Source organism: Melozone crissalis, unplaced genomic scaffold (assembly GCF_028551555.1).
Source record: "Melozone crissalis strain CALT ecotype California unplaced genomic scaffold, PUWL_Pcris_2 ptg000081l_1, whole genome shotgun sequence".
NCBI lineage: Eukaryota > Metazoa > Chordata > Aves > Passeriformes > Passerellidae > Melozone > Melozone crissalis.
The window spans coordinates 8506753-8636674 of NW_026535858.1; the positions used below are offsets into that span (position 1 = coordinate 8506753).

General features: G+C 40.8%; 5 protein-coding genes across 7 annotated transcripts; 2 read left to right on the top strand and 3 right to left on the bottom strand.

Annotated features, from left to right (window-relative positions):
* The first annotated feature begins 10959 nt into the window (after positions 1–10959).
* On the top strand, positions 10960–38445 carry WDR26 (WD repeat domain 26). The gene is made up of 14 exons (XM_054290589.1): positions 10960–11598; positions 13104–13203; positions 13321–13377; positions 19897–20033; positions 20610–20707; positions 21519–21675; positions 26294–26432; positions 29864–30004; positions 31276–31395; positions 32141–32286; positions 32791–32869; positions 33437–33566; positions 36236–36421; positions 37715–38445. Exons 1-14 carry the CDS (start codon positions 11240–11242, stop codon positions 37738–37740), a joined length of 1875 nt encoding a protein of 624 aa, XP_054146564.1. The 5' UTR covers positions 10960–11239; the 3' UTR covers positions 37741–38445.
* Positions 28497–52096, bottom strand: CNIH4 (cornichon family AMPA receptor auxiliary protein 4). Of its 2 annotated transcripts, none has more exons than XM_054290591.1 (5): positions 52000–52096; positions 50479–50547; positions 49596–49708; positions 47287–47427; positions 28497–28868 (listed from the first exon to the last, which is right to left on the bottom strand). In XM_054290591.1, exons 1-5 carry the CDS (start codon positions 52066–52068, stop codon positions 28847–28849), a joined length of 414 nt encoding a protein of 137 aa, XP_054146566.1. In that variant the 5' UTR covers positions 52069–52096; the 3' UTR covers positions 28497–28846. The 2 variants fall into 2 exon arrangements, with proteins under 2 accessions (XP_054146566.1, XP_054146565.1); XM_054290590.1 differs by lacking the exon at positions 28497–28868 and adding an exon at positions 46173–46726.
* A 77-nt stretch (positions 52097–52173) lies between these two features.
* Positions 52174–93365, top strand: NVL (nuclear VCP like). 2 transcript variants are annotated; one of them, XM_054290449.1, is made up of 23 exons: positions 52174–52253; positions 54391–54464; positions 54969–55021; positions 55109–55205; positions 56050–56104; positions 56648–56896; positions 57680–57803; positions 58088–58164; positions 58462–58596; positions 60036–60137; positions 62675–62792; positions 63275–63419; positions 66014–66284; positions 69176–69394; positions 70395–70499; positions 71270–71332; positions 72475–72594; positions 74323–74422; positions 82173–82279; positions 85988–86064; positions 87513–87601; positions 91289–91359; positions 93099–93365. In XM_054290449.1, the coding sequence occupies exons 1-23, from the start codon at positions 52197–52199 to the stop codon at positions 93141–93143; spliced, it is 2553 nt and encodes an 850-aa protein (XP_054146424.1). In that variant the 5' UTR covers positions 52174–52196; the 3' UTR covers positions 93144–93365. The 2 variants fall into 2 exon arrangements, with proteins under 2 accessions (XP_054146424.1, XP_054146425.1); XM_054290450.1 differs by having other exon boundaries at positions 91292–91359.
* A 5494-nt stretch (positions 93366–98859) lies between these two features.
* DEGS1 (delta 4-desaturase, sphingolipid 1) lies at positions 98860–103904 on the bottom strand. Its single transcript, XM_054290452.1, has 3 exons — positions 103756–103904; positions 102238–102980; positions 98860–100091 (listed from the first exon to the last, which is right to left on the bottom strand). Exons 1-3 carry the CDS (start codon positions 103835–103837, stop codon positions 99945–99947), a joined length of 972 nt encoding a protein of 323 aa, XP_054146427.1. The 5' UTR covers positions 103838–103904; the 3' UTR covers positions 98860–99944.
* A 5035-nt stretch (positions 103905–108939) lies between these two features.
* On the bottom strand, positions 108940–121671 carry FBXO28 (F-box protein 28). The gene is made up of 5 exons (XM_054290451.1): positions 121459–121671; positions 115658–115767; positions 114562–114700; positions 112004–112199; positions 108940–110117 (listed from the first exon to the last, which is right to left on the bottom strand). The coding sequence occupies exons 1-5, from the start codon at positions 121669–121671 to the stop codon at positions 109723–109725; spliced, it is 1053 nt and encodes a 350-aa protein (XP_054146426.1). The 3' UTR covers positions 108940–109722.
* Between the last annotated feature and the right edge of the window lie 8251 nt (positions 121672–129922).

Sequence of the window (129922 nt, forward strand, 5' to 3'; positions counted from 1 at the left end):
CTTCTTGTTCACAACCACCCAAACTGCTCTTCTTCTGCAGAGCTAAAATGATGGCAATGTGATCAGGAGTCACAGCAAATTGAGTGTTACATTATTATTGATTAATTACATCATTAAACACACTCTAATTTGTTTCAGTGGAACCTATGTGGCCCCACACAGCTAAGAATCACAAAAAATGTGCACTGAAGCCAACAGAGCTTACACACAGGTGTAAGCCAGTGTTAAAACAATGTAAATCTCATCTGGGTAAACAAACAACAGCCTCAATATGTCATCTACCTGAATTCATTAAAATAGCACTCAATACCAAATATTACGTGGGCTAATCACCACGAGTCATACCCAGTGAACCTCATTTTAATATTCCTTGTTCTTGTTCCTCATTTTGATGTTCCTTGTTCTTCCTCACAGAACACTTCTGCAGTGTAAATAGAGCAGGATTAGGCCAAACAATTCCATGAGCTCATTAGCTGCACACCACAAACACAAACCAGACACGTGTAAGAATAAAGAGCCAGTTTGGCAAGATACCATGGTGCCAAGTCAGGTCAGTCAGGTTGTAATAATTTTTAATTAACACTCTTCCAAGTTTCAGTGTTATTTATTTGCAAGCCAGCGTCACTCAGAACAATCCTCTTTCCTCCCTGTGAAAAGGTTGGAGGAAAACTGAAAGAAAAATTTTCAGCCTGATCTGGACAAAGAGAAATCCAATGTAATGACAAATGAAAATGACAGGTGAACTTGAAAACTCTAAACAAAAACAACTTTAGAAATGAGAAGACTGATATCAGTCTGATATCCACTGATAAAGAAACAAAAAGCATAAATCAGCACAGGCTGAAAACCACTGAAGACATGATTTCTACTATTCTATTTTTGATTATGTTTATCCAAGCAGCAAAAATTCCCCATCTCAGAGGTTTTATATTGCCTTGCCCCTGAAAAAATGCTCCCTTTTGAAACATTGCTAGTGTTATTCCCTAAGGAATACAAAGGCCCAATGTAAAATTCAGCAGGTTGAGCATTCTAGACAGTTTCATTAAAAAGAAATTACTATTTTAATTATTTTTTGAAAATGCTTGATAGTGCAATAACTGTGCAATATTATTCATCAAGGCTTGTTTCAAAAGCCAAGTCATGGAAGCAGTTGTTGACAATATGAATCTGCCTCAATTTACTGTCTTCCAGTCAAAAAAATCCAGACTGAATATCCATAGAGTTTGTTCTACATATTAAATTATTGACAATTTAAATTAATGTTGATAGGTATTTGTGTTATATAGGTAAAATGATAAAAACCTTTAAAGGTGTTGAAAGACATAGCTAAAATTGCTATTCCTATGACAAACTTTTGATCATATGTGAAGTAGCATAGTCTTATTATCCACTTAATATTTGCAATGTATTTCATTATCAATATTTTGTTAATATTGATAAAACACAAATATTTAATACATTATAAAAGCAAGATGTAGAGTAATATATTCATTCTGTGTAAAAGACAGATTAAGGGTGTTTTAGCATCAAATAACTCATATGATTTCAGGGAAGTCATAATGTGTTCATACAAGATATTTTGAGATATCTGCATAGTAAAACTTTGCAGATATCCTAAAATGAAAAATGAAGTAGATGATCCTAAAAACAATGAAGTAGATGATCCTAAGTCTCTTAGTGTTGAAATAATGCTATCAAAATATTGTTGAAGAAGGCATGCAAGTATGTGTTACAGGGCAATTGACCTTATAAAATATAAAAATTAATATGAAAAATGGGCTTAGTGAACAAAAGTGCCTATTTTAGAGTTTTGTTGAAAAGGCTTTATTTTCAAGAGGGATTACTTGTCTTTCTTTATTTTTACAAAGAATGAGAGATGGTGGGGAGAGAAACTGCTGGCAGTTCTGTATACGCAAAATGTTTACTGCACTTAATCAGGAAAGCTTTTTAAGCTTTCACCTTGCTTTTTGTTCATCTAATTATTACTTCCATAATAATTTTAACAGTGTGCATATTTTTAAAGTAACAAAACTACTTAAGCATCAGTGACTTCCCTTTACTATCTAATGAACTGCACAGAGGCTCCAGTTAGGCCCAAGGGTCACAGGAAACATCCCCTGAAGAATCAGGAGGATGGAGAGCCCTGGGAGCAGCTTCAAGAGAAGATGTGGTAGGTCTAGACCCTCAGAGATGCCCAAAGGTCATCCTGGATCCTTCCTGACATCCCTGGGGACCTTCTGCTCCTTCAGGTGACCTGTCAATGCTGGCCTGAACACCCCTGGCTGGTTTCCTCCCACAGATGGGTCCTAGGAGCCATGATGACCTTGGGGACAGATGATGACAGATCACCAAGAAGGGATGTGATGGCACAGCTCCAAAATCCACAGCCTGGCTCCCAGTAACACAGGAGTAAGTGCTCCGCTGCCACAGCTCACTGAGGCTGTCAGTGGCACACTGATATCCCACAGCCAATGTGACACTGTTAGAATTTCCAAATGTACAACCACAGCGGTAGAATGTAGGCCAGAATTCACCTCTTTCAACTCTACTCACCTACAAGTGAGTGATGTGCTCTAACCTCGCTGGGCTAGGCTCCTGCAGTGTCACACATCCCATCCCATGATAAGGATCTGGGATGAATCACCTTTGTGGCTGCCTCCACCTCTCCAGAGGAAGCCTAGGAAAATAGCTAGGCCAACTGCTTAACTTTGAGATGTACAAAGTCAGGCTAGATTAATGCCATGAACTCTGTTTTTCAAAAAGAAAGTTCCATCAAGGTTTTCCTGCTAACACTCTTGTTACAACAACAGCAAAGCAGATTTATCAAGCAGATTTATTTATTTATTACCTACTTTGCATTTGTGTCAATGCTCCTGGCAAAATGAAATTAGTTCTGTTCAGCTGTGTCTTTGGCACTGCACATCCTTGGCAGAGGCCTCCTAACAACACATGGGTATTCTTTTAGCTTCAGGGAGAGGAGTCTTTGTCTTTCAGGACAGAAAGCTTGAGCTCACTTCAGGATGCATTTGTGAGGTTCTGAAAGGCCATGGTATGCAATATAATTAGTTACTCAGAGGTGACAGATTTGTTATAAAACCAGGTTCCAACTGTGAAAACACAGTAAACAGTGCTGCCCACAGAAGTATATCTATGCAGGCACTGAAATATTTAAAAGACCCAGCCTTTGATGCTAATTTTACAAAACTCCCCTTTCCTCCTTCCAGCAGGAACTCCTTCCCACCATGCCTCCCAGTACTGGCAGTATCCAGCAGGACACACTCCTCTCTCAGACAGGGCACTCTGAGGAAGTGCTAATAAATAAATCAGAGTTACTGACAAAAAAAGGTGTTGGTATTTATAGAAAATGAGGAACTCCCTCAGAAATTCTACAGATGGAATTGTGCCTATTGTATCAACGTGTCCTGCTGGATAAAAATAGGAATGACAATATCTAGGGTGTCCTGCCCATCAGTCCAACCGGTGATGAGTAATGCAGCCAAATGCACACCAGTAAATCCTACCTACCACACCATGCTTCACAAACCCTCTTGGAACTCTTCTTTAACAGAGAAGCCACAAAAGCATAAAGGTTTAATCTGCATGTATTTGAAATTATTATATCATTTATGAGGCAAAGATTCAAATAAGGTATATTAGTAGCTCCAAATAGTCTCAGTAAAAAATTATCTCTTGTATCCTCTTCAGAAAACCCCCAAGTGTTACAGAAAATTTGTTGAATGTTACAGTTTTAATTGGAGAAACCAGGCTGGTTTAGTACAAAAGACCCAAATATATTTGTCAAAGACAAAAAAACTGAACTTCCTGATACTAAGGGCCTTGGGAAAAGGATCTGAAGAAACTCTTCTGGAAATTAAAATGTGATGCTTAAAAGTTAGTGGATCACATGCATTTAACATCTCACTGCCTGGTGTTAGCCTCAGACAGAACTTGAGTCTTTGCATGAGCATCCTCCTGAAAGCCTGAGTGATCAGTCTTCAGTACCATGCAATGCTCCTGCCCACTCCTGCATCTCAGGCCAGTCTAGTTCTGGAACAACATCCTCTTTCAAGTGTGCAGAAAAAGTGCTTTTGTCATGGACTAGTGCTGGTGCCTTAGGTTCTTTATCAGAGTAGGTATTGGAAACTTCCTGAGGTCTTAAGTCTGAGGGTAAGAGCCAGAGCTGATGCACCAGAAAACATTAGATGAAGTGGTGAAGACTTTTTACTACATAAATGTATGGAGCCACACAAAGGAATCTTTTCTCTAATTTTGTGGCTCTTTATTTCTGATGTAAATACTATGCACCAACAAGGGAGGAGGAGATTGTACAGGAAGTTGTATTTTAAGTTAAGGTACAGTAACAAGAAAAAGTAATGATTTCCCTTAAAATAAGGGGCACTTAAGTGACATTTTTGTGACACTAGCCTTTAATCCCTTGCCCAGAGTAAGGTGGGTCTGGTTCACTTTCTTTTTTAAACATGGACTTGGAACACCATATATTTCTGATTAAGAAGGGGAAAAAATTAGTAAGTAATCCCAGGGCTCCAAGGAGCTATTCACAAGCCCAATGTTAAGATGTAATCTTCTGGTGATTACGTAATAGTTTCCCCTCTGCCCATTCCAGAGTGGATATGAGATACTGCAGTCTACATGCCTGGTCTTGAATGTTCAGTTCCAGGTGTGAGAGCTCATTGCAGCTGCCTAGAGCAAGGCCAAGTGAACATGTCATTCTGGGAGAGACAGCTCCTAATTCCAAGAATAGGCAATAGAAGGTGGTGTGCCACCCCACTCAGGGTTAGGCTCTAGGAGCTATGTGGGACTTGGCAGACACAATTAACAAGGCTGAAATAACAATTGCCCTGAGAGCCAGCACAAAATAAAAGGCAGGGGAGCAGCCCTCAAGTAGGAAAAGTAAAATAACTGCAAGAACAGCAGGACAAATCTAATCTCACACAAAAACACCAATAACCCATCTGAGACCTGGACATGAAATCAACACACATATTAAGGAGCACAGACCACAAGAAACAAGAAGCTTGGAATCCTCCATGGAATAAAGTCAGTGATTGGCTTTTCTGTGGAATATCTGCCAGCTCCTGCTGCACACAGTGGTCAGAAGGGGATGTCATAAGTGTTAGAGTGAGCATTTACACCTACCAAGATGTGGAGGAAAAAAAAAGAAAAATCCAAGCAGGCTGTTATTCTGACCAGTGCAATTCACTGCAGCACTGACATGGTGGCCTGCTGTCTTTTCAAATCCTGGCCACACCTGACTCCCAAATATACCTGATACATCACAGGATACATAGACAGATTTTGCAAGGTGATATCTAGAATAGTCCCAGACAGATAAATCCTGCATGCAAAGCAAGTCTGACATGTCAGACTCACAGCATATGCAATGTCTTGCTCAGAGAAGTTGCACACAAAAACCAACCTGGCAGCACACCCTTGCACATGCATGTTTTGTCTGTCCTTACAGAGAAATCTGAGCTCTCCCAATTCATCCTGCACATCCAAAAAACACCTATGGCAATGGAAATGCAGGGGAACTCATGCCAGGTGTGCTCTTCCTACGAGAAATTGCAGTGACCATGCAATGACACGACACACCCTGCATTAAACAGGACGTTCTGTACCACATGGGATCCCTGGCTCTTTCTGACATTTATTTTGGTGACCACAGCACGCTGTGCTTACCCAGGAGAGGGCAGAGGTCAACATCAGTGTGTGCACATAAATCTGGTGGACAGAAGACAGTGTGTGATTACCTAATATTTAATTAGGTTGCAATGATAGCACTACTGCCCTTATCCTCACTAGGCAAGCTCAGCTACAAAGCAACAGGATGGCTGTACTGAAACTTTGGGATATGATATCAGTAACCCCTGAGACATGACAATTATCCAGTCACCAATACTGTTCCCCACCAATTCAAGGATAGTCTTGTAGAAAGTACATTTATAATCACAGCAAAATTAAAGTTGGGCTAGATATTTTAAAGGTTCAACCTCCTGCTCTCTCCACAGCTATCTTCAAAAATAATTTAGGTTGCTCAAAGTCTTTTCCTGTCTAGTTTTGTTTCCAAGGATGGAAAATCCACAGCCACTCAGGGAAAATGTTCTGCTGCTTGACCACTCTCACTTTGAACTTTCGTTTTCTTGCACACAATTGGGATATCTCTGGGTGCAGCTTCTCACTTTTATCTCTCATCCTGTTGGTGACTATCTCAGAGAAAAGCCTTGTGCCATCTTCCCTATAATTCTCTTTGGGAAGGTGCACATTGTAATTAGATCCTGCTGTGGGCAAACCCACTTCCTCACACAGCATGTGCTTCAGCCCCTCACAGCCTCTGCTGGACTGGCTGTTCCCAAACTGGACAGAGTGAATGCAATGTGCCCTCAGCAGTGCTGCACACAGAGCTCATTCCTGCTGGCTAGATGGAGAATTCAGCCCTGCAGGTGTTGGAATCCCATGAGGAACTTCTTTTGTCCACCAGGATGGGCAGGCCCCTTTCTGCTGGGCTGCTTCCAAGCCAGCTGGTTCTCAGCATCCTGCAGCCTGTCCCACATTCAGGACTTTGCCCGTCTCTGTTGACCAACTGGAGGCTCTCACTGGCCCTCTCCTGGAGCTTGGCAAGCCTGCTCTGACTGGTGGCCTCCTGTGCAGCAGCTGATCTCCCCAGCCTGGCAAGGGGAGCAGCTGGAAACTTGCTGAGGGCGCACTCTGTACCACCCCCTGCACGGTGACCTTGTCAAACAAGACTCGCTCCAGTACTGATCCCTCCAGACAAGACTTCAAACCTTCACAGCCTTCAAGCCTGGGGGTTCAGCCAGTTTCTCCTGCCCACCCCACCCACATCTCCTCAGTTATAAGGCTATTGAGGAAACCCACCAAAAGCCGTCTTAAAAACAAGCTTGAATTACATCCTCTGCATTGTGCACGCTCACTAAGCCCAAAGTCAGTGACACTGGCTCAGACACAACTGAACTGAAATGTGTAACTTTTAGCCTTTGTTCAGTCACCTGCAGTCTTTAAATGCCATGAACTTTCCAATGTCACAGGGGGTGAGCACAAAATACAACTGGAGAGCTCCCTCAACGCTCCAATGAGTGTGATGTGGCCCAGTGGACTCGGATATGCCCACTTTGACAGAGTGGACTTTCTGTGGGGAGCCTCCCTCCCCTGCCCAAACCCTGCTGCCAGCCACAGAACCTTGGGAGATGGGAAAGGGTTTTTTCCCAGCAAAGTCCAAGATGAAAGAGGTCTCTCCTTTTTCCTTGACCTTTATGGCCAGTTTAATCCCCCAGTCCTGCAGCAGGCCCACATATTGCTTGTCTTCCTTTTGCTGCCAAATCACCTGTAGAAGCTCTTTATGTTCCCCTTCACATCCTTCAGTTGCAACTCCAGCCAGGTTTTGGCTTTCCATGTTCCACTCCTCCACTAAAATACTGACCATCCTCCTCTGCATGAAGTGATGAAAAATCTCACACCAGTGTAATTTGCTACTACCTGCTGAAGGATTTCTAAAAATGCTGTTTAAGGAAGGTGCTTATCTCTCATCCTTATCTCATTTTTTGGAAGTGGCAAGCATATCCAGGTGCCTGTTTGAGCATTTATTTAGCTGGTACTGTGGAAAATGTGATTGTTCCAAATTGTTCTTTCGTCCTTTGTTCTTTGTTGTTAGTTGGTTTGTTTCCAGTAACCTCAAATTTGAAGAAGAAAAGGGAAAGTATACACACCTGATAGGGAATCAAACAATTCATTACCTTCAGCATTCAGCTTTGACTGCTAATCCATCTCTCGAGGATTTTCTCTAATATTTTGTAGTTATTACAACTCTGCTGAAGCAGCCTCACATGGTTATTATCAAATAACCCAGGCCCTTAATGAGAGTTCCTTCCTATTATTCAGATCTGGACTATGTGCTCCATCGTCCTCTAAAAAAAAATTGTAGAGAAAAAAAAAGTAAAAAAAAAAAGACCTAAATTAGCCAAAGTTTATTAGTTCTAGCCAGCTCATAAAAAATAAATTCAAGGGTTGTTTTTTCTGACTTTCCAGTTCTAGAAAATAGAAGTGTTCATTGCTTCTCAAGCATCTGTATTTAGTCTAGAATGTCCCAAGACAGGTTTCTTACACTTAAGAGTAACACCAGTTCAAAATATTCTACATTGGTAATTTCATTTGTTGTTTTTGGCAGGGAGTGATTGCTCTCCTCAGTTTTCTAAAATAAGTATTTCTGCAACATTTTTTCTATTAAAGATGTGGAACTACGCAATAGGAAGTTGTCTGAATTACAATATAGTCAGAATTGTACTTATTCTGCACAGTTGTGTGTTGTAACTCTGCTTCAGTAACATGGCTGGTACCACAACTGTATTTAAGGTTGCCAAAATTTCTCTTCAAAATTCCTCTTCTGGGTGTTTACAAGTTTGTCATTTTTTATAGTTGAATTGGTGCATTAATTCTCTACTTTTGGGAAACTTTAAAGATGCCTGAATAGGATGAACTCATACTTCTGTTATTGTAATAGAGTCATCTGTCACAAGTGAGAGATGGTTTGTATTTACCAGTTGATTCTCTAATTGCTCAAAAAGCCGCACACTTATTTGGATTATTAAATTTGCCCTCTCTCATCTGGCTGCAGAATAGAATCAGATCCAAATCAGGGCTTAGCTGATGAAAAACTGACAAAGCATGGTGCCATTACCCCTCTCACAATTCTCTTTTCCCTGTGACTGTGCCAGCCCCAGGTCTGTCTTCCAAGATCCCCTCCTGGTGACTGGAGAAAGTCTAGGAGAAGTAAAAACCACCTCTATAAGTAGGAAAGGCATGGGTGACAAAGGAGAACAGGAGCAGACAGTGGGAAGGGGGTTTTGCCCTCCCTTTCCCATGGACACTGAGGCACAGGGCAGGAAAAGAATGATGAACAACTTTGCCTTCCTGAAAACCTAGTCTTGATCTTTAAAGTTCACTTTTAGGTGTCTTCACAGGGTCTGTGCTGCTCGCTGCAACTGTTCCTGTCATCTTTACCCAAGTCTTTGAATTATGGATGCAGTGATGGCATCTGGGGAAGACCAAGAAAGAACTCAAGAATGCTGAAAACACAGAACAATGGAAATGAGAGTATACACAGCAGTGAAGTGACTAAAACACAGGCCTTGTGTTCTCCAGCAATGGTTGGTAAGCTAAAAACACAAAATCAACATTCCCCTCTCTGGAAGACTGATGTAGAATTTAACCCTACAGCCACACCTGGGCAGAGGTCAGGGACAAAGCCCTTTCCAACCTTTCCCTCTGATGTAAGAGTGCTTTAGCTGTTATTAGCCAAATATCTTCTGCAGCCTCCAAACAGGGCCAAGGTATCTGCTTCAGCTGGCCAGGCCTCCATGAGGTCTCATCTCCTTCTCTGGTTTCACTCCTTTCATGCATTTTGTCCCTCCATGCAGTTCTCCACTGGTCTTGGGCCTCTGGTTTCCCCCAGCTGGACTTTTTCAAAGTTCCAAAACAAAGCACTGTTGCTCAAACTTACTAGTTTAACCTAAGCCAGTACTCCTAAAACCTCAGCTTCTGAAGGGGAAGATATTTCGATATTAACTTGAGCTTTCAATAAGGAAAAAAGAGTTTTGTTATTTCCCTTTGGGTTTTGGAGAAAAGTTCGAGCATACCAAAGATAAAAATTCTAGGCTCTAAACCAAATAACATAAAACATATTATTTCAAGATGCTATTTTTAAAGACCGAGATTTCACTCATCTCATGACTTTTGACCAGAGGCTTGGCTCAGGATATGACTTTGCCTTCCACCACATGGAAGGGTTAGCAGAGAGACCACAGGGCAGAGATGGAGATCCCTAAAATTCCCACTGTCTTCTGACAGCTTGTCCTGTGCCCCAATGCTTAACATTCCTGGAAGATCTACACCAAAACTGCTGTAGATTTCCCCTCTTTTTCCATGTCAACCATGCAACAACTACAAGAGACAAGACCGTCAGCAGGCCTGAAACCTTCCAGTAACCAACCTGTGCAACACCAGGATGCAACTTCACGAAGAATTTTCCTTTTGTACAAACTCCCAAATGCGGAATTAGAGGATCAGGGTTGGAAAGGACCTTAAAGACCATCCTGTTGGGCTGGGACACCTTTCACTAGACCACCTTGCTCAAAGCCACATCCAACCTGCCTTTGAACACCACCAGAGCTGGGGCATCCCTGGCCAACCCTCATCGCTCTCACATAAAAGCATTTCTTCCACACACCCAACCTAATTTCCCCCCGTTTCAGTTTGCACCCATTTCTCCCTGTCCAAATTGCACCAGGAAACCACCTGAGGCCGCAAATTACCCGGTCACCTCCAGGTGTCACAGGGACGCCCGGTCCCACCGGGACACGTCGGGGCAGCCACAGCACCTCATGCGGGACCACCCTCGCCCCTCACGCAGGGGACATAAAGGGCACATACAGGGCACACACCGGGCACGTACAGGGCACACACGGGGCACACACCGGGCACATGCCCGGGACCCCCGGCAGCCCCTCGGGCACGACGCCCGCAGCCCCCACAGGCGCCGCCGCGGGACCCCGCGCGGGCGGGCGGGCGGGCGCTGCCGTTGGGGCATCCCCGTCCCCGCCGGGGGCCGCCCCGCCGCCGCCCCCCGGCAGCCGTGGGGCCGTGCCCACCGCGGCCCCGGGCGGCGGAAGTGTGTGTAGGGGGCAGTGCAGGAATTTCCTGTGACGTCCCGGCCCGGACTCCATTAGGTGCAGCTGGGCTGAGAGGAGACAAACCCGGCGGGCAGCGAGCGGAGCGGGCCGGGCGCCTGGGGCTGCCGGGCGGGGGCTCAGGGCAGCGGCGGCCGCCATCGCCAGAGGGAGCCCCGAGCGGGCGGCGGCGCTGCCTCCGGGACCCCCGGCGGGCGCAGGGCCCCGCTCCGCCTCCCCTCGCCCCCGCCGCCTCCCCCTCCTCGCCCCCCCGGCTTCCCACCACGGCCGCTCTCGGCGAGGAAACTCTGGCCTCCGCTTCCTCCTCCTCCGACTCGGACACCGGCGGAGCCTCCCCGCCTCCGCGGAAGAAAGCCCGGGCCTCCCCGGCGGCGGCGGAGGGAGCAGGAGAGCCCGGGGCTTCCGCGGGCAGAGCAGGCCTCACCTCGTCCCAGTCCCCCTCGGTGCCCGCCGGGCTCGCCCCCGCCGCCGCCCCGCTCAGAGGCAGCAGCAGCAGCAGCGGCGGCATCGCCAGCAGCACCATGCAGGCCAACGGGGCGGGAGGGGGCCAGCAGCAGCAGCAGCCGCCGCCGCAGGGCCCGGAGCTGGGCTGCCTGGCCGCCCAGAACGGCGAGGCCTCGGCGGGCACTGCCGCCGGTGACCAGCTGGCCCACGCCAACGGGCTGCTGCCCTCGGCCAACAGCGGCGGTCCCGGCGGCGGCAGCCCCGGCGGGCTCGGTGTCAACAACGGGGTGCCCGCCGCCGGGGGGCCCGGCCCGGCCGCCGCCGAACTGGGGGGCGGCGGCGGCGGCAGCGCCCTGAAGAAGAAGAAGCGACTCTCGCAGTCCGACGAGGACGTGATCCGGCTGATCGGGCAGCACCTCCACGGGCTGGGGCTCAAGTAAGTGGCCGCGGTGGGCGAGGGGCAGCGCGGCCGGGCCGGGGGACGGGCTTCTTCCTTCCTCCCTTGGTTTCCTGCGGCGCCCTGAGCGGAGGGTCCCCCCGGGGCCGGGGCAGCCCCGCCGCCCTCCGCTCCGTCCGCGGGGAGGGTCCGGAGCGGGGTCCCCGTGGAGGATGGGCAGCCCGGAGCGGGGAGGAGGGGAGAGGAAGGGATTCGAGGTGAGGGGGATTGGTGGCCAAAGCTGCCCCGTCGCAGCCCGGAGGTCTCCGGCGAGAGGAGAGCAGTGCGTGGCGGTGGGGCAGGCCCGCTCCCGGAAAAATGGAGCCGGAGCTGTGTTTGCCAAACCCGTGCCGGTGTCTAGCGAAGGGACAGGACAGGAGCTTCCCCTGCCAGGGATGGCAATATGGAAGTCGGGTTGCCCACCGATAAGGGTAGATCAATACAAATGTGTTAGTGGGGGAGAAGTTATCTGGTAAACATAATGGAGCCCGCAGCTGGGCGTGGGGGGGCGGCTTTTCGCAGATGAGCTCTAAGATTTGGCTTGTCAGCTCGGAGGAAGCGACACAAAGTAAACTGCCACTTAAGCAGGCCGATTGGCTTCGCTCTGGAAACCTTTGGCCCTCTAAATGGTGAAGGCCTCTGTAGATTTGTGCTGGACACGTGTTTTTGCTAATAATCTTACTTGTAAACAAGAAATGAGAATGTTGGCCCTTCCTTCAAATCAGAATAGACAAAATAATTTCCCAGTGGAATAGGGGAAGTCTTAAAGTGTTTAATCATAGTGCTTTGTGAGTAAAGCTAAAGCTAGCCAGGATGTCATCAGTTTGGAAGGAAGGTAGAGAAGTCCTGTGAAGTGCTTGTGTAGCCACAAAAGAAGTCTTCAAAACACTGCAGAATGGGTCAGCTATAAAGAACATATTCCATAAAATAAATTGCCTCTGACACAAGAGGCAAGTTTACAGCAGCAGACAACTCGTGACTATTCATAGATGACACCACAGTAAATAAGCTATTTTTAGTATAAAAGGGGGAGGGCTACAGGTCCCTGAGTTTGTTTATTTTGTTTTAAGGAGCCAGTCTTGTAAGAAGTGATGAAGAAGGAAAAATTAGTTTAGTGTGCCAGATGTTGTAGCTCTCCTTGTTGTTTTAGGGGGGAGGTAGGGAGGGGGCAGGGGATGGCAGCCAGTAGCACACAGCTTTCTAGAGTGTATCTTCCTTCATGAAGTTTATCTTCTGTGCAGGGCTGGCTGTTTGTGGTGGCTGGTAAGTCACATACTTTATGGTACTTCAGCAAAGCTTCCAAGCTCCTTGACAACTTGCTTTAGGTAGAGGTAGCTTTTGACATGTCTCAGGCAACTGAGATCACCTTCTTGAACAAGCATCTGAATCTGGTCATCGTTTTCTTGTTTAATTAAATTACTTTATGGTAAACTGTTATCATAGCAGGCGGTGTATTTGTGAGGGTGAAACTGGTCGGGTTTTTTTACACTGTATCTCTCCTGCAGCCAGACTGTTGATCTCCTCATGCAAGAGTCAGGATGTCGTTTAGAACATCCTTCAGCTACCAAATTCCGCAATCATGTCATGGAAGGAGAATGGGATAAGGTAACGTAGGGCTTATAGGACTGTATTAACCACTGTTGAAATTTATAGTATCTATGAGACAATTCAAAATTCATCCTCCTTATATAATTTTTTTTTCTCTTCTGCCGATTTCTGCAGGCTGAGAACGACCTGAATGAACTTAAGGCCTTAGTGCATTCTCCGCATGCAATTGTGGTAAGAGGCACACTTGAACTCTTTCAGAGCTGTGTAGTTGGACTAATTGTAGTGGTGTAATCTTTCACTATGGAGTTGGTTGTCCATAGTTCTTGTTTTCTCTTTTTTGTTTACTTTAAGCTGCTTGCATGCTATCTCAAACGTCATACTAATCTGAACTTTTTTTAATTCTGTTGTAGAATGTGAGATAGGCAGCCCAAAAGTATTGAGGCTAAGATTTGGTGTACTGAATGTTAAAACTCTATTAAATATACCTAACTGATAAAATATAAATCCTGTCACAGTCCTAAAATAGGTCAGTTTCTGTAGAAACTGCCTATGTTGAATACTAATTTCAACCTTGAAATACTTCTCACAATCTCTGTGTTTATAGGAGTTAGGATTTCTTGAGGGAAGTTTAGAAGTAAAATGCACTAATACTGATGTGGAGTTGGCATTGTAATAGCACATTACAAGAATATAGAGGCTGCTATAGACCATGAACAATACTGTTGCTTTTCCAGATGGCTTTTAAAGAGCAAATGCATTTGTATTGCTGTTTGGGATTTTATTTAGAGCTTTTTCTCTTTGGGTGGCTTTTTTTTTTTTTAAAAAGATAAACCTAGAAATAGAAGGTTGGTGGATCCTGTGACTTGACACTACAATATGTGTTGTTATTATTTCAGTTGCTCTGAGTAAAGTGTTTCTTGTTTTGAATTTTGGATCTCAAGATATAAATCATCACTTGGCCCTTCAAAGAGCTTGTTCTTTTGTTGTAAAACGTTTATTTTAGTGAGATGAAGTTACAACAGCTATGGTCACTTAGGAAGCAAACTGTATCAAGGCTTTTTGAAGTGTCTGTGACTGTAAACAATGAGGAATCAGCTGATGGCTGCTTAGTTCCACTTCTAGCTGATTCATTTGTTGTCAAGACAATTTCCTGTCTGGTGGGGGAGGGAGAGAAAGAGAGAACAGGAAATGAAGTAGGAAAAACAGATGTTTAACAAAACATCAGAGGGTACTTGACAGAAGTTTACATTTGGTTCTATTAGTTTGGTCAAAGCTTAGCACCTCTTAATTACACCGACCAGTAGTTCACTTTCTCTTTTGTCCAAGACCTGAAGGAGTTGAGAATTTTGCATGCAGCTTTCAAGAGTTTGTGTGGCCTGAAATATGGAACTGCTATATTGGAATGTGAATGGTCATTTGAAACAAATTTTCTCATGTTTTTGACTTCTGAAGTTACAAAGTTTGTCTGTAGTACTAAAATGTTTTGCACGTTAGTGAGTTGAGAGATTTAATTGAGTTTTCAACATTGTAGTCTTTGGAGACCTCAGTTTGAGAAAGAAGAATATTTTCCTTCTGTTGTTCTGAAGGGCTCCAAGAGCATTCTCTAATATTGATTTCTTAACTGGTTCCATAAAGCTTGGTGCAGTAAAAACACTTGCTTTAAACTGAACTTTACCTGAACCAATATGAACTGTTTTCTTTTTAAAGTTGATCTCCTTTATATTAGCTTGATATAATTTAAAACAGGTAACAGTTTTGAATATCTTACATGTGCAAGACAGCATTATTTGCAAGAATAAGTTGAGCTTGTGTTTATGGAGTCTCCTCCTCCCTCCCTGTCCAGCTTTTGTGCACATGGTTGAGGTTCTGGGTGGGTTTTGGTGCTGGGAAGGTAGAGAAAGGTCATGACAGGTAAGGAGGGATGCTTTGTGCTCTGTAGGTATTCCCCACTGCAGAAAAGTCAGAGCTAATGAGGGTGATAAATGTCTTGATCAGGAAAAGTCCAAACAAGGTGCTGCTGCAGGTAGCTCTTTAAAAATAGAAAACTGGATTTTGAATTTCCTGACTTGTGACTCACACTATGTGACTAGATGTTTTAAAAATGTGTGCGTATAAGAAGAATGGGTGCCTAAAAATTTAGATGACACAAGGGAGTATTTAACTAAGTAGGGTGTGTGTTCTGTGGTTTGTTTTTGGTTTGTGGTTTGGGTGGGTTTGTTGTTTTTTGGGGTTTTTTTCTTACAGTTAATATGACCTGGACAAAATAACCGGGATTGGTTTTGAAATGTCTGGTCAGTGAAGGGAGATCCATATGTGTTCAGAAAATCCTGTTTGTATTTAATTTCCTGATTTTTGCAAAGTGCTTTCAGTTCTATGGGTGACAACACGAAACATGAAGGGGCTGGTGTCAATTTTTCAAGCTTTGATGCAGTGTGTTGGTATGGGGGGAGGAGGGTGTGGCAGCACACAGGACAGTTTGCTGTTTCTATTTGTGTTAACACAGCTGAGGGCTGTACAGTATGTGATTAGTCATGTTTGCTTTTCCAGCATATCAGATACAGCTCTCTTAGAAAATCTGTAGGAAAACTTTATAATTGAATTAAGCATGATGTTTTTCCTTCAGCAACAGTTAGAAAACACCAACTTCAAGCCAGCCTGAGGTTTTGCTTACTTTGGGGCTACTCAAGCATGTGATGGCATCCGTCTTGGGTACTTAATTGCACCTAGGAAGAAACTTTGGGATTATTCCTCTACAGTCATCTAGAAAATACCTTCAGATTGTTCTCTTTACTTATTCCAGAGGTATACAGCCTGCAGCAGGCAACACAATCTAAAAAGTGAGTTAAATATTATCATTTGAGTCAAGTGCTCCACCTGCCTGCATGGTGTCCCTCTTGCTACCAGCATTAAGGGCAGTTCCCTACTGGAGTTAATTACTCCCTGTGTGGTAGGACTTGGTGTGGTTGAAGCCTCATTAAATTCTTTGCTGAATTGTGTATAGCACAATGTTTTCTGCTCTTTACATATCAGGGCATTTAAGTTTTGGATTGTTTTATAGTGCTTTCATCAGTGTTTTGTAAAAACTATCACAGTAAAAGACTAGAGAGTAAAGAAAACTCATGTCTTAGTTCTGCAGGCTGTCACATTTAAGTTTTGCATTGTTTTTAAGTGCTTTTTGTCAGTGTTTTACAAAACTATCACAGTAGAAGACTACAGGAAAAAGAAAACTGAGGTCTTAGTTCTGTAGGCTGTAAGTAGAGATGGCTACTGTGTTGAGTTTGTTTTGAAACATCTGCTGATAATTTCACCATGTATTTTAGTTACCTATTTAATTTCAAAGAGCAGTTGTTACAGCAATGTTTACTTACTTGGGACTCCTAGTACATTAGTAAAACTCTTGTGGAGCTTAAGATACACAGGTTGAAAATAACACCAAAATCTAGACATAAAATTAGTTTATTTGTTAAACTTCTGAAGATTCACTGCTGCTTACAGTTACTGATCAGAATGGCCCAATTTCTTGCCTGTGGCAGTATGTTTGTTCTGTTCCTTTCACAGCTTTGTTTGCTGAGGTTTTCACCTTTGGGTATGTAGTGATGGTGAGTTATGGTACCTGCCAGACTTCCTAGAATTTAGGATTCTGGAAGGAGCTTTCCTGCTAACAGGATAAGGAAGGAGTACAGTACTAAGCACTCATGTTAGTAATCCAAGGTTGTAGTTTGAAGAAAGAAAAATGCTAATAGTGCATACATTGAAACAAACAAACAAAATCCTGTAAATCTGTTAACTCTTAGTTCTGCCCCAGGGTTATCAGAGTTCAATTTACATTTAAATAATAGCTTGTGGAAACAACAAATAATGCAGTTTATCCTCATCCTTTCTGTAGAGGTGAGGGACAGGATGAGGGATAATAACTGAACAAAACCAGGCAGAACTGCAATGCTGACACTTGGATTGGACTTTTCCAGGGGTCCATCAGGGTGAGGAATCTTGGCTATAGCTAAGCAGTGGTGGTGTCTGAACTTTAAATTGTTCAGCAGTCATGAGTGTAATGATGCTGAATTTCCTTTGCAAACACTGAGATGATAACAAATCCCAGGCACTTGTGTTACTTTGGTATGGTTTTCATTATGGTCATTTTGATTTCCTTTCTTTGTAAGGCACCCAAAAAACAAATGGAGAAAGAATAAGCTACTTAATCAGCAGTTTGTGCTTTTGCTATATTTTAGAGTTCTCATTCCTCCTAGAAGAGGTTGTTTGGGCTCTAAAAGAGATGATGTACCAAAAATGGTCTTGGGTTTTGTAGAAGGTGGTGTTGGAAGAAATTAGAAGTACTATTAGGAGGGTGTAAAGGAGTTGAGAGAAATTTATTTGCCAGCAAAGTCAGTAATTGCACAGAAATAAAAAGTAGGAGACAGTGAGTGTCCCAATGTTAAAAAATAACCTGCAATGTAATATTACTGGAGTGTGACTTTTGCCTCAAGGAAATTCGTGCCATTGTTTGAGTATGCTGTAGGGCAAGTTTTGGAGCAGTTATCAAAATAGCTTAGTAATTCAATTTAATTTCCCCATCAAGACTTTAGTCCCTGCCCTCTGCTGTCGATAAGTTACTATTTCAAGTTGCTTATCTCTTATTCTAATTCTCCATTATGGGAACACTAGATTGCGGCATGAAATGTATAATACTTTGTTATTCTGGGGGCTTTTATATTCCTAATGTGCCTAAGTCACACATGGCACTGATGGCCTCTTTTTTTTAAGCCATACTTTCTAGCCTAGGACTGAAATTACACCTCTTTGGCAACAGCATTCTGAGTGGTATTCCTGTAATGCTTTCATGGAATTGCTCAGACTGATGTTGTAAAACCCACATTATAGGATTTTTCTGCTCTTTTTACTTTTTCCTCTAACAAAATGAAATTAATGTTCCAAGTCCTGAAAGTAAGGAGGGAGAAAAGGTGGGTTATCACATTTAATGGAAATATAAATTAAATATTATATGCAGCGGATGGAGAAGGAAGATAGGAAGGAATTACAGTTTTTGTTACAAATAAATATCAGCCTGTTTTTGATCTGGTGGTGATCATCAGTGTGAGGTGACCAAAAGCAGTGAAATACAGTGTGTGTCTGCCACCTGGGCATTTCATGTATCCTGGAGAGCTTGTGCACAGCTGGTGGAGGAAGTGAAGTTCTCATCCCTCCTGCTGCTGGTGTATAAGCAAACAGCATGGGGCCTGCTGGCCTGCTGCATGGAGCCAAGCACTGGGCTTGGAAATAATTGGGAAATCTTTCATTTGGTTTTTCACATGTCAGAACGCTGAAAAAAGTTGTCTCACCTGGAAGAACTGTACAGTAATGGTCTAATAATTCCAAATTCAAATAAACGAAAGAGCTGGATTGGGAGTGCAATGCAGGTTTGCCTGTCAGATACAGGACAGCAGAGCACTGCAGACAAGTTTGAACATAAATCATCTTTACTGTGTCATGTTTTATGCTTCACAAAGCTGTGTGGTAAGTTAATAGCACTGTATGTGGAAACTTCATTCTTTTGAAGAACTGAGTGTGTCTGGAAATGAAAATGCTTCATGTTTTAACTTTGAATTTAGCATCTAGTGAGCCTTAAACTTTCATGTGAGCTTTAATAGGACAAGAACATCTTAAACTTCCCAATTATCCCTCTACTTAAGGAGGCTGGCAGTGTGTTTGAAACTAAGTAAACATTGACCAAATATGAGCATGAAAATAGTGAGGTGCCTGAGGTCTGATGAAAGCAGAGGAAACTGGTGATTGAACTGGTGGTGTGTTCATTAGGAAAGCAAATGTAGTTTGTTGCACTTTATTTCCAGCCTATGTCTTACCAGTTTGTCTAAGCATGAACATTTTCCTCCTTTTCCTCTTCAACCTGGTGAGTTTTGTGGACTAAACCTGTAATTTCTGGTAGCAGTGAAGAATGTGTACAAACACAAAATACTTGATTTCATCCAGAAACAACCATACTATGTACTAAATTACTATTAAAAATCTTAATATAGTAACCTAATACCTAATTTTTTTTCACCCACTGATACTTGCTAGAAACACAGGCTTGATTTTTTTTTTTAAAGAAAACAACCAAAAACTGTGAAAGGAACACTATGAAATAACAGCACTTAATTCAGAATGTTGAAGTGACTCCTAAATATAGGAAACTGGTTTTTTCTGTAATCCTGAAAACAACACCCAAGGAAAACAAGTAAACATGGAACTACAGAAAAAACCCAAAACCTGAGGCAGTGTCAATTTGTTACTGTTATATGTTATGGAGCTATGCAAACAATTTATGTCAACACCTATGTAAACAGTGTGAGAACTTGATGAGTTGCCCTGTTGTGTTCTGTGCTGTCATGCAGTCTGAAATATGAGAATTGCTGATTTGGGGCCCTTTTCTTGATAGAATGTTTCACTGGAAAACCTGAGTAATGCAGGATTTGAAGGGTGATGACTAAAGAGAGAGCAGGTGAAAATGAGAGATCTGAGGAATGAGATAGGAACTACTTGGAGCCCCATCAGGCAGGGAAGAAATTCATGGATAGCTTAATTGCTGCAATGTTGTTGAAAAGCCAACAAAAGAAATTGAGTAATGAAACATTACTTAGAGCTGTCTTTCTGAAGGGCATAGTAGAATGGTTTCTACTGTTCTGTTTAGGCTCAAACGTTTTCTGAAACTTCAGTCAACCTTTTTCCCCTGACTGCTGCTTTCTGTCATGTCAGAGGATGAAGTTTTTGCTGCTGCAGCAGAAGTACCTGGAATACCTGGAGGATGGCAAGGTCCTGGAGGCACTTCAGGTTCTACGCTGTGAACTGACGCCTCTGAAATATAACACAGAACGCATTCATGTCCTCAGTGGGTAAGTGTTTGCACTTTGAGAGCTCTTGCAGAGATGGTTTTTAAGGAATTCTGTAGCTTTTGATAGCTGTTGTTGTGAAGGCTCAAGCTGTATTAAAGCTGCTATCCTGGTGGATAATAAGCTGTAGTGAGATGTGATAAAATGCTGAGTAAAGAATGCTGTTCAGTAGATGGTGTTTTGTTTCAGATGCTTGAAAACAACCTGATGATGATTTACTCTAGTACTACTAGAACCCAAATTATTACATATGTATGGTTTTCTGATCTTGAGAATTATTAGCCAGTTTCCTTAAAATTTAATTGAGTATAATCTGGTTTGTTCTTAGATGAAAATAAGACCATCCTAAAATTGCTTGTGCTTTGTTTTCTTTTTATATGGGCAGTTTGCAGACATTTGTTCAGAAGATGTGTGTTTGTGTGAAATAGTTCCCTGCCTTTTTCCCTGTTGGTCTCAAGCTCAACTTACCTGTTGCCAGTTAATTACAAATGTTATGATTTGTACTGTATCATGCTTAAAAGTGAAAAGAATGATTCCAAAAAGACTTGGTCTGTTGGTGTATGTGCCCTTTTGGAACAGGTACCTGATGTGTAGCCATGCAGAAGACTTGCGTGCAAAAGCAGAGTGGGAAGGGAAAGGAACAGCTTCCAGATCTAAACTTTTGGACAAACTCCAGAGTAAGATGTTCTAGTATTTAGAATTTCTTCTCATCTCTGTTAAATCCAGTGTAATTTACACATCCCAGGAAACTGACTGTGTGTGTTGGTTGGTTGGATATTTGTATTTCTTGGTTCATGGGGATACCTTTAGGTGCCTTTACCCTTTGGTCTTCTGTACTTTAGCTTTTGCTGTCTCTGATAAACTGTTTGTAATAAGAATTGTTACTTCTTAGCTCTGCTGCATGCAGTAGTGATATACTTGGTGATTAAATGTGTGGTTTAGGGAGGGGGGTGTGTGTGTTATAAATGCCTGCCACAGTGAGTGGTGGAAAGTAAGTGTGGCCTATCACCTGTAGTGATAGTGGTGCTGGTTGATAGTGGTCTCATACTTTGCTCTGAATTGTGGTTTCTCCTCTCTCTTGTGGCTGTTGTAGAACTCTGGACCAAAGTTATAAAACCCATGGTATTCTTTATTTTCATAGTGCTGATAGAAAATTCCCTAAAGGAACCTAGCTGATGGTGTTGTTATGCAATATTGTAGATTTGTAAAATACTGAGTTTTGAGTTAGTTTGTGTAAATGGTGCTTGTTGGCCAGGACAATGCACTCTAGAACAACAAACACCTTGCATACAGCTCTGCTTCCCAGAAGTTCATGCTTCTAATTCCAGGTGTATATCTGTACATTCAAACTCAACAAGCTGCGTGCTGTTATTTACTCAGATCTCTTCCAAAACCACTCCAATCAAAGTACGCTCTTACTTGTAACATGCATTTGAGAAGTCTTTTTTCCCTTCATTTGTTTATTTTTTCTCCCTAACTCCCCTGAAGCCTACCTGCCCCCATCAGTGATGCTTCCTCCGAGGCGTTTACAGAACCTGCTGCGCCAGGCTGTGGAACTGCAACGGGACCGGTGCCTCTATCACAACACCAAACTCGACAGCAACCTCGACTCTGTCTCGCTGCTAATAGATCACGTTTGTAGTAGGTGAGGAACCTTCCTGACTCCTGAGATGGGCAACCTTTCATTGATCTTTTAAAATTATCTGATGGTCAGAGATGTGAGGGCTGCTCTGAGCTGGTTTTACAGGATTTTACTGGGAAAAAGCAGTAAAATCCTGTTTTGCTAAATGAGCGGTGGAGGTGGGGAGTAAAGGAGGTGTGGAGGGGAGATTTTGGTAGCTGGATGTAGGGTAATGGGATCAGACTGAAGGTTAAAAATTTTAATCAGATTGGTGTAAAAAGAAGATGCTGCTATGCTAATCCATAGCCACTTGTTTCCAGTCTATTTGTTCATCAACACAGGATTGCTGTGTTTTTCCACTGGAGATTCAGTGGTGTGTTGCTTACCCAGACTGTCTCCAAGGGTACTGGAATGTAGAAAGCCCGCTGAGGCATGGTTCTATGAACTCAACTTTCAGCTGTAACTTTAAGAGTGGACACAGGTGCATTTAGGCACAAAGGTTAAGACAGAGGAGAAATGTACTGCAGATTTTTCTGAGTTACATAATATAAAACATGAATAATACAAAGAACTATTTTCTCAGCTTTGTAAGGTAGTAAGAATTGAGTGTCTCTTATACCTTTGTATTGGCTCTTTAGATTGTCTGGATAACTTTTTTTTGTGACAAAATGGAGGCTGCTTCTGAACTTTCAAAATGCAATACTCTTAATAGACATGAAACAGGAAGGTGTTTGTTTTTAACAAATGGCTGACTTGAGCAGTTTTTCCTCATCCAGCAAAACTTGGCTAAAGACCCAAAACTCAGTGTAGCTTTTATGGAAAACTGCTGTGCTGTGCATGGTGGATTAAGGCAATAAGGGCTGTATGGGATATCCTTATAAATTTGTCCATGTAACAGGCTAACACTTGGGCCTGCAGGGGAATTGTTTTCAGTTAAGGTTAGCTCCTCTGAGCAAGTTAATTAAGAACTGATAAACTTGCTTATAGAAATTTTCTGAACTCAGCTGCTTTGACTTGCCTTCTTGGGTTACTTGGAGTCAACTTTTAAAGATGCAGACTTCCACAGTACTTTGCTGTAGTCATCTTTATGTTTGCAAATTACTGTCTTTGGCACTTTATGTATTCAAGTAGTCTTTTAGCTTACAATTTTGCTGCATTGCATTGTTTCAGCAGTTGTAGATGTGTGTGCAGACATTTGAATGTTGCCCATTTTAAGAGCTATTGGAAATGATCATATGCTGGTATTGTGGCTTCCCTCCTTCAGAAGTGAGTCTTAAATCAGACTACCTAGAAAAGATTTAACCTTTACACAAGTCCATGAGTAGTATTGTGCAACAGATTTGATACTACTTATCAAATCCCAAGGAGCATTCCAGATCACTGTGAAGAGCTTGATTTACTGAAGCCAGGCTCCAGAGAGCCAGATAGAAAAGATATTATATGCAACAAACCTGAGTTTGGATTTCCCCCCACCTGAATCTATTTGCTGACATAGAAGTTTGGGTTTTTGTTTTGTTGGTTCCTTTTTTTTTTTTTTTTTGCTAAAGTAGTACTTCCTAAATTTGCATATTTGCTGTGTATATACATAGATACTCATGGCTGCTGTAATAACAGGAACCTCAACCAAAAAGGTACCCAAAAATCCACTTAAAAGCTTCCATTCTGTCCTCACCCTATTGTAGCTGCCTGTTGCAGGGGTCTGCTCTAGTTTGTGGTGTGCTGTATTGCTGCTGTTCTTGGGCATAGTGAGGTGAGTTAGGCAGTGGAAGCCAAATTTTGATGAAGGTGACAGAAGTAACAGTAGTCTAAAAGCTTAGACAGTTTGAGTCCTGTGCTACTTAATTGATGGAACACTGATAAGTTTCCCTTTTTATAGTTGGAACTAATCTCTTTTGGACTTATGGCAATATTTTGGTTAAGCATGCTTGAATTGCACTGACAGGCAAAATGATTTTTAATTCTAAAACTCACTTGATAAGAGTGGGAGATAAGAGTGAGGCTCTACTGGGAGTGAAGGTGAAGGATTTCAGAGATTTTGATAGCAGAGAATTGATGCTCTTGGGGAATGATGATTTTTGGTTTTGAGAACCTTCAGCCTAGTTGGGTGTGTTGGGGCTTTTTTGTTAATTTGCCTTTTTTGTTTTCTTTGTTGAGGAATAAATCTTTCATTGTATGTACAGGGAATAAAAAGATAGCTGTTTAGTGTTTTATTCTATAATTTTGAACTTGTGTAAATACAACAACAGTAAAGTTATTAGATACTTTATCTCAGTAAGTAAATGACATAATTCAGCTGTTTTGTGCTGAACAGAACACTTTGTAATGAAACACTTCAAAAAAGATGAAGAAAAACCTTTGAGCTTCAGTAATATCTAATTACCAAAACCAGAAGCTGTTAAAACAACTGGTTCTGGTTCCTTGTTTCAAGACTGCTGCTATTTCCTTCCACAGCCAGGTTATTTAATGTGGCTTTGCTATCTGTGAGTCAAACTTGCTGAGTTCTGTTTCACCAGTAAAGTGAGGATGACTTTTTGTGGGAGCACTCCGGTCCAACTGGGTTGTGAGCTGTAAAATTCAGCATTGGGATGTGTCTGCAGCAGCCCTAATAGCTGTGTCACCCCCTTTAGGAACTAAAAGTATCTTACAATGAAAATGGTGTGCTCCAGTATTGTCCTGCTTCCTTTTCATGTCTGCAAAACCTTGGCTGCTTGTCTTGAGCTTTAAGATGGAAGAGCTGTTGTTCCACAGAGTATTATTTTGAAATGAAATGTGCTGAAAAGACTTTCCTGGGACACAGCATGCCCCTTGTACTTTGTGTGAATTATGGATGCAGCCTCACCTCCTAGGGGAAGTTGCTGTTCAGAGCAAAAACATTAATTTATAACAATATGGCTAAATAATAATGAAACACTGCTCCTGCAGGTGCACATCTCTGTGTGAGGGCTTGCCTGCTTCCCTCTAGACTTGAAGGGAGACAAAATCATCTTTCATGGGTGGGGCTTTTTTTACTTTGGATTCAGTGTTCTTCCAGGGGCAACCAGGCATTCCTGGTCAGCTGAAAGCAGATGCAGAGCACACTTGTGCTTCTCTGCAAACAAATAAGTATAGACATACCAAGGAAGCCAAATATAAGTGTATGTGTACATTTTATCCTTCTCTACCATAAGAGTGGAAATGAGACTGTATGGTTGTTCAATGCTCCTTGATAGCCTTGAAGCACAGACTAGGAAGCCTCTTCTAATAAAAGAAAATGCACTGAGGGGGTACAGACACTGTGTGAAGCAGAATTTTTTTCAGCTTCAGAGAAGAGGTAGTTTGTTAGGTGTCTATCAGCCTGGCTGCAACCAAACTGTATTTGTAAACATTAATGGGAAGGAAGTAAGTTTTCTGCTTAAATTAATTGGGGGAATTGTTTGACTTTTGGTGGGTAAATTGTAATGTGTTTTTGTTTTTTGATTGGTTTTTTTGAGCCAGTTTATCTGCAGTGATAAATACAACTGAACATTCAAGGGCACCATCATTCCCTCAGTGTCACTGTGTCACATCAGAGTTGTGTTGCCCTCTTGCACTGGATGCTGTAAAAACTCAGCCTAAGACTAAACCCCTTCAGCATCTCTGCAGTTGAGGAAAATGTGTCTGTGGTTAGAGATTATCTTTTAGTACATCTGAACAATGAACTTGTACCTCCTGCAGTATTATTTCAAAATAAAGACATCTGCTGTAAAAGCCTACATTTATTTTATCTTAGCTCTGAAATTCTTATTTGAGAGCTTGTAGGCAAGATTTAAATCAAATAAAACTTGCCTCCAGTTCTCACCTAACTTAATAATTTGACTGTTAGCTTTTTTTTTTGGTGTGTAACTAGAATATTAAATATTGGCTGTAGAGGAATGTTTCAATCTTCTTCAGTAGTTTATCATGTAATATTTTGTTTGATAAACTCAGCATTTTACCAAATAGTTTAGATTTTGTGAGGGAGAAATGTTCAAGCTGAGAGCTCAATGGTATCTTGCTAGTTATGCTTAGATATTGGATGTAGTACCCTGCAAAGGTGAAGAATGACAAAGCAAAGGCAGAGAAACATCTAGTTTATTGCAAGGTCACATTCAGGAAAAGAAAGTTCTATGTAAGAATCATTTCCTAGCAAGATATAACTGAGTTAGATACCTACAAAAACCTCATGAGTAAAAACACTGCACCTATGGTTCAAAGAGACCTATGCTATAGTATTTTCTATAGAAAATACTATAGTAGAAAATTATATTCTAATAAACTGTTACACTCCTGATGAGATCAGTTTAATTCCAAGTTACGTGAAAGAATAACAAATTATCTAGGTGAAATAAGAACAGTTCTATGTTCTTATGGCTAGTTATGATGACTTAAGGTGAAATAAGAACAGTTCCATGTTCTTATGGTTAATTATGATGACTTAATGGTGTGAGCTTGTTGCCAGGTGAGACACTTCATTCTGTCCTTACTTGAGGCAGCTGTTAATCGAGGGGGTTTCTAAGTTGTTTGGCCTTGCACTTAAATAGGATTTTTGTTTGACTGGTTTTTTTTAATAGCTTAAAACTTAAAAAAATTTTAAAATCTTACAGCTTTCTTGTTAATGTGTGGCTTTATCCCTTTGTTTTGCCAGGAAACAGTTCCCCTGCTATACCCAGCAGATCCTAACGGAGCACTGTAACGAAGTGTGGTTCTGCAAATTCTCCAACGACGGCACGAAATTAGCAACAGGATCTAAGGACACAACTGTTATTATATGGCAGGTTGATCCAGTAAGTGTGAGAATGGAATGAACTTGTCTTGCCCTTTCCTTTCAGCTTTCTCCTGCTAGGATGGTGTGGTTTTTGTAGGGCAGGCTGACATGTACTGTAGCCCTGTTACATCCCATTCCCTGGGATGTAAGCCTTGTAAATCTCATAGCAATAGGATATTTCATACATCTTTCCTGCTCATATCTATTGGTACATAAATAAAGAGGTTGGTTGGTGAATCTAAGCCTGTTTTGACTTGTAGAAGTGATTATGTAAGTATGTCCATATATTTCATAATAATTGAAGACTGGGAATAAACTTGAACATACACACACAGCATTTGAAGTTGCTAATGCTTGTGGAACTCTCAGAAATAAGATCCTTTTGGTTTTTTAACCACACTCCTGCAAGCTGGTATGTGAGGTGGAAAATGAAAGGTTTCTGCAGTTCCATACTGGTGTTCAGTGGGGTTTGAATCTGAGTTTCTTTTCTTTCACTTCAGGTTAGGAACCCATATAATCTGAGTCCTTTTTCCTGTTAAAATGATGGGAGGACTTTAAAACTCTGTTCCATGTGCATAAATGTTATGTAGCCCCAGAACTAAAGCAGGCACCATGGCTTTTTCAGGCACGAGACTGCTGTGGTTTGTGTCTTACTCTGGGCCAAGAGCTGCATAGCAGCAAAGCTGACTTCTGTTATTTAGTTTGGAAGTTATCTGGAGTTTGTTTGTTGGTTTTGGTTTTGTTTTGGTTTGGTATTTTCTTGGAGTAATTTAGGTGAATTAAGGATCAAACATTTTTTGCTGTTAACTTGTTAATTGACTGTAGATGCACATCTTCCTTCTATATTGATGGGTTTTAATACCAAACATCTTGATTAGAACATCTTAAAGTGAATTGTTAGCTAATAGCTGCTTAGTAAAACCACATAAATGTTTTGTGAGAGTTTAGACCAAGCCTTTTGACCAAGAGTTGCCAAAGAATAAAAATCTTTGGAAAATAGTTGGTGGGAAAGTGGTTTTGTAGTGTTTTATTGGTTTGTCTCCTTTTTTGGGTGCTTTAAAAAAATTGCAATGCTTTCAAGCAGGTGGATACTTAAATAGCATTAGGCCACATCAAGTGATTCCTATTTGCCAGAACATGCTTCTCACATTTCCTGTAGCAGTTGACAAGGTCTTTTGACCCATAAATTTAATGTGATTTTCAAGGCTTTAGGTATACAGAATTATTCTAATCAGTTTGCATAAACTACATGGAAACAAACATCCAGCAATGTCTGGGCAAGTGGTGGGAGAGCCTTGTTTTAAATGAACAGTGTTTGAGTTTTCCACACATACTTAACATGTGTGAGAATCCTTCATTTCTCCCTTTCTTTCTTCATTGCCCCTCTTGAAGTGTAAGAACACTAATGTGTTTTCTTACTTTCATATCTTGAATTTTCTAATGTGTTTTCTTACTTTCATACCTGGAATTTCTTACTCTTTTCTAAGACCCAGCCACGTCTAGATTGTCTTAGCCTATGCTTCTGTTGTCGTTTCCATTGCTAATTTCACAGTTCTAAGGAGGCTCAGCAGCACTAAATAGTGTCTTGAGCTGACTGGGTTTGTGTGGGCTGCATTGTTTGACTGTCAGGAAGTTTGGCAGAACCTCTGTGGAGCACAAAGGATGAGCACACTGTGCATCACCTTGTCTCACATGCATCTTTGTTAAGAGTTCTCCTTTAACAGACTCCTTAAAAAAATCCCTTCTGCATTTTCTGAAACCTGTTGACAGCTTTTTGGTGTTTCAGCCAAGGAGCTCAGCTACTGCAGACTTGAGTTGATGCCTGAATAGTTGCTTGTCATACACAACCATTTCTTTTGGTGGTGGGTGGGAGGCAGGTTGACTACATTTGGAGATATTTGCCTGGAATACCACTGCCTGCTGTTTTAGAGCATGGTATAGCAGCTTTATGGTATTTGGGGGGAAGTATGAGAGCAGTATGGAAGATAGTAACAGCCCCAGAGTGCTATCATTAGAAGAGGAATATCTTATGTATCTTGTTCCTCATGAGTTTCAAATATGCTGAAGTGACAGACTACTTTAATCCTGTTATAAAAAAAAGTGTCTGCTCTAGACAAGCTCCAGGATGTGCGATGATGTCAGACATGACTCAATTTCCTTGAAAATCACTTTAGCTACAGACACAGCAGGGTCTAATGCAGTCCAGGAATAATGATTAGAATGGAAAAGGGGTCTTGAGGAGGTCCATTCATTTGCCCCTCTTTCCATGCACTCTGAAGATTATTTTTAGCTCACTTTCTTTTGAGGAATTTACTTTTTCTAGCCAGCAGAACCCCCAGTGCTGCAGGCTGGCTGAGAGTCACCAAATCCCTCAGAGCTGATCCCAGGAAACAATCCTGTGTGTCACTCTTCCTCTGGTCTTTCTCTTCAGAATCAAGTGCTCTGTTGATTAATACTGAAAAAAAAAAAAAGAGAGAAGGGACAATTAGAGAAATCAAGCTAGAATTTCAAATTAGTCACGCTTTTTGAAAAAAAATTGTGGAGATATAAGCATCTGCCATGCATGGAAAAAAACAGGGGAGGGTGGGTAGAGGGAGGACAACTTGATTGCCCTTTCCCAGAGGCTTCAAATAATTACTGTCAGCATTTTAACAAGCTCTGTTCTACTTGTGTATCTGCTGTTCCCAAGAATCAGTGCTAATACTGTACTGAAGCATGTTTCTGTATTTAGGAAGCCAGTGTGTGGTTGTTTCACAGTATCTAGCTGTACTATTTATTTTTACAAGCTTCTTGAAAAGTCAAGTTCCTCTGATGAGGCAGCAGTAAAACAGTTGTAATACAGAGATGATACAAGAGGCTGCATGTGCCAAGTGTGCTTCATTCACTAAATCTGGCAGAAAACAGCTTGCTGTAGGCAATGCTTCTGAAATAAGAACACCTCTCAAGGAAGATTTTAAAAATATCTTTCTGTAAATCTCCTTCCTTGAGCAGCACACACAAGATACATGCAAGTTTATAAAAATTCACTTCAAGGTTTTCCCTTGTCAGCAGCTGTGGAGGTTTTGGTTCTCTGTTTAACCAGAACAGGTTTCCAACATGTCTTTAGTTTTAAGAAAGTAACTTAATTCTGTAAAATACAGATGATAGTAATTTCATATTTCAGTAGATATAGAAAAACTTGACTCTACAGAAATCTTCTGTACTAAGGCAAGTGTAATGTCATGTAAAACTTTGTACTCAGTGGCATTTCTTGAGTTTTATGTTCAGACTCACAGAACGTTGGAACAAAAATACCTCTGAGTGTTCTTGTTTTGAAGGTTGACGTTAGGAGCTTTCATTTTCTGGCCCTGTAAACTCTCCAAGCTCTCATGCTGTAGATGGATGCTGTGGAAGTGTGAAATGTGGTGGGAGTTGATTTGCAGTGTCTCAAGAACACCTCTCCTGTTCCAGGACACTCACCAGCTAAAACTCCTTAAGACGTTAGAGGGTCACGCGTACGGCGTCTCCTACATTGCCTGGAGTCCGGATGACAACTACCTTGTTGCCTGTGGCCCAGATGATTGCTCTGAGCTTTGGCTCTGGAATGTACAAGTAAGTGCTGGCTAAGAGTGAAAAAAAACCAAACTTTGTGCTGCTTTTGTTTCAATATCTGAATCCCTTCTTGAAAGAAGGAATCGCTGTGGGCTTGTGCTGAGTGTAAAGAAGAGATGCTGATCTCCCTGCCCTCCTCTCAATTTGAAAAAATAATTATGGCAGCTTGCAAATGCTCTTTGCACTTTGGACAGAATTGAAATTGAAGTTCAAGTCTAAGTGTCTCGGATTGTGCAGCAATTCTTGTGTGGGTGGTTACTATCGTTTCTGAGAAGGGATGGCATAAATGGATAGGATGTCAGAGAGCTCCTGAAGAGAAGGACAGCAAATGAATCAAGAGAAGCAGAGGGCAGAAGTATCTCTGAAGGGAAGCAGTTGCTCATTGATGATTTTAACAAGTAGGAAAAGTAAAAGATGCAAACTGTTCTGCTTCATGTAACCCTCCCAGTGATGTCAGTGACAGAGGCTTCAGTTTATGATTTCAGAACTTCATTTTTCCATCAGGAACTTGGGCATTTTGCCATTCCCTCCATGAATTTGAAAATCACTTTCTGCTGTTGAATTTTATGGGCACTTGAGTTGATATAAAAGCTTCTCTTGCCTCAGCTGAGAGTTGTATGTACTTCCTTGTGTTGCCTTGGACTCTGAACTAATGTAGTTTCCTAAAACACAAACGTTGCTTTTCTTCACCCTTGGAACACTTTTCTTCTGTTTAATTGACTACATTGGCTCAGTGAGGAGCACTGCTGACAATGCCACTCATTGGTGTTCTGTCTTGTGAAACAGTGGCTTTATAGGCATGAAAGCTAAATTTTGGCATGGAGAGCTTCAGCTCAAGGAGGAAAACATTCTAACTACTGTGATATTCATAACTTCTTACTAAAATATATTTTGTCACTTGTTTTCTTCTAGTTTCTCTCTGCCTTCTTTCTTTCAGTGTTTTGGTGGGTTTTTTTCATTTGCTAGTGCTTGTCACTCTCTTGGCTTGTTCCTATGATTTCTTTTCATTCCACTCTAAATCTTTTAGCTGTCTGACACACCAACTATTCCATCTCTCCTGATTTGAGAGACAAAAGAAATTGTCCCAAATCAAGTCCAAATTCACTGGATATGCTAAAGTAGTTCTGCCTTTCCATTGCATTATTCATAAGTACGTCTTGCTTTTTAATAAATATATCCACCTCCAAGCTATTGTTGTCAGATAAAATTACCAGTGCCTTTTTGGGAAAGGGTTCTGGTGTAAGGCCCTGCTGCCTTTGTTTGTTTTCCAGACTGGGGAGCTGAGGACAAAGATGAGCCAGTCTCATGAGGACAGTTTAACAAGTGTGGCCTGGAATCCTGATGGGAAGCGCTTTGTAACGGGAGGGCAGCGTGGACAGTTCTACCAGTGTGTAAGTGCTCTGCAGCTCTCCCTTGGAAAGCAAAGCAAGGAATTAAAAGCTTGGTCAATGCTTTTTTGGGTTTTGTAGATGTGTACACTAAAGGTTCTGATCCTTTGCAATTCAAAGATTTATGCAGATATTTCAGCAGCACTTCTGTGTGGAGCAGTTTGAAGGGTTTGAGCGTCTTTGACCTGCCTCAAAGAGGATTTGTGGTCTGGAATTTTTTTTTCTTAGCTGCTTCAGAAAAAAACAGAAAAATTCAGAAAAATTAATAAAAAGCAGTACCTTTGCCCACAAGTCTTTTTATTCCACAGAATTTTGACTACATCTTTCTTAGTTTTTGCATGCAGTCTTTGCTTAGTGAAAATAGATGTGAAACCCTGATTACTTGGCGAGAGCTGGTTTGGGGTGGTGGTCCACAGTTTCACCACACTCTTGATTGTTTTTTTCAACTGGTTCCCATAATAATAATATAGCACTGTGAAGGTCAGCTCAGTGATGGGGTGCAGGTGGTGTGAGAAAGTAAGTGACAGAAGGGATTCTCTGCTCTCCAGGGTGGGTTCCTACAAAAGCACTTGCTTAAGAGAACCAACTCCTAATTCATTAGGTCCTACCTTATAAAAGGTAAAATTGCTTTCTGTAGCAAGTGTCTGACTAGAAAGGGAAAAACATTTTTATTTGTGTCACAGCTCCTCAAAAACCTGAGACTAATGGTTGAATGTTTGTTGTTTGGTTTTTTTTTCCTTCTGCTCAGGATTTAGATGGTAATCTCCTTGACTCCTGGGAAGGGGTGAGAGTACAATGCCTTTGGTGCTTGAGTGATGGGAAAACTGTTCTAGCGTCGGACACACACCAGCGAATTCGGGGCTACAACTTCGAGGATCTCACAGACAGGAACATGTAACTGCCTCTCTTCTTGGTTCTGAATTCCTCTTCCTAGTGGCATTGTGGGGGACAGGATGGGAAACAAGTTGTTAAATGTTCTCAGTATTAAAAGATGGGACAAGAATTAGTGAGCAAGTTTCAGCAAGCAGCATTTGATCAAATATTAGAAATAACTTCCTGAGCACTGGAGTAGGTTTCTGGTGGATGTTTTGGCATTTCTGTCATCACAAGAACTTGTAGTCCTCTCAATTCCTGACATATTTTGATAGATTCTGCCTTGAGTTTAGGAGTTGAGGTCTGGAGTCCTTTTTGGTCTTGGTATTTGGCCTAACTATAAACAAGTATTGCTTGTTTATAGTTAGGCCAAATAAGTCCTGGCTTATCTGGTTTCTAGAGTCATACCTTATTTCAGATTGGGAACTGTTTTTGCCTGATCATACTGTAGAGAGAGGACATGCCTGTTGTCTTGGTGTTGCATCATTATCTGCTTATCTTGACTCTTTTGTGTTATCATTTCAGAGTACAAGAGGATCACCCTATTATGTCGTTTACTATTTCAAAAAATGGCCGTTTAGCTTTGTTAAATGTAGCAACTCAGGTGAGTTGGGCATGTTGAAAGGAAATGGAAATAAATCTGCTTGCAACTGCTACCTGTTTTTAAATATTTTTGTGAGTTGGAATGTTTGATATTAACTAGTTGTATATTGTGTAATAGAAGGTTTTAATATTCATAAATACAGCATGGAATTAATTCTCTGACAAGAAGGCAATTTTGTTCTTGAGACCTGATTTTTTTTTTTTTTGTTTACTGATTTATAGTCAAGAGTTTCGTATTGGGAAATATGAATGTTATTATCTGGGTGTTGCATTGAGAAGCCAGGTACAGCAAGAACTGTGGCACTTTACATGTCTGTGGCACAGATTTTATTTATCTATTTCTGCTTTTGAAACCTTGGGTAAAAATAAAGCTTTCAGATTGGAAGGGACCTACAGTGAAACTTTAATTTAGTCATTTGATACATCTTTATTCTTTTCACCCACTAACAGTATCAAAGTTGGCTCTAAAGTAGTGCACTTCCATGGCTAATTCTTTTTCATTGTTCACAAGAATGCTATTAATAATACTTAATGATAAAATAACATTCTTTAAATTTCTTATTTGCAGGGAGTTCACTTATGGGACTTACAAGACAGAGTTTTAGTGAGAAAGTATCAAGGTGTTACACAAGGATTTTACACAATTCACTCGTGTTTTGGAGGTCATAATGAAGATTTCATTGCAAGTGGCAGTGAAGGTAACACCATTCTCCTTTGTGCAGAAAACTGGAACACTGTATCCTTCCTATTCCTTCATCTTCTAGATGACAGTTGCTAACAACAACATTATAAAAGCAAACCAAGTGGCTCATGAAATAAATTTGAGGCTTGCTGGGATTGTGGCATACTTCAAGAAGTAATTGTGGGCTGGCAGACAGAATCTTCTGAGAGGATGGCAGAGGTAGAACACATTAATGACTCTTTTGTGTTCCTCCTCTACAACAAAAGCATCTGCACAGTTTTAATTAGAAGTGGGTGGGGTGTTCTTGAGGATTTTTTTTTTTTGTGGTGTGATATTTAGACTTCTGGTTTGAATAAAATGTACTTCTGGGGAATAAGAGCTTCATTTGCCTGTTGAAGATACAGGTGTGGTGAGGTTATTTTAATTTCCATAGATTCATTTTAATTACAGACAGAGTAGTCTCAAATTAGGCAGTTGTTGACGTAGTCTGGTAGAGTTTCTTGGTGATTAAAGGCTTTGAAGTCTGTTTTTATTCAGCTGTCTGTGGCAAGAGTAGAAATTGTTAAAAGCTTATGTGATGAATTGGTTTGGTTTTGTCACTGGTGTGGTGCCATCACCTGCCATGGAGGTCACTTTGAATTCAAGCTTATGCAGGGCCAAGAATTACACTTGCAATATGTAAACAAATTACTGTGACTAATGTGTAACTCACAGTTCTTAGGAAACAAGGTTGGCCAAGGCATTTCCTACTCTGTTTTTGGAAAATATGAAATATATCTAAAATAAAATCAAGTTTCACTCTCTGACTATATCCAGTGGAATATGACTGAAGGACAGCACCTCCAGTCCTCCAATCCAGTGTGAACCTTTTTCCATGGCTGGACAGGCTTCTTTGTGTGAGACCCTAGTGCCTGAAAGTTCAGGATTTAGCCATAACCCTGTGCAGGTGTAGACACTGTAGTGTACCAGTCATTTTGGTGCCCCAGTTTATTGATTTTCATTGTTTAAAAACCACTGTAGTTGGAACTGGAGGTAAGGACCTGATGGGTTCTTAGGTTTGAACTGTCTGAAGCTGTCACCTTTGTGCAAGTGTGGCTACTGAGACTATTTTTAAAAGACAAGCAAACACAAGCCCATGTGAAGGTGGTACCTCAAGTGAGCAGGTTCAGCACAGGACAAGGGAGCTACCATGTAGGAAAAAGCTTTGAGGCTTTTCTAGCAGGAAGGTCAGAGAGCAAGTTTGTTTTATAAGGGGCTGGGAGGAGGAACAGAGGAAGATTGGTTTGTTTGCTGAGCCTTCAATGGCATCTATGTGAAAGCCTTTCAGATAGATCAAAATAATTTCATTTGGTTGCTAGACCCCAATACTAGGCTTTTGTGTAATTCTAGCAATACACACTTGTACAGCAACTCTGTTTGGAATATTCCACAGACAGTCCTAGACAGGTAAACCCACAGACTTGTTAAAGGCTGCAGGTCTACAGCTGGGAAAACCCTTCTCCTTCTCCCTACCCTCAATTTATTCTTAAATATGGTTGGTTATAAAGAATGACTCTTCTCTAAACAGTGCAGTAGAGTGTCTAACCAGTCCCCTGTTCTATTTCTACCATGTTGCTGGAAGTAATTAAAAGCTTCCCATCACAAAATAGGATGTGCAGGGTTTGTTTGCATCTGCTTCAATATGTACAAATTGATATTTTTAAATACCACACAGTGATTGGTTGTCAAAGATAGTAATAGCTCACAGTTTGAGCCATTAAGCTTTAGTGCTCCCTCATCTGCTCTGTTTGCACTTTCTTTGGAGTGTTACAGGTTTTTAGTATTAAGATGTGTTTCATAAACTATAGAGCTGTGATCTTATCTGGTACTCATCAACAGGAGGTGGTTATAAATATTCTTAGTACTCATGACTTTATAATGCATTTACTAATTTGCAAATACAATTAATTGAGGGGGAGAACAAAAAAATCTGCAAGTCTTCCTTTTGAATAAGATTTTAATTACAGGTATGGAGTTGTAGAGTAGTTTAGTTTGTCTTTTTACCCTTGTATTGACTTATTTGCATAAGTCAGTACCCTTGTATTGACTTATTTACATTCCAACATTTTCCTTCAGAGTGTAGTAGAGTTGCAGGTGTTAATGGAAGAGTTTTGCCTGTGTGTGATGGTGTTCACAGGGGTCCCAGGATGAGGGAAGAGATGAGGCTCTGACTCTGTTTCAGAAGGCTGATTTATTATTTTATGATATATATTATATTAAAACTATGCTAAAAGAATAGACAAAAGGATTTCATCAGAAGGCTTGAAAGGAAAGGAAGGAATGATAATAAAATCTTGTGACTGACCAGAGTCTGAAACAGCCGGACTGTGATTGGCCATTAATTAGAAACAACCACATGAGACCAATTACAGATTTATCTGCTGCTGTGGAATGCAACAAGTAGTTATTGTTTACATTTTGTTTCTGAGGCCTCTCAGCTTCTCAGGATAAAAAAATCTTAAGGAAAGGATTTTTCATCAAACATGTCTTTGACACCCACGTTCTTTTGATCGCTTTTAAAAGCAAAATTTTGTTAGTGCTGTTCCCCACCAGAGACTGGAGTTTCAATGGGAGGTGTGAGGGTGCTGCTGGGTGTGTGCAGAGCAGTGCTGCTCAGGCTGCTCCCTGTCCCTGTGTTTGGCCCAGATCACAAGGTGTACATCTGGCACAAGCGCAGCGAGCTGCCCATCGCCGAGCTGACGGGGCACACGCGCACGGTGAACTGCGTCAGCTGGAACCCCCAGCTCCCGGCCATGATGGCCAGCGCCTCCGACGACGGCACCGTCAGGATATGGGGACCAGCGCCTTTCGTAGACAACCAGGATATTGAAGGTAAAAAAAACAAAGAAAAAAAGCCTGGCTGAAAAATTAGTCACTGCTTCGTTTGGTTTTTTCTAGTGTGTGACTGGTGGTTTTTATCTGAGTTACTCGTTTTGTGTACGGCCGGTGTTTCCAACATTGTTCTGACATGGCCCTGTAGAAAACTCAGAAAACATGGCCCTGTGGTGTCACTAAGAGCCTAGAATTATGTTAACTTATTTATGCAGATTATATTAACTTATTTGTCCATAAAAACCTTGCTTTCAATGCTTAGGTTTAGTGATGTACAATGTTATTAAAATTTAAACAGTGCATTCTAACCACACTGCAAATTGAGTAATGGTATTGGGATGGTTACAAAAGGAATTCACAACAGAATTTAGACAGAGTGTAAAGTTTTACCCTAGAGAACCTGTATGAAATTGTATCTTTACTAACCATCAGTAACCACATGTGGCCAGGGGAAAGAGAGAGAGAGAATGCTCATTTTTTTGCTGCCAAAATGCACCCAGGTGTTCCCAGCCCTTCTTGCCTTCCCCATTGTTAAGGAGGCAACTGCTGGGGAGTTGTTGTGCACTTTATGTGCTTCTGTCATTACGCATTCAGCCTTGCAGTAAGAATTTACAGGAGACATTAAAAGGATATATAGTATATCCTATTGCCACAGAACCTCATGGATGTGACACCAAGGGGAGCCTGTGCTGGTAGATAAGTAAACACCTCTAGTTCAGAATGTCCCTTAGGTAAAAATGGCTGAAAGTTGGAAGGATGTTAGGAGGAAGAATTACCTCTTCTCCCTGCTCCACTGCTTTGATACAGTGAGCTGCTTGCTCACTCTTTCTTAGTTCCTCCAGAAAACGAACCATCAAAATCAGCCACAAATGGATTTCTCACAGCAGGGCTTTCACAAGAGGTGTAGGTGCACAGAATAATACCTGACCACTGTAGGAATCCTAAATGGGTGACAAGACAGCTCTGTCCTTAGCACAGTCCCCATGAACTTGTATGTGAATGTGTGTTATGTCTTTTTGGACCAGATGCTTTTTGAGTACCCACACCTAACATGCTAAAATAATTTGTAGATTGTTGTGAATAATTTTATCTAAAACAAGTGATTTTAAGCATGGAATTGAGCTGCAGTATAAGATCCATTAACTAGTGCATGTTCAGCTAAAATTTATGTAAATAGACATGTTAATTTATGTAAATAAATTATTAATTACCTTATGATAGAAATATGAACTGTTGCTAAGATCTTCAAGCTGTGATTTCTTTCTCTCTCTCTGTGTTTTTGTTTTTGCTCAGAGGAATGCAGTAGCATGGATAGTTGATGGCGAATTTGGAGCAGACGACTTCAGTTTAACTTAATTAGTCGTATTTTAAATGGCTTGGGATTTGGTGCAAACAAACATGATTGATAGCTGGACAGACATGCTCGTCATGAAAAAAAGAACCATTTCTGAAGCCCAGTTGGGGCCAAACATTTACCACCTTTGCTTCATAGTAACCAGTCGAGATGAAGCACGTCTTTAGAACTTTGTTGGACACCGTGTTGAAATTACCCCCCCATCGGTTGTGAAGAACTGTGCTACATTCAGGCTAACCATTGAACTCAGTATATATATTTTTCCCTCCTGCCTTTTTGTCTGGCAGGCTACTGTTCTTGTTGCTCTTCTGTGTAATGAAGTTTAAATGCTTGTTTGGAACACTTTATTTAACAGTTTAGAAGGCTTGATAGAAAGAGTGCTTTAGTCTGAAGAGTATACATTGGATAGGAAAGTATTTCCTTCTCTTGTTTCTCAAGTCTCTCTCCGCCTTACTTAGCTTGAGATCTTTGCAGCTTGGTTCATGGATTCTAGCCTTGCCCGTTGCGCAGTATATCTATCAATTGAGAGGATAAACCAATGAACTATGTCAAAAGCACTCTCAGTATCACATTTGACAAAAAGTTTTGTACTTTTCACATAGCTCGTTGCCCTGCAAAGGGGTTAACAGCACAATTTTTTAAAAATAAATTATTTATAGGATTAAAATGACTTCATTTGTATACATTTGGAATTAAAACAATGCAAGAAGTGTCGTGAAACACGGTATCACTGATGCTTTTCTGGAGTGGCCTGAGACCCAATCAGAAGCAGTGGCTGGAAGGAGATTTGTGTAGGCAGTAAAGCTTGTTTCAGATGGAGGAATTCACTGTCCATCTTACCAGTTAAGCTGTATTAGCTAGGAGAAAAAAGCATTCAGACTGCACCACCAGTCTAAGAGCTGAAACAAGAAGAGGTCTTTTGGTGTTTTTAATTACAGAAATATATGCAACAATGCTGGTGTAAAAGGTAGACTACACTTTGAGGGAAGAATGTGTTGAAAGAGTCCTTTCTTCACAAAGTCAACACTTTGTATGAGTAATTTACGTACAAATCATAATTAAACACTTGTATTATGATGGAAATTTTTTCTTTATTTGATAAACAGGGGTGGACAGATTTTGTTGTTGAGAATATGCTTTTAAGTTTGCAGATTGAAATGCCTCTCCCAGACCTTGTTGCAAGCTGGTGCTGTGAACATCTTGACACATCTAGGAGTAGTTCCACTAATGTCCCATATTAAGAGAAAGCAAACATTTATAGTTTAAATATTTATTCTTTTTGACATAAACAGATGGCCTGGCATCTCTGTGCTTCTGCACTACACACAAATCCATTATGGGATGGCACTGGATTCCCTTTTGCCACCTTGGGTGGAAAGGTAGTGTTGGTACTGCTGCAAAGTAAAGGAGGAGCAGGGAAGGGCATGCCACCAGTCCTGTGAGCAGAAGTGTGGACTTCACCCTTTCCTGAGATAATGATTTAGTGTCCTTATTAGTCATGTGTGGAAGAAGGGTGGGGGAAGGTTTGCTGGGATTCCTGGGAAGAGAGGTGTAGCCACTCTGAGTGGGAGTGTGGTGTTTCCCAGAAAAACAAAGGTTAGCAGGCTAGACTTTTTTTTCCTTATAGATTCCAGCCATCCAGTGGTGTGTTTGTCTTGCCTTGTGTGCAAACTTAAGCATGAGTTAAGATTCTGATACTGTGGTTGAAACCAGCCCCAACTCTGACATTTGAGTCTTGTAATACCTCCAAAACCAGGTAGGAACTTAAATGTTCAGCCTTAAAACTAAGGTGAATGCTTTGATAGCAATTACTGTTTCACAGCACTGAAAATACATGTGTAAACTTAAGATTATACATCAGTTCCTTCTTCCTTTAATCAGTTCTGGAGGAAGCTCTTTATTTCCCTTCCTAGTTCAAAAAGTGCAAGATGAGTCAGGCCTGTGGCCTTAATGTTGCAGGAAAACAGACAAGTTCCCATGGTCAAATTTGAGTAAGCTAAACCTTGGGGTTTAAGGAAAAATTAATTACTTAAATTGTAAACAGTAAATTGTAAAATGTTTTACATGTTCAAAACATGGTACAATTCATAAGCAATGCCAGCATGTGAATCTTTGGAAGTTACTCTAGTATTGTCTTACTCTGGAACTTAGGTTTTCAAACCAAACATTGTATAGGGAGAGTAAGGAGAAGAATGATTTTGATGTCTGTTAATATCTCCTGCAGTGGTCTGTCACTACATACTCATGGAAATAAAGTGGGAACTTGAGGCAGGTGGTGAAGGCTGGATCAAATCTCAAGTGTAGATTTCAAGTTTTATTTGCACTTCAGGCATTCCCAGTGTGGTGGCCATAACTGACCAGGGTGAGATCCTTTCCCTGCTGCAGCTGGGGGAAGGTGTGGGCTGATGCCTGCTTTCCACAGCAGTGCAGTTAGGAATTCAAATGTAGGACTCTGCAAAAACACTGCCCCTCTCTTCTGGCCTCGGACTGTCCCTCTGAGGTGTTTAGAAGCTGAGTTAGGGAGCAACACGTGTGGGACCTCTCTCCCTTGGTGTCCTGGTGCAGCCATGGCATGGAGAGCTCCAAGCAGGTGGCACTGCTTCCAGTGTCTCAGTGCCAGCCTGCTGGCAGGCAGGACAGAAAGGGGAGATGCATCTTCATTTTGCCACACTACTCAGTCCCACAGCAGCTGCCATTAGAGATGTAGCAATGAGTACCATCCCAACCTGGAGATGAAAGACCAACCTAAATTATTTCCAACACTATGTGGATTGAAAAGTACCAATACTTTTTGTGCACAGACAATAAAATGAGACTGGGGTGGGGTGGTGGGGGGGAAAGCCCAAATTAGTTTGCTCATTTGCAACACTTTGATTTCCATGTGCTTAAAAATGTTCATAGGTTGGAGTGTAAGGCTGGAACAAGTACACACCCCCAATGAATGACTGTATTTCCAGTCAGCAGGCCCATGGTTTTAGAGAAGAAAATACTGTAAGTGTGTACTCATTTTGTAACTTTCTCTGGTCACCTGTTGACTTCAAATATTCACAGTAGCCCCACGTTATTATCAAGGCAGATCTCAAAAAGAAATGCTGAAGCATTTTATTATCTGAATGTTCTGTAGCTGTTCAGGTAAGTAATTTTCAAGGCACAATGGAACACAAAAGGGAAAATGGTAGCTCTGTTCATGTTTTGGAGGGGAGGGAAGTGGGGGAAATGACACCTTTGTTTTTAAATTCCCTCTGTCTTTTCTGAAGTTCTCCAACTTTAAAGTTAACTTCTCTTTATGATTGGAGCAAAGATGCAAGCTAGAAATCTGCCCAGATCTTGCCAGTTACTTCTCAACTTGGCTTCAACCAGGTAATGTTGAATAAAACTGTGTGCTGTTGGGAGTTGGTGTCTAGTTGTGTATTTTTACACTGCTAAGTGATACTCCCAGCCAAAATCAGTCCTGGAAGTTTCCTTAGCAGGAAGCCAGGACTTGTACAATTAGCTGTAGCTCGAGGGGATATGTTGTAGATCCAAATGGGGAGGGAGGTAGAGAAAAAAGAATGGGCATAAAAAGCAGGATTTACTGACCAACAAATAAACTACTGTAACTCAAGGGGGAGGAGGAAAAATGCACTTTCAATAGTTTGTCCATATTTTTAGCTACAAAATTCACTTGTATCTAATTTCTTTTTGAGACGACTATTAAGAGGAACACCCATCCCATAAATGGCTAATCCTCCTTTTGCCCTCCTCCTGTCTTTTCCACATTGGCTTGAGTCCATTTTCAGCTGCCATACTTGATTTTTGAAAACTGCTACTTTTTAACGATGTCTAGAAAGCAAAATCATTAACTATGACACTTTTTTTAAACAGGGTGGACTTAATTGAAGTGTGCAGTGTTGAACTACTGCTGCAGTAGCTGCCTCTAGTTGAAATAAACTGTAGCCAAGTTTTCTGTCTATTCATCCAGATAATCTGGATTCAGTCAAACATCTGTGAGAGTGTTCCTCCATCTGGTGTGAGTGTGTGTGTGCATGTGTTCCACAAACAGACAGAGAACCAAATGTTCTAGGTACTTGTCATGTTTTATTGCATACTTTAAGTCGTGTGTATGTGAAGTGTCCTTTGACCAGAAGGTTTCGGTTAATATCAGTATATTTTTATAAATTTGAAATTCATTGTGCCCCATCTTTTTTTCATAAAACATTTTGCATTCTTAGGGTATATGTGCTAGATTTGAAACTTAACATTTTTAGGCACAGATGGAAAAAGTTATTGGCTCCTTGAAAACATATGGGACAAAATGGATCCTCAAAGCATGTATGTACTTACAAACCAAGCTGTAGAGATCAAGAAAAGAACTTTATTGTTGATCTCAAGATTTCTAAATTGTCAAGATTTATATGGAGTTGTGGTGGAACTAGTTAACACTTAGAGCTTTTGGTATGTAATGACTATTTGCTATGGACTGATATTAAATGTTTCAAAGGATTGCGTTCTTAAACTTTCTGGATTTTTGTTACTCTCAGATATTATTAAGTAGTTAAAAATTTCTTTGCTATATTACATTAAAAACATAAGAACTTTGGGTCTCGTATTTATTTTCACTTGTTTTACTAATTATTTACAGAACACCGTTTTAACTTTTTTATTTTATAAATGTGTAGTATTTTAAACATATCTTTAAAAATTGTTCAATTGGAACTACATTAACTTCTGATTTGTTTTTATTAGGGTTTTTAAAAAAAAAAATACACTTTTTCCATGTCGGTGCACAGCACTTAACAGAAATGTTTGTATTCCCTTTCTTTCAATTCAATAAACAATAAATAACTGGAATGAATAGTTGTTAGTTTCCCTAACTTCACTTATATGACTGACTTGGATGTTAATTTCCTGATCAATAATTGTAGCTTTCTTCCATATTATTTCACTTCCTCGCTAGGAAAATTAATTTGTGGCAGTGTAGCTGCAGCTGAGTCACTAGTGCTGTCCAGGCTCTGCTGTGTGCCTCTAATGCCCCTCACCCTTGTGTTTGTGCTGCACTTTGGCACTCGACTGCCCCTGTCCCAGGCTGTGCTTTTCTCACTGAGGCTCTGTGAAATCCATCACTCCTTAACGCTGCAGCCTGCTTCAGTACCTCACTGTGGTTGTTGTAGGTGAGCTCTGAGTTTTATGGGGTTTTTGGTACTTCATGGTAACAAGGTGCTCCTTAAGTACTTGGATCTCCTGCCTCTCTGTTCCCTCCAACTTGTCTCTTCTCCCTGTGCCTTAAACCAGAACATCATCTTTGTCCTGCACTTTTATTCAGCTCTAGCTTATGTTAAGAAGTTGTGCCTAATTTTGACTCCCTGTAGCTTTTCCAAACTCAAACCTTTTGCTGATGTGCATTCAATTTTTGAATTCTTTTAACTTACTTATTGATTAGTAGTCTTCCCTCCCTCTGGTAGCACCTTTGTATTGACTTTGTTCTCTCCCTTACAGTGTAGGCAGCACACAGGTAATTATGGCTTAAATGCAGCTGCCGAGAGCAGGGATGTGCTTCATTCCTCTGCATGTCCTCCTTTGTGCTGCTTCCCTTGGCTGCTGGCATTTGCAGGAGGGTTCTTGGTTGCAGACCCACTTCAGCCATAAATTATTCACAGAGCAGATGAAGGGAGTTACTGACAAACCCAGCTAAAAAATCTGTGCTTCATCTGCTCTCCTGTCTGCTTTTAACGAGTCAGAAGAGTGCAAAAAACAGGTATATGAGTTCTATGGGCCTGGGACTTTACAGCATTTGTAACATTGAAGTCCTGTGAGTTTGGGATTTGATATTTTTGGGTGTTATTTTAAAATCTGTTTTGGTTTTTTAATGTGTCTTTTGGGTTTTTGTTTGCTCTTTAAAATCATTCAGATTATTTCAAAGAAATTCCACAATGAACCTGAGAGTAGATGTGCATTTCTTAATCAGCTTAAATCCAAACTCTGCCTGAGAAGAGCCCTTCCTTACACCTTGTGTCTGCTCCCTGTGTGCCTCACCTGTGCCAGGGCTGTCACCTCATCCCAGAAGGGTGGCAGTGCCAGTTGTCTCCTCACTTTTAAAGCACTGTAATGCTCTGGAGGGTTTGTATGCCTGTTCCTGCCAGAGCTGTGGTGGTGAATGCACTGATAACTGGTTCATAATACCCAGCCCAGACTGTCCTGCTGCTGCCTCCACAGTCCATCACACCCTTTACTTAAAGGCATCAATGGTCTTTTGGCACTGGTGCAACAAAATCCTAGAGAGCTTCTTGTGAGAAGAAAGAATTAGAGTAAAGCTCTGACATTCCTGAACTGATAAAGATTTGCCTTCTTGGGCTTATCAGGGTTTCTGGTTGATTGTTAACCTGCATGTGGAATTGTTCTTAGGACTGCTGCTCAGACCACTGATTTACTACTGGAACCACTGACTTACCATGTCCTGTAATACAGATCCATTTCAGAAAATCAAACCAGTCATTTACTAGATTGAGGAGGCAAGTGTATTTAAAAAACAGGTTAATAACCAACAGTCTGTAACTAATGATTAAAAACATGCAATTCTACACATTTTAACTAACCCCCAAATGCAGAATTCTTCACTGTGTTCTGTAATCTCTCTGAAAAGTGATGCAAGGTGATCATCTTTGCAAGCTGGCTGGGCTGTAGATTGTGGGTGAGGAAAAGGGCTCATGGTGATGTTACATCAGTTAAAAGTTGGAATCCCTGCAGGACTGATTTATTTTCACTGATCAGGAGTTTTCTGTCAATCATAGCTAATGGTGCCTCACCAAGTTATACCTGAGTACCTTGAGTCCAAAGGGAAAGAGTCTGAGTGAATAGGAAGGAATCTGTATTTGACCTCACACCAATTTATAGTGATAGTCAGATAATTTTTTTTTTTTAATCAATGTCAAGTTTCTTATTGTCTTGAACACTGTATGGTAAGCTTGGGTTTAAATTACCCTGTTCTCTGCTGAAAAACAGGGAGTTGTGGTTCTTTTTCTTACCACCATCAAAATTTCTGTGCTCTGGGGGTCTCCCAGGAGTGACATAATTGCAGTATCCCCATTTCTAGCTAATTAATAATGTTTTCAGCTATTACAAATGCATTTTTTCTGAAGATCTCTTTTGAAGCAGGCACTGACCCTGTACAGTAAGAAGGCTTCAACATTACCAGTGTAATTATTCAGCAGAATTGCAGTCTCTGAAACCTGCTGCTGAGGTTTTTACAAGTCTTATAATCAGCTCTTGGATATAAATGAACACAGAACTTATTCATCACATTTTTAGAATAAGATACCAAGCTGCTGAACTGAGTAATGGACTTACAATTAAATGAGGGTAATGCTCATGTTCCTCAGTGTGAAACAAGTTTAGTGAACTGCATCTGTTGTCAGCAGCACAGCAAGGACTGACTTAGGCCCTTTCTTCCAACACCCAAAATATGTGTAGTAGGTTTTTTCACACACAAATAAAGTAATTGAATTGCATACCGTAATCTGCTAAAAAACTTATTGACTTTCTACTCTTCTGAAGTTTTATTTGCTCTCCTTTCTCCAGACCTACCTCCTGTCAGAGTTTTGGCTTTACAGGGCAGTACTTTCTGTAGTTTGATGTTGTGCTGTCAGGTAGTCAGTGTCATCCAGCTGGGGCAGCTGTTTCCTTAGTTATTTTTTTAATGAGCATAATTTTCATCATTCATCTTTAACACAGCTTAACTTGGACTCCATCCATCAAAAATTTAAAGCCAAACTTCTCCTAGAACAAACACTGAACAAGAGGTTATCTCCAGCAATAAAGCATCAGTGATGCCTTTTCATGGCTAGCCCTGAAAACAACTTGACTTCAGCTGTACACTGAAACCCCAAGTAGTTAAAAAAGCTCATAAATTTCCAGATGTAATTACAGAAGTGTATTTTTAAAGAGTTTTAATTGTTGTGTTTGTTCCAAGAGACCTGTTTGCAAGCACATAAAAAACTTGAAGACAGTGAGGGTACAAACTCAGGTTCATCCACTTGTCACTGATGCAAAGAGAACTTGCTGGTATCACTGAAGCAGAGTCACATCAGAACTGGAGTGAGTGAGTGGGGTTATGGGTTACCAGACCATTTCCCTGAGCTACACAGACTCTTGTTTCACCCCACTGACTGTGCAAACAGCAGCTTCAGGGAGTAGCAACTGCAGATTGTCTTTTGCTCTGTAACCAACTCCACCCCAGTGCAATATGATCTTTACTTTATCTGGATGTCCATGATGCACTCCAATGACAAAATAGGAGTTGAAGGGAAAAAGCAAGTATTAATCATGTTTATCTGCACTCTTACACACAAATGTCATATCCACCAAAGGGATCTTAATCCATCCAAATGCAAGACTTCATACAGATTGCTGCAGCAGAGTGGGGAAAGGGAGGAAAATATCACTTTTATTCCATTGATTTTTGTCTGGAAAGAATACCAACACAAAGATGCAAGCTGTGCTCCTGTTCCACTTTGAAATCTGTTCCAAGTGCTCCTTCAAATTAGGCTCTGATAGGACAGCTTGGCAGGCAAAGTCTCATCCTGACAGCTCTCAGCAAGAATCAGACATCATTGCTGCACTTGAATGTGCTCTGGAACAACCATCATTACGAGTTTCCCTTATCACCATTCAATTCCTATGAGGTCGCTTCTGTAAGCAAGGATTTCATCTTACAGAAGCAGCAGCTCCACAAGTTTGGCTTGTAAAGGAACAAAAACAACTGCTACACAGATCCAATGCCTTTTGAAAATATTTTATGTTAAAAATACAGAAAAATATTTCTTGTTCAAAGAGGAAAAATATACTGCATGACGACACTGATCTAGGTGTGTTCGGGAGGTGTCTGTGGCTCCACCACCAGTCCCTGGAGTGATGACCCCATTTGGCAGCTAATGGTTCTTTCAACTTCTCAATCATTTATCAAAGCCAGAATCATACTGTGACAAAACAGAAAACATGACACCAGTGGATTACTGAAGCTTGTGCAAGCAGGAGCAGCTCTCAGTGTCACTGAGAGAACCTGAAATAGAAAGTCAGGGCAGCCCTGCTGTGTGCTGTGCTCATGGAGACAAGGCTGCAGAACCAATGCTGCTCTGCCACCTTGGAGTAAGCAGCCTTACCACACAACACATCTGTCTGCAGCTCAGCCAGATCAACTTCATTTTTTAAAAACAGAACTGGTAAAATAAACTTGGTGCTCAGGAGTATTTCCTTTCTGAACAGGCCACTTACTGTAGGTGCTGAAAGCACGAAGCTCTGTATGTGGTACTTGTGGTTTTGATTTTAAGGAATAGCCAGAGTTTCCAAACAGTGTTTGATCAGAATGAAAAAAGGCACATAGTGAGCCCAGAGATAGCTGTCAAAATGTATTAGCAAGGCTTAGCAGCATGCAAAAACCTAAGACATGAATACCAGCAATTACACCAGTGGAACAGAGGAGATAAAAATAGCTGGCAGACAATCCCTTTGTTGCTTGGGAGCAATTTTTGAAACTAACCTGTAAAGGTACATGAAGAAACAGAGCAGATGAAAGCCCAGCTTAATCATGGCTTCTTTCATGTGTGATTTCAGCTGTCCTCGGTTATGGATCTCTGTGGGATCAAACACTCCCATGTTTCCACTTGGCACCATAATGTACCTGAAAGTTAAAGAATAAAAAAAAACCAAAACAAAAACCAAACAAAAACAAACAAAAAAATTAGGAAAAAAAAGCCCACAACAAAAGCCAAAAAATGTTAGGGAGTGTCAGGGCAAGAGGCAGAAAGCTTGCCAAGAAAGGACTTTCATCTGAAGAGCTGTTTCACAATTCAAGGTAAGGGAGTTCTGGATATTGCAGCTATCTCTGCCAGTACAACCCACAAATAACAAGAGAACAAGAAGTACTAAAAACATCAGCCCAGCTTCCCAAGTATAAGTGAGAGATTCCAGGTGACAGCCAATTCCAGCTCATTTTAATTGCTGTTCACAGTTAGTTGTTGGCATGGGGAAAACGCCCACCCACACTGGAAAGATGCATTAAATGAAGGGACTGGAAAAGAATCCAATTTAACTAAGAATCAGTCATTTATTTAGCAAAAAACCCCACAGAGAAAATGACAAACTCCAGTGGTCACACTGAGATGGCAAAAGCCAAGGCCCTGTGCTGTGGCTGCTGCCTCTGTCACAGCCAGGCTGGGACACCCCAGCACAGCCAGAGGCTGGCAGGGTGAGCTGGGCAGAGCTGAACATGTCGAGTTCTGCTCTCTGAGCCCACATGAGAGCAAAAGCTGAGTGAAGCCAAGGGGAATGGAAGCCAAGGAAGCATGAAACCAAATGTTTGTGTCCTGTGACAAGTGAGCCAGCAGCATGTGCTCCTGTCACTAGAATTTCTCAAGGGAGCACATGAATTCTCACTCCAGCTGAGCTCAGGCTACAACTTCACTTCACTCAGATGTTGTACAGGCTGCACCTTCCTGGAATCAGATTGTTTCCATGCAGGAATTTAACTCTCTAACCAGTTTTAGAAGGGAAAGCAAGAAGTGCCTACTTTAAAAATGAATAGAAGTACACAGTATGAAGCAGCAAGGTGGTAACCAGCACAAGAAATTTTGACAGCTTCAAAGAAACTGCATTCTGTCTGTGGCATCTCAGCCTTTTCTAAATGAAACATCAAACCCTAAACCTGCCAGCAGATCCCAAACCAAGTATTGGTCAGAGCTGTACACAGAGAGGGGCAAACAAAACCAGGCAGAACCATGCCCTGTGTGTGTGTTTAGGCAACATTTATTTATTAAGCATAAAGTTATATTGTCTCATGTTTCTCCAGCTTAGAAACATTTGGAGGCTTTGCTGGCAGTTCTGCAGGAAACAAGGGTGCTATTTATCAAACTTTAAATAGCACAGCTATTTAATATCTCACATTTGTCCAACCAGGTTATCAGTACAGAGATCCTCAACTTTGTTTTAATGAGAGCTGTGAAACTTTTTGTTTGATTCTACCAGCAACTCAACCCATCCCTGCAGAGTTAGCCCTGGCAGGTTCAGGCAAACCAGAGTTACAGCCAGCTTTCCATACCTGCACATTTAACATGGGGCTCTTCCCTCAGAACAGTGACTGCAGATAATTTGTGACAAATCCACATCCAGTTTCCATCAGCTAAACCCCTGTGAAGGGTCAGTTCTGCACACACCAAATTATGTGAAAAGAGATTTTTCAGAGAAAAGGAACATGGTCTGAAGTGACAGTCCCAGTGCTGCCACATGGAAACCCCCCTGGTAACTAAACCATTTCCAAGGTGGCAGACCAGTGGACAAAGAGCAGGAACACTGACAGCTGTGCTAGGGTGAAAAGGCTGCAAACATTCTCACATGGAAGGTTCCTCCCATTCCAAACCTGCCAAATGCAAACCTGCAGGATGGGGGCCAAAAGCAGTGCAGGTGAGGGGAAGGCACAAGTCAGTAAATGAAGGAGGGTGCAGGGGACAACACCACACAACATGGCTTTACAACAGATCAGGAATGGCATGAAAACATTATTAACTCTGGTTTCAGTACTATTTCATAATCCCAATTAATCTGCTATCATTTCCTGTCAGTTTGGGAATGACCCAAAATGGAGATTTCTGGGCACTAAAGAGAATGCAAGCAAAGGCCAAAAGTTTCATGTCCTTGAGCCTGTTGGGTTTCTTGTCACAAGAAATTATTTCAGTTTGATCAGTGAAGACTGCTAGCAACTGAAACATCTCAGCATGGCATGTTATTCATCTTTGTGCTACACTTAAAGCTCAGCTAGTAACAAAGACACCCCAGAAACCATTCAGCACTCACCTGTATATATTCCACGTGGCCACTGGCAGGTTGAGGAGAAAGATGAACCAGTGCAATGAAATGAGCATTAACACAGTGACAACAGCATGGCCAATCACCTCAGGCACCACCCACTGCAAAAAAAGGGGAGAGAGGAAAGAGTTACAGCACAACTGTAAATTCCTTGATGAAAAAGATCCCCAAAATCTATTTGGGTACAGTCTGATTATGAAATCTGAACAGCTGGCAGCAGAGGCATGTGGTTCTATCACAGTGTGGACAAATGAAAACCTTCAGGCAGGTTCCACACAAGTGAGCAGAAATCAAGCCCTGAGATATTGTAACAGAGCTTTTTCCAAGCATCACCAACATTTCTGGAGAGCAGCACAGTCTGAACACAGCTATTCTACACAAGGATTCAACTGAGAAAGCAGAAAGAGCTCATGTGAAATCACTGCAGAGAGGAGTGGGTTTGGGGATTCAGATAATTAAAACTTGCACCAACAGCCCCAGGCTTGGAACAGATAAGGAAGGGGATCAATAAAAAAACTGGCATCATTAAACTGGGTCAGCCCCTGGCAATTCCACATTCTTGGATTGGCAGGATCCTGTGCCATTCTCTATCACATTGAGGAAAAAACACCTTTAAATCAAAGTGAATACACACATGGATAGGCCACAGTGATTTAATGCTAAGAGTTTTAAGCAGATTCATTTAAAATGTACTTTGGCAATGGAATTTACTGAAAGATGGACATCCAAAAAAAAGACAAGCAGGCTGAATTAAGAGACACGTGCAAAATACTGCCAGTCAAGGTACCCATCACACCCCAGTTATTTACAAAGCTCAGGGGAAGGATGTGGTTTTCTCAAACCACAGCAAATGCAAAGAAGAGCAATTTACTTTATTGAGCTTGGAGCAGCATGATCTAGCATTGATGTAGTCACATTCCAGATCTGATAGCGTGATTATCTGAGGTTCAGGATAAGGAAACACATTATGGTAATTCAGAATTCACAAAGCTTTCATTTTATCCAATAAACTGGGGACAACCCTCTGCTCTCAGCATCCCCTGCCTTGCTCTGTCAAAGGCATTTTTCAATTAGTCACAACTCACTCCTAGTTTAGATAGAAGGTTTGGTTATATTTTATCATCAGGCCAAGTGATTTTATTATGTATTCCCAAGGGCAACTGTTGCACAAGTGCTGAAGTTCAGTTCAGTCCTTAAATAGACCAGGCAGGCAAACTTGCAGTATCAAAATTGTTGATACAATTGTATAATCAAACAGTATTTTTAGTATCAAAATTGTTACTCTAACCCTTGTACAATTGTATAACCAAACAGTACTTTTAGTATCAAAATTGTTACTACAAGTCTTGTAAAATTGTATAATCAAACAATATAATAAAATATAAACAATATAATACAATCAAATGATCCTGCAGTTCTGTGACACTGGCAAATGCTGTCTGATACTTTTAGTATCAAAATTGTTACTACAACCCTTGAACCCAAAACTTAATGGGCAGGAGAAGCTGCTAATGCACTTTTAAACTCTCCTCACACAACTGTGCAGTTTTAAGCAGTGAATCTACTTTTTTTTCCCTAACATTTATAACAATAGTGAATTAATTAATGCTTTGCTAGGAAATAAGAGGGTAACTTTCATTACTGAGTGAACTTTCAGACTGAAATATGAATATTTCAGACAGAAAAGTCCTCTTAAAAAGGCTTAGGATGCACATGTGCCCCTCACCATGCTCATGTAGAGCTCATGGTTCTTTTCTCCAAGGAAATGAACACTAAGACATCTTTTTCCTATTCCTAAAAAACGGGTAAAGTCTGTTCATTTTTCAACAACTTATCCTTCTAGGAGGAATTTTTTTTTTTATTGGTTTTGTTAGAAGAACTGGGCAGTCCCTGAAAAAAATTCTCATCGGGACTGAAAGAACGCGCAAGAAAAAGAAAACAAAAATTAAAAAAAAAAAAAAGAAAAAAGAAAGCCAGTTCTCGTTTATTGAGAAAAGCAAGGAAAAAAGGTGAATATGTGCAAGATTGCGGACCAGCGCCTAACAAAAGAACATTGAAACGCAGCTCGGAGCGCACACAGCCAGCACAGCATTGAAAACCCCGCTGGCCGCGCTCTCCAGGCCCGCGCAGCTCCCTCAGCCGTGCCCGTGTCCCCTCAGCCGTGCCCGTGTCCCCTCATCAGCCCCGGCCGTGTCCCTTCAGCCTCGCCCGTGTCCCCTCAGCCCCTCCCGTGTCCCCTCAGCAGCCGCGGCCCCGCGGAGCGAGCCCGGCCCGGCAGCCGAGCCCGCGCCAGCCCCGCCCCGCCGCCCTCAGCCCCCCGCCGCCTCAGCGGGCCCGGCCCGGCCCGGTGCCCCTCGCTGCCCACGCCGCGCCCGCCGCAGGAGCAGGATACGAAGTAGACGGAGAGGAAGATGAGGGCGCAGCAGTCGATCAGCGAGAAGATGAAGACCACCGACTCCATCCCGCCGCCGCCGCCGCGCCCGCCGCGCTCGGGCCCTCCCGGCCGCCGTAGGCGCCGCCTCGCCCGGGCGGGCCCGCGCAGCGAGGCATGCTGGGAAATGGAGTGCGTTCTCCCGTAGGGTGGCGGCCATGCGGTACCGGCCCGGCCGCGTCTCCGATCCCCGGCTGAAACAGCGCATCAAGCAGGTACCGCCTGTCCTCCGGGGCACCCCGGACACCCCCGGCACCCCCGGTACCACCGGTACCGGCAGCCGGCGTGGGGTCTTGTGTATCCTCCTCTGGCTGAGGGCCGTGAGCATCCGGCCCGCTCAGTGCTAGGAGAGCACCAAACCCCGGCCCTGCCTCTGAGGGCTTTAGAAAGGCCTTAAAAGGCTTCAGAAAGGTCCATTGGTTTATTTTACTGATTTAAATTTTCTGTAAAGTCTTTTTTTTTCCGTGTCATTTCTCTGCCCTCTTTACCACGTTTGGTGTTGAGGCTGGCTGCTGCTGCCTCGCTTGTGAAATGAATAGGGCAAAAGAGATATATAGTCAAAGTATTTTTATATATTTTTTTTTATATATATCTATATTTATTTTTATATTTATCTGTGTGTATATATATACACACACGGTGTGCGTCTGTATGTATATATGCCTATGTATATATATGTAGATATATAGGTGTATATATATGCACACATATATGTAATATATATTCTATTTATTATTATATATATTTATATATTTTTATTCATACATTTACATGCACATACCTATATACCACATGTATAAATATACACACACACACACACATATATATATATATACACACATATATATATACATGTGGTATATAGGTATCTGTATGTAAATATATATATATATATTTATTTATATACCTATATACCACATGTATAAATATAAATATATATATTTGGTATATAGGTATCTGTATGTAAATATATATGTGTTTATACATATATATTTGAACCTTAGGAAGAATTTCACTGAAAGGGTGATTAGACATTGGAATGGGCTGCCCAGGAGGGGATGGAGTCACATCCCTGGCGGTGTTTAAGGAAGGACTGGATGGTGATCAGTCATGATTTGGACATGATAATTTCAGAGATCTTTTTCAACCTAAACGATCCTGCAATTCTGTGACACTGGCAAATGCTGTTTGTGTTTGGAAACATGTTCAGGGATTTTATTGAATAGCTGAGAAAAGGGCAGAATGGGATTACTTCCCAAATACATGGCGAGAACAACAGGGCAAACTGTGATTCCTTCAAGTGCTGTGATTCCTTCAAGTGTCACATCTTATGGTCGTTTGTAATGACTTTGCACCTTGAACTCCGGGTTTCTGAGTACATTTATACATTTTCTGTATAAATGTACTCCACTTCTAATTCCTTAAAATGAGGCAGTGACTGCTTGGTGTAATTCACAAGATCACATTGAGTGTGTCTTGAGTATTCCAAAGTGGAAAAGGCAGCTGGGTTTGTGGTAGCCTTGATGTTTCCTGCAGGGCAGGAGCTGCCCATGGGTGATCTGAAGTGCAGCATCATTTTAAAAGCTAAATATATGTTCAATTTGATTGTTTTCTATGGAGTTATTAACTTAAATGAGGGTTTGAAATCCTCCTTGCTGTGATACTTGTGATACCAGATCTTTTAGGATGATTCTGTATTTTCTTCCTCTTTTTCCAGAAGGAATCCATTTTTATGGTATCAAAAGTTCTTGCTGCTGGTTTGGAGAGTGGGGGAAGAAAGCAAGTGGAGTACAGTTGTACATGAAATTTAGTACATTTTCTCACACTTTCATTATTGAGGTTTGAAAATGGGTGGGATTAGCTGCTGTCAGAGCAATAAAAAGGCTTGAGAGAATTTACTTTATTAATATAGTTCTCTATAGCATGCTCTGAAATGTCTTGTAAAGATTCAAGTTGTTCCTGTGAGAGTATCCCTGCTGGTTCATATAGATGGATTCATTTTTGGGGCAGGAGATCTAAACCAAAAGGAGGATAAATGAGAGGAACCAAGACAATAAGATGGTGTGGGGGCTACAAAATCAGCTTTCTTGCTAAGTAAAAGTCACAGAATTGACCCAGCAGAAGCTCCCAAGTATAGGATGCTGCCTTTGCCCAGGAATCTGTGCTTTAATCAACATTTCCCAGCTCAATGGGAAAAAATGTCTGGTGTGTTGCAAGGCAGTGAAAAGCTGATTCTGATTCTCATTTCAGCTTTTGAGGAGGACAAAATTTAAAATAGGCATATTTGGTCAAGCTGTTCTGGTGAAGTGATTGACAAAGATTTTATTCCCTGCTTCAAATTCTTCATTTCAGTATCTTGCAAGTAGCAAATGTGGGCAGTATGTTGACATTGGAATTCTAGCATCGGATTTGCAGAAAACCTACAGGTGAGCCAACATTTGTCTTCTTATATCCTGTGTTCAAAATGTAGAATATATTACTTTGTTCTATTGCATTCATTATGGAAGTTATAATTTTCTGTATATTACCTTCATTAGCAGTTGTTGAGGCTGATTGAAGCAGTAAGATTGTTTGGTTTCCCTCTGCTGATACATTTAATGACTTATATTTTATTCATTCATTGGCATTATAAGATCTAGCTGTGATTTGGGTTTTTTATGGGTTGATTTTTGTTTTGTTTGAAATAAAAAGCTGCAGATTCATTGCAGCATGTGAGTTTAAAATGTGTAACACCTCAGTGCAGACATGGGGGAGGGACAGAGGGTGCAGTAAGACACCAATTAATACCTTGCTCAGTTGCTCAGCAGGACAGTCACCTTTTTGCCCAGGTAGTTTTTAAATCTATTTTCCATGTACTTTTTCCACTAGGAATGATGCTATGTTGAAGGAAAAACCAGTTGGTGTAACCTGTTTATTTTGTTTTACTTCAGTGTAGATTATGGACGAAGAAAAAGAAATGCCTTTAGGATACAAGTTGCAAAAGGTAGGTCTGTTAATACAGTGTCCAAAATGCCCAATTCTTTGTGCTTTGGCTGTTAATTTTTAAAAAGGTTGAACTTTTTTCTTGCAGTGTTTGAAATAATCAGCAATGAAAAGGAACGTGAAGATTTGGCAGTTTTAGAATCTGAGCATGTGGCAAAAAGAGCAAGACAGCAAGAGAAAAATGAGTAAGAAGAGTTTTTACTACTAAATTAACAATGCCATTGCTGTTACCAGTTCTTTAAAGCTTTCTGGGTTTGGTTTATTGCATTTTGGTTGCTTCAAGGGTGCAGCTGGATCCCATAGGCTTGTGTTCTTTAGAAGTTACCTGTAGTTATTGGGAGCTTTTTTTAGTGCTGAAGACAAGCAGATATTAGAGCCAATCATGATTTTTCTGTTGTGGGGAACATACAGCCCTGAATTAGTGGACAACCTTATGGCTTCCTTGAGAGTTTTCCACATAATGCCCTGTTCCTCATGTGTTTCAGTTCCTTGGTTTTGTTCTTAATTGTTTTTGGTTGTGGGAGATACTGGCCACATCTGAGAGATGAGATTATCAGACAGGCAGTTCAGAGTAAATCACCAGTGGGGAATGAGGATTTCCTGACTCCTAACCCTGTCCATAGTCCCATGGAGTGTTGTGTTTTCTCTAACCTGGGACAGATATGAAGGATCTCATGGGGAAGCAGGACACTGTTGGCAGAAGGATTGGTCTGGTTCAGCAGTGATTTGCTCCTGTTTCCCTTGGTGAACTGAGTCAGAGTGAGCTACATCACTTTTATGTTGGTCTGTCTTTAAGACAGGTTGGCAAATTGATCCAACTCATCACACACTTGGAAAGAATGCATTTTTTAACTTTTCATCTTTTTCATCCTAGAAGATTGAGAGCATGGGAGTCAGGAATTTCTCTTTCTACATACCATGATTGTGGGGAACCACATTGTAGAAATCACTTCTGTTTTATTTTACAGATGTCTCACCTGCAGTTCTGCTCTGATAAATTAATAATTATTGTCTTCCTTCCCTGTTAAGCACTACTGGAAGTGGCACAGATGACTCTGACTATGATGATTATCCAGAAGATCTAGTAAGTTGTATTTTATTATGATTGTTTGTATTTGTATAATATATAATTCTATGTTGGGAAATTGAAGAGTTTGGAAGGGGAGCTAGAGATAAGGTGTAGTCAGAGTGAGCAATTCCAACTGAGACTCTCTGGAGCTGGAAGGAGGAAGGAAAAAGAGGAACTTGTGGTGGGGAATCACTTTTGGGAAGGCACACTGAGGGCCTGAAGGACTTTGGTATCAAATGGGTGAAGTGATTGAAGGAACTGACATCTCCAGCTCCTGCCTAAAGAGTAGCCTGTCCATTAATAGGAGTCATTAGAATTCATTCAGAATTCCATCTGAATCTTTACTTGATAGAACCTCAACCTTCAGGCAGCACATGCAGCTTTCTGTGCAGTCATTTGGTTTGCAGAGGAGTGGGTTGGAAGATGCATTGCCTGTTTTCTCCAGCAGAGATAATGCTGAATTATGTTTATGAAATAGTTTTCATTGACCTCTAAATATAAATAATCCAAGTTAAAACCTGCCCTGTGTGTTTTCTTTACAAATATGTAAATCTGCAGTCTACAAATCACATGAACAGTTCCCTGCTGAGCTTGTACAAGAAAGGAAATCCTGATTCTGTTCCTTCCACTCCAAAAAATGAACCAGTGGAGACCTCTCCTCAAACAAGCACCCTCACTCCAGAATCCAGAGGTGACAGACCAGTCTCTGATGGTGGCTGGTTCATTGATAAAACCCCTGATGGGAAAGACTTCTTCATTGACCTTTCTGAGGATGGAGAAGGAGAGGAAAAGAAACTGATTTCTGAGGTACTTTGTGTTTCACAAACCCAAGGTGTTCTAAGCAGATGCATCAAGAGAATTGGCACATTTCAAGCATGTTTGTACAGAAAGTAGAAAGTCACCAAGTAATGAATTTTTTCCAGATTTTTTTGAGGAAAATGTAGTTCTCAGTATCAAGGAGGCCCAGATTAGTGCCCATACTGAGGGAAAGATGAGTGGGGTGTAGCTGTTATTTATTGCATTTGCCAGTGACCAGCCTACCTGGCCTGTGCCTTGCTTAGCCCCTGGTAAAGTCTTAGTGGCCCTGGGGAAAACAGGAAACTTGTTTTTATTTCTTTTATCCTGCAATAGTCCTTCTCTCACATGCACTTGACTTGTGTTAGCACTGAATAATGTTTTTTTACACCCCCTTGTGACTTACTAGAAGTAAAAATTGTTTCCAGTGGAGTAAATACATTTGTTGTGTTCATGCCCAAATTGGATTCCTCCATGGGATGCATATAACTTCTGTCTGATTTTGGTTTGTAGTTTTGAGGGGGTTTGTTTGGTTTGGGTTTGGTTTTTTTGCTCATTACTATGTTCTCTTAACAAAAAAGTGACTGTTGTAATCAACCCATTTAAAAATAAGGCAGATCCTAAGTACAAAAAGGAGTTTCTGCAAAAAGGTGTAAATTCCTGCCTTGCTTGTCTTTATTTATGTAATTTGTGTAAGTTAAGCATCATAGACACCCATTTTGTTCTTTTAAGTTTTTGTAGAAATTCATTGACTTGGAAGGTTTTTGTGTATATAATTCTGGTTTTATGTCCTAGAAATCAACAGACTTTTCTGTCTTGGAGAGTGAAAGAAAGAAGACAAAGGGCAGGAGAGCAAAAAGGAAAAAAGGAGAATTTCCAGATGTAGATGGAGAAATTGAATCCATATTACTTAAGAAAGGTGAGGAGTTATTTTTGGTGTGTTACTCCTAACAAAGAGATGCTATTAGACCATGGAATCTGTTAGAAAATGTTTTTTGATGTGCAGAGAAATGACCCCAGGCAGTTTTTAAAAGAAATTTAGCCTTAAAGTTGTACTAAAATAATATTGCAGTTCTGTGTCTACTACTAAAACATAATATTACTCTGTGTGCTCAGCTTTTTGTTTAGGCTGAGTATGTTTTGTTCAGGATTAGCAAATACATTTATAGCATGGCTAAATTAATGTTTTCCCCTCCTTAACAGTGAGAAATAAGGGGTCAGAGCTTTACCACCCTTCAGTGAAGTTTGAGGATGTAGGAGGCAATGATGAAACATTGAAGGTTAGTTACAATGTTATTGGTTGGCTGCAGGATGCACTGAATAAAATGTGTCATGAAACATGGCAGAGAAGAAATATTTCATAGTTCATGTGCATGGCACTGAGTAAAGCTGCTTAAACCAACAGGGGGTTTGTTTAAGCAGCAAGGGGGGTTGTTGGTTTTTCTCTAATTAATCTTTCTTTAAGCAGTCATTTCATTCAGATTGTTAAACAGAACTTGTTTTATTTCCCCCTGTCTATAGGAACAGCAAATACTATTTTCTGCAATTTAAATGGAGATTTCTCTTGTTGTTGACAGGAAATCTGCAAGATGCTCCTTCACATCCGTCACCCTGAGGTCTACACCCACCTAGGGGTGGTTCCACCTCGGGGCTTCCTCTTGCATGGCCCCCCTGGCTGTGGGAAAACACTGCTGGCACAGGCAATTGCTGGGGTGAGATGGCTTCACATCTACAGCTTCTTCCTTTTCTGAGTTCTTTTAGAGGGAAAGAGAATCATATTCTTTCAGGAGAGACTAGAGCTTTTCATTTTAGCCATCCTGTGATAGTCTGCAATATGCTCATCTTTACTTCCTTTGTTGGATTTCCATCTGAATCTTTACTTGACAGAACCTCATACATAAATGTCATGGTGACAAGGTTTTATTTGTGATTTAACTGGTTTGGGGCATTCCCAGAACAGAGCAATACAGGCACAGGTGTTTTGAGAAGGGTATAAATGAAAGATAATTTTGGTTAAATTTACCTTACAGTTTCAAATCTAGACTCAACCTTACTGATCACATTGATGGCATTGATTCTGTTGGTTGTTAAACAGCTGATTTCTGAATTCCAAAACTGGATCTTGCCTTGCCTGTGTCATACTGCTGTTTTCAGAGCCCATGACACCGCTGGTGTTAATAGTTTGGGGTGATGGTGAAGCTGCTGTGCTGTTGTTCCTGTTTTGGATATAAATCTGAGGACTTGTAAGGCTCTCAGTAATAACCATGGGCATTTCCTTTTCTTTAATACAGTTGCTCCTTAAATTTTACTGATTATAACCTTAAATTTAGATTCATGTAAATGACTGACTTTTGTAGTGCAGATAAAGATATTTATTCCTGAAATGTTGGTTACACCCTTCTGACATTGTTTCAGATGTTTTAATTAAGAATATTTAGATGTTTACTTTCTAATGCCTTATTGTAAAATGGAACCCTTCGAATAATTTGATGGTATTTAATTCTACTAAATAAGTATTTGTATGCTGGAAGGGTGCTACACTTGAGGAAAGAAGCATGTCACAAGTGAAAAACTTAGAGATTAAATAAATTTATGACTGCTTCTGAAATATTTTTTTTCTTAAGTAAGAGATTTTCAGGCAAATTGTCTTTGAGCACTGTAGGGTCTCTGGTAGCCTTGAGTTGCATAAATTGGGGTTCATTTTCTTTTATGTATTAAATTAGGGATAGTTTTCTTTTATATATAATTTCAAGAGCTTGAAATAGGCTGCAACAACCTGTAGCACTGCTGTGCTGCAGTCTATTAAAATTGCAGTTGTATTTATTTATTTTTAATAGCAGAAAACTTTAAAGTGTGAGCTTTGCAAGTGTTTTATTGTCCAATCCTGCACAGATATTTCTGGAACAGGACTCTGGGAACCAAATCTGGTGGGAAATACCTTTCACACTGCTAAGCAATGTTTTGGGGTTTTTTTAAGTTGGAGGATGCTCTTTCTATTTTTTAAAGATTCCTAAAGCTTCAGCCATGAGTATGTAATTTGTGGGTTTAAAAGATGTCATATTGAAAAATGTTTGTCCTTAAGGGCAGCCAGCATTTCTAACCTCTGGATTTATCATAAAATGTTTGTTTTTTTTTTTTTTGTTTCTTCCAGGAGCTGGGGCTCCCAATGTTGAAGGTGGCAGCAACAGAGATTGTGTCTGGAGTGTCAGGGGAATCTGAGCAGAAACTGAGGGAGCTCTTTGAGCAGGCTGTGGTAAGGCACCCACTGGAAATAGCTCTGAGAATTGTTTGTCTTTTTCTTTGTGAAGATTCATATTTTATTGCTGTGGTTTGAATTTGAGTAAATGTGAGTGAATCTTTATCCTGCTGCACACATGACTGGTGTCCCCTCCTGTGGGCAGAATTCCATTGTACTGCCATGATGTCACAGAGCACAAAGCTTTCTGTTCTGAAGCCTTGACAAAAGATGCTTCATCATAGCAATGTAAGGACAGCAGCAGAAATTATTTGCATATTTGGATCTGCTTTGCTTGATAAATTAAAAAAAAAATTAAGAGCAGTTCACTGTGCTTTTTTGTGACAAGGGGTTTTTGCTGGTTTTGTTTGGCATGGAATTTGAGTGCTTGTGAGAGATTTTAGGCTTTGGCAGTCCAGGTAGAAAGCAGGAAATTTGGAGCAAACATGACAAGAGCAGGAGAAAAGTTAAAGTTGAAGTTTTGCTTTTGGATGTAGTAGGAAGCAAAGAGAACTAGACAGGTTGAGTTAATTTTAATTTGAAGAAATGCAGATATTTCTGGTTTTTAGTATGGGGCTGATGTTTTATTTCATGAGGTCTGTCTTCTGTTCCTGACCTCTGAAGATGTTCTGGTTTTCTGACTTCATTTCGTTTTTTTGCTCTCCCCCAAAACTGTTTGTAGGTATTTGAAGTACACCCCTAAACAGGGCAAAAAGGTTGTTTGCAAAGCTGTTTGCTATGTTTCCTGATGCAACTACATTTTAATTTTTAGAGAGCCTTGTTAAGAAGTTGTTTAGAATAAAATTACATAGCTTAGAGCAAGGAGTTTTTAGAAATTATGCATGTTTTGTACATGTAGTGATCAAGGGGAGGTTGCTCTAAATTACTGTCACAGAAATAACATCTATTGCATAAAATAGGTCTAAAATAAAATCTCTTGCCTTTCTGATAGTCTCCTACATTCCCTTAAGTTTTCCCACTTTGTTTTCACAGTAGTTATCGTGCAGGGGGAAATATAATAAATAATAATTATTATACAATAATAAAAGAATAAAAATAATAAAAACAAAATAAATAATAATATAAACAATGATAAAGATTCCTCATTATTTGGATGCTGTGGAATCTGCACGGCCCTTCCCGCTCGGTGCCCGCAGGAACGGGAATGACCAGGAGATGGCGCAGCCGGTGCTGGGAACGCCCAACGCGGCCAGGGAACCACGCGGGTTTTTTACCTGGGGCTTTTTGGGAACAAAATTCCGGTGTTTTCCTTCAGTATCTGTGAAAAACGCCAGTCACTTGGTTTTAAAATTTTAAAAGTTTAATAGTAATAAAATGGTTATAAAAGTAGTAATATGATTAGAGTAATAAAAATTTGGACAATTAGGATTTAGGACAATGAGACAATAGAGACAAAGAGTTATGGACAGTCTGGGTACCTCTTTCTGGGGAAAATCAGCCCGAAAAAGGACCCACGTTAACAGAGGATTAACCCTTAAAAGCAACAGCCTGTTGCAAATTCACACACCTCATCCATGATGCATAAATTCCATTCAAACACAGGATTCTGTCTGGTCAGTGTCAGCTTCTTCCTCTGAATCCTGACAGCATCTTCAGGGCTGAGCAAGGTGGGAAGAAGTTCATTTCTCCTGATAATGGAGCAATAAATTCTCTTTCTCTGAAAGATTTAGGTGTCCTGGGGCTGCTATCTCAGTGAGAGTACCTCATTCTTTTCTTTAAAAAAATATCCCACATACATAGTTTCTATTTAAACATTATGTTATAACCCAAAACTATATTTAACACACTACTTAAAAAAATTAATACAGCATAACTTTCTAACATAACACTTATAATATTAATTTTAATATTTGGCAAAAGCCAATAATAAAATGCACATTTTTCACAGTATCCCTTTACACTACTAGTGCTTTTTGGGAATATTAATGATCCCACATCAGCTAAGCACTGTTAGATGAGTTACACTAATTATTAATCTGTATTATTGTTGGCTTTTGATAAAGTTAATGGAATTTTATAACTTGTGGGAGTTTCTCACTGCTCATTTTTACTCTTTGAAGGTGGTCAGGCTCTGTAGTAGTCTTGAAGTTCCATGACCACCTACTGCTCCTTTTGTTTCATTCTGTGTGTCAATAATGCTACTCTTGAAATTCCACAGCTCTAATGTCACTAACAAAACAAACAACAAACCCAGCCAGACCTTTCTTGTGTGATTTTCATTTATGGACTTCAGCAGGCAGTCACAATGGAATATTTAGGGAAAACATAATGCAACACAGAGGCATATTTAAATTTTAGACAGTGTTTAAAGACTGTCTAAAATTTAAGGTGTCACACCTTAATTATTCCATAGCTTCAGATCAGTGAAGTTTCATAGTCTGGTGGTGTTAGCAAGCACAACAGAATTATTCCAGCACTTGATTGTACAGCAGATTTCCACTAAGAGTCACAGATCAGAAAACCTGAAACATCTCTTTCTTGTAAAACACTGTGTCAGTGTGATTTTGTAATTGTGGATTTTCCTTGTTCCTTAGTCCAGTGCTCCTTGTGTCCTGTTCATTGATGAGATCGATGCCATCACCCCCAAGAGAGAGGTTGCATCCAAGGACATGGAGAGGAGGATTGTGGCTCAGTTCCTGACCTGCATGGATGGTGAGTTTCAGGAAGGGCTGTGCCAAAACCAGATTAGAATTATCAGGCTCACTGTCTGCTTCCCTTCAGGAGTGACTTGTGCTTCCTTGAGAGGAGATAATGGCAATAATTTTTCTTGTTTTGACACAGTTTGCCTGGGGAGTGGTGGGAAGATCATAATAAATTTGAAGGGGTGTTGCTGCAATATTTTCACAGTGGTCTGTACAGCATTATATAAGCCTCTCTGCTGTATAAACAGAAATAATGGGGGAACCTGTTAAATTTATTAACAATTAATGAATCTGTCAATTTTTAAATTTATCCTTGATTGTGCAAAATACAAGTTTTGGGTAGTAGAGGCAGAGATGAGCAGCAGTTCAGTCTGAGTGATTGGTTTATCTCTGCTGACTGCTATCATGTGCTGCTGAGTCCCACAGGTATGGGAACAAAGTTTGGGCAGTGAGTATGTGTACTGACTTCATTCCATTCCTTCTTTCCCTTAGACTTGAATAATGTGGCTGCCACTACCCAGGTCCTTGTTATTGGAGCAACAAACAGACCTGACTCCCTGGACCCTGCACTGAGGAGAGCTGGGAGATTTGACAGAGAAATTTGTTTAGGGATCCCAGATGAAGGGGCAAGAGAGAAGTATGTGCTGGGAAGTTAAACTTTCCTTTTGATACATTGATAAATAAGAAAATGAGGTGTAAGTTAACATACAATTTAAGGAGAATTACTTTATTGTGTTTAGTTCTGTTTGTGCTTGTACACACCTGTGGGTCAGCACACACTGAAAAGTTGCAGAAGACTTTAAGTGAGCTCCTGTTTGTCTTGCTAGCTGTGCCTACATTTAGAGTAATTTCCTTTCTTGTGTGCACATCTGCTTTTAGCATTATATTAATGGCTTTCCTAGTGCCTTAACAGTACAGATGGTGGAATCAAATGTATCTTTTCTCATGTTCAGGAAGTTAACATTCTGTCTTTGGTGCTCCCTATGTGTAACTCTTAAATTAGGAACATAAATTAAGAAAAGCCTGTTTGTACCTGAAGCAACAGCCTGGATTGTTCCATTCCATTCCTCATGGAAATACACCAGTGTGGCATTAAGCTGAGCTGCAGTCATCCTGTGCTGTCTCTTTTTACTCCAAAGATCTCTGACTATCAGACTAAGTTACAAGAAATAAATCTGGTTTTGCATTTTTAGTTAAAAAGGAACTGCTACTCATTTCCTCAACAGCAAAAAACATGGGAAGGGAAGTTAGAAAAACTTACAGCTTATCTTGTTATGGAAAGGAAAGAAAGGTTAAAGGGCAAGTTTCTTTTTCTCAAATGATAATATTTCTAAGAGGCAAACACCTCTGCTTGCAGTACTGCACACTTTGCATTGTCAGCAAAGGCCATTATTCCCCCCTAGAGTCTTTAATTTTTTTTCTCTTCCCTCCCTTCTTCCTCCACATTTGCTGCCCTGTGGTAATTGTGTTCCTCTTGGCTGTGGGCAAGACATGCAGGTGGTTAGAGGTAGAACTGATGGGTCACCTGAGCAGAGTTGTGATTCTCTGAGAGTTCCTAGGAACATGTTAAAGTGGTGATATTCCCAGAAATAGCAGTGTTGAAGGACAGGAGTTGTGCATGACAGAGCCATGGTGGTGTGTAAAGATTGTGGAGTCACAGGCATTCACATTATTGTTTGTTTGTATTTGTGTTCCTGGAGGTGTAGCCTTACAGGGAATAATGATGATTTTCTTCTTTAAATTCTTCCCTGCTCCTGCTTTCTGTTGTGTTTTGTGGAAAGCATGGTGGTGTTGACTTCTTCCTTTATTTTAAAATTGAGTGTTTGCATAGACTTTGTAAGTCCTCACAGTATGCTGATTTACAGGGTGAGTCTTGATGAGGGCAAGATTTGAGCTGCTGAGTTGTGGTTCTGCAGCCTGAAGGGGTGGAGTGGGATGGGAAGGTGTACCTGGAGATCTTGCTTTACCTGGTGTTTTTTGTGCAGATTCAGAATGAGCCATTTTTACTCCTGAACTGTTTACACTTCATCTCAATCTGTTAACTACAGCTCTTGTCAGACAGGTTGAAAAAATCTTGAGAAACAGGCTGTTATCCCTAATAAAGATTGAAAGGAGATGATGGAACTTGCTAGTGGGGAGGGAAACAGATGGAATATATTATAATTTTGAGAGTTTTGAAGAGTTTAATCACTTGGGTTTTTTTTATAACTTTTCTATAGTTACATTATTTGATCTAGAAATAATTTGAACTAGTTTTTATTGGAACTAGAAGTATGTTACTGATCTGGACTTCTTTGGTTTGTGCTGCCTTTTAAAAATATTCTCCCAATTAAGTGATGCTTTGCTGTTGTATTCTTATATTCTGCTTTCAGTGGTCAGATAAAGATAGTGAAGATTAAACCAGAGCTCCTCACACAGTCTGATTTCATTTGCTTCTTGCAGAACAGCTTGTTGGAGATGTTTCTTCAATAAATAAATGCCTAAAAAGTGGCATGGAACAAATAAATGTCTAAAAAGTGGCATGGAACAAATAAATTTCTAAAAAGTGGCGTGGAACAGCCAGTGCAGCCTTCGGTTGTTAGGAGTACCAGGTTAAATGTATCAGTGGATGTTGCATTCTTGTTGTAGTTATATTTCTTAGGTCCCACACACTGCACTAAGCTGTTCTTCTCTGCTGTGCAGTTCTTCTTGTGTCTTCTCAGGGGCTCCTCCTGGGCTCTTGACCCACCCCTATTTATTCCAGTTACCCTCAGGAGCCACAGCTGCTGCCCAACTAAGGACTTTGCAGCTGTAGCTTGTTTGGAGTAACTAGGACCCACACATAGATCTTAACAGAGACTCTCTCATATGTTAACAATACATACATATGTTCAAGCCCCCACAAGTGGATAACTCGTGTGCATCTCCATGGTACACTGAAACCTAGCCTATCAGTTTTTAATATTAGAGTTGAAAAATGACCTTTAATATTAATTGACCAAAGCTGATCAGCAATGCCTGGTTGAGGCTGTTGGTTTTTGTTTAAGAAGTGACAGCAAGTTTATAGCATGCTTCTGTGGGTTTCAGTGTTGGTTATTTCCTACTTGAGCAAAAACTTCCCACTGTGCTACTTCAGTTCACGTGGACTGAAAGAGACATTAAATGCTGTGTGTTTTCATGTGAACAAAAAAAAAAGAAGTAACAGCTTTTATTTCAGCTTTATATTTTCTTTTTTTTCCCTTCCTTGATTAGAATTCTCCAGACTCTGTGTCGCAGGCTGAAGCTGCCGGAGTCGTTTTCGTTCCGGCACTTGGCGCGGCTGACTCCGGGCTACGTGGGGGCTGACCTGATGGCCCTGTGCAGGGAGGCAGCCATGGGCACAGTCAGCAGGGTCCTCATAACACCTGAGGAGCCTGAGAAAAAACACACACACTCTGGGGGGAGCACTGCTGAAGGAAACCCAGGGACAGGAGCAGATATCCTGGAGGAAAAGGGCACCGACCAACCAGAGCTTCCACCTAAGGTATGTGTTCCTTGAAGGGGGTGTTTGTAACATCTGAGGAGTTGAGCCATTTTAGAGTTATGAAAGTCATTACTCATAAATTCTCAAACATCCACAACCAACCTAATATTAAATGTAGATTTAGAAATGGCAGCTTCTAAGGCAGGAGCATAACTGTGGTATTTTCAGGATCCCTGGAAATAAAAATAAAATAAAAATTCATCAGGATGAAGGTGAATTGAGAATCTGACTCCATGTTCTTAAAAGGCTAATTTATTATTTTATCATACTATATTATATTAAAGAATGCTATGCTAAAACTATAAAGAATAGAGAAAGGACACAGACAGAAGGCTTAACAAGAATGATCATGAAAACTTGTGACTCCTTCCAGTGTCCTGACACAGCTGATGGTGATTGGTCATTAAGTTAAAACAATTCACATGTTGGATAAACAATCTCCAAACACATTCCAAAGCAGCAAAACACAGGAGAAGCAAATCAGATAATTATTTCCTTTTTTCTCTGAGGCTTCTCAGCTTCCCAGGAGAAGAATCCTGGGCAAAGAGGATTTTTCAGAAAATGTGACAGTGACACATAACTCCGAATGACCCACATAATGGGCCTGGAAAAGTGGATCCCAAACCCCAGCCCCCTAAAAATTATGTTCCTGTTTGATACAAGGTGTGGTTTTACCCTGGGAATTTTTGTTTTATTTGTTTTGTCTTCTAACAGAGCAGAGTTTCAAAGAGTGGTTGTATCTCTCTTCAAAAATGTATTGACTGTAACAGAATTTTAAAAGTATCAGCCTTAAACTGAGTATTTTGCACCAGCTGTTTGCTGTGCCCTCAGGGAAATGTCTGTGATTATGCCTGGGGCTCTTCCCTGACCTGGTAAAGTCACAGTAAGCCAAAGTCTAGTAGTATTTATGCAGCCTTTGTTTGCCTTCCAGCTATGTGATTACTTGGGTAAATCACCCAAGTGGTGTCTAGTACCTGTAGCAGGTTTGAGGAGGAGAGGAGCTGTGAAAGTGCAGCTGGATCTCTGTTGCAGAAAATAATATTTCAAGTGCCAGAATTATTCTCTGTCCTAAGTAACATGAAGGTCAGTGAAGCAGAACAACTTTAAATAGAAATCCTTGGTCCTACTTCTCAAAATTTGGACTCTGTATATGCCTTCATTATGTGCAGGCCTCCTAAAGATTTGTGTGGAGGTAAGTGTGCTGAAATGCACATTGTGCTCAGGTTCTGGTTTTGGGAGGGCTGTCAGAGAGCAGTGGTGCTGTGATGACAGGAATCAGTACAAAAAGCTGTAGTAAGCCTTTGTATTAGTGTAACATAAGCATGGTGCTTCTACCTCCCAGAGCTTCCTGGGGCCTGCTGCAGCCAGAAGAAAGTGGGGAGGGGCAGGTAGCTGCAGCTTTTATCAACATCACCATGATCAAAGGGGTCACTGAGAATGAGGAAGTCTAATCCTAACAAAGCCCATGTTTTGATAGCTGGCAGGAGGTTGACATAGTCTAATACAGGGTATTGTCATTAAAACCCTTGTATTATGTTTATAATGGGAAAATAAACATACAAAACCTTTAAAAATCGTTCACACAATTCAAGTAAACAAACCCAGTGGTCTTGGCTGTTTCAGAGGTTCTCTCAATGGCTCTGTTAGGAGGAGGAGGGAAGATTTAAAAGGAATAACAAGCATTCTAAGCATTTGTATTTCTTTGTGATCAGTTGTAGAGCTATCCTAGCTGAAATTGATAGGAAGTGATACTTTTTGTTCCCACTCCTGTAGGAAAACCATTGAAACTTATCAGAGTTTTTACATTTATTTTTTTCTCCCTCTATTTTTTAATGAAAATCCTGCAACAGTTCTATTTGTAGCACAATACCAATTTGCTTTGATACTGCCTTAGAATGGGGATGCATTTATGTTATGAAGATCTAAAGTTCTTTGATGGAATATTTTCTCAATTCCCAACATGGAACTGATTGGAGAAATTGGAATGTGCCTCCCTTGGTCACTGTGGTCTGCAGCATGGGGCAGTGCAGAAAAGTATTTTCCTGCATCTCTGTCCTGTTTGCCCAAACTTTATCAGGGTCTGATTGCAGAACCAGGTCTGAGCATGCTGAAGAAAAGGTGTTAAAATTCAATGGTGTTAAATCCAAGTGTATGTTCTACAAGTGTGTTAAGAGTTTGAACAGTTTATGCAGAATTGAATATTCTGCAAATTGTTGGAATTGTGCTGTCCAGCAGTTTTCACTTTCTCTTGAAAGCAGTTTCTTGTTAAAAGCAGAATGAATACATATAAATAATACATCTTTTGGAAATTTCAGCATGGAAATACCTTTCTCCTAGTCAGTGTGGGAGAAGCAGTAGAAAGGCAAAAAACCCCATGTATTTTGCCTTCCAGCAACTGGAAGGCAAAATACATCTGCTAGCTCATTTTTTGTAGCATCTAAATCAAGATTTTAAGCTCAGCTCAGTGCCTTCAGACCTGTTAAATATATACAGAGCTTCCCTGAAACATTTTTATCATTTGTAGTAATTTATTTATGTGCATTGTGTATAATAATGTGATTGATATTTGAAGTGTGGCTTTGAAAAAGCCCTGAAATGGATCTGGAAGTCCAACCCAGTTGCACAATCTTTTTGTCTTTTCCATGTATGTTAAGGATGAAAAAGCCCTAAAATGGTTCTGGAAGTCCAACCCAGTTGCATAATCTTTTTGTGTTCCTTTCCATGTATGTTAAGGGTGAAAAAGCCCTAAAATGGTTCTGGAAGTCCAACCCAGTTGCATAATCTTTTTATGTTCCTTTCCATGTATGTTAAGGATGAAAGAGCCCTAAAATGGTTCTGGAAGTCTAACCCAGTTGCATAAATTTTCTCTCTCCCTTTCCATGTACGTAAAGGATGAATTGCAGAGACTTTTGGATTTGCTGAAGGAGCAAGGCCCCTTGCCTGAGGAGCAGCTGCAGAAGCTGTGGATTGAGATGAATGATTTTATTGTTGCTCTGCCAGCAGTGCAGCCCTCTGCCAAGAGAGAAGGCTTTGTCACAGTCCCTGATGTGACATGGGCAGACATTGGAGCCCTGGAGGATGTTCGGGAGGAGCTGACTATGGCAATATTGGTATGGCCCAACCTTCCTTCCAAAGAGCTTCTGCACTCCCCCCTGTGCAGGAAATAAACCTGTTTATTTTCAATACTTATTTAAGATATAGGGGTGTTTTGCAATTATTGTATTTGTGGGGTGCCCCGTGGCAGGAGGGAGTGATAAATCTGACTCCATGCTCTCAGAAGGCTAATTTATTATTTTATGATACTATATTATATTAAAGAATACTAAACTAAACTATACTAAAGAATACAGAAAGGATACAGACAGAAGGCTAAAAAGATAATAATGAAAACTCACGACTCTTTCCAGAGCCTTTACCCTGGTTGGCCAATAAGTCAAAACAATTCACATAAAACCAATGAAACAATCACCTGTTGGATAAATAATCTCCAAACACTTTCCACATGTGAGCACAACACAGGAGAAGCAAATGAGATAAGAATTTATTTTACTTTTTCTCTGAGGCATCTCAGCCTCCCAGGAGAAAATCTTGGGCAAATGGATTTTTCAGAAAATATGACAGTGACAAAATATCTTTATTTAAAACAGTCAAGCTTGTATAATTTACTTCAGAATTTGTTTCAAGTCTGCTGTTTAGATTTAATATTTTGCTTTTTGTATTAATGCTTTCAGTGTCTTTGAATTGCTCAATGTTTAAGTATTTTAGAAGTTGTGTACCAATAACCTTGGTTATGCAACTACCGCACAAAGAGTTGAGACTACTTAGCTGGAAGCTTAGCAATCTTGCTGCCAATCAGAGGGAAACTTAACGTTAACACCTTTAGGTAACTTTGGTGAATAAAATCCTTGCCTCTGAATAAAGGTATTTCTCCCATTTAGGGGGAATTAGCAGTGCAAGATACTAAGGTGCTGGTTGAATATTTATTCTTTTAGTCTATAAAAAATGGGAATAAAGAACTTACTGTGAGTGATTTTTCATCCAGCTGTAACTAAAATGAAAAGTTTCATGTTTTCTTTGTGCCAGAGGTAATGATGATAATTTCTTTTTCAGGCACCTGTGAGAAACCCAGAGCAGTTCAAAGCTCTGGGCCTGACTACTCCAGCTGGTGTCCTGCTTGCCGGGCCTCCAGGGTGTGGCAAAACACTGTTAGCTAAGGTAATGCATTTCCTAAACATCATTAAAAGCACTGGAGAGTCCTCTTGAAGTGGAAGTTTTTGTAGGATTAGTCTGGATCATAGTGCAAGAAGTTGGCCTTTTGCACCACATTTCATCAGAAATCTAAATTTAGGCCTTTGTGCTGAAGTTACTTGATTTTTCTTGCCTAAAGTTACAACTTGGCTTGAATGGAGTGGGAATTCCTGCAAAATTTGAAGGAATGAAGTTGATTAAGGAAGAAGTAGCAAAGATGAGAAGAAGCTCTATTGGATAACCACTATAGTTCTATGGAATATTTTACTGTAGCTAAATTATGTGTTTGGGAGTACTCTGCAACTCTTACTGAAAATACTTCTGTTTTGCTTCTTGAGCATTTCAGTTCTTACCACATCTCCATGTAAATGCAGATAATCATGCAAATTTCAGATTGTTTCTCATTTTGTCTTCAGGTGCTTTTATGGAGTTGAGTATCTCTCTAACTCCCATAATTATTGGACATTCTTCAGCTGGTGGGGTGTGAATCTAGAACTGCCTCATCAGACAGAGAGAGAACACATTGCTAAATTCCCTGCTCCCCTCCCACTCTTAATGGCATATAATTATACTTTGTACTGTTTTCTATATTTTGCAAACAGTTGCTGACTGTGTGTTCCTCCCCTTAGATTTGTTTATTACTCCATGGACAGAACCCAAGCAGACATGATGAATGTGTGTTTAAGATGTATATTTATATCTTTATCTATATCTATCTCACTTTACCTTTTCTACAGGCTGTGGCAAATGAGTCTGGACTGAACTTCATATCTGTGAAAGGTCCTGAGCTGCTAAATATGGTATGTGCTAATCATGGGGCTTTTGTTATATATGGGATTCTTCTCCAAAATGTGAGGCAAGCAAAATTCCTGATAATTACACAACTGATACTGGTGCAGCTGAAATTGCCTTATTGAACCTCTCCTTAAAGTTTTCAGCAGTGAAGTTGTTCATGTGAAAAGAAAAAAAGTCACATGTGCAGCTTAAATATTTATCTTAGTTTAAATTACGTGGCAGGTAACCCTTCTTGACTTGAAGGAGGGTTTCTAAATGACCAACTACATGCATCACTACTTTTCTATAGCATGGAGGTTTTAAATGTCAACAGATAAAAGTGCTGTAATTCAAATTTTCAAAGCACTGGACTTTAGAAGTGCTGTGATGTAACTTCAGTCCTTTTCAAAGAGAATGTGTTGAACTGGGCAAGGTGGCTGCAGCTCCATTATCAGTAATGTGGAAGCTGAAACCCACATACTGGATTTGATTGATCTCATAAAAATGTTTTTATATGTCTGCTTCAAGTACTGATACAGGCAGGAAATAAAACAGTTAATGAGGAGCCCAACTTCTGGTGGAATACAGAGAAAATGCTTGGCTGTGGTTCAGAGACTTTGTTAACATATAAATTGAATCAAAACATGTTTGTTTGGAAAAAGTTAAGTGTTTGCATTTACAACTTCATAGCTCCTGTTCCTACAATTCAGCATTCAAAGGGAAATTCTGGCTGACCTATCAGTTCCCTACCACCGAGCCCCTGTCTTCAGGCAGCAACTCTGTGAACTTCAGATGCTCATTGTGTTCACATTGCTCACTGGGTTTGTTCGTGAACAGCTGAACAACAGGGTCCTTAATTAAGACTCATTTGTTAATTCTCATCACCAAAATGATGGCAAGTTACAGTTCTTGCCCAGAAAAAAGGAATTCTGTTAAACTTTGAATGTTCTGCAAATTGTCAAAAGTCAACTAGTGACAGTTCCCATGTAAATCATGATCAGTGAGGAAGCAGAGACAAGAGACACTTGTCAGGAAAAAAGACAGATTACTAGATTGCATTTCTCCCTTGCAAAGTACCTTAAATAGTGTTTAAAACTATTTATTTTTTTTTCCCAAGCAAAATCTCTGTGCCTTACACTGTTTCAAGCTGTTTCTCTTGCTGTTGCAGTACGTGGGTGAAAGCGAGCGTGCCGTACGCCAGGTGTTCCAGAGGGCTCAGAATTCTGCCCCCTGTGTGATTTTCTTTGATGAAGTTGATGCTTTGTGCCCTCGCAGGTCTGACCGTGAGGTGAGTCTGCCTTGAGAGATCTCCCCAAATAAATGCTTTCACTTGCAACTTTTGGAACATTGCAGGCAACAGAAGTACCCAGAAGTATTTCCCAAGTATTACCCCAGTATTTTTCAAGAAAGGCAATCCACTAGGCTTTTATTTGAGGGAAATAATGTTGATCAAATTTTATAAAGCTTAACACTTTTTTTTGTATGCATATATGAAAAAAAAAATATCCAGAGAAATTCAGGTTAAGCTGTAGCCGCATTTCTCTCCACAGAGAAAAGAAAGGCATGATTCTTCCCAAGAATATTTCTGGGTTTCACATTCTCTGAACATCAGAGAAAGGAGAAACAATTCTTATCTTATATTTGCTATGCCTGTGTTTGTGCCAAAGTAGAATGCAATATGGAGATTGTTTACCCAAATTGATGGTGTTTTGTTTCCTTGGCCTATCAGGGCCAAGTGTGTTTGTTGGGACTGTGGGGTGACAGTCATGGGATTCTGTGCAGAGTGGAGTGCTTGGCAGATTCAGTTTAGATGTAATGTAATATAATGTAATATAGTATAGAATAATATAGTATAATAAAGTAATCTATTAGCCTTTTGATAAGGTACGATGGGTCATTGCAGGAAGCAGAAGTACCCAGAAGTATTTCCCAAGTATTACCCCAGTATTTTTCAAGAAAGGCAATCCACTAGGCTTTTATTTGAGGGAAATAATGTTGATCAAATTTTATAAAGCTTAACACTTTTTTTTGTATGTATATATGAAAAAAAATATCCAGAGAAATTCAGGTTAAGCTGTAGCCGCATTTCTCTCCACAGAGAAAAGCAAGGCACGATTCTTCCCAAGAATATTTCTGGGTTTCACATTCTCTGAACCTCAGAGAAAGGAGAAACAATTCTTATCTTATATTTGCTGTGCCTGTGTTTGTGCAAAAGGAGAATGCAATATGGAGATTGTTTACCCAAAGTGATGGTGTTTTGTTTCCTTGGCCTGTGAGGGCCAGGTGTGTGTGTGTGTGTCAGGACTGTTGGGTGACAGTCATGGGATTCTGTGCAGAGTGGAGTGCTTGGCAGATTCAGTTTAGATATGATGTAATATAATGTAATATAGTATAGAATAATATAGTATATGTAATAGTAATAGTATTAGTAATAGTATAGTAGTGTAATATAGTATAGAATAATATAGTATAATGAAGTAATTAATTAGCATGTTGATAAGATGGAGTCAGATGCATCATTTCTCTCCCCCTCAGCAAGGACAAAAATATCATTGATATTAAGCTATTAAGTTTGTTTATAGCCTGTCACTACTATGGAATTACTGTTTACCTCTCAGTACCTCACCTGCTTAAAATGTTGTTTCAGAGGTTTCTGTATTTAAGAACTCGTTTCCCTCAAGAAACTGAATATTGAGAAATTTTGTGTCTTCTTGTTGAGGTAGATATCAGAATGACTAGTACAAATATTTATATGTATTCTTTTAAGTGAATCCTTTAGTTTTGATGGGAAAGAAAATTGCCATGTGTTAAAATACATGGGAAATGTATGGGATGGAGATGTACTGAGAGTATGAGAGAAGGAATCCACAATGCAGCTCCATTGAAAGTGTTTAAAAGAAATTTTTTCTTTGAGTACAATATTTCAGTGCAGGGACTTAGTAGATCTTTTGTTTCTTGAAATATTGGCATTCCCACTGTTTTTTTTTGATTTGTTGACCGATTTCTCCCCCCAAAGTCAGGAGCCAGCGTGCGGGTGGTGAACCAGCTCCTCACCGAGATGGACGGGCTGCAGCAGCGACAGCAGGTTTTCATTATGGCTGCCACAAACAGGCCAGGTGAGCAGCCAGAGGTCACAAACAAGGAATCACACATCCTTGGGTCTCTTTTAACAAAGTCATGTGTTCCTAAATATTTGAATTCTGCAACTAAGCGCTCAAAATTACAGTGTCTGCTCAAATCCAAAGCTTTTCTGATCAGTTCATCATGTTCATGTGGTATTGTGAGATAAAGCAATCTCTTTAAAATGTGTCTCACTTAGCACCTGGTACCATTGCTGTTAAAAAGCTTTGAAAGACCTTTGACTGCTGTGGTTTACCTCCTTGCAATGTAGAAGCATAAAAGAAACCTAAATTTTTTTTTCTTTTTTTACTGCTTAAATTGATTTTCTATCCTAAGCAACTTTATAGTTTTCTGCTATATATCTTTTTTTTTTTTTTTTGCCTTAAGACATCTGTCTCATGTTAAGTCATTTTTCCATTTGCTTATCTTTTGCTTCCTGGGCTCTGTGTTCCACACTAGACTCTGTTTGGAGCAGTTACTCTTCTGTTGCTTCATGTCCAGCTTGGATATTAACAACTGTGTTTGCTCCCTCTCTGGCTCTTCAGTTTTTGGCAGCTCTTGCAATTGCAGCAGCATCTTCTCAGTTAATAGGCTAAACACTGATGTCTGCTTTACAAACATCATGTGTTTTACAGGCAAATTTCTATCTCTGTTTCTGGGTTTGTTTTGTATTATGGAGAAGCTTTGTGTTTTACACATAGCAAGAAACCTGTCTTTCCTGAATTTGAATTCCATGTAGAGGCTGTGGGTTGTAGATAAAGGAATTTGTTGTCAGTTTAGAAAGAAAACAAGCACAAAGGTGTTGCACTTCCTTGGTTATGATTATTTTCCTGAATATTGCAAGTGAAATGAAATACAGGGTTACAAATCTGTCTTGGTAAAACCATACTGGTGTGGGTACCACAATTCTGGAAAGAACCTCTGCACCTAGAACAGGTATTTGGCAAATTCCTACTTACAGTGACACACAGTTATTTCTTACCTGCATGTATTAAGTAAGGACAAGATGTAGTTTTGCTGAGAAATGGCTTAACAGGAAAAATAGTAGCATGGCTATTTTGGATATAACTTGGAAGGTGGGAAAGTTAAAATACTTGATATTGCTTTTGTTCTATAAATTAAGGATAATTTGGTCTGAAATCATCTAGAGTAGGCTACTATTAGGTGAGATTTTTTTTTTCCAATGTTCAAAAGCCTTAAAGATTTGGAGGAAGACCTTCCTATGTCTCAAATTCTTTGCACCATGACAGACTTTCAAGCCTTCCACATGGTGAAGTATGAGCAGTAGGGGCTTAAATCTCTACCTGCTTATAAAAATTCTTTGACTTAAAGTGTCAGGTGTTCCTGGCATGAGCTTGCTGGTCCTGAGCTATCTAAAGCAATGCAGAATAGAAAATAAGAAAATAAGGTTATGCTGTGTATAGGTGTACCAAGAGTGTTGGTGGGTTGCCTTAGCAAAGAGATCTCTCCCTAAATTAGCTGTGCTGTTACAAGCATTTGTATCAAGCAGCCCTGTTTGGAAATGTTTCACAAGGGCTTCATATCTAATTACTGACTTGTCATTAGCTCTGGCTGTTAAATTAGCTGGGGCTGGGAATTCCACATCCAGCTGTACTTCCTGCACTGCCTCCTCAGCTGCTTGGGCAGGGGGCCAGTCCTTTTTTGGGCTCCTCTTTGTCATTTTTCTGAGCCAAGGATTCCTCTGTGCAAGCACTCCAGCAGCTTCACCAGGGCCAGCTTAGGGGAAATATTGCTCAGATGTTAATTTCAAAATATAAATATTTATGTGTGGCAGGTTTGTCCTAATTCCTTGGCTTAGATATACACTGATTCTGTGCTTGCTTACAGGTCTGATTTTCATGCATATGTGAAATAGACACCTGTCAGTTGTTAATTCCCCTCTCTATAAGCCTTTTACAAAGTGCATTTTTACCCTTATGTGGTTAGGAACTACCTCTGGAATGGCTTTAGGATATTTTCTCCCCCTTCAGTTTTAAAAAGTCACTATCACCTTTTTCAGCTGCAGTGGCAGATCTACTGTTTGACCATACAGGAATAGTTAAAATTACAAAACTTTACCAAATAATGAGGTTTGGGCTCATATTTGAGGGCAGCTGGGAAATGTGTAAGGCATGAAATCAGCAGTGTATTTTTAGTCAGTGACATTGGTGAAAAAAGGGGATTTGAGGTAAAAATGCCAAATGCAAAGAAAATGCAAAGGCAGGGTTATCAAATACAATTAATTTCTATTTATTGAATTTGTATGAATTTATATCCTTCAATTTGGTGATTTTATCTTGATAAAGATACAAGGAGTTGTTTTACCAGCATAATAAAAATATTTTTTTTTCAGCTGGAAGATGGCATTTGGATAGGGTGGGTGTCTTGCTTCAGAAGGACTATGCAGATATATATATATGTGTGTGTATATGTATATATATGTGTGTGTGCATATATATATAAATATATATATATAGACACACACAAAAATATAAATATATATATAAATATATAAATATAAATATAAATATAATATATATATATATGCACACACACACATATATATACATTTTGGGAAGGTTTAGACCATAAATTTTTCCTGTGATATTTGCAATTGTCAATATGAGGAAATAGAGTTTCATCAGGACAATTTCTACTGAAGTTGTGGTTAACCTGGGGAAACTGATGTTTCCCTCCTGTAGTGTATTCACTGTTCATGGGCCCTAGGAGGAGGCAGTGCTCACCAAATGAGGTTTTGCTGGTTTGGTCTGTGTAGTTGAAAGGAGCACACTGCAGGTAGAGAGCAGTGAATTCTGTGCTAGTAAAGCACTCTTAACCACCTTAAGAGTGCAAAGCCCAAGCAGAGATTTGTAGGACAGGCATAGCTTAGACTGGCTGGTATAATGAACTAATTCCCTCAAACAATTAAAGTTGTGCTGCCTGAAAAGGTTTTTAAATCTTTGTAAGAAAGATTTTTCTGTCCTACTTGTGGTGAGTAGAGGTTCTGCTGGGGAGGGGAGTTGTGTAATGTAAAGCTAAATAATATTATGTGTCCCAGCAGAACTTCTGCAGTCTTCCACTGAGCCAGTGCTGTGAACTGAGATCTCATGGTTTTTAATCCTTGTTGGTATAATTTATTGGGAGAGAAAATGGATTTTCAAGATGCTTCTTTTTTTAGAATGATGGCATAGCTTTGAGAATTGGTTGCTGGTACTGTTCATGGCTGTTGTGTTTGCTGAAATCCTTGTGCAATAGGAAGAGTCTTCTCTCATAAGTTATTATTACTGTTGTTGTTATTGTTGTTATTATTGTTGTTATTGTTTAGGAGTAGTTAGGACAGCAGTGGCTCAACCACTTTTGGCATCAAGGTTTATTCCTGGCACAGTTGTTGTAGTGAGGTGTTGGCACCTGGGACAAAGTACTACTGTGAAATGCTGGTGGTTTTTACCCAAATTCTCTTTTATATAGCCTTTAAACACTTGCAAGGCTTTAAATCCCATGTTGGCAAAAGGGGAGGCACAATAGATTGGTTCCTTTGTTTATCATCTACAATCTGCAAGTGGTAATTCTTATTCTGGCAGTGCTGAAAAAAGCCTTTGGTATGCCCTAAAAAGCAGGATATTTGAATGTTTTTGCATTTACTCACTGACTTTGAGTGTCCTCTGCAGATATTTCTTGACTCCTCCTAAATCAGCAGGGATGCAATATTCCCAAGTCGATCTCTTTCCACCTAAATGCAGAATCAATGTCAGACTTTGTCTGAAGAGGATTAAACTTTTAACGCTTTTGGTATTATTAGAGAGTGGTGAAAAAATAGAGGCAGAAATGTCTTGTCTTGTTAGCACCTGTATGGGTCACAATAATTAAATTCTTTTCCAGCCTTCCTTTCCCAAATTCAAGACTAAATACTGCACAACAGGCAAACACTACTGTTGAATAAAATCTGTAATTTCCCACAACTTTCTAGCTACCAGCTTGAATTGCAGGATGGGAGACTGCTGCTTTCTGCTCTTCCCTTGCTTCCCCAGGCTTTGCACATTATAAACTCCTTAGAGAAATGCTGCCCAAGGCATCAGCAGCATTTCCCCTGGGATCTAGGGAGCTGTTTGTCATGTGAGGAAACAAGACAAGACAGTGATTTAAAACTGGACATAAATTGTGGTGATGTCTTGCTTTTATTCATGGCCTCTTTCTCTAGCTTGCTTCAATTAATTCTTGCAAAATTCCTCTTCTGCTCTTACCTTTGAGCACAATCCTGGTTTCAGTGAGTTCTATTTTTGTTGGCAAGTTTATTTTCATTTTTTTAGAGCTATTCACCTGAACCACATGTTTTGAAACACAATTAAAAAAATAATCACCAGTCTTTAACAATAGTTACAGTTTGGGTTTGGGCATTGTTTATGTTTTTACCTGTTTATACATGTTGCTGAATTAAAGGCAAGATAAGATCTAAGAAAAGCACTTAATACATGAGGCATGGAACAATTTCTTTCATAATAGTTCTAACTCACACAAATGATATTTCTGCATTTCAGCAGCCCTTGAGTGTTGTGTACCTTTGACAGTAACTTCAGTTGTTAAGTGCAGCTCAGAAAAGCTTTCTGGGCTTCTGAGCCTGCATTTCAGAACATCACTAATGGGAGGGCCTAGGTCTTGTGTGCTTCAAATATATTTTTAAAAGCTTGAGTGAAGCATGGGAGAAGTTTGATGGACTCACACAGCAGCTGTCATTGCTTGTATGCACTGACCTTCTGTAAATGTGCTTGGCTGCTCTACAGCTGAGATAAGACATGAATAATCAGCTAGAAATGATGTGGGACTAAGATTCTATTATAGAGCAATGGAATGTCCCTGTGTAGGAATTCATGCACAGATACTTTCAAAAATTTGCAGTAGTTTGAAGAGCAGTGTAGCAAACTGAAATGTGACTTCATTCTCTAGAGGTTAGTGCCTGTTTGAACCCTTAAAAACAGCAAGGAATGGATGTACTGTAAATATCTTCTCATGCAATTTTGTCATATTATTTGGAAAATTATACTACTGTCCTCTAATGACCACTTCAGAAAGGCAGGAAATTATTAACATTTCTCCCAGTAGAAATATATTCTGTCTGTGAGGCAACTGCTTGGAAAAGGAGTGCTGTGTTTCATCACATTTCCATCCTTCACTTTCCTTCCAGCTTGAGGGATAATAATAGGCTTGGAAAGAGGTATCTGCAATAACTGCCTTAATTTCATTAAAATGGTAAATGTATCTAAAATGAGTTGACTCTCTTCTGTTGAGATAAGTTTTAAGAGAATAGATATGGAGGGAGTGCTGTGATTTACCAGGGTGGAATGCTTTGAAATTCCTTCAAGGGGTGCCTTGTTCAGTTCTTTTAAATGGATATGAATGCATCTAATGAGTTTGTCCAATGAGTAAATATTAATTTTCTGGGTTATGTGATGAGTTTTCAAGAACTTGAGGCCCAGATCTGGACCAGAAGAATGAAATGAGTTGATTCATAAGGAGATGAGGAGTGTAGCTCTGTGTTTCAGACTTTGGTGTGGTTTTGTTGCTGTAAACCACCATTACTGCAGCTTATCTGGTTCTGTCAGTTGTGGTAATTTTTTGAATGCAGGCAGTGTGATAATTTCCATCCAAAAAGGTGAATGCAACTTCTTCATATTGTTGGACAAATAGCAAGTACCATGTTGTCAGTGTGCAAAATGGAAACTGTGTTTTCCATAGCAAGCTTAATATTTTTAAATATTATTTAGTACTTTATTTTTGGAACATTAGAATGGGGAAATCAGCAAGTGCTGGTGTTGTAATGCAGGCCCTATTGAGAGTATTTGTTTTGGTGTTTGTAACAGATCCTTTGAGTGAACTTTGCCATCTCCTATTAATGATGTGATAAGGAACACAGAAACAGGAAAGTGCACTTGTGTCAAAAGCAAGACAAAGTGTCATCTGGAACAATGCACAGATGTATAAAGAAGATGTTTCTGTCTGTGCCTGCCACAGCAGGGATTCTGTTTAACTCTTGTTTCATCTGGTCTGGATTAAATTAATACAAGTAATTCCTTTTTTTTTTCTCATAATTCTCATCACATTAGCATCTGCATGAGCTGATTTTTCTTCCATAGATTTTTCTGCCCATGACTGCTGTATCCTAGGGGGAGGAAAAAGCTTTTGTCCAAGAAAAAGATAACAGAGTTGTCCTTTAAGCATAACTGAGAGAGCAACTTGAACAAAACCATGCCCATCTTTAAAAAGTGGATCAGGACCATACTGTGGTAGGATCAGGCAGTTCAAGTGTTGACAGAGTTAAACAGACTTTTTTAATTTGCAAAAAAAGTGATAGTTTAACTTCCCTGCTACTGTTTTAGGGCTTGGGTGGTGTCTGGCACTGCACAGTAAAGATTAGCAGCTTCACTTCTTGCAGTCCTTCACCTTTAATGTACAGGAATGAAATAATTTGTCTGTGAGCTCTGTTCTGTCAGGAGGGCAGAGCCAATGCAGGCTGGTGGCAGCTTCATTGGGAGGCCTTGATAATTTCCAGCTTCAGACTGAGATGGAATCATCAACTGTCACTTCAGGGAGAGGTTCTTGCAGTAACTATAATTTATATACTTTCAAATAGGCTGTTATAGTAAAAATGTAGATTTCTTTATATCTTCTGTGAGTGCTTCTGTGACTTTGCTGCTCTCATTACTGTGGCATGTAGGATATCACAGAGAGAGATTCACAAATGATTTAGGTTGGAAAAAATCTTAAAGATCATGGAGTTCACCTGTTAACCCAGCACTGCCAAATCTGCCATTAAACTGTCCCCAAATATCACATCTAGAGGTCTTTTCAGTACCTCCAGGGATGGTGACTCCACAGAATTCCTTAGTGAAACAGATGAATACCATTATTGGGTTTTGGTAGATAGGGAAATAGGGCATCAAGAAGCCTTGAGAAACATCATGCAGGCAGTTTGTGCTGAAACACAGACAAGAATTGAGGCTTTTCCAGGTTATATGCCCTGTCTGTATCTCTTGTTACACAAATAGTCAGTATTTACATCCTGACTGACTCTGTGTACATTTGGTATCACAGCCTGTGGTGTTAAAAGGCAGCTGCACTTTCTGTTACTCTTAAGCTTTGAATGGTTTTCTAGAAACATTTGTGATAATTTTTGTTTCTTTATTTCTCCACACATAATAAATTTGGAGTCTGTAGCTCTCCCTGGGAAACTAATTGTGTACTTTGCAGCTATTTTTGGTATTTTCCTGGGTTTCCTGTTTTACCATTGAGATAACCATGATGTAATAGAAATACAAATGACCAATAAAATTAAGTTTGCATATGGATGGTTGTGATTGGCCCTGTGTGCTTGTTATGCTTGGCCTATCATTGTCCCTTTGGGTAGAGTTCCTTCCAGTAGAAGAAACCGCTACTAATTAATGTGGAATTCCTCAGCAAAAATGTTCTAATTCTGTATTGCCAAATATAGAATTGTCCTCTTATGTGAAGAGATGAAACTGGGATTTATGAGCCATCATTCATCAGCTGTGGCTTAATTTTACTGGCTGTTAGGGACTTGTTGGCAAAAATGAAACTTTTTCATAAAGCTCAGAGGTTTAAATGCATGAGCATGACACAAATGCTTCTTTGAGTCTTGATACAAACATGCATGTATTCCTTGTCATGTGCAGGTATTCCTAAGGGTGCAACTCATTTCTGGATTAATTCTTTTCTCTTTTTCCTCTCCCTAAGATATCATTGACCCAGCTATCCTGAGGCCTGGTAGGCTGGATAAAACACTCTATGTGGGTTTGCCACCACCTGCAGATCGACTTGCTATTCTAAAAACCATCACCAAAGTGAGTATTTGGAATATATCCTTCATTTTGAAGCTTGGTGGAATGCTGTAAGACAAATTAAATGTTACAAAGAATTGCAGGATCCTGTCTCATGAAACACTTTCCATGAGGTCATAAAAATAATCCCTGAGCCCATCTGCTGTTAAATTTGCTCTGGGACTGCAAGGGGCTGATGAATCTTGGGTAAAGCAAACCTGTTAAACACAGAAGTTGCTGCCTTGATAGTCACAGCTTGAACAGATTTAATGACAAAATTCCTATCAGAGTGAGTAATGTGCCTGGAAGTGTTTTGTAAGCTTTTTTTGGGGGGTTCCAGACATTCAACAGAATGATTCACAGGCTCCATCTGGATTTGCTCAACAGTAGTTGTGACACCTAATTTGCTTTAGGATGAAAAGGAGCTTGTGTTGATTGAGGTTGTGTGTTAAAGTAAATGTGAAAATGTACAATATGTGCTTTCATGGGTCCTCCCTGTGGTGGACAGCACAATCTGCCACTTCAGACACTTGGATTATAGAATTCTGGGAGTGTTTCTCCAGGTAGGGCACAGCAGGAATCAAGGCCTTAAAAAAGAACATAAAAAGCATATTAATTACTTGGATATTTCCTACTTTTTTTCCAGTAGATCATCATTGATTTTTAAGACCAGGTGTTCTGTCAGATCTTGAATTGAGCTGCAAAGGAAACAAAGTCTTTGCTCTAGAGGAAAGACAGCATTATGAGAAGTCTGGCAAGAATTGTTTAGTGTATTTGTAATTAGGGATAATCCAGACTTGTGGACTTGTGTAACCTTAAAGTTGTGGTGTACAGGCAATAGTTGATTCAGAATTCAGAAAGTGAGAACTTGTTCCAGCCTGTTCTTTCATGCCAAAATGGATGTTCTCAGGGTGACCTCTCATTACAAATTCAGGATGTGAGACTTTCCTTTCCTTCATTTGTTCTGTGCTTTGCTTCATGGATGGAAATAGATTAAGATTAATGGGGGATTAGATTCCCCCATTTGCTATTTGCAGTAGACAAGTTTGTTGTTTCTAAGTTTTACAGAAATACTTCAGTTCATACTTTTTACAACCCTGTTCTTAATGTCCTTCATGAGATGTTGAGAGGAATTGAGTGTAACATCTCTGAATACTGTAAGGAATCACAATTTTTATTTTACCAGATTTATTTTTAAAGGCAATTAGGGTGTAGGGGAATAGTGTAGCAGAGCTTGGTGCTTTGCTGCCTTCCCTGGAGCAGAGGTGGCATTGAACAGAGCTGATTTCTGTCACTCTCACAGCCACACCAAGGTACAGGAACCCCCCTGGCAAGGGCAGGATCACTCATGGACAACTCTGAGCACAAGGAACTGTACTGAGTCCTCACTTCATCTCTGGCTTCCTCTTGTGTGCCAGTGACCAGCTGGCTGTTGGGAAGAACTGTTTGAATTTCCCATCAGGAATCAAACTCAGAATTGCATTTACTGCCATAAATCCTGGGTGAGGTCCCTGGAAGGTGTCTTTGCTCCCTTCTCCTGGGAATCTTTGTGCCTACAATCCTGTCTTCCTGTTGGGATAACACCAGGAGGAGTGGCAGTGGGATGTGGTAACCCTGTTATTATCCCACTGCCAGAATATTTTTGTCTTCTGCTGACATCAGCTTTGATGTGACCTTATCTGCTTAGGGGCCTTCCTGACAGCAGGAATACCTTGCACAGTGTTTGTCAGCTTGGTTTCTGTGGATCCCCTCACTGGTTATCATGTTGTTTATCTTCCTTTTTGGAATGCAAGATGCTTTCATGCATGCTTAATTCACAGTAATCTGGTTATTTTGATTACAAATCCTTGTGGTGAATGAGGAGTTAACTCCCACACATCTTTAAAGATTTATCTGAAAGAAGAACATGGAGTAGGAAGAGGGGAAAATGTTTTAAATTAATTGAAATGCTTTAATTTTTGTCAGATTTCATCCATGCATTCTAGGTGAGGAAGTGTGAAAAATTTGAGAACATATTTGCTCAAGGCCAGAGAAAACAAAATGTTTGGTGCAGATGTGAGTGGCTTCTGAATGCTGCCATGCATTCCCAGAAATCTCCTAGGAATACGTGCACAGCATGTGGAAACTGAATCCTTGCTGAGTGAAAACAGGGATGCTTGGAAAGGCAGCATGAGGGGCAGAAAAGGGACTTGGGGGGAGGAACAGGCTGTCAGGAACACAGCCTAAATGTGGTTGTGAAAGGCTTTTATTTCAGTGAACTTGTACAAATCAGTCATTCCCAATTATGCACATGATGCAAGAGAAGCCTGCCTCCACATGTTTCAGGTGCTGCTGCACTTAAACCTTCCTGGAAGCTGCATCAAGCTCCTCTGCTGCACAGAGCTGGGCTCCAGAGCAGGGAGAGCAAAAAATGCCACAAAATATGTTAAATCTATTGTATTTGCTCCACAAAACAATAGATTGAACATTTCTTTATAGCAGAGGAGGCATTTCTCTGGCTTGCAGTTGCCTATAAGAATTACTAAAGTATCCCATATGAAGTTGTAACCTTGTTTCCAGGTTAAAGTCTCTCCTTTCAGGATGTTTTCAAATCAGGCTGCTCCTTTTCCTTTTTGTTGTGGTGTTATTCTGGATTTTTTCCCTTTCTAACTGCTAAAGATTCATTCAAGATTGTTTCCTTACTCTGCCTAGTCCTTGACTGTTCCACTGTCTGTTAGGTATTCAAGTATTTTAACTTGCCAGGTTAAATACACATTTTATTTTTGTGTATTTATAAAATACACATTTTATTTTTTTCTCTTGAAGGTATTGTAGGTATGCAGTGTATTAATTCCTCTGAAGGAGTCAGAAAATATTTATGTGAATTTTTGCATTTCTGTCAAATGAGTGTCTGGCAGAAATGTATCATTTTATCCTAAAAGTGTTCCTTCCTGTCAAAACTCAGATATTGTTTGATCAAAGAGACATCTTGAATCTCTGTACTATCATGATAATCTTTTACTGTTGTCTAAGGATAACAGGAGGATCTCCAAGCTTACAGTGTTTGGAAATTTTGTTGGCTAGTTTCAAATACCATTTGAAATTGAAATATCATTTAAGACTTTTGCTGTTGGAAATGCAAAAATAATAACAAAAGAAACCACTTCTGGAATCTTTCTGGAGGAAGCAGTAATAATATGGAAAAGTAGTGTCCAAAAATCTACAGTATATCTAAACTCCTATGAAACCTAAATGGAAAACTTCTAAGTTTGAAAATCTATATCCAGAATATAAAAGATAGACAATTAATTTAGTCTTAAATGTGATAAGACTAAACTGATATGCCTATTGCTTAGCTGTTTGATTTCAACACCCAGTAAAACCAGATGAAGTTCAGCTAAACAAGCTGCTGAAACAACCAACTTTTATTAAAAATAAGCCCACATATGGAATAAAGTTGTTGTTACAATGCCCTGGGGCAGGCTGGCCATCATTTCCTTAGAAAAAGTCTAATCTGTGGGTGGCAAGTTAAAATTCACCATTGCTTAACATTTCCTAATTAAATGGTTGTAAGGCTGATTATCCTTCTTGCCAGTTTGAGGTTAAAAATATTTATATTTGTGGATATTGCAGGAATCTTGTCAGATACTTATATGATTCCTGATTAAAGGAACTTCATCACTTCAGGGATGGTAGATGTAAAAGAAACAAAATTTTCTTCCCTTCTCTTTTTGCTTACCTCAACCCCTTTAGGATGGCACCAGGCCTCCCCTGGGCAGTGATGTGAGCCTGGAGGAAATTGCTTACAGTGAGCACTGTGATTGTTACACGTGAGTATCTTCTACTTTCGACTTTCACACTTCATGTGCAGTGCCAGCAGTCTTTGGTGCATGATGAGCTGTGTTTTGTTGGTATTATTAATAGGGTTTTTTAACTTTATAAACCTTTTCCCTTGTGGTTTTTTTTCCCCCAAGAAGTTGGTAGGAATATATGGATACTAAATCTTCATCTGGAATGGTCTTCACATTGCAAATACAGAACAGTGGAGGCCTTTTGGTTTTCTTTGGTTTTATTTTATGATTCTTGCATCATCTGAGGAACAAAGAGCCCTCTCTAGGTTGTGGGCCCATACACAATGGTGATGAAAGCAAATTGGTGAAGCAGCCATAACCAGCGTGTTCTGTCACAGGGTTGAGAGCAATCTGTTTGACAAAGGATTGCTTTTATTCCATTCCAGCTTTGGGAATAGCAAGGTGTGGCTTTAGGGAAAGCTTGATGACCATACCTGTCACAATAATTTGCAGTTATGGTCCATAAAATTTAAAAAAGCTTTAAGCTATTCAATAATTTAGTAATACTCAGTGTTTTTAAGGAGCTCACAAAAGATAAACTTTATGACAGGCTGCTTGCCATAATATTACTGGGAAAGATGAGTAATTTTTCTTTCTACACCTTTCACTCACTGGTTTATAGTCCAGAGGTTTTTTGTTCAGTGTGTGGAGGTTTTGGTTTGGGTTTTTTTTTTTTTTTTTTTTTTTTTGTGGATTTTTTGTTTGAGATTTTGTTGTTGGTTGTGGGTTTTTTGATGCTTGGGTTTTTCCTTATTTTGAGTTTAGGGGTTTTGTGTGTGTGGGTTTTTGTTGTGGGTTTTGATGTCTTTGGTTTTGTTTTATTTGGGGTTTTTGTTTTATCTGGTTTGGTTTAATTTTTGATGTTTAAATACTTTTGCCTAGTACCCCCAAATGAAGCATGTGGAGTTAATTTTGAAATTTTTTTTGATTCAATGACTTTCACCAGCTGAAAGACTGGTGAAAGCTGTTCCAGTTCCAGGAAACTGGAAAGAAATACTTAAACTGATCTGACCATGCTGTGTGGATACTATTAAGAGCATGTTTACTGTTGATGCAGCTTTGAGCAACTCTTTTTGTAATGCTGAGGGATTTCATTTGAATTTCTCATAAGATTTATTAAAAAAAGAAGTTATGTTCCCAAGAAGTGGCACAGTATTAATCAACCCTTTGGCATTTTCAAAGATGCTGAATGGGGGTTTTGCCTCTTCCCTTGTTCCTCATTAATTTCATCTTAATTTGTGGCTAAAATCTGAAGGTGAAGGTTGCAGAGTGCATAATCATCAGGCCTCTTCCCAGTGTTCTTAAGATGAAATTTGGACAGCACAACCAAATTTTAATGTCATTTTTAGTGTGTTTCTATATACCATCAGCAAACCAGCAATTTATCAGAAATTTATCCCCAAATAACCTGTTGTTTGTATCTCTAGAGGGGCAGACCTTTCAGCTCTGGTACGTGAGGCTTCCATTTGTGCCTTGAGACAGGAGATGGCCCTGCAGAATACTCAAAGCAAGAAGGGTAAGAGAGCTTTAAAAAGAAAATCTTAACTGAACAGTGACAAGGTAAATGGAATAAAAAGTATTTAAAGTAGTTGAAGACAAGCATAAGGCTGTGAAAGCTGTACATCACTGATTGATTGACTTCTGAGCAAAACAAAAATTGAGTGACATAAGGGGAGGTAGGGGAAGGTGCAGGAAAAATGGTTATGCCAGAAGCCAGCACAATTCTGTTTTTTTAAAGAATTGAAGGTTGCAACCTTAAAGAAAAGTTTCTGTTAAATGGTTATGTAACCTGATTATTTTCTAGACTAAATAAATACACCTTTGCCAATTTTCCCTGTCACTATCAGAGACTGTGTCACTGATGTATTTGGAGGAGGGTTGCAAACTGCACATTCCCTGATTTCCTACCTTTGGCACCCAGCTGTGTTGTGTAACTGAACACGTACACCCAGCTCTGATGGACTTGGGACAATCTGTGCCACTTTTGATCTTTGGTGCTTGGCTCATCAGTGCCTCTTGCCAGGACTTTAACAGGAAGTTATGAATTGATTCAAGTACAATCTCTGCCCTTTCATTATCTGTCTGCACTGCTGCTTTAAGTTGTATTTTTGTGGGGATTTTTAAATTATAGATTGAAACTTTTATATAAAATGCCTGTCTGTTTAGATTTCTTCCCAGTAATTTTGTTTGTTATTTAATCTTTAAGCCAAAATGCAAAGCTAAGATGGAATTGTGACTTTTCAGATTAAGTCCTTGGAAAATATTGTGGGCTTTCATTATGCCCCTGATTTCTAAGAGCAACACTGGTATTTTAATGGCTTTGGATGATTCTTTTTGACCTAGTACCTATCCAATCTTGCCTGGAATTTAGCAACAGTAGATTACCAGAGCACAGTCTGTATTCCCTGTTCTGAGGCAACAAGCATGTTCAGCTAGAGGAGGAAAAATCCCTGAGCTATAAAAACCTTCCCTGTTGTGTGACTTGGTTACCCATTTTGCTTGCTGTAGCTGGCTAAAACTCTTGATTTGAGGTAGAAATATCTGAGTTTATCCTGATCATTTTTATAATTGAATATAATTATTTTTATAATTGAATATTCTGCTGTTCGGAATACAGCAGGCTTTATTTAAAGCTGTCCATCCCTTGAATTCAGCCTTCACAGTCAGGATTGCAGCCTGAGCATTGACTGTGTGAATGTGTAGGCAGCCAGCAAGTCCATAATACATGTACAGCTTGATTTGCATGCTTATAGCAGCTTGCTTGGACTGACCTTGATTGGTATGAAAACATGTGAGGTGGTCTCTGATTTGAGACCCTGTTCATTTTTACCTTCAAGATAAAGACTGGGGATTTTGTTCCTTCAGTGTTGGGCAGGACAAGCTCAGCTGCCTCCCCCCCCACACTCTGCTGAGTGTCCTCCTCAGTCACTCCTTTGCAATCAGGGCTGCTCCTCTCTGTTCTGGAGAAACTGTTGCAACTTCTTGTTATACCTGATGTTTTCCCTCTGGAATAAAATCAGGGGTGTGGTTTTTTTTAACACTTGGCAGTGGTTTGCTTGAAGGTGCTTTTAGAAAGTGAAATGTCAAGATATCCTTTTGGTGATATTAGGAGAATTCAGAAATTCTACTGCTGATTTGATCATGTTAGTCACTATGGTCTAAGAATTCCCAGATACAGAAGTTTGTAGGGGAAATTCCTAACAACTGGGCAGATTTTCACTTTTATGCAGCACCCCTGCATTTCCTCATTGTTGGGGCAGCACTGAATGCTCAGAAAGGTTCACTGTCATTTGCAAACTTGGAGTTTCACTTCTGCCTCCCTTTTCCAAACCACTGAGGATGGTGCATGAAAGTGGTTTCAGCAGCACTGCCAGAGTGGGACCCACCCTGCTGCAGCAGTTCTGCAGTTTCTGTCAGGCTCCTCAGAAACTCTGCAACACCATGTGCTCCTGGTGACTTCTTCCCATTGACATTTTAGGTCACCTGTTGAGCTTAATCTTGTGTATTTATTTCAGACAGATCTAGTCACACAGAATGTACAGGATATGAGAAGTAGAGAGAGAGTCCTACTCCTATTTCAGCTGCAGTGACAAATACAGACCTTCTAAACCGTGACCCTTTTTGTACATTTTTGTAGGAGACAGCCAGTGGTCCCACATCACCTGCAGTCTGTAAGGCTGATCCTAAGCAGAGAATCTATGAGAATTTTTGTTAGAGCAGTTAAAAGCAAGTGTGGTTTAGCAAGTGAGAAGAAAGTTTTGCATCTTTGCAATTGAATTTGAAAAGCAAGATATGGTCCTTGTTTGATAGGAACCATGTATCCCTCACTCACCTATGTAAACAGGAAAACTCCAATTTCATATTTAGAGTTTTAAGTACATTGTCTTATTTTAAAAAGATTGTACTTGTTGATATACTTCATAATTTTAATGAAGTATAAATAACAATATAAATGTTAACAGTATAAATGCTTTTAAATAATAAAACATTTGTACTACTTATTCAGATTAAGGGTTTGGTCATCAGAAATCAAGGCAAAGTGTGTTAAAGCAAGTAGCCAAGGTCTAGATTACTCACAGCTATATTTTGGACAAGTTTTTATCACATAATAAGCATGAAGCAGTCTGACTTAACCTGAAGTGAGAGGTCAGCTACCTAGCAGGAGATTTTCTCTCTCCCTGTAGCCTTGTCACAGTTTGATTAAAAATTACATGCCTAAAAACAAAAGTGAAAGCAAAATTAAATTCTCCTATCTTTATTGTTTTATGGAGTTTTAATGATTCAGTCTAAAAGTCATCTGTCTTCTGGGAAAGTCCCAATTTGAACATTTTTCTTACTGTAAAAAGCATTTCCTTCGGGTAATAAGAACTGTAGGCTATTTGCTCTTCTCCTTAACACCTTAGACAAGGTATATTTAATTTTTGATTCAGTATCTTCCATTTGCTTTTTAGCCTTTTACTGTATCAGCAGAAGATTTTTGTTCAACTAGGACTCAAAATATATTAATGTTGAGAGTTTTTTCATGTTGGGACATCCCATTTAATGTGGCAGAGGTGGAAATAAAAACCATAATCATCCTAATGAAAGGGATTAAAAGAATGCACCCTACAAGACTACAGTTTGTATTTCTGACATATCTGGTACCTGTGCACAGTGTTAGCTGGCAATTATTTATGTAGTGGCATCTTAGGATTTTTAAATCCAGATTAAACAAGGTATTTCCCTGTGAGAGCAGAGGAACCTATGACTTATTTGATGTATGCTTATGTTTTAACATACTAAGAAAACCTGTTCAATAGGTTATTATGAGGAATAATTACTGTGGAGAGCTGCATTAAGGTCAAAAAGGCAATTTGCATAAACTTAAACACAGGGAGTTGTAGCAGTCAAATCTTTCATCACTTCTGTGTAATGCCAGCTAAAGCAATGATATAAAGCCAATTACTTAGAAATTGAGTAGAATTGCAATGATAGCAAAATGTTTTCTAGATACTTCTTAAATAACAGGCAAGTTTAATATTGAATTTATGTTTAAAAAAAAGCCCAGAAGTGGAAGCAGCAGAATTTGAGGGATTCACTTCCAGAAAGGCTATGGGAATTCAGGTAGTTAGGTTTCATGAATGCTGCCTTGAAATACATGCAACAGTCACTTGGTTGTCACTTGTCTGCAATTTCAGTCATTTATCATGCTTTGTTCTTTAAGCAGAAATCAAGATTTCTCGTAAACACTTTGAAGAAGCTTTCAGGAAAGTGAAGTCTTCAGTGTCCAAACAGGTAAGGTAAAATTCCAGTATGTAAAGCTCATTACTCCCTTGGGAAGGACACTGCTGATGCTGGAGGCTGCTGGGAGTGGTTAAGGTGGATTTCAAACTGACACTGCCTGATTCTGCATTAAACAAACCTGGTGTTTGTGATAAGGTGAAAATTAAAGCCTCCCTTTTCAGCTGCAGATGGTGCACTGTGTGTAGATGGCTCACCAAGTTATCAAGGTTATTTTTTACTGTGGTGCCTTGGACTTCACTGACATTCCCAGATTGATTATTAACCTGGCCCTAAGCTCTTATGTCTGCTGAGCTCTCAGTGTAAAGTCAAGGCCTTCAGTGTGCACCACATCCTGCCACAACTTTTCCTCCCCTGTGATGATGACACACAAAGATGCTCAGATGTGCAAGAGATGTAAATTTGAGATGGGACACAAAACACACTTTGTGATCTCAGTTATTTCTTATCACTCTTTTCATCGTTTGGATTTGTCAAGGAAGTTTGTTGTAAGTGTTTCCTTGTGCCCTTTTCCTTTTAACTGAGAGGAAAGCAGTTCAGTCATGTTAATTACTATAATTTTGAAGTTAATATATAGGAATTGCTATTATTGCAGAGCTTATGTCTAGGTCTCCATGTCTTGCCAAGAGTGTGCTGTACTGCAGCCAGAAAACAATAATGTATTCACATGTAGCACTACCCAGAGAGAAGTTAGTAAACTATTTACATTTCATTTTTATTGTATTTTGGTGGTCAGTGACCTTTCATAAAATTAAAAGTAATCTGTGGCTCCCAGAACCTTTAAAGGTGATATTGGCTGTTGTTTTCCCTTTGCTAATCACTAAACAAACAGCCACAAAAATTTAAAACATCTCCTCTAACATGGCAATGACAGTTAAGTATTAGAACATATTCCTTCTGGTTAACAAAAATGTTATTCTGCATCTCAAAGGCAGCTTAAATATCACATATCTGAGAGTCCTATAATTTCAATTATAGGAGAGGGCAATTCTGAAGACTTGTCAGTTAGGTATTTTGAAATATCTTTTGCAATACAAGATACTTATTTCCCATTTCCAGCTGCTGCTTCCTATCTGCTAGACAAATTCAGTCTGACAAAAACTACAGACTTTGCTATGACACTGGAAAATTTTTTAAAAAGGCAAAAAAGCTGCATCTTATCTAGTGCACCTACCTCTACTATCTCATACACATCTGGTTTTGGTTTAATTGGTTGACTAATGATAAACAAAAAAATTCTTTAAGCTGTGGGCAGACATCACCTTCTGAAGCCAGGTATTTCAGTGGGAGTATTCTGCTCCTCAGAGCTCTCATTTTGAGTGACCAGTGAAAGGGTTAAGGAACAGCAAAGGCTTATCGTGCCTGTTCATGGTGCAGAACTAGAGGGGGGAGGAAAGTGTCAGTTCAGCAGCTCCTGTGGTGAGGAGGGCACTGCCTCCTCAGTGGAGCTGCCATCCAACCCAGCGTGGCAACAGGAACTGTAAGAACCTGCCTGAGGCCTCTGGGAATTACACACCAGTGTAATTCTCCCTGCACAGCCTCATTTGTGAGCCAGGCTAGTGGAGGTTTGCCTTCTTCAGGTTTTTGTTTGTAAATGTTTTAAAATGCAGCTCGTGACTCATAGAGCTGGTTTGTTTCACTTGCTTAAATAATACACAAAGTCACTTTTAAATACTGTGTAATTTTTTACCACTGTCTCAGGTATTTTTTTCCTCTTCTCTTGGCACTGTTAGGATCAAATAATGTATGAAGAGCTGCAGAAGTCACTGTGCAGGTGACACATTTGGACAATTCCCAAAAGAGACTCGCTACACTGGTGAAGAGTTCTGCAGTGCCTGTTTTCAAGAGGCAAGTTGCAAAGAAGCTGTACTAAATCTCTCTCAACTTTTTATTCTTTTTATACCTGAAAAAATGATCATCACAAGCTACTGCTCCAAAGCATCCTTAATTTAACTGTCTCCAGAATAAAAGATACAATACATGCTTCCTTCTTACAACCATTTACATTTTCCAAATGAATGCTTTTAGTGTTAAAAAGCTAACACCCTTCTGATCTATTTGGTGCCCTGAATCAGAAATCCCTGAAGCACAGGCCAACCCTTCCAGCTGTTTACACTGCTCAAACAGCTGTTTTCAACCACCAGAGAAAATTGCTGTTTTCCAGAACAAGGACACTGAAAGAAGCTGTGAAAGTAGGCTGGGAAAGTGCTGCACTGGATGTTATCACACCATTAATCATGCATTTTCCAAGGACAGTGACACATGAGTGTGCCAGCTACTCTGAGCTGCTCACAGCTTCCTTCCACCTCACCAAAATAATCTGCCCACAGATGGCTGGCTGGGAGGGTCATCTAGGAGAGAGTAGAGTTTGGAAATGGAAAAGTGCTATGATACTATGATTCAACCTAGGAAACATTTGAGTTAAGAGGTACTTAACAAGCTGGTGCTTAATTATTTTCCTTAAACAGATGAATTTTCAGAATTGGGAAGCATCCAAGTTAAGACAAAACACTGAAAAGTGACAGATTATGGAACCTGCCAGCCTTCAGGGAAAAACCCCAGTGAAATAGTTTTTGTAGGCAACATTTAATCTCCTACTTGAATTCTTTTAAACAAATACCCTGAACAACCAGATCTAACTACAAGACTGACCTTGATAGAGAATAGTACCTTACATCTTAAATTCTTCTCAGAATTGCCAGCTGACAAGAAATCTTGCTGCACCTTTTTACCCAAAGGTACATGTTTGAAGGCTATCAGATGTAACTTAGCACCATAGACTTGCATTTTAAAAATACTGATGATCATGGCAGCTTGTTCTTAGCACTGGGATTTTTGCTCAACATGGGATGACATTCCCTCCCTCTCCCAAAGAACTTGGTGCCTGAGTGACTCAAATCCTGACTCATCATACTAACAAATTAAGTCCCTGGATATAAAGCAGATGCTGATGATGTGCCTCAGCTTTTAATTGTAAATCAGACTTGAAGCTTCAGCTATGATTCCCAGAAATCCAAGATGAAGCATCATCATTTTCAATCAATACCAGGTTGGGAGGAAACCTCAATGATCAATGATCATCTGGTTCAAGCTTTCTTGGCAAAAAGCACAGTCTAGACATGATGGGCCAGCACCCTGTCCATCTGAACCTTACAAGTGTCTGCCATTGGGGAATCCACCACTGCCCTGGGGAGATTTTTCACAATAGCTTTCAACTACTGGAATAGTTTTTCCTCATTTCCAATTTGAAGCACCCCTTACCCCTCATGTTTTCCATGTCACCCCTGTAAAAAGGGAATCTCCCTCCATCTTTGTAACCAGCCCTGGAACATGGTGCTGAGTTCTCTCTAAGCTTCATTTTCTCAAGTCTGCACAAACACATTTCTCTCAGTCTTAGCTCATCATACTACAACAGTATAATAATAATAATAATGATGCACTCGATTCACTTGAGTGGAACAAGATTAAGTGATTTCTCCTTTATGGATATACAGAGAAGATTCCTGCCACCATACCTGAGGATAGCTGCAGATGATGACCTTAAGCAGGAGTGGAGTCCTCAAGTCCTGGCACACCCACCTGAGAATTTTCCTTTCTTTTTATGATGATATTCCTGTGTATGTATGGAGCAAGAAAGCAAAGTAGGGCTTGAAAGGCAAGAGAAGGGAAGAAATGCTACCAAGGTGTAGGGAGATAGAATATAAGAAAATAAAGATAGTGTAGAAAGCAATCTCAGCCCCAAGAATTTGCAGCTGGGCCAATTATCAAAGATTAGGAGCAGGCCTGACTTTACCAGGCCCCAGCTGTAACCAGTGAGAAGAGGAGGCTCTAAAAGAGTGGGGTGGCTGGGTGAGAAGGGAACTGGGGTCAGTGGCTGCTTTGTGAAGAAGAAAGAGTCAGTGCTCTGAGGAGCTGCCCATGAGAAACACCAGGAAGGTCTGGAACTCTTGTGATAAGGAGACAGCAGCGTGGAACCCCTGCAATGAGATGACAACATCAAGGAGCAGTAATAGCACTACAGTCTTGTCAAAAGTACCAGCACAAAACAGGTTTACTATTCAAGGTGTCTCATGATCAGATGATAAAGGAAGTAGGGTGCAGGAGGGTTTGAATGCACAAGAAAATCTGAAGTTAAGCTGGAAGGACAAAAAGCCAGGTCAGTCAAGTGTCCACGTCCTGTGTGCTTACCTCAGCTGGGCTCCATGTGCAGCAAGGAGCAGGCAGGGCAGGCAGCTGAATTCCATTTGCCTGCTCACACACGAGTGTTGCACCCACTCTGCTCCTTGTGGGAAATTCTGCTTAGGCTATAGTATGTATCACTAAAACAACAATGATCCTTTGTACACAGAAAATGAGAACTGCTTTAAGGAAGGAGCCTTTTCACCCAGCAGAGACAAATATTTTGTTCTGCATAGGCAGCTACCGCCCCTCCTAGCAGACATGCCTCGAGGTTTTGCCTCCAGTCATCTTGTTTCTGTTGTGACAAGATCAAGAAATTGTTCATCATGCCATTCTCCTCTCCCTTTTCCTGAGGCTAGCAACATATCAAAACCACAAGAATGAGCCTGTCCCAGAGCACAGTAGGTGCTAACAGAAGCATGGATGGGGGCAGAGGCAGTGCAGAGCACTGTCAAAAAGAGAAAAGAAAAATGCTCTCTTCATTCTTGGCTCAGTAGAAAACTTTTTCCACATCTCTGTTCTGACTCAAGTCTTGTATCCCACTGCAGGTTTGATTGTGAAATAGAAGATTTGCTAGAGAAAAGAGAGTTGCATGGAGTTGCAGGTTGCTGTGCCAAAGGCAGACCCACATGATTCAGACACACCTATTTATCAGAATGCTTCCCTAGGACCTTGCAGAAGCAATGCTGGCAGACCCAGAAGTGCCTCCTGTGCCTTGCAATGAGCAAGCTAAACAGCAGAACTTGCTTTGCTCTAAGTCTTTTGAGACTTCCAAATTAAAGAGCACAGTTTCCAAAAGCTGTGCCAAACTACTTACACAAGGTTGCTGCTTCAAAGTCACTTTCCTCTTCTTAGTCCAGCAGGAGTAGGGCAGCCTGCAGTCTGTAGCACTGATGTTATCACTGCTGAACCTCATCATTAAATAAGGAACAAACATCTTCAAGCTCTGCTGTGGCATGCCACTGCATCTGACAGAAGAATAAATGTCAGGGAGGCAGAGGTGAGCCACTGACCTCAGCTCTGACAGTGGCCATGACCAGATCCTTATCTCAACACCTGGAGACCTTTGCTCACTTAGTGGAGTTCTGAGCACACAGCTGGAATTCTCAGCTGTTCCAGGGAGCAAGCCCTGCCCTGCTCTGCAGGCAGACACAGATGCAGCCATTCAGCACGTTCATGTTGGGAACAGACAGGTTCCACAGCAAGCGGGGAATGCCAGAGGCAAGGGTTGTTCTGAAAGAGGAGCAGACCCACCCCTGTCCTGTGGGAAAACTAATGCCTAGCACAATCACACTCCAGGGTGCATTACTGACTCCACTTCAGCAGCTCCAGATAATTGGGGGCAGGGAGCATTAAAAACCATGCAAGGACATTTATTCTGAACACTGCAGGTTATTCTAAAAGCCGTGAAGATTCAGAGCTCTGCGCAATTTAACTGCAACTAAAATCCTTGGGTGACAGTTAAAATTCCTGACTGATTTCACAAAAAGGAGAGGTTTTCCAAACTGACAAACTGAATGGAACAAACCCTACTAAACATGTAGAAACACCAAAGTTAACTCATTCCATCTGAATAAATTTAGAAAAAACAACTGGGTTAAATGTCAGGGTTCTTGATGCCCTTTAGGTTTAATTTGTTCTTCACCAGTTAGGCTAAGTTCCCTCCAACTTTCAGATAAAATGTTTCAAAAATTACACAAACAGCTTTCTGCCAGGTAAGTTTGAATTGTATTAATGGAAACTATTTAAGTCCTTAAATCAATAACTAGATGGTTCATATTTGGTTTTTTAAATGTTAGTGTTTCATATTTCTATGTCATGTCTTTGGAGTAAACACCATGACATATAACTTAAATTCATTGTTCATTCAGAATACATCAAACCAGTCAAGGAGGGCCAGCTGCTCCTAGTTACTTTTACCAGTGGTTCAGAAATGCTTCTGCTTTTTAGAGAGGAAACAATGCTGGTTACCCTTCAAATGTTCTGCTTTTGGCAGTTCTCACCACTGAGGTGGCTGCTAAGGATTTTATATATTACACAGGAATGCTGTGCCTGAGAAGGGTAGCTCCCAATGCTTGCAAGAATCAGAGCATTGTTTAGATCCAAAATTCAATCTCACTAGCCTAGATTAACCTAATACACTCAATTGTTCTCCAGTAGGTACCCAGCAGCAGAAAGATTATGCAAGCACAGTTATCTCCCTCAGAATTCTGCACCATTCAGTACCTCCTGAAGTGAAAAAAATGAATTTATATTTTGAGTTGGAACAGGAAATCATAATCTGAACATATTAAAACAAAAACTGCAATTTTAAACAAGAAAGATGGCAACTTCAGTTCTGCTTAAAAGCAGGAATTCCATTAAGTAGGTAACTAAGACAACTCACTATAAAATCTTTACTCTGAACTCAGCTTATTTTAAATATTCATGTAGGATAACTGAATTTCTTAACTTTAGCTCTTAGCCATAAAACTTTGTAGGCACTTTCCATCCTTCATCCAGCTATGAATACATCATCAACACCAAAGATAATTTAAAAAACAGTGATATTAAATGGTTTTAAAAGAAACTAGTTTGCAACTCCTTAAGCCTTTACAAGTATTTCAACCTAAGTCAGTTTTCCTCTGCATAGGGAGGAAAGGCAGTTTTTCTTTACAGCTCATCTATATCACCATTCCATAAAAAGGTCTGAAATCTGCTTTAGAAATACCAAATTTCTCTAAAACTTAAGTACTTCAGCATAAGAGAACCAATCAAAAATTCACCCAGTATTACTTTAACCTTTTCTTTTTAATTACATGTAAAAATACTGCACAAGTTCTATTTTGACATTACATTCCACCCTGAGCAATGCACTGGCTACCTCACAGGTTGTGGGCATAATGAAATCACTCTGTGGGTGGCTGGCAGACTTTCACACCACTTCTATTGTTCAGCCACAGATAAGAGCCCACACTTAAACAAAACACACATTAAAACAGCACCACAGTCGAGTTAAGAGGTAACCAGTACAATCTTCTCAGGCACTCACCTTTTCAAAACAAACAAACACCCAAAAAACCACCCCAAAATACAGGAGCTGAAGGCATCTAAAATTGAGTTACAGCAGCTACAACTTCCACCTTGCTCAGATTCCTTCTTTCAGATTAATGAAGAACAGACACAGGAGCCACCATTTGAGATTTGAGGGTAATTTGTAGCCAGGTTTGACTGCTTAAAGCCAAGAAGGCAAATCTGCTGTGCTGAGGTATGGAAAGGTTCTTCACTGTGCAGCATGTCCCTCTGTTCCAAATGAAAAACTTCCTAGGCAGGAAGTTTGATAACACCACCTCTGACCACATTTTAATTTATAAAAAAGACAAGTATTTATGGAGGGTACTGTAGGTTTAGGGGGAAAAAACCAAACAAGATTATTTAACAACCTTTCTGTGTACACAAATGACTAATGTGCTAATAGGCAGTATTGTCAGGGGCTGTAGCTAGACTTGTTTGCCAAAATAGTGTCTGTTTTCATCCATTCACTTTTCCATAAAAGCCAGATTTCCCAGTAAGAGTAAATATTTATATTTGAAGCCATAGTAACATGGTAACAATTTTTCTTCAAAGATCAGAAAACCCCCAAACTCTCTAACAAGACTTTTTCCAACATGAAACCCCAGATCAGGTTTATTAAGTTACTTAAATGCCACTGCTCACTCTACATGCCAACAGAAGCAGCTCAGGCAGTAGGGGGGACCCTTGGAGTTGGCAATACCTTTGAATTCCCCACCTTTTTTTGGTTTTTTTTTAACAAAGAAGTCACAGAAGCCATCTCAAAGACACCAGTTTCATTCTGATAGATTGCTCCTTTGAGGTACTCTCAGTAGAAAAGATGGAACTTTAAAGCATTGCTTTTAAATGACATATTTAAACAAAAGCAGACTGAACAATTCTGTGCAAATTTAGTTCTTCCAACCATCAGTTTGGAAACATTTTCAACAGAATGTTTAAGTTAACAAATCATGTTAGTTTAGAATTAACAGATAAGTATAGCATTTTAAAACTACCATCTAAATAGCATGTTGAGGGCAGTATAATACATTGAGAACTTTTAAACTGTTATGAGTCAGACATTTTATATAAATTTAACACCTACCAAAGTAAATTCTGTAACAAAGTGATTTTGCATTAATGCATATAACACTGATCCTTAGGCAAACAGAGACACATTAAACCAACAAATCTGAGGACTGTGAGGAATGTTATAGCTGGCTGGAGTCTGCTACAAAATCCTTAAGGATGCATTGCTATGTTGCTGTACATCTTAATTCAGGACACAGGTGAACAGCTTTAGCAGGAAACCTTTATACCAGCCACTTTAAAGCAAGCAGACATTTCAGAGTTTTTTGGTTGCCAGAAGTTTAATCTTGCTTCACTTCACCCTTTAATTGCCTTTTCATGCGTGAGTATGGGCTGATTGTGTCATCCATCACGAAGTCATACAGGACTCTTATCCAAGAGTTATACTGGGGCAGGTTGTCATAGTATTCAGCTGCTATTTTCTTCACCTGAAGGAGAGATATGAGGTTTATTTACTGGTTATGTTAACAGCACTTGTGACAACTTTACAGCCCTCAGTGTGTAACCTGGTAATGTGTAACAGCACAGGAAGTTCCATTCCAGAAGTTGGATCCTACAGGAAAGGCCGCTTGTGCCACAGTGCAAACATTCCTTGAAGGAAAAAGCAATTCCTTAGCTATTAAGTAAATCTGCTGTGAAGTTTTTGGAGCTGCCAGAACAAACTCAGCTAACTTTCCAAAGTTCTTTCACCATGCTTCCTACAGGGTGATGGAGCTCACCAAGCAAGTGGTTTGGTTGCTATTGAAAGTGTGTGACTCAGCTCAGTGCTGACTCATAGATATACAACTAACAGTAAAAGGATGTTTTATGTTCCAAGAAGAGCTGTTTAGCACAGCTATTTTTACTTGTAGCTTCAAATCTCGGTACTCAGAAGAAAAAAGGCATTTATTTCCAAAGAATATTTTGTTTCTGAAGACAGACTTCAAAGAATGGATATAAACTACTTCCAAAGACTGTTCTCAGTTCCACGTGTTAACTGGACCACTGTTCAAACAGAGCAGCAGGTTCAGTTAGGTGCCCACACTGCTATTTAGGGCCAGCCACTTAAAGCCTTAAAAACATGACCAGAACAAAAAGGATTCTTCACAAAATTCCATAGCTTTAGTCCAAAGAATAACATCAATCTGAATAAGCAGCAAACAAACCCAAGGGATTTACATGTCTGCTTTGAAGGCAAAGCTTGTTAGACCCATCACACCTATAAAATAGTGCACCTAGGCAATGTTCTTTCACTCCACAATAGTAACTCTCAGCTCACCAGTGCTGAGGAATCAAGTGTTCAGTACTCAGGGATTTTTAGCACACAGCACAGCAACCCAATTCAATCAAATTAACTGCACTGTTCCAAAAGAAGGCTTTGTTTTCTTATCAGAGCTGTGGATTTCTTATCAGAGCTGTGACTCCTGCAGCAGAACTGAGTGTCTACCCCTAGAATTAAATACTTGGAAAAATTCATAGCTAAAGTACCTACCCAAGAAGTGAAACGCTGGTTCACAGCACAGACCCAAATAGCAAAGGTGAGCTAAAACAACTTTCACTGCATTTGAAAGATTAAAATCTATTAATAACAGCAATCATCTAGCTTTAAAAAAAATACAAAAGACCATACAAAGCCTCAGCAAACCAACTGCATGATCTACCTGCCCTGCTAAAAGTGCTGGTGTAGTTATTTCAGCTGCAGTTCCACCACTGACAACAGAAATACCAATCAAGTTTGGACTTCACTAGAGGGATGATCTTACAAGGTCTCACTATTGCCAAATGCAATACCAAAGCTGTGAGACCAACACCACAGCTGCTGTCAAATTACAAATTTAGTGTCTGATGAAAAACTGAAGATTCAGGTGTAACCCTGAAGCCTGTGTTCCCGTTCTTCAGTTGGGACACACGATACAGTGAGAAGGAAGCTCCTGCCTGTAAGAAGCAAAGGTTCAAGCAGGAGAACTTCACCTCTGCTACTCATGCAGGCATGACAGGTCCAAGTCCTGGCTTCAAACTCTTCATTCTGCCTGCCCTACACTGCCAACGTACAGCTGATCCTTACTTAGGGGTCAAAGGCTCTTGCCAGAGGAAACTGAAGTGCTGCAGACTAAAGAAGTTATTAAACATTTGTCAACAGTACAACAAACATTAACAGGACCTCAAACCCTCTCTGTTCCTCCACCAGAGGATGTCCCTGACAGAGGAGACTGAAGGATAAGCACACATTACAGTACTGCCCTTAACATTTCAATGGCAGAGATAACAAATCTCCAGAGTTAACTACAACCTCTTAACTAGTTTCTTGCATACTTACAAACAAGAATTCAGAAGACAGGCTGTAATTACAGAAAGCTAAAGTTAGTGCAAAGCACAAGATATGCATTCCCTCCCCTCTCCTTTTATGGAAGAGGACTGAGCAGCAGCAAACTGGAAGCTTGTTCAGGCTATCACTAAAATGCTTAATAATTACCTCCTTTATCACTCAATTTATATCGTGGAGTTTTTTTTTTGTTTTAATCTCCCAACTTCCATTCTTCTGTTAGTGTTCTACCTTAATTTAAGAAAAAGTAATAACCTTAGAAGTTAACTTACCAGTGGAAGGCTCTTGCCAGGAATATTGGGGAAATCATGATGTTCATTGTGATAGCCAACATTAAAAGTGAGCAAATTAAGTGGCCCATAGTAGGAGTAGGTCTCATGTCCTTTTAAAAACATGTAATGTTCAGCTATGAAGTGTCCTGAAATTGGGTGCAACCCAAGACCAAGTACTGAACCAGCAAGCATGTAAAAAATGGATTTGACTCCCCATAAATAATATATTACCACATCAAAGGCAAGCTGGGCCAATAAATTGATTATTTCAAGTCGACTAATGGGTTTAGGATTGATGCAGAGAGGTCTAATGGCATAGAAAAAGGGCTGAAGAACAATCCATATGAACTTCCTAAACCGGGTGCAGAAAAACCAGCCCTCGAAGTTGGTGGGAATGTCCACATCGATGCCGTCACCGCCAAGGTACCGATGGTGATCCATGTGGTACCTCTTGAAGGAGATGGAGTAGGGGAGACCCAGAGGGAGGTTGGCAAATATTCCAAACCATCGATTCCACATGGCTTTGCAGTTGCCAAAGGCACTGTTGTGGGAGATCTCGTGGATAGCCAGAGTCATGGAGTGACTAATACAGCTTCCAAAAACGTAAGCCCAGAAGACAACCCATTTCCAATCCAAGTCTTTAACCAGGTAGAATGCAGTCAGCTGCGCCAGAACCATCAGCACGACCACCCAGATCAGGTTGTAGTCTGGCTTCATCAATGCTTTGATCTCCGGATGTTTAGCTAGATGTGAAAAAATTCAACGAAGAAAGTTATTTCAAAGCTCTCCTCACAGCCAACTATCCCAATTAGATTACAGTTTTTCCTCCCTTTGTCCCAATTAGGAATTGTCTGCAAAGGTAATGAAACCGCGTGACCTTTCCACTTGTGATACTTACTGCTATAACGAATCATTTGCAATCAAGTCATTTTAGCACTTTTGCGTTGCTCAGCAACTACACACGTACATGGCAAGCAGCAGCACCGCATCAGCCTCCTCAGGAAGGAAACGCCTCTGAGCCGACAACACCCCCGGTAATTCACAAGGGCTCTCGAAGGCTCAGCCTGGATTTCAGCGCCGCACTCACCGCCGCTATCCGCCAGCCCCGGCCGAGACGCGGCTGCCGCGGTGACCTCTGCGCACAGCGGCCCCGGCACCGCCGTCCCGCCTGTCCCGTCCCGCGGGCAGGGAGCGGCGCGGGGCCGCCGGGGAACCGGGGCTGCTATTCCGCCGCCCGGGATGGCAGCCCGGCCCGCCGCCGCCCCGCGCCTCGGGCTCGGCCCCCGCAGGCAGCCGCCCCCCCCGCTCCTTTCCCCGCTCCTTCCCTTCCCCTCCCCCGCCAGCGCCGCCAAGGCGGCGGCTCCCGGCTCCCGCCCCCACGTCCGCGGCCCGGCCCGGCTCCGGCCGCCCCGCCGGGAGGCTCCGGGGCACCGCGGCACCCCCCGACAAGGGCGGCCATCTTGTGGGGTGCCCGTGCGCGTCCCCCCCGCTCCGCCACGCAGCCGGCGGCTCCCTCACCCAGGATCTCCTTGCGGCGGTCGGCGTGCGGCTGGTCCGTGTAGACCCACTCGAAATCCTCCCTGGCCACGGTGTTCCCCATGGCGGCAGCGAGAAATCCCCTCACCAGCTGCGCGCCCGCTGCACCGCGCCCCCGCTACCGCGCTTTATAGCGCGGCGGAGGCGGCGCGGAGCCACGCCCCCCGGCCCCGCCCTCGCCGCTCATTGGCCGCCGCCCGCTGCTGGGCGCGCTCCCGCCGCCGCTGCGCCCCCTGGCGGCGGGGCGGGGCGGGCACTGAGGGGCTCGGGGAGCGGGGAAGGAGGAGCCCTCAGAGCGGGGAAAAACAACCCTCAGAGCGGGACAGGAGCAGCCCTCAGACCGGACAGCAGGAGACCTTAGAGCGGCGAAGGAGGAGCCCTCAGAGCGGAGAGAAATAGCCCTCAGAAAGTGACAGGAACAGCCCTCAGACGGGACAGGAGGAGCCCTCAGGGCGAACAGGAGAGCCCTCATAGCGGGGGACAGGAGCCCTCAGAGGGGGACGGGAGCAACCCTCAGAATGGACAGGAGAAGCCCTCAGAGCGGGGGACAGGAACAGCCCTCAAAGAGGACAGGAGCAGGGAGCCCTCACAGCGGGCTGGGGCAGCCCTCAGAGCGGGCAAGGGCAGCCCTCAGACGGGACAGGAGGAGCCCTCAGGGAGGACAGGAACAGCCCTCAAAGAGGACAGGAGGAACCCTCAGGGAGGACAGGAACAGCCCTCAAAGAGGACAGGAGGAGCCCTCAGAGCGGGCAGGAGGAACCCTCAGAGCGGGCAGGGGCAGCCCTCAGAACTGGGAACAGCCATTCGCCGTCCTAACCCCGCGTTCCCGTGAGCTGCTGTCCTGCTCTGACCCCGTGCTTCCAGGCCCCTGCCTAAAGGTACTGAACTACAACTCCAAACGCCTGTAGCAAAGTCTCCGTTTCCTTCCCTTTTTGTGGTAAGATATTTTAAGAACTTCTTTGGCAAACTCCTCTGTAAGAACTTACCTCTATTTAATCTGTCACTGTGTGTATTTGTCATAAAACACTGATTGTGGGCAGTTCAGTGAGACAGATTGCCCTGTGTAGAAGTTGAACTACCGCTTGTTGGAATTTCAGTTGTCTGCTCATAATAATCTACATCAGTAGATCAAAAATCCACTCAAATTAATCTAAATCAGCAGTAGCGATAAAAACAATGGAGGCTATTATCACAAAGTAAATTATGCCTTATCTCTTCAGGTAGTACTAGTATCTCAAGGTTATGATTCATCACTTTAAATTTATTAGTAATAACGAGTACAAAAGGCTCATGCCTACAAGCTGCTGGAAGTCCCACATGCAACAGGGCTATTGGAGGGGAAATTCAATGTCTGAAATTCTGTGAAGCAGTGGGCAAAGCACAGGATCTATAAAACAGCACTTTTGTGAATAGTTTGGTTTGCATGCATTAGAGCACATTAGGGTGGGATTTAGAAGTGAAAAATGCAGCAGGGAGGTGAGACACGGGAAAGGTTTTGCTCAGCCTTTCCCTCCTTAGTCACAAAATCTGAACTGTGCAGACTGGTGCAGCATCAGAGGCAAAGCAGATGTCTAGATTGCATCGAGGCTCTGAGACCTTGCCAGGTTTACTTTTTGGTCAGTGACCATTTCACAATAAACCAGGAAGCTTTGGGGTTGCTAGTGCAGCAGCTGACTGCAGAATTCTTGGGGTCATCAGTGTTTCACTCAGCTGCACTCCAAACACCACATGTAACACTGGTTGGAGTTCAAATATTAGCCCTGCTAATCATTGTGCTAAAGGGCTCCTCATGCATGGGAAGGATCCTGCCAAAAGGAGTGTGGCAGGAGGTGACAGGAGCACTGGAGGAGTGACAGGAGTTAGATACACAGAGGCAGGTTTACAGCACCACAAACACACACAGGTTTGTAAATGGTCATGAATTAAACAGAATACCCCAGGTTTATAAACTGAACATTCCAGAGCAGTTAAACAAGGCTTAAACAGCTAAAAAAAGATATTAAATAGGAAAGCTTTGGGCAATTTAATTGCCCAAGTGTACTGGAGAGCAAAGTGTTTTCCCCATGTAATCACTGCATTTGATCATTTTGTGTAACATATCCAAGATTAGGTGTTCAGCAAGCCAACAGTGTTTGTATGTGATGTTTTCCATTCCAGAGACAGTGAGATCCAGGACCTACTGTGTCTTCAGCTGGCACAAGGCTTGAACAAAACTCCTGGAATGTTCACTTACATGTGAACAAAGCCAGGACTGCATCCTTAGAACGGGCAAGGTGAGATCCAGGCAGGAGAGCTGCAGGAGTGGAGAGCACATGGACAAGCAAGCTGGCCCAGGTACAGTGCAAAGTAGCACAGAAATGCACAGAAATGCAACTTGAGCTGAACAGAATAGCTCACAACTAGCTGACATGTTGCTGTAAGATAGTCCAAACTGAATTTACTAATTCATGAAGTAACAATCACTGAAAATTGCTAATTACCCTCTTAAAAGCATCAGGAACACCAAGGAATCAGAGAATCCTCTCCTGTGCTGGGACACATTGCACTGTATCCTACATCACCCTATCTTCAAGAGGCTCTTGATGTTGAAAACTCCTTTGGCAGCCCTAGTGCTCCCCACAATTCACTGTGAGAAGATCTGAGTAAGAGCAACCAAGTTTCTGTTCAATTCTGTCTTACCTTTTGCTTTAACAAGTTACACACAGGCATCCTTTGCAGCATTAATAAATATTAACATGCAATGGTGAGTACCAGGAACTGACCAAGTTCAATTTGTTTCCATCTGTATTTAATCTGTGAAATTTGCAGGTACTGTTTCTTCCTTCAGCACTTCCACTAGCCCACATTTGGAGGGTCCTTACACACTGTAGTTACACAGAAGTGTTCAGTTTGGGAAGCAAGACCTTGTCACAAACAGCTTTTCCCTCAAAAAAGTATCACTATGGTACCTCTTGATCTTATTTTCACCATGTTCACTAGGTACACAAATTCATTTTAAAAATTTCCAACCTTACTACAAAACAAAAAGCAAGTGCTATTTTTCTAAGCAAGTACTATTTTCAAAAAAGCAGTAAAGCTGGCCTCAGTATTTTCAAGTTTTTTTAAGAAACCAGATTTAAGACACTTAATATTGCTTTCCCTGACAGCTCTGACCTCTTTCAGCCCTTGACACAAGTACTGAAACTGAACAGTGGATGCAAACAAATCAGTTTCTCAGGTAATTTTGCAAACTGCATGTCAGTCTCAGTGTTTCAAGGCTCTCCCTTAAACAGGTGATACAATCACTGATCACCACCAACACGACTTCCAGGCTGATACACCAACTCACATAAATGTGCACAGGTATTGAGTGAAAAGAGATACAGTTTTACTTCAGGTGATTCATCAGCTTGTTCAGATATTGCAAAATTTATCCTTTTTATTTAACAAGGGACAATGTGGCGTCAGAAATTAAAGCTCCAGCTATTTTGTCCAAACAATTACTTCATTCTGGTTTTATTTCCCATGTGTATATTTTTCTGGTGTACATTCCAGCCAAAAGCCATCTGATGTTTCCTCTCTGGGATGTGAAACACAAAACACTGGTGTACCTTTATTGTGGAATTTCTTGTAACCATCCCCTCTACCCCTGAAGTTTCATGGGCCTCATCCCATTTCACTGGAATGAAAAATGTCAGCACATGGAGGAGCAGGATGCACCTGCAATCCTGGAGCACACGATACTTCCTTGAGCTGAAGGGTCCAAGCTGGCACAGTTCCCAGAGAACACTTCCATAACAATTGGCTGTTGTTCTCCAGCTCAGTTTAGGAACAGCCAGAGATTCCCCAACACATCCAGAAATGCTACTCTGGAATAACCTGAAATGATTTGTACACTGGCATGGTGGGGAGGGGGAAACTGTCTGCATATTCTAGAAATCAATAAAGAAACTGAAGTGAAAAATATTCAGAATGTATGAATAAACCCCTTCAGTAAATGCAATTCACAAGTTTATACTTGTTTGGAAGCATTTAACCACAAGTAGCTGGCAATTAGTCCATTTTTATCACAAATAACCATTCAATGAATTGGCATCACACAGTAATTCTAGCTATCATGCTGACCCTTTGACTCAAAATTGTATTTTAAAAGTTCAGGTATATGCCAGTATTTTTAAGCTGAATAGCAGGTATCTATCTCCAAGATAAAGTTACCTGTAACAAAGATTCTGAGGTGAATAAACCAGTAAAAGCAAATGCTCCTTCAACAGTTGAAGTCTGCTCTCAGACAGCCTTCTATCATTTCTTTGATTATTAAGAAAAATGCCTTTTTTTTTTTTTGAAAGGGACTCAAATTACTTGAGAAGTTTATTTGAAAGCTGAATGTCTGTCAAATATTAGGCATTTGTAATGTTACTTCTGGTATGAGCTACTGTGTTTTAGAAGTAAAAATTGTAGCTGAAGTTTCAGGAAAAATGTCAGTTTGCCACAATTATATAATACCTGACCAGATAACTTCTGATTTGTTTGGTGCTTTAAACACAGCCACTAGGGTATGCTGACAGCCACACAAAATGAACTTGCACTTTAACCCACAGCAGGAATATCAAGATTGTGAACAGCTACAAAATGCAGCGTTTGCATTTGCAGTGCCATACCAAGTTGAATTCAGAACCACCTAAAGACAAAGCAGCAGCTGGTTAAAAAAAAGAAAACAAAAGTCAAATTATAAAGCTATATAGTTTAGTACATTAAAACAAAACCAAGGACAATGGTATTTGTATAAGATTCCAAAAATATACAGATGGCAGGGGGGGAATAATCACTGTACACAACTCTGAGGTGGTTAAAGTGACCAGAGAGACTGAACAGTGCAAGACATGCTTTTCCAGTTACAAGCTCAAAACAGAAGTGCAAAAGAAATTAAAGCTCTGTCTGAAGTGATTTACCTTTTAGGATAAGGAAAGCTTAGAATATTGTCATCAGTGTTACAGAGAAATTTCCACCCCAACCCCAACACAGACACAGAAAATTGCTGAAGTTTCACCATATACAGCATTTCACTCCAGTGATGCCCCCAGAGCCTGGTGACTCCAGGGACAGTTGGCAGGTGCTGGGTGTTGGCCATGACCCAGGTGATGCACAGGCAGCCTCTCCACTCTCCAGCTTTGGCTAACAACAGCAAGGGGCAGCCACACAGCCCAAAAGCAGACACTGATTATGGCTGAGGAACAAAGGAATTGCTTGACAGGTCTCTGTGCTCTCTCCCAGAGTTTGGAACAGTTTCAGGCAAGTGCTTTTGGCAGGCTGACTAAGCTGTACATGCATCTATCCATGCAAATGTAGAATATGGCTCCCAAGACCTAGGACCAGGGTGTGTGCATGTGAAGACTGGATAGAAGGCCCTTCTGTGGAAGTTTACAAAAATATATAGCCAATACTGCAGCTTAAGAAGTCAGTTTTACTCGTTACAGAGAACCCCAAAAAGTATTAACTACTTTTCAGACATTCCAGACAAGGTCACTTGTAACAAAAAAGGTCAAGTTCTCAAAAACAAGGTTTTAAAAGCGGATTTTTCCTTCAAGTGAACAGGACATCTGTTTTTACTCTTAACCATTTAGTCAGTTAAGACAATTTATTTAAGATTTCATGTGAACATATGCATAAACACAAATAAGTTTACTTTAAAACACGTCTGCACGGAAAAAAAGGTTAACCCTTCAAAACATAACAGAGCAGGTCTGGTTAGTACGTAGCTATTGCAAATCTTAAAGATTCTGTGCATTAGGCCCACCCATATAGAAAGCAGGGGAAAAGTCAATGAAAGAAAATCACTGTTCAAGTCTAAGTGGTGTTTTGAAGAGCCAGCAGCCTAAGTGACACCATGAGCTGGTCACAGTATCCAAACAAGCAGGCCTGCTTGGGCTACCAGAGCAGCGTATCCTCCTGAAGGCGCCGTCTCCTCCCCGGTTATTTTCTGTTCCGAAGGCGTTTGGATTTCCTGGGACAGTCTGTGGCATCCACCGCCTTCCTCCTTTTCCTGGGAGATTGTTCGTTTGAGCCGGAGCCCGAGGAATTCCCCACCGTGCTCTCCATCACCTCGCGCAGCTTGCGCTCCAGCTCGGCCAAGCGCGCGTTCTGTTCCCCAATGATTTGGGTCTGCTCAAGCAGTTTCTGGTCTTGATCCTGGAGCTGCTTCTGCTGCTCCTGCACCTTGAGGCGCAGCTCCGAGATCTCCCGCTTCAGCGCCGTCAGCCCCGTGCCGTTGGCTTTCACCTGCTGCTGCAGCTTGGTGACTTCCTGCCTGGAGGGGCTCTGCTTGGAGAACAGCTGCATGGTTGTCAGCGCTGCAGAAGGCCCTGGAACTTCAGAGACAACTGTGATTAGTGCTCTGCAACTTACGGGCACAAGCGGCATCCCAGTGTTTGTGTGTTGCTTATCCCTACTCCCCACACGTGAATCTGAGCACCCACTGCGAGTAACGTGAACAGGCAAACAGATTTAAGTGTCTAACAAGAACACGTGGTAATCTCAGAGCACAACCAGTTTAATTTAAAATACTTACAGCTTTTCAGTAGTCAGGAAAAATGTTCATAATTCATTTCCTGTATATAAGCCCCCCTCCTTTTGCTGCATCAAAAACTGTGTACAACTATTGTGTTGTCATCTAGACTTAATGTCACACATATTAAGACAAAATCCCACAAAACATCTCCAAATTACTTAATATGGAATAGTTAAGACTGAATAAATATCTTTCATTAGAACAGCAAAATTCTGCTGTCTTAGCTGCAGCTAAAGTTCTAAAAAATTGTAGTTTGGAACTTAACAAGGTATTTTGGTATAACTTACATTTTAGAAGAAAGGAATTTATTTTCCATGCTTCTTTAGAATCACTCCTCCTAAGCACTAAAACCATACTGGAATCTGAGCTTGGAAGTGTTGATTCTAATAAAGTTCCTGCAAATCAAGGAGACTAACAGCTACTGTATAATTTCTTTCACTTTTTCTGCCATAAAAGGTATCTATCACTTTTTCTGTTATTATACTCTTCTAGCAAGGCTGTGCAATTGAGGTGCAACTTTAAGTGCTCTACAGACAGAAGAGTCTGGAACAGTCATCCTCCTTTTCCTCCTTTTTTTCCATCAGGATGGCAGCACAGCTACCATTATGGGACACTAAGAGAGAGGTGATGCCCTTCCCTCAACAAGAGAGAGGCATTTAATGCACCACAAAGCCTTGGCCTTGAAAAGCTGATTGATATCAACTGTGGGTTTGGGCAATACTTCCTCAGCTGAGAGGCTCAGTATATACTAACACATATAATTGGAAAAAATTTAAACCCATATATCATTTTAAAAATTAAAACTAGCAGGACTATAATTTTAAAATTAAAATTTATATAATTATAAAAATGAAAGTACAACTAGAAGGATATACTAAAGGTGGCATACACACTTATGGCTAAAAGGATGGACAGGACATACAAGAAACAAAAGCATCTGCAGTTAGGCCTATTGGTTTTACTTAAGATTTATTTCCCCCCCCCACCCCAGTTTTTACTAAGTTATCTTTCTAGAAAGTTAAATTTCACACTTCCTAAAATGGCAACACATCCTGTATAGGGAAAATTCTACAATTTTGCCAATCTTTTGCCTTTTACCATTAGGATAAATTCAGCCAAGAGGCAACTACCTTGGACTTTAGTTCACAAAAGTTCTGGAAAGTCTGACAGAATATTCGAAGGACAAGTTTAATGGCTTCTGTATAGACTGTTATTTTAATTGCCTTTTCACTATCACCTGTAGCTATTTTGCTTGTTAGTGCATAAAACAGTACCCCCAGCAAAGTAAAAAAAGCCCATTCCAGCCCTCTATGTGCTGTTACAGCTTAGACAAATTCATTTGCAGCTTGTCCTAAAAATAAAAGGCAGTGAGTTGTCATCTCATGTGCCAAATTTCAACCAAATGCAGCGATAAAGTCTCATTCATTGGTGGCACAAAAGCATTTGTTTCATGAATTCACACTATGCATAACTCCAACATACACTCAAGTGACTGTTCTTTTAGCAGTACAAAGGCTCCTTAACTTTCAAAGCAAATGAATTTCAGTTAGCATTCTTAAAAACAAGTATCATCAATATTTATGTAATAAAGCTCCCCTTGAAGGGAGGGAGCTTAGGAAACATACAGTGCTGTGATTGTTTTAAAGAACAACTAAATAAAAGTGAACTATACGTTGGAATTAATACCTGGGGCAGTTCCTATTAGACGTCCCGATACATCTGACCCAGGCATCTTTCTTTTCAGTATTGGAACAATCTTCTCATCAAAATATTCCATAGCCATGGAGGAAATGTCCCTTAGTTCTTGAAGAACTTCATGAGCTCTCTGAGGAGCTCTTGTAGAGTTTACATATCTTAGCACTCGATAAATTTCATCTATTACCTAAAACATTTAAGAAGAATTAGGATTTTCTGATAAAGGCAAGATTATTTCAGTTTGTTCTAGGAATTCTGGCATATTTAGGGGTTTTTACCACATAACAGTTGCACACCACTGTGTGTTTTAGTTTCAGATCAGCTTTTTAAAGTGTTGCTCGTGATATATCAGAGAAGCTATTCATTAAATCTATCACAACAGCTCTCTTCAAAATAATGAAATAATGCTCATTAGGTGAAATGTGAAGTACAGGCATAGTTGGTTTGCAAGTTACATAATCTATACTCAGCAAAGCATGATCATTTCCTGCAGGAGACCCTGAAGCAAGAAGCCCTAAAGCAGAGCAGTCACTACCCTTGCCAGTCATGAAACAGAATTGGAGTAGCAAGAGTTAGCATTATGTCAGCCTGAAGAGCTGTAAATATTTACTTGAGTCCACTTCCATACAAACAAAATATTGCAAATTCAGATTAAATCCAAAATATATTCATTTACAAAACATCAATTCACTACTGACAGAGAACAAAACCCTCTTGACAGGTTTGGAAAGCAAAGCCCTTTAGTTAGGAGAGATACAGAAAGATGAAGGGAGTCTTACTAATTTATGAATTAAAATCTGAGGCAGGTCAAGATAGGAGTGCTGGTGTCTTAGCCAAAGCTGTACAGGTATTTTGCACAGGATTAAGAATGTTTGAAGAACACACATAATAAGGACCTTGTAATACAGTTGCACCTTCTGTTCTGATAAAGGAAACTTAGCTAAAAAGTCCCAAAAGCTACACAAGACCTAAGTTTCTCATCAAGCAACAAACGACTGCTCTAATTTCATCCACTCTATATCCTGTTAGCAACATCCTCAATAGAAAACCTTGCAGCAGTGCTCTGCTATCACAGAATGCTGAACCTCAAACCAGGATTTGCATATTCTAACACAAATTCACTTCCTGGCAGTTCTATGGTGACATTTCCTGAGGGAAGCAAGCAGGTGGGAGGGAAACCTCAGACTGTAAGTGAACACTGAGCCTTGAATCTGACTGACCAAAATATTAATTAATGGGTGAACTGGTAACTGTGCTGGGAGTGCAGCAGTGCTAGCAAACTCACACAATAAGTAAATAATTTAAAAAAAAAACCTCACCAACTTTTTAGCAGTTGTATTAAAATAAAATCAAGGTGCTTACAAGTTGGTGCCCACAAGGAAAAGCAAGCTCACCTGCCCAACTCCTGCACACCCCTGGTCTGAGATAAACACTGCCCTTCCCTCTACTGGGACAGGGTGAGTACTGCCCTTCCCTCTACTCTTCAGAACAGCAAAGCAACTTTTTTTTTAAGAATCCCATTTACCATGTAAGTATCAGGGACTTAAGTTCGTTTGACTTCACTATATTTTTTTTTTTAATACATGGTATATAACAGTATAATGTAAAGTCATACAAGGATATAATTAAAAATTAATTAAATATCAAGTCAACAAGAGTAACAGAAATAAGATAAAGATAAGAATACATTCCATGCCCACAGTTTATCCTACCACTGCATGCATAAATGCCTCCATGCTTCCCCAGAGTCCTTTCCATTCATCTCACTGCAATTCAGTTCTCTGCCCACCAAAAAGTAACATCAACATATCCACACCTTACAGGGAAGATCAATGAATAGAGCATTAGGGTAATGTTCACTGATCTCATTTAATCCCTCAGCTGTACCAGTCTTCCTCTGAGCCTGATTTTGTCAATTCCCCTGTGCACTGGTGATTTCACAGCTTATAAAACATCAGTATCTCAAATGTACATCTTGTCTGCATAATTTATATTTAATGCTGGGCTGCTATTCTAAAACACCAGAACTGTTCAGTAATGTTCCCATTTAACACACTTTACATTTAAAATTAATTCCACCTACTGTACAAAATATACCATCCACTGTAATACTGAACAGTGTTTTGACATACTAAATACCTTAATTCAATTAACCTGAAGTACTCAAACCCTTAAGAAGGTGCATAAAATCATGACTGACTGAGTACCTAGTGTTATGTGTAATCTAAATTACTACATCTTCAGATGGCCTGATCACATTTTTTTTCTAAAAGGTTGTAGAAGATGAGTATAGCACAAGCCAAACATCAGAATCAAGAGAGAATCTAAGGGCAAAGAGAAATCTAATTTAAAATAATTAATATTTAAATACAGCCTGGTTTATTCATTTTAGACTGCCTGGTAAAACAGAGTATTGGCTTGCAGGTTTATTTGCAAGTGTGTATATATATATATACAATATAAATTTTCCCCAGCTGTGCCAGGTTAAGTTACACAATCCTATTTTTTAAACACAGATACAGATTCACATAATATAATCTGCATTTTACCTTTCCAGGTATGAAGCAACAGAGATTGGAATCCACATACTTCATGAAAGTCATATTTAGGAGAGACAGCCTCGTTTCCACAGCAGCGAGGATGTCTGCATGGCGAGCTAAGGAATGGTTTCTCCTCTCTGACTCCCGCCTGGAAAACACACCACAAGGTGACACTCCTTTAACAAGGAGTCAAAAATCCAACTGTAACGTTTGTCAAGTTAATTTCACCCTTAAAACCCTCTAACCACAAACATTTGTCTTCATAGAAATAATAGATACTATAGAGACCCAGCCAGTAACAGCACAATTTCTTAGACAAATTTTGTTCTCTAAGTAATTACTACACCTTATGTATAGTAAATTTTGTGTGTAACTGAGGACATTTAAGAACAAGGCTGCAATACTGACAGCAGCAGACACTGAGAGTGAATACACTTATCCCACTCACTCATATGGTCAGTACTTGCAATTGAAATAACAAATGTAATATATCGGTAGTGAAGTTTACATAGTAAAGAGCTACTGGGAAGTTTAGGTTGAGCTAGAAACCCTTTTTGAGAAAGGATCTCTATGTCAAGTAGCATTTAGTTTCTTCACTCTGACTGGGAAATCTGATAGGACACAGCAGCAGCTGCTCTTATTCAGTGGAAAGAGGAAGAAAGATATGGCTTTAGTGAGAAACCAGTTCCCAGTAATGCTCACATGTCAAATCTCTCTTCCTTGTTCCCATTTAATCCTTGCCAGTGATAAACCTTGCCTTTTTTTAAGCAGAATATTTGATAAATCATCGGTGAAGGCAGTTGTTCTTGAAAAGGAATGGCATTTATTCATTCCCAGGAATCCTTGTTTGATTTGCCAGAAGAGTTGATTAATACAGAACCCAGACTTCTCTGTTTGAAATACCAGACACACCTCTCACACCACTATTCTGAAATTAAATCTTAGGTTCAAGGTGGTTTTAGAAAAAAAAAATTAAATAAAGGCAAATGTGACTCAAATTTTCAAGATATATAAGAGAATTAGCCAGAAAGGAATTCCTTTTCAAGAACCTGCTTAAATGAATCTAACACAATTACATTTAATTCCAGTTTTAACTGGTACATACCTTGGAAGTTGAGCTTTAACTTGCTTTTGACACAAGTTGTGGTATCTCTCCACTTTCAGAAATCCCTGATTTAACATTCTCTGGCAAACCAAGTCCATGCGCTTACAAACCTGTATTTAAGTAAAAAGAAATCTTAAGGCTCAATTAAGGCCACAGCTCACTTTTACTATTATCTTATCCCTACCTGCCAGCTAGCAAAAGATTCTCTTACAGTTTTTTGCTCCATTTCAACAAGCAAAAACTGCAGTTGAGATTAAGGCATTCCCATCTCCACCAAAGATCAGAATACTCCAAAAAGGAGCAGCTATGTTTCACACAGTTCACAAATAAATGTTGATTTTGCCTAACAAGAGACAGTGGGCTGAATGGCACCTATTAGAAGCAAATACAATTTCCTCTGATTTTAATGGAAGCTGCAGATGCCCATGCCTGGCTTTCAGCATGGTCTCCACAGTGATTCTGGTAGATGAAATTAGTATTTTGTAGTCTCAAAACCAGAAACCTTTAAAGACAAGAAATCACCGTGGTTTTCTTTCAGTGTTTAAGGCTTTTGTTTTTTAACTCAACCACAACTGAATTTAAAAACACATAGAAAACATTGCACATGGAACAAGATTCTCCTTTTTGTATAAGAAAGTCTTTTCTCCTTTGCTTAAAGGATTCCTCTATTTGCTGTTGGACACCAGTAGTCTCAGGGGGTTTTGCACCACAGATTTAGGAAGAAGGGACACGAAGAGCTGCAGAAGATACAATAAATTGCTAAAGTTAAACCTTCACAAAGTTACCACTTACAGGACAAAGCCAACTCATACAAACATTTAAAGCAATTGCTATTCAATTCTGAAGGTACAAGAGCTTAGTGACCCAACTGTTCTTTGAAGCAATTTTGTGTTTGTTGGGATTTTTTAGGTACTGAAGTCCACAGCTCCCACTGTGACCCCACTTGCCAATAAATACTCTTTCTGTTTTTTTTAAATAAACACTCCTTTCCTCCACACACTCATCATTTCATAACCTAAAGTCTATGTAAGTTTACACCTTGAGGAAGAAGATTCTCACCTCTCCCAGTAAAACCTGCAATTACTTTGTGTAATGCCTTCTGTATAAAAAGAAAGAAGCTCTGCTTTGTGAGCCAAGTTCTGTGAGAACTGACCACTTTCAGACATCTCTGTACGGACAGCCCATTAGGCATACATGGACTGTGTGTATGTCTGTGCTCCTCGGTATTACATCCTTAACAAAGAAGGATCAGCCAGGCAAACGGCAGAGGGAGAGCCTCAGCACACTGCCCCACACTCAGTGATCCAGTTAAATCATCTCCTGTGTATAAGGAAAAATGCCGGCCTTCCTGCAGGAAGGAGGAAATGGTTCTTTCCTCCCTGAGCTCGCAGCTCCAGGGGCGCACGGATTTAAATCGTTTTTGAGTCAGGGCTTTGCAGCTTTCTGGCAGCTCCAATGGCACCGGATCCTGAAGCAGGAACCGGGCCCCGCACAGGGCTGCGGCAGCTCTGCGGCCACCGGGCAGCACAGGAAACATCTCCGGCCGCGCTCGGAGGCGGCAGAGCGGCTGTAACCTCGCTCACAGTGACATCTGCCGGCCAAGAGACCCCAGGGAGCCGCAGCCCAACACACCAACCGCACCGGGGTTTGAGCCTTCCTCCTCTGCCTGCCCTGCACAGCAGGAAGGATTATTTGCTCCCATTTCTCGACATTACCCGTATTTAGCCAATAATCAGTCCAGATCCCAAACTTCGGGATCACCAGAAATCAAAAGTGTTTGTTTGCAACTTATGTTACCAATCACCTGGTAATTCTCAGCTAGTTCACCACCTAAACCATAGAGCACCTGGATTTAGAGGAACAGAGATGTAGAGTAGCTTCATTACACTTTTAGGTGTCCACAGCAGTCCAAGACAGTTGGATATTACATATTCAACAGATCATAAATTGAATTTTCTTATCCTTGTATTTGTAATGTTGGTGAATATTTTCTTATTTTAGTCACAGAGCTGAAAGAGGCTGTGTTTCCTCAAAGGTCAAGTCCAACCAGACCCTGTGTTCAAGTTTCAGAGTCAGAAAGGTATTCCAAATCCATCTAAAAAGCAGAAGGAGAGGTTGTGCTGACTTTTATGTGAAAGCAGCTTCCTATGATCCTATAAACTAATTTCCACTTCATTTGTAAACACACTGACACAATCTACTACCTTCCTTAAAAAGCATGTTTTATTTCTTCCAAGCTTCACTAACCAATTCCAAAACAAATATAAAATATCCTAGAGTATTTAGATTCAATATGTTATTTTTCTTAGACAGCACACTGACACCATGGTCTGTAAAATGTCTTTTTTAGGGTAAAGTAAGTTATTTTTAGGGAAAAATGCTTATAACTTCATCAAGAAACCTTAAAATAGAAATGCCTGTAAACACAGACTGACTGAAACTGGGAATATTAAGGCCATGCTGTCCAAAGGCTTTCAGTCCTTACTTGTGCTGTGCAGGAAACAAGCACAAGTTTGCTGCAGAATCAAAGTAATCCTGATGTGTGTCAGAATCCAAGATAACCTTCTCAGAGTGTCCATGGAAGGAGGTTGTGGACTGTGAGATTTTAATCATGCTTGTTGTAGTAACAGCCTGAATGGAAGTGCCTTTCCAAGCTCAGACATGTGACTGAAAAAGAAACTGGAATCTAAGAATTTCATTATTATCCCACTGAGGTAAAAATTTCAAAGCTTCTGCAAGTCACTAAAAATATCCCTGTAAAAGGAGCCTTCAAAAGCTGGAAGATAGTGAGCTTGCCTGTCAGCATGCACAGTGGGCTTGTCCACAGCATTACAGCTTCAGACATTGGCATCCTTGGTGTTTTCTGTGCTTCTCTCATGGGGATCATCACAGGAAGCAGATGAAGTAAATGCTCAAAAGGGCTGAAAGCAAAAAGCTGCTGCTTTTCCTCTCATTCACTTTGTCTGAACAAAAGTTTGAGGGCTCAAGATTTCCCTCATTTCAGACATGACTGATCTCTGAATACCTATTGTTTAGTCTCTGCTCTTTGGATCTACTTCAGTGCTTAACCTGTAGGTGCTTCATTTCAGCTTTCTCACACAGTGACCCCAGGAACAGAGCTTTATGCTCAGGAAAGCTTTGTGCACAATGAGGGGCCCACAGCCCTGCCCTGCCTGATGGCAATCATCACAAGCAGGAAATGTTCTTTACCTCATCCTTTCAGGACAGAAAAAGACTTCTGGATCTCATGCCTGAGATTATGCTCCTCATTATGCTCTACATAAACAATGCACATTCCTATCTCCATTTCAATCTGAAAACATTCTGGGGCTCTGTGTCCCCCCACCCAGCCAACTCCTCAGTCTGGTGTTTTGTATACACTGAAGATCCAAACCCAGTTCAATCCAGAGATGGTTTTTTTATGGATCACTGAGCTAAGGTGCTCCAAAATAAAAAACACATTAAGACATCCATTCCTTCCATGCTGGGATCCAGAAAATGCAACAAAATTACTGATTTAGGGAATCCACATTTTTTTGTCTAAACATGATCAAACTTTGTTTAGGTTGATTGATGTCCTGGATGTTCCTGCCTTCCTCAAGATGCTTTATCCCATGGAATCCCACATTCTAAGGGGTAATGAGGTTGCTTTTGGGCATGTTTCTAATAGGCATGAGACCTGAGCAATTTCATATCTGTCATTCAATTAATGTGCTCCTGCAATGTATCTTTAGCACAATACTACTTATTATAAGACACACTCATTCATCTTTGATAAGCAGCTCAAGTCAGTCCCCACAGAAAACAAAAATTTACTTTTGTGCAAGGCAGCTCTTAGAGCAGGAACACACAGGTATTTCCAAAGGCTACTCACCACCTTGAAAAATCCCAAAGTAATGAAATTTCATTCTGAATTTATGCCTGGGCACTACTGTTTTTAAAGGCTACCTTAACTCTCTGACAAAGCACCTGGAGCTATGAAGAACATGCAGTGTCTGCCAAAAGAACACCTCCAGCTCTGAGCAGCCACCTGAGAGACCCAGCTGACCAAGCTTATGGGCTCACAGCAGAAAGGCTTTGATTCTTTACATTACTGCTGGCTAACAAAAGGCTGCTTTCTTCTCAGAACAATGCTCATAATGCCTTCTGATGTGCTTAAGGGAACAGCTAGGAATTTGATGGAGATTAATTTTCTTGGCTGTCACTGACTCAAAAAGTAGGGAAAGACCAACTGAATAGTTTCCTTCATTTTACACGCAGTATTGTTCTACATATGTGTCAAAGTTGGTATTTATCAAGTCTGGTTTTGCATATTTCTGAAAGTTCTGAAAGGGGCAGTCCTCTTCTAGAAAAAGGAACTTGGAGGTGCTATACAAAAGAGCATAAAAGTGTCACATTTTACTTCCTAAGTGCCAATGAGAGTTAAACAGCTGGTTTAGTCCTGACCTCCTCACCTTTCCTGCTCTCACCTTCACTGCCAACAGAGCATGACAAACACTGAGAGCTGGAGAAAGAAAAAGCCTTCTGAGGACTTGTGAGAGCCCCCACAGGCACTGCCATTCACAAGGTGCAAGGGAAAGCTGCAGCCACGGGCTGTGCCTGCAATTCTGAGCCTGAAACGTGGCATATCCAAACACCATGTGGTTTACTTCCCTTCCCCCTGGTCAAACTGCAAGCACACCTGGGATCTTGGGGATGTCCTGTACAGGGCCAGGAGCTTTTGGGATCCTCATGGCTCACTTCTAACTCAGGCTATTCTGTGGTTCTCAAACACTACTTCTTTTTGACAGATCCACTACCTACTCCCACAGAAGAAGCTGAAGCCTTGAGGGGACTGACAGCACACTCTAGAAATATTTAGGAACTGGTGTGCTTGGAGGAGTATAAATGAGAACAGGTTTTCTGCTTGAAGAGCTTTTGGTTTATAGTTACAGTCAGGATGCAACACTTTAGGTTGCTGATCCAAGACACAGGCAGTCCAATTTCCTGCAGAAATACACTTGTAACATTATCCAGTTTAGACTAATCGAGTTCTTAAAATAGGAATGGTACAGTGCATGCACATTTACTGAGAGTTACATAAGCTGTGCATTAATTCCCTCACTATTATTCCATTTACAACCTCGTAAGGGATTCAGTAAGACAACAGCTTATCATAATATGACATGGTTTACATCAGGCTCCTTCTGCAGGCCGTTAAATATTGATATACATTGATCTCCTCGCTGACAGCTGCGGGGTTTCTTGGCATTATCAAGTTCAGAGGTGCAGATACTATATGCTATTAATTACGCATCCACTAAGACTGGAAGAAGCAGGCAGGTTTTTTTGGTTTGGTTATTTTTTTTTTTTTACATCTTCTTTTTTGACCCACATTTCTAGATAAGGGAGGATTCTTGGAGCAGCAGGCTCACCACCTCCTACACTTGTAGGCTTAAGCCCTATAAGCAAAAATAAACACACATATGAGACACAATAGACTACCCACCCCAACCAGTCACTGGGAGAAACGAGCCGCCAGCAGCCCGGTGCTTTCTCACAGAGCGTGAAAGGAATGAAAGAAGTCAGAGACGGAATAAAGAGCTTTAGGAATGCGCGTATGGCAGAGAGAGAGCGGAGAAGGGATAAAGCCCCATCGCACCCACCCCACCTCATCCAGCCTTTCCCCGGTGAGCGCAGCAGCCCGGCGGGGGCACCGGGGCCGCCGCCACCGCCGCCCTGCCCGGGCCAGGCGGGCTGAGCCCGGTCCCGGCCGCAGCCCCGCGGCCCCCGCCCCGCCGCCTCCTCTCCGCGGCCCCTACCAAGCGCAGCTGGCTCGTCTCATCGTAGGACAGGAAGCTGAGGATGCTCTCGATAGCCACGATGGGCAGCCCCATGAGCGTGTTGCTCTGAGGCGGCGGCTCCATGGGCGCCAGCGGCTCGGCGGCCTCCGGCAGCGGGGCCGGGGAGAGCCGCGCCGAGCCCGGGGCGCCGCCTTCGCCCTCCGACACGAGCCGCTCCTCCGGCGCCGCCATCTTGCAGCCCGTCCTTCCTCCGCGGGGGGACGGCGCCGCCTCTCTGTGACGCCTCTTCCGCAGCCGTCACGGCGGGCCCGCCCCGGCATTCCCGCAGGGAGTGAGGGAAATGGAACCTCCCGCGCTGCTGCGGTGCCTGAGGGCTCGGGTCGCTGCCCCTGCCCGGGGAGCCGTTCGTGGGCGGGTGCCAGGGGCATGGTGTCCGACTCTCGTCGGTGGTGCCCGGAGACAGGACGAGGAGCAAGGGCCGTAGACTGAAACATGAAGAGTTTGCCAGCTCCAGGGAGAATTTTTTAAGTTGAGGGCGTCAGAGCAGCTGGAACAGCTGCCCAGGGAGGCCGTGGAATCTCCCTCCCTGGAGACAGTCAGACCCCGCCCGGACACGTTCCTGTGCCACCTGCTCCAGGTGACCCTGCCTTGGCAGGCGGTTGGACTGGTCATCTCCAAAGGCCCCTTCTGACCCCAATGATTCCCATGTAGGATTCCCACTCTCTCCGTGAGGAATTTCCCTAATACCCAACCTGAACTAACCCCGAGGTGGCTTTAGAGCATCCCCTCGTGTTCTACGGCTGCAGGCCGGAGAGAAGGGATGAGCGCCTCCCTCTCCATGCCCCTCTGAGGAAATTCCGTGGGAAGGACCTCCCAACCCTCCTTGGGTAGGACCTCCAAACCTCGGTGGGAACTCCCAAACCTCCGTGGGTGCTGCTGTGCCCCAGTCCGGGAGTGCTCCGTCCGCACAACGCAGTGACCTACCGGGAGAATGTGCTTGGATTGCAGTGGTGGAAAATGCCTCTGTAGCCCCTAAGCGAGACAAAACCACATCCTCTTTACAAAGTGATCCAGCCTGCTGAATTTTACCTATGGATGGGCGAGCAGCCCTTCAGTGATTGGTGTCCAAGCTGCCCCCACTCTGGTGGCACGGGGAGCCACAGCAGCCGGGCGCTGCAGGTATGCTGCCTTTGGGATCAGAGCCAGCTGGCAAAACCCTTGGCAGCCCGAAAACCACTGCCTGGAACCAGCCATAACTGAGCAGGCAGAACACCCAGAATAAAGCAAGCTCTGCTCCTTCATTTGCCCTTTATCCTGTATGTTAAGGAGGTTTCTGGATCAGATTGCTGGGACAACAAAGGGATGGGACCAAGCGCTGTTTCTAGAACATTCTGTGGTGCTTCTGAGAAGAAACACTCCTCAGTTTCACAAGCGTTTTAGCCGGACAGGAGTTGGCACAGCCTTTGAAAAGTATGGTGCCAGTCTCCTCAGTGCCTTCAGCAGCTGCTGCTGCTGCTTTGTTTCTCATCAGCAGCGTTGGGTGTCTGTGCTTGACTGGGGAACTGGTGCTGCTGAAGACTGACTTGCCAGAGGAAATCACTAAACAAATCCCAAGAGTGCTGGTAGCAAAGTGTGTGGGAAAAAGACATCAAATGTTTTGGGAGAACGAGACCTCTTCTTTCAGTACCTGCACCAAGGTAGTGCAGCTTAACATAGTACAGGACTAAAGAATTAGCTGCCTGCAGCATTTCTGTACATTTTTTTTTCAGCCATGCTTCCTCTCTTTGAAGTTTTATCCTAACCCATTTCTTTCACTCCCCCCTCTCCTCAGAAAATCTGCAACCTCTTTCTTAAAAAAAACCAAAAAAAAAAACCCCAAAACCAACCAAACAAAAAACCCCAAAACCCAAAAAGAGGCATCTGGAAAAGAATTAACTTGGGAGCAGGGCAAATGCAAGGGTAAGGCTTTATGTGTGTCATCCTAATGGCACTCCAAAAATGTGTGCTGAAATTAATATTTCCTTTTTAGGAGCAGAACACTGTGTGCCTTGTATGGATCTGGAAGTGTTTTGCTCCCTCCCCTCTACTCATCAATGCTGCTATCTTGCAGCAAGGGTTTTATTCTTGTGTGTGGTTTTCAGACCTGATCTCCTTTCACATGCACCATCAGCAGTTTAAAACTCACTCAGGAGAATTCTTTATGAATTTGTGACTTGGCACGTGAAGTTTGGGCTGGCACTGTGTTGATGCTTTAAAAGGAAGTGGGATTTTTCATCCTACCTAAGCATATAAGATTTCACTTTGCTTCAAGAGAGTGTTTCTTTTTTTGTCATGTAATTTAGACAATTTCAGTTTTTTAGATACAGCTTTATGTTTAATAAATATAAGATGTTTTTCATAACACCAAACAGAATAAATACAATGAACAATATATATTTTATACCAACTATATACATAGCTTAACAGTTAAAAAGTCTATTTTAGTAAGTTGGGTAATTCTGCTGCCTTCCAGGTTCTGACTCATGTCCTTCCCCAGTGGATCTGGTGTCATTTTTCTGAGCATGCATCACTTTGCATTAATTTGGAAAAACACAGTTCTCATGCACTTTCACAAAACCCCCATTACAGACTCTCCAGTGGATGAACTTTGCAGTTATTTTGGGATACTGTGAAGCCAGAAAACTTGCTAATACTTTCTGAAAGGGATAAAATAAAGTTATGTAGAATCTGTTTGCATATTACATGTCATGTATCATCTTGAAATACCCTTAAATCTTGAAATAGCCATCATTTTTATTTAACCATGTTAGAATTATGAGCATAGTTGGATTGTTATTTTTTTTAACTTCTCAATGACTCACAAGAAGGTGTTAGGAGAAATGAATTTTTTCACTCCTTTCATGCAAAAATCCACATAATATTTTGATTTATGTTTGGGGGAATGAAATTTGGATTTCTCCATACTCTGGACTACATATTGTGCTCCCAACTGACTGGAGTGTGGTGTGTTCAGGCTGTGAAATTTTACTGAAATTGTGTGGAATGTTTTGGTTGGGCTTTGCATGGAAGCAAGCAACACCAAGAACTGTGATGAAGAGGAAGGAGCCTGGCTCAAACACGAGTCAAGTTGTCTCCGTGAGATCTGAGAAAGGAGGAGAAATTAAAGAAAGGGTAGAAAGAGAGAGAGAAGCAGGAGCTAACAAGCAGACATCTGGGAAGTTGGGAGTGGTGGAAAAAATTAGCAGCAGGGGTTGGAGGTGGAGGAAAGTGTGTAAGTAGGTCAGAACTGTCATGTTGATTAGGAATATTGGAGCACAGAGGAGTAACGTGCTCAGAAACTGATGGCAGGAGCAGAAGTTGGGTGGGAGGAGAACAGATTTGTTTTATTAAGTCAGTGTAATCAATAGAAAATTAGAAAAGCCTTTCCCACACGATGTGTTTCCTTCTCGGGGGCAGCAGCAGTTTGCTCACTTCATGGATATTAGGAATATTTTAAAAAAGATTTAAAAATTTGAAAGAAGTCTGGTCTATTCACACAGCAGTACCTTCATTCATGCTGGACACTAAGGCAGAGTAAAGTCTTTCTTGCTTAAAGGTCTTTTTGTGAAAGGCATTAAAAATGGAAAAAAGTAATATTTTAATTTCCCTCGAGTGTGTTGTTAATAAACACAGCAGTGTAAATTTGAACACATTAATCTTTCACAGCTGAAACTTTTAATCCTCTAATAGGTAAATGAGTAAATATTGTGGTATGGAGTCAGCTTCAGATATGAATGTAATCCCAGTTTAATTAAATCAATATAAATATTTAACTGGATCCTTTGCAGTTTAATCAGTTTTGGACCCAGTAGTGCTACATGTTGCATAAAACTCTGGTTAAGAAACTGACTCTGAAATCTACATCTACCCTTTTATTTACTTCTAATACTGTATATTAGGTATCTGAGAGTGATGATGTGTTGATGTTGAGAGGCAGTGAGTGAGTGAGTGATGATGCTCCTTGGGAGATGAGAGGTAGAAGCAAAAGGAAAACAAGTAGAAGACAGGAAAACATAAAATAGATTCTCTCTAGATTTTTCTGAGCTGAAAGTGTAGGGACCAGACTAATCTTGAGTGGTTTATGTAGGCCAGGCATGTTGCACAGTCAAGCTTTCATCAAATATGTTTTTCTGTTTCAAATGTCAATAAAAACATAAAATGTTTTCATATCCACAGGGAAAATGGCATTTGTAGACACATACTGTATTAATTCTATGCTACTACTAATTAATTCCAAATCAGGTAAACTGATGTACTTGGGGAATAAAAAAAGACAAAGGTTCAGACAAATACCCTATTTCCTTGTAGCCAAATAACTCCCCCAGGGAGGGCTGCAGAATCATCTCCTGATGGTTACACACCCTCCCTCACACTTGTACTCAGAAGTAACTTTGGTCAACAAACTTAGATAAAAAAATAAGAGGTTTTCATTAGATAACATGACTTTTGCTAATTCTCTGTATTATTCTCTTGCAGGATGTTTGCCATCCCTAGGGCACAGAATTAGTTATCACCATGAGGAAGGGCTCAGTTTTGATATAAGTTCCAAGGAATTCCTTTAATTTCAGTACACTAGCACATATTTAAACTCTGATAAAGATAATTCAGGGAAGACATCAGTAATGTCTCTGTGTCTCAGAAATATCAGTTCAGTTTGGTGAAGTGCCATAGACACAACAAACTGCACAAGTAATTTTGATGTCCCCAGGTCTGCCAGGGTTATCTCAAGCAGAGTTTGATATTCTGAGGCACAGGACTATAAAGAAAAATAGATAAATTAACCATGAGAAGAGGTTTACTAAGACATGGTCTGCTCAGTCCTGCAGTCACTTTACAAAAAAAGATATTGTTGAGGGCCTGATCTTGAAATAATTTTATATTTTCTGAAATCCTTCTGGTTTAATTCTCTCTTGACTCCAGAGGGGCTGCTAGCATGAGCTCAGTCTGGCTTCTTGGCAGCTGAGCAGTAGGGATGAGGCAACAGTGAAATGGCAGTGTTCATTTAACCCTCCCCATCCTCCAAACATCCAGCTGGGATGAAGCTCCAGAGTCACTGTGTGGCTCATCAGTGTCTTAAAGTTTCTGGGAAGGAATGGCATTTTGTCACAGAATTTCTGTGTCCAACAGCTGAATATATTTGTGCTTAATGAGCATTTGTTTCAGTTCCTTCCCTGTTTTTCCTCCCTGGCCAGCTCCCTTTTGGGGCTGGCTGAGTGGCTGCAGGCAGATAAAGCTTTCCCAAATCACTGTAATGGCCCTAAAGAGATGTTTTGCTACAGAGGGTCTGCTGTCAGGAGCTGTGCTCAGATCAATTGACAGGGATCCAGAGTGAGGGTAGTGAATGTAATTTGGTTATTGAGAAGAATGGCAGCTGTGTGTGATGCATACAAAACACTAATTTGTTGAAGGATGCTGGGGTCTAATGCAAGAGGAAGTTTATTTTTCCTCTTTTGAAGACGTTGCAGACTTGCTTTATCTGGCTGGTTGTTCAATTACTTGTGAGGGGAACCCCCCCCCCCCCCCCCCCCCCCAGAGAATTTAAATTACATAGAAAAGACTTTTGAGTGAGGAAATGAGAATTTTCTTCCAGCAAGTAACTTGAGAAGTTGGAGGAGCTTTAGTTAAATAATTCCTTGTTGATCTGGAATAAATTGAAGACTTCTCTTTAAAGTGAGTGATGCTTGTGATATTAATGACACTTTCTATTTTTAGAGAATCATCCTTTGAAACTGTATTTAAATGATCAGCTTAAGGCCTGAATAGGTTGCAGCAAGATTGATGCAAATTTCTGAAGTATTTTCTGAGTGCTGCTGGCTCTGTACAATTATTAGTTTACTGAGTAACATGATAATGTACTTTGTGCAGTGGGTGCATGTGGGACTGTCACAACTTGGATAATGGCGTTATAGTTTACAGAGGATGCAAGTTAAGCAAGAAATAATTTTTAACTAACTTTAAAGTTACAAAGTCTGAACTTTGGTGGTTTGATGCAGTTGCTTATATGCATGACTAGCTCCTACATACAGTGACCAATGCTGTTTATATTTAGTTTGTGTAGTAGTAAGTGCTATCACAAAGCAAGGCACCTTCTCTCATGGCTCTGAGTGAGGTAAATGTAACTCAGCTGTTCCTCATGTTGGGAAAATCTAGATTTGGTTTCAGCTGTGACATAGGGATGTGACAGAATGCAGTTATTTGTTTAGATTTTAAATGGATTTAATCTGAGTGTGAATAAGGAAGCATATGTCCCAACCAAAATGGACTTGGTGTGAGCACAAAGCACACACCATCCAAGGAGGGCCCTGATGATGATGATGATGATGATGATGATGATGATGTTGATATTGATATACTGCATTAAGCATGCCCTGATGTGATAAACTCCCTCAAGAGGCTCATTTCAGCTTCCAGACACAAGTTTAGGGAAGTGGCTTATCTCCAAGGGGAAGGTATGTCTGCTGTACAGCTCCTCAGTGTCCCAGAAAACTTTACACTTAGAGAATGGGCTGACAGAAGTTGTGACAAGCCAGTGTGTCTTAATTTAAAATTTACACTTGTTAAATGCTTCTTGATGTCCTGCTTTGAATGTAGCATGGACCAAGAGCTTTTTCTTTGGAAGCAGCTGCTGGAATAACATGGGAATAACAAGTTATTCGTGCTACAACATCATGCTAGCTAACAACATCATGCTAGCTGATGTTATTAGCAAATTTTTTAAAAATTTCATGAATCTTACCTGTAGACTTTGGCATTTGGTCAAGCACTGGAACAGGCTGCAGAGGAAAGTGATGAAATCATTGCCCCAGAAGTGTTCAAAAATGTATATTTATGGCACTATAGTTGTGAAGGACCTGGCAATGTTGGGTTAATGGTTGGACTTAATGAGTTTAGAGGTCTTTCCTAACCTTAATGATTCTATGGTTCTATGAACTAGGGAACTTTATTTTCCAGCTGGGAGATAGACTCAGTAATTTCTGTGTGATTTCCCCCCAAACTGTTTCTGCTGTAAGGTCTGTTAAAGTGAAATTGAATTTGCATTCCAAATTCAATTGTAGGAATGCAGCATTAAATAGTTGAAATGAATCTAACAACTACAAGAGGGCAGCTGGTGGATTAACAGAACTGTGTGTAGGTGCTGAAAGTGTTAAACCATCTGTTTTCTCTTCTTTAGCTGCATTTTCTCTTTGTGAGGAAGTTTGACAACACGGACTAATCGAGGTCTTTGTGTTGAATCACTGCCTGGAAAAGCCTTATCTTGAGCTGTCTAAATTAGATGCCAGAATTTCAACATTGCTGGAAAGAATCCAAACTTATGAAGCTGCTGTGCCACAGCCCGATGAGTTTAGGTGATTAATTCTCTCGGCATGTCCTTTTTTTTTTCTTTTCTCCACAGCAATCTCAATTCCAAAGTTTTTCCTTCCTCCTGGGCTCTTAAATCATATCCTTGGGGAATTAGATCTCGCAAGTCTGACTTGGTGAAGTTTTAACAGTAGGTGGCAGTGGACAGCAAATCTAACCCAGCTCCCCACCTGTACCTCTTCTGTTGCTGCTGTTCTCTTGGTTTATGTCAAACACCCTCTGAAATTACTGCCTTAGAAGCAGTCTAAGAAACATATTCAGCTTTTTGCTGAAGAATTGAAGGGTTTATTAAAAACAACCGAAAGGTTGAGCTTTTTTTTTTTTTTTCCTTTAAATTCTTATGAGTTCTTGCAAAAGGAATGTCACCTGATAATCCTCCAAATTTTTGTCAGGAGTGTGAATGGGGACTTGTCTGGTCTGGAAGTAGTTCTGGGCAGTCTGGCAGAGTAGAGGATGTGAAGTTACTATTAAAACTGCTTTGATACAGCACTGAAGGAATTATGTGGAGTTTTGGAGTTCTAAGTAGTGTGCTGAGAGCATGAAATACAGCAGTGTTTTTCCAGCCCTGTCCTACAGATCCCATTGTATGGGAAGATTAATGACAAGAAAAGATGCTGTTTATTTCTACTGATTATCATTACCAATACTGTATGTAATGTCTCTGCCGTGGTTCAGATCAAGTTGATCTCCAGTGGAAAGAATAACAATTCTGCTACATTTCTGTTTAGTGGTTTTGTGGACTTATTTTCCTTTTCTTGGATACTTTTCAAGCCATTCCAGGAGTATGAGCTTCCCTTGAACTGATGCCTTGTGAATACTGACCTAGAACAGAGGCTAGACAGAGTTAAAGAATAAAGCAGGGATTTATTAAAAGCCTCAATGGATCCACCTTGGGCAGCACAAGAGCCCAGCCGGGGCTACACCCAAGATGAACCCAAAATGGTCACAAAATAGACAACCAGTCATGAGGTCTCTCATTTTTACAAGTTCTGGTCTGTCAAAATCAGGTGACCCCAACGTCTAGAAATGATTGTCATCTGACTGCAAGGCTTTGGAATGCTGAACTCTCACTTTATTAAAACTA

Bases quoted from the DNA above. Each gene is read 5' to 3' on its own strand.
- WDR26 (XM_054290589.1), top strand. From the start codon at position 11,240: ATGCAGGCCAACGGGGCGGGAGGGGGCCAGCAGCAGCAGCAGCCGCCG. The intron at 13,204-13,320 runs GTAACGTAGGGC...CGATTTCTGCAG, and splicing joins TGGAAGGAGAATGGGATAAG to GCTGAGAACGACCTGAATGA. The intron at 26,433-29,863 runs GTAAGTGTGAGA...CTCCTGTTCCAG, and splicing joins TTATATGGCAGGTTGATCCA to GACACTCACCAGCTAAAACT.
- CNIH4 (XM_054290590.1), bottom strand. From the start codon at position 52,068: ATGGAGTCGGTGGTCTTCATCTTCTCGCTGATCGACTGCTGCGCCCTC. The intron at 50,548-51,999 runs GTATCCTGCTCC...CCTGAACCTCAG, and splicing joins TCTTCCTCTCCGTCTACTTC to ATAATCACGCTATCAGATCT. The intron at 47,428-49,595 runs GTGAGTGCTGAA...TTTAACTTTCAG, and splicing joins GCCACGTGGAATATATACAG to GTACATTATGGTGCCAAGTG.
- NVL (XM_054290449.1), top strand. From the start codon at position 52,197: ATGCGGTACCGGCCCGGCCGCGTCTCCGATCCCCGGCTGAAACAGCGC. The intron at 55,206-56,049 runs GTAAGAAGAGTT...TTCCCTGTTAAG, and splicing joins AGACAGCAAGAGAAAAATGA to CACTACTGGAAGTGGCACAG. The intron at 72,595-74,322 runs GTGAGTCTGCCT...CTCCCCCCAAAG, and splicing joins CTCGCAGGTCTGACCGTGAG to TCAGGAGCCAGCGTGCGGGT.
- DEGS1 (XM_054290452.1), bottom strand. From the start codon at position 103,837: ATGGGGAACACCGTGGCCAGGGAGGATTTCGAGTGGGTCTACACGGAC. The intron at 102,981-103,755 runs GTGAGGGAGCCG...TTTCACATCTAG, and splicing joins CCGCCGCAAGGAGATCCTGG to CTAAACATCCGGAGATCAAA. The intron at 100,092-102,237 runs GTAAGTTAACTT...TCTCTCCTTCAG, and splicing joins CTGGCAAGAGCCTTCCACTG to GTGAAGAAAATAGCAGCTGA.
- FBXO28 (XM_054290451.1), bottom strand. From the start codon at position 121,671: ATGGCGGCGCCGGAGGAGCGGCTCGTGTCGGAGGGCGAAGGCGGCGCC. The intron at 115,768-121,458 runs GTAGGGGCCGCG...ACTTAAATACAG, and splicing joins AGACGAGCCAGCTGCGCTTG to GTTTGTAAGCGCATGGACTT. The intron at 110,118-112,003 runs GTATTAATTCCA...TTGTCTCTGAAG, and splicing joins TCTAATAGGAACTGCCCCAG to TTCCAGGGCCTTCTGCAGCG.